Source organism: Anas platyrhynchos, chromosome 1 (assembly GCF_047663525.1).
Source record: "Anas platyrhynchos isolate ZD024472 breed Pekin duck chromosome 1, IASCAAS_PekinDuck_T2T, whole genome shotgun sequence".
Classification (NCBI taxonomy): Eukaryota; Metazoa; Chordata; class Aves; order Anseriformes; family Anatidae; genus Anas; species Anas platyrhynchos.
Window position 1 is genome coordinate 7841281 of NC_092587.1, and position 121896 is coordinate 7963176.

Genomic DNA, 121896 nt, shown 5'->3' on the forward strand with positions numbered 1-121896 from the left:
TCCTATACAGACATTCACGGTTTCACGACAGGGTTTTATAGCACAGTTCAGTTCCACCTAAAGGCAAATTTTAAACTCTGGTCCAAGCACAGTTATAGGCTAATGCATTTTACCACCTCTTTATCTCTCCTCTATTGTGAGTTTGGCAAGTTTTCCACTTCTGAGGTAAGAATGACATTATCTATTGTCCCCAAATGCTGTGAAGTTTGATTAACATTGATGCAATAGCCCCAAAATACCTCACTGGCAAACATCTGTATTAATTTGTTTCTTGAATTTGAACTCCTTCTTTAATGTTGCCTTCTAGCATGGCTACTTAGACAGCCATTGCCAGTTTCATATCATTTTCCAGGCGGACGGGCACGTGGATTATTGTGTGTTTGACAATTTGTCCATCACAGTTTGGGAAATACAAACCTTATCAGAGCAGAGGAAGCTGGATTTGCAGCTCCAGCTGTGCTTGCCTCTGGGTTTCAGAAGCAGCAGTTCCCAGTGGCACAGACAGAGCAGAAATAGCTGCAGGAGGAGGTGTGCTCAAGGTTTGATCCCGACCCGGACCTCTGCCTACCTCCTGAGAGCCCCAGACCTCCTGACTGCTAGCTCCTGGCATAATTCTCAGTTTCTCCCAAGAGATATTTTCCACTTTTTCTAAGCAATTAAATAATCTGGTCAGCCAGAGATTTCTCTGCCTTGGAAGCAGCCCATTTCAAGGTGGTTCAGACACAAGGATACACCCCCCAGCCCAAACGAGCCCATTTATACAAGGATCTTGGCTAGTCTGAGGGTTTTTTTCCTCCACCTTTGCACAAACAAGCTTGCTGCGTGGTGCAGAAAGCAGGCTGACAGCAGGCTCCAAATATCACATGATGGAAATAAATATTTCCGGGCTGTCAGTGTTCAGGATGCTACGCTGGCAAACAAAGAAATAAATAATGGGATTGGATAACTGCTGAATGATTGGTAACTGGAGACTGGTAACTGCTGTATGTCCTCCCCAAACATCATTGCTGGGGTACCAGTGCAAGTTCTATTTATTTGCAGGGGCTCAGCACGTGTTAGTGATTAAGGATTAAATATTATTTCTTATTTACAGCTGTTTGCATGGATCCAAAGTATCACAACCAAGACCAGAACCCCCTCATGTGGCCCAGAGCACAAAGAATGAATAAAAAGATACTTTTTGCACCCAAGTTTATAATCTGTTTAACAAAGAAAGGACAACAGGTGGATGTGAACAAATAGACTGGGGAATGATACAAAACAGGGAGCTTGATCAGTGTAATCAACAGTGCTTTGGGTCTATTTGGTGCCTTTTCATGGCCAGCTTGTTTGCAGGCACCACTCCTGCATGGGTGAGGATCTGAGGATTTTTATTTTATTTATTTATTTATTTATTTTGGACCAAACTTTTTGTTTTATTTGTTGTTTTGAACCAAACCGGGTTGTTAAAAAGTAAGATCTGACCTTTGCTCTCGCTCTCTTAGCATCCATGGTTCCAGCCTGTTGTTTGTGAGCACTGCCTGAAATCCATCGTTGCTGAGCCAGCTGCTGTTTGCTTTGGCTCTTGTTTGCCCTTTTTCTGTTACACCTGCAGTGGCGGTTTTATGGCCTTCCCTTTCCCCCTGTGGCTGGAGAGTCAGGCAGGGAGAAAAACTCTCTCATATAATGTAGATGTAGGCAGACATCCACCATAACATGCAATGGGCTGAAAGCAACCCTTCACACAGAATCACAGAATCACAGAATTTCTAGGTTGGAAGAGACTTCAAGATCATCGAGTCCAACCTCTGACCTAACACTAACAGTCCCCACTAAACCATATCCCTAAGCTCTACATCTAAATGTTTTTTAAAGACTTTCAGGGATGGTGACTCCACCACTTCCCTGGGCAGCCTGTTCCAGTGTCTAACAACCCTTTCGGTAAAGAAGTTCTTCCTAACATCTAACCTAAAACTCCCCTGGCGTAACTTAAGCCCATTCCCCCTCGTCCTGTCACCAGGCATGTGGGAGAACAGGCCAACCCCCACCTCTCTACAGCCTCCTTTAAGGTATCTGTAAAGAGTGATAAGGTCGCCCCTGAGCCTCCTCTTCTCCAGGCTGAACAAGCCCAGCTCCCTCAGCCGCTCCTCGTAGGACTTGTTCTCCAGGCCCCTCACCAGCTCCGTCGCCCTTCTCTGGACCCGCTCAAGCACCTCGATGTCCTTCTTGTAGCGAGGGGCCCAAAACTGAACACAGTGCTCGAGGTGCGGCCTCACCAGAGTCTTGTTATCAGGTTTCTTGTTCAAGCCATTCTGAAGGAGCAAATGGTGCTCTGAGCATCATCTTCTGCTCGATGGCAGTCTATGAATTAGACCTGGAGACCCCACATTCCAGTTGGGAACAGTATCATTGTGCATCCATGCCTACTTTCAGCAGAGGTGCCACAAAATCAGATTTTAGTTAGAAGAGAAGGGTCCACTGTTGCCTGTAACTCCCCTCATGCATGACACAAACCCTCCCCCTTCCACCCAGCAATTTCTGGGGAATTCTGTTTCAGTTGTAGCACACCTTTTGGAATAACATCCGGCTGTGATTTCAGGATTTCTGGTAACACACAATCCACACAACCCTCCACGTGCTGTTCCATGACTCACCTTTCCTGTCACCTTTCCGTGCCTTATCTTATTTTTAGTGTGAGATAATTTAGCACCAGCTCCAGCTGGATGCCTTTTTTTTTACTTTTACATTTTTTTTTTTTTCCTTTTCTTTTCAGGGTGGAAGAACCACAGTGAGTTCAAAATATTTATGTTACACGGGGTGTTAAGGAAATGCCTTTTAACTTTCTTTGAATAAATGGGGGAAATGGGGCATCTTTTTTCTCTTGCTGCAAGATGCACTCTTCAGACTAATTTAAATTAATTACATGTCTATCTTTTTTTTTTTTTTTTTTCCATTTGGAGATATGATAGGGGTCTTTGGTGCCTGCATTTTCTTTCCACCATTTCACAACCTCAGTAAATGTCTGCCTGTGGCTAAGCCGACAGCCTCACACTGTAAATATTCTGTGGAAATTCAGAAACCATCACACGTACGTTTATTACAGCTGTGAAGAATGGGAAATTGGGGGCACCCAGCACTGCAGCTCCCGTGCCTTGAACAAAATGGTTATCATCTTGATTAAGGAATTAATCTCCTAAAGAGCTGGGCTCCTGCCTCCAAAGCGTGCATTTCCTAGACTATATCAAGTCAGTTCTTCTCTCAAGTGAACACATAGTTAATATCTACATAGCTTGATGCACTAATGTAGCCTTTCACAAATGCATTAAATAGTCAAGAAAAAAGAAGTGAGAAACAAGCAGATATAAAGCTTCTCTATTACTTTGTGTCACATATCCAGCAATTCATGTCTATTTACTAAGTCTTTTCTCGTGAAGGCAGAGCAAGGATGGTCATGGAGTGCTGCAAGCCACCTTCATGGTAATTCATCACCTTCCCTCAACTTCTACATTTTCAGGCATTAAAAAATGCTCTCCTAACCAGCAATAGCTCTGAATGCTGATGAGATTTAGGGAAATGACACCCACTTCTCACCGATACTTGCTCTGGTAGCTGGTGTTGTGCCTCAGGCTGCTGACCATCGAGGCACAGACAACACGGGGACAGAACAGTTCAGCTGGAAGGGCCCTTCAGAGATATCTCATCCAACTGCCTGACCACCTCAGGGCTAACCAAAAGTTAAAGCGTATCATTGAGGGCATTGTCCAAATGCCTCTTGACCACTGATGGGCACAGGGCATCAACCACCTTGCTAGGAAGCCTGTCACAGTGTGTGACCACCATCCTCACAGCTGGAGCTGCTCTCCAAACTTTTGTTTCCCAGTCTGTGCCAGTGTCCAGCATTACTCCACCCCAGGTGCAGACCCTGGCACTGACCTTTGTTAACTCCATGCCATTGCTGATTGCCCAGTGCTCCAAACCATCTAAATCCCTCTGCAAGGCCTCTTGTCCCTCCAAGGGGTCAACACCACCTCCCAGTTTAGTGTCATCAGCAAACTTGTAAAGGATGCACTCCAATCCTGTATCCAGGAGTGGCTATATATATATATTGCTAAGATTGTCAGCCTATTGCTAGGAGACAAAATAGTTTGATTCTCCAGCAAACCCTGAAGTGAGTGCTCACTTATAGTCCAGGTGTTTATGACCCATTTAGAGCATTAGCAATTTAGGAAGAAAGAAGGAGGGGGAGGGAAAAATGGGGGGAGAAAAAAGCAGGTTTGTGTTCAGATCTGACCTCTGAGTAGGACGCATCTGGATCCTGCAAGAGCCCCAACATACCTGAAGGAACAATATTGGATAAGTGGGAGAAAACTCACTCTCTTCTTGCGTTTAACTTTTGTGGGTGTTTTAATGCTATTGGGATGTGTTAAGAGGTCAAAATGTTAATATAATCTCTGTTTCTGCCTTTAGAAAACTCTCAGTGAGCCTGAGTTGACACGAACAAACCCACTTCTGCTCCGTGAAATTTTAAAATCAGCCCTGCACAAAAACACATGGGCACACAGTTGAATTCTTGTAATTTTAAATGAGGGCACTGCCAATGCAATCAATGTGATCACACTTAAGACTCTGCAGGAGCAAGACAGGTAGGATTCTTCAGGACTTGTAAGGGAGGCTCGTTTTCAGCATTGTGCAGCTCTGCTCACCTCAAGAGGATGGCAGAGAGCTGGCCTGGAGGAAGCTGTGGGTTGTCCATGGAGCCAGCACCGATGTGCTTCAGTCTGCATCTGCACAGGACCAAATCACCCAGCTCCCATCATCAGTGTTACATGGAACGGAGCTGGGCTTTTGGAGCAGATGCTCCCTCTACACAAATTAGCCTTCACACCCTACATAAATTTCATGGCTGGTGTGCTGCTGTTGCCAGCCTGGTGTTCAGCTTTGTGCTTCATTCCCAGAGGGATGAATGGCTCAGGCTTTAATTTGCCAAATGGGGGAAAGCTCGCACAGTCAGGAGAACCAGAATGACACGTGCAAAGGCCAAAGAGGATGCTTCTGCACTGCCTGTTTCCTGACATTGCTCACATTGATTTTTCTGGGCATCCAAAATGAAAGATAAAAAGAAATGAGGACGTGAAGAGGGAGTTCCCCTCTCACCTTTCCTCTCCTGTCAGAGCATTCACCTCTGGCTTTGTCAGCAATACTCTGTGCAGCCTTTGAGTATCACTCCTTTACGGTTCTGGATTCCTCTCAGTGCTTTGTGAAAAAGAATTGGTTATTTCAGTGCAAACCTTGCCAGAAATTTAACATCTTACCGATTATAATCGCAAACCATCCCATGAATTTTTGTAAAAAAAAAAAAAAAAAAAAAAAAAAAGTGATGTGAATGATTTATTAGGCAGATTCCAAACTGATTCTTCAGCTGGCACAAATGAGAAGCATGAGTTTGTCTTCGTGAGGCTCCAATCATTTCCAGACTGAAATAACCTCAACATTTTCCATTTGCTCCCCGATGCCTTTAGGGGAAGGTGTTTGGTGTATCAGAAACCCCAGAAGCATATGTCACAGGAATTAAAGATGACATTCTTACAAATTTCATCATGATTGCATCTGATCAGCTTATTTGTCTTTGTGATTCTACAAGGTTTCTAAGCCCTGGAGCTACACTCACCTGGCGTAATCATTGTTTCTGAACAAACCAGCTTCAGACTGGGGTGCACGGAGTGTGAAAATCCAGGGCAACAGGCACAAAGAATCAGAGCAAACCTCAGCTGGTCTGACACGCGGTATTTTGCTACATGAGCATCAGCTAGCAGCCAGATGGTTCACAAAACCCTTTTTATGGCCTTTGCTAGTGTATGAGCATCACATTCATGGCTATGACCAAAAACATCTATATTTGGAGTGGAAATGGTGCTGGAGTGGAAATAAGGTTTGAAGGCAAGAGCAGGGGGCCTCATTTCCATTGTAACCTAATGGAGAGGCCATTCCTTCCTTGGCACGCACAGGGGCTTGTTAGGCAAAAGGGCAGGATTTGTAATGTGTTCGACGATTTAAAACGTACGTGTATCCACATGCTTTCAAAATAACATCGCCTGAATTATATAAAGTCATCTGATTTCAATTATTACTTAATAAAGGTTAACAAATCCTATGCAAAACCACATGGCATTGCTTTTCGCTGTAGCTCATCTAGAAAATGAATTTAGTGTAGTTTTTCCTTAACCTGCTCTGGCTGGGTAAAGGGAATAAATTGTATTAACTGCTCTTTTCCTTTAAAAGGTTTATTTGTCCCAGAGTTGAGTAGGGCACAATCATTTGATTTTAACTCTATATTTTCCAGGCAACTACAGGAAAATATATGAAAACTGAATGTTAAAGTTTTGGGAACCCAGAATGTTGGTGATTCAGGAGGTGTTTCCTGAAGCACTTTTGAATTTCAGATGATAAAGATATATAATAAAAATTTACAGGGCTTACCAAAGGAAAAAAAAAAGTGGTTTATACAATAATAGAGGAGAATTCATTGCTTTTATGGAAATGGTCAGAGATTTGCAAGCTTCTGTTACACTACAGTTTTAATACGTTTTTATATATACTGTGAAATGTGAACACATACAAATTGCCATTTTTAATGTGTACTTTCAACATGGCACATATGTTCTGTGCCATTATTTTTGAGATAAACAAGATGACAAGGAAATGTGTGCCATGATTTGCTCTGGAATACCTTTTGGTATTTTACAATTTTTGCTAGCTTTTCCACCCATTGTTCTGTTGTTTTTGGGGTACGAGTAATGGATTTTGACAAGATTTTGTCTCTCACTTCCTTAGGTGTCCTAGGAAACAGCAAACATTTCTGCAATGATGGAGACCCTAAGTCAAATTTGTCCATATTGTGAGCATACCAGGAGAAAGCTAAAGACAGCAACAAATGCAGCAGCTGCCCCAGGAATCCCCAATTCCCTCAGGGTGTCAAACTGCTGTTCCTGGCCCCTCACCATCCAAGGTGAGAACTGTCATCAGCCATTGTCATTTGTCCAAGGTTTTTTCACTCTGGCCCATGTTTCACAGAACCCTTCAAAGCTTGCTGTGACCACCAGAGATGACCATGAAGAAGTAGCTGGCCATAGAAGATCTAAATCCAAGAAAATATCTGTTTTTCTTATGAAAGGGCTAGAGAGGTTGAGAAAATCCTCTTGTTTTAGAAAACTGGACCACATTCCCGCCCACACTCTATAGAGACTTCCCATCTTAAAGATCAAGAGAAGCTTAGGCACCCCTGATAAGGCCCATTTTAGAAGGGCACTGTTAGGCCACAACATCAGCCCAAGGACAGCAGCGTGTGCTGGTGACACTCAGGAAGGTAGAGATCACCCAAACCAAATTCCAGCTGAATCTTCACCTAAGGATGATGACTTCTTTAAGGTGTCTCCTCTTCCTTGCCCTTGCCACAAGCTGGTTTCAGCCCTGCTGGTGTTACCACCAGTCTGGACCTACCTTGGCTCCTAGTTGCAGCTCTCTCAGCCTTTTGGTTTCTGGAGCTGCTCCCCTCCTAATTCACCTCCTTCATGGAGGTTTGCCTCACTCTCCTGCCCCGCTCAGCTTTTAGAGTTAACCCCGAGCATGTCTAGTACTCTGACCCAGCCTCAACCAACACCAGATTTTGTTCTCCATTCCCCTGGCTGAATCCTACGAGGGCTGAAGAGATTCCTGCAGAGCCACCGCAGTGCTTCTGCAGTCAGGCATGGCCATTTCTTCTGAAATGCATGAAATTGGATCTATGGGCTCCTAATCTTTTTTGTCGTTCTTCTGTCATTTTAACTTCCTACTCGGTCTTCATTTTGTAGAGTATTCATTTTGCAGTCTTACTGTGCTGGGATATTAATTTCCCATTTGCAGTCTATAAGAAGAGATTCTTAAATGCTCCTTAAGTTGATGGCTCAGAGTAAAAGCCATTTCACTGGATCTGACCCAAATCTGATGTTTATGACTGAGTACACTCTGAGTACACTTCAGGGTTTTCTTCTCTGCTAGTAACAAGCTCATCAAATTTGTGGGGGAAGTCTCTTTTTTATTGCTCTCAGAGAATGACTTTTTTTGAAAAAATTATTTATTTATTTAGTTTTCTTTCTCATTTGCTATGAGTAGGAACTGAGAAACAATTCTGGAGATGACAACTTTTTGCAAGGCTGATCTGGAATACTAATTCAAAACACTTAAAGTCACATTAAACATCTGATCAAAGTGTTTTGGGTTCCATTATCATGGATTTCTTAAATGGAAACAGTTGGTATTTTACTGTGTGAAAGCACCGAGAGTGCTTGCATTTCTGTTTTTATCTAGGAGAAATACTATTCATATGAATTCTTATGTAATTCCTAAAAAGAAGAAAAAATAATCTAGCTTGATTAACAGAACTCTTCCTACTGTGGTAAGTCATCCATCTCTGTATCACTCTTTATTGCACCTTCCAAAACAGAACTTGGAAGTATCTGATTCCCCATGATTAAAGCACTGGCACTCAAACAGGTTTCGTGCAATTTCTGTCTTTGGGTCCAGCAATGTTCCCCTTACAATAAAACTGGAGCAGGACATCATGCCTGTTCTTAAGCATCACAACAGACAGCAATTATCTAGGAAGCAAATCCCAGATGTGAGGGTCATGATGAAGTCCTCTCTCTTATAATTGCAATAATCACCTGAAATTAACCCCAAAATTACGTATAAGCTCAATTCTCCTATGAAAATTACCATGGGGCTTCACCCAAAAACTCTGCTGATGCCATCAGCTGGCTGAGAAGAGGCCTACAATCAATGCTTCTGTATTTTTCTCCTGATTTTTTTTTTTTTTTAATATATATCAAAAAACCACAGGAGCGACATTGCTCCCTCCACACTGGCTCTGCTTCTGCTCCATATATTCTTTGCCATTGCGGTGGAATTGCAACTCAATAACTTTGTAAGTCTGCAGGTCTGCCTCTCCTTTACTTTCCAAAGAAACACATGCTCCAGGGTTACAGTGCAGACTGAGAAAGCAATTTATGCCATTCCCTGCCCAAATCTGTTCTCCAAGGCAATCCAGGGCAGCTCCGTGCCTCTGCAGGTCTGCAACGTGACTCTCAGACCGGTGTGATTAAAGACAGAAATTCTTTGGGTGACAAAAGTGGAAGCTCCGGGGCAGATTTTATGAATTGAGCAGGCAGGAGTGATTCTGTAAGCAAGGATTTGCCTCGCCTGCTCTAAATCTAAATGAAAACTGAACCTTTTTCTTTTTTGCTGTATGGAATAATAAGGACTTCAGGAGTGTCAGACTATTACCATGTCAGATGTAAAGTGAATCCTGGCTCTTGACGCTCTGTTTCTATGAATTTTGCATGGAGGTTAACAAAGATAATGATCTTCATAAAAGCAGCTCCCAGGATCACTGCATGAGGCTGAGTGTTGGTGCCTGGAATGTGGATGAAGATCCCGTGCTCTGGAGATCACTCCCAGACCTGTCTTTTTAAGATTAACAAGAGTTTGGCTTTTGGTTATGCTGCATAATGGCATCATGTCAACGGGGCACGTTAGTTTAATATCATTGTACATGATGGTTGTGAATTTCTGTTCAAAATAAGTTGATTGTTTTCTGGCCAAAAAAATTAAAGCACTGTTAAAAAAATATGAAGCATTTAAACTTCAGTTTTATTGTGGGGAAAGAGGCAGCTTTTGCAGTTTGGACTGCCTGGCGGACCCTGACTTGGAGAAACAGCCTTGGGTTTGGACATGGTCTTGGTGAGAACAGCAGTCTAGATATGGGCTCAGTTGTCTGAAAGCTTTGTAGGAAGTTGTAGGGTTAGTGCCTAGTAAAACAAGTGGAAATAGCAATGTCAGTGTTTTTCAGTTAGCCTCTGAAGCTACCACTAGTTTGGGATTCACCTGAGCAAGCGTGCATCTACAGCACAGTCCTGCATTTCAGCTAGCTGCCAGACTCTGCTAGCCAGTGGAGACAAATAGGTATCTATTGGACATCATTCATCCCATTTTTCAGTGCAGATGTCTGAAATAAGCCGTATGAATCCAAATGTGCAGCAGATGGCTCTGAAACATTTGATATTCAGGCTGCTCCACCTTAAAAATCATTGAGAGCTTTCGCCTATTTTTAGCAAATCTGTGTAATGGATCAAAATCCTTAGATAACTCGATGTGTCACAATCATCCCACCATCTTGTTCAATCAAAGCTGTGGCTGGTACAAAACACTCATGCTCTTAGCTCGAATAGTAAATATCTATTATAAACTCAATGTTATAACTGTGTGGAGACCCCAAAATCTCTCCCCCCAAGGCCTTGTTGAATATTACAGCAGCTTTGGTTAACACTTGCTGATGAGAGTCCCTTCTCCATAAACTCAGCTGCCAGCTTCGCAGCAGCTCTGCCGGTGCCAGCTTTTGGGGACTCCTGACTCTGCTTTGGGATGCTTGGCACAGCAAGCTGGCTTTGTTTTAATAGTGCTCTTCCTTGGGTGACGCTCTGCCAAGAATTTTTGCAGATCTCTCTGAAATGATCAAGGAGGATTTAAGGTAAGAATGAAATGAGCATCACTCGCTAAAGCACAAAATGAGAAATCTGTTATTAGATTTAGCATTATCTACCTTATGGTAGGGATGGGATGACTGAGCACTAGGTGGTGAATGTATTACAGGGGGAAAAGGTCCTGGCTGGCTGGCCTGATCTGGGCTGACAGTCCATTAGCACAAAACCCCAAGCTTGTGGGGTTGCAAATTGTGGCATCAGACTTCATAGTGGATGTTGTGCTTCTGTTGCCTCCAGATACCTGAATTTTGGTTGATACTTTATTGACATCCCACTCACCTGTGTCCGAGTTTGCTGGAGACGTGCAAAGGGATACACACAGAGGGCAGCCTTTTGGGAAGCTGGGCGTTCGTCTGTAGATATCCATGTAGAGAGGGAGGAGAGCTTAAAAGAGCCCAACTGCAACTGGGGCTGGATGACTGACACAGTTTGTCTTACACAAGTGCCAACAAAATCTTTTATCTTGTCTTTCTATCAAGCTCAGTGCCATGGGGTTGGTTTTCCTTGTTTTCTTTCCAGTGGGGGTTGAATGTTTTCCTGAGATTTCCTAGGGAGAAAACAGGGAAAGCACTTGGCAGCCTAAGCCAGCTGCATTGGCTAGATAAGAAAGTGTTGCATTTGGAAAGAAATCACCCTTTCCTCATTAGCTATTTCTGACTTTGTGGTTTGGCTCCACAAATTCTTGTCTCCTGTGCTTGCATCATGCTCGGCAAGGCAAAGACCCATCGTCATCAGCCTCAGGAGCTGATGAGCTCCCTGTACATTAGCAGCCTGTGCCTTCAGCCGGCCAGCTCAGCGCCTGTGACGTGGAGGTGACATCTTTGGTGACACAGCAGGACGAGGGCTGAGTCACCTCTGTCATCCTCGGCGCTTAAAACATCTTTAGCCTGCCGGATTGTCTGGAGCATTTGGGGGTCAGGTGGGTCACCTCTACTTATCGGGCCACTTGGGTCAGAAAATCAGAGGGTAATTTTTATGGAACTGATGTTAAAAGCACGTATACCCAAAGATGTCCCTCAAGTCAAGCTGATGGCATTTCTGTGCATTTGTTAAAAAAAAAAAAAAGCAAAAAAAAAGCATAACATATGTATAGGTATATGCTATATAGTATATATATGTTAATTGAATATAAATATAAGTAAAAATAAATAAATAATAAAAATAAGTATATGTACAAAAAATATATGTATATTTTTAATTAACACTGATGTTTAGCAGGAATTTGCTAGGAAATAAGAACCAGCAGCCTATAGGATTTGTCCCTGCCTGTTGGGATGGGATAGAGAAGTGAATTGTCCAGCTGCTGCAAAAACACCTCGTTGTTACAGTGTGTGAGTTGAGCACAACCTCCCATCAGCTTTTGAAAATGCTTGTAGTGTTTTCATTACCTTGATAAATATCAAGGGTCACTCTGAACCTTAAAACAGAGATTGCTTTGACAAAGCTTTTAACTTCAGGCTGACATTTTGCCATACCTCAATGGCAAAGCACGTTTTTAGAGATTAATTCAAACACACTATTCACTCCGCAAGGTTAATTTCAAATTCACTCAGTCTGGTCTCTTGCAGGTCTGTGGGTTTCTGATGATGCTAATGTTTGTATTTTTTAAAGCCGGAGGTACCAGAGATTCCCCTTGCTCTCACCTTCACCGATTCTCAGTAATATCTAGGGGTGAGTTAATACATGGCCTCACAAGGGGTTTAAAAAAACCTTTCAAGCCCTCATCGAGTAATGAAATGAGAGTAAAACATAGGCACAACTCTGACCTCTTTTCTGGTTGGGATGGCCATAAGCTGCCTGACTTAGAATCATAGAATCCCAGAATCATTAGGGTTGGAAAAGCCCTCCAAGATCATCTGGTCCAACCACCCCCCTGTTACCAATGTCATCCACAAAACCATGTCCCCAAGCACCACGTCCAAACTCTCCTTGAACACCCCCAGGGACGGTGACTCCACCACCTCCCTGGGCAACCCGTCCCAGTGCCTGACTGCTCTTTCTGAGCAGAAGTGTCTCCTCATTTCCTCCCTGAGATGCCTGGTCCTCTGTATGGATCTGGAGGCCTGGCTGAGCCCATGGAGCTTCTGGCAGAAGAGCTCCTGGCAGAAGAGCCTGGCAGAAGAGCCCATGGAGCTTCTGGCATGGAGCTTCTGGTGTCAGAGACCTGCTCGTGTCTCTCCTTGGGCAGGTCTAGGAATGAGCACGCAAGTACCAAGTGCAAGCCCCCAAGTGCTCCAGCATGAGCATCTATGGTCCTGTAGGGGCTTGGATCAAGGAGACATGGACTCCAGCTTCACTTGCTAGATACCGCGCTTTTTTTGACTAAAATCAAGTGGCAGAAAAATGTCCAATTCCTTCTGCCTAAGTCAATCTCTTCCTAGCATCTAAAAGACTGAGTCATAGCCAGGGGGCTGGTAATGAAGCTGATTCTCTATCAGAAATCAGGGTTTAAGGTGACCCAGAGTGCCACACAGACTTTTCACAATATTTTGTTTCTTCACAATATTTTGTTTCAAGTGAATTTGTATGCAAAGAGTGCATTGTGAAAGACTTTGGGGAAAGTATATCTTTGGGGAAGGTAATGAGTTCAGCAGCAGTTTAAAGAAAGGGGAAATCTGACACCAAGAAAAATAGTAATGAGAAAAGCAAATCTGTAAGAGAACAATTAAGAGATTAAAATTACAAGTATTCTACTTAGCCTAATGCCACTTTAGAACTAATATGTTAATGATATAGGCTATTTATAGTGCAAAAAATCACTTCACCCCTTGAATTGCAAATTTCCATGTGTGTATTTTGAAGACTGTGGTGTGTTACTAAATTTAAAGGAGCTGACAGAGCAATCAGTGCTTTGTGGGGCAAACCAAGCTGAGACTTTTTGTCTCAGGGAGGTGGAAAGGCAAACAGATGGAGTCAAAGGTATATTCGCTGTTCAAATACTGTCATATTTCCTGTGAGTGAAACAGCTTCATACTCCTAAAGAGGTCACAATATGCTTTAAGCTGTAGGACTCAGAGCATCTGGTCAAGACAGTTTGTCAACAGACCATGTGCAGAGCATCTGGGATTGACTCAGACATCTCCTGGAGGTGGGGACAGGGCTGCGGTGGTAGGTACACATCTGCTCCCTCCTGCAGGAAGCCCAGTGATGGCGTCTTTATTTGTGAACGTGCAGGCATCTGAATGAATGGCTGCAGGGACTGTTTTCAGAAATTCAACATAACTGGGCCCAATGCACTGCATAAATGCTCCTTGACTAATACAAATTGCAGAAAACCTGCACAGTGGCTGTAGCAGTGGTAGGATGAAATAAATTCCCCAACGCTCGATGCATGTGACAGTCAGACGTGCTCATCTAATTGCAATAACTGACAGACAGAAGAGGAGGTCATTACCAAGGCTTTGCCTTAGTGCACACGTTTGATGGCATTTATCACTGCTGCTGATGGAGACAAAACCTCGCAGACCCTGACAGAGCTGTTAACAGCACTGTGCATTTTCAGGTCTACCTGCTGTAGCTGCTACAACACCTAACACCATGCTCTGCTTTAGCATCCATGGATCCTTACCCACAGAAGGATGCTTTGCAGCAGTGGGAGCCAGGTGTTAATGATGGAGCGCGCATGGCTCCTTCCAGCTGAAGCCTCCCAAATATAATAGGGACTTCAGGTCAACTTGTAGGTCATCATCATGGGGTAGATCAGGCTGTTCGGTCATGACATCCCTTAGGAGTCACCATAAAGACCAAGTTTGGCAGCGTGCTGGTTTAGGGTCAGCACAATTTCACACCCACACGTGAGATCAGAATTGGGCTCTCCACATCATAAATCACATCTCTGCCTTCTACCAAAATGACTTCGTTACAATCTTTGACATTTAGTTGGGTTCTTTTTATTTGGAAAAAACTGTTCTTTGAAAGTTTACAAAGGCTCTCCCGGGAGCAGAAAATCAATACCGATGTTAATACCGAGTTACAGTTGTTTGCTGCCATTGTGTGTGTCAACACTACTGGCAGTGTCAGTGCAATTAATTCGGCTGCCAACCGCAGCGGCAATGCGGTAATAAAATATGTCATATCTACAGAAGTTCCTGTTTATCGAGCAGGTGGGACTTTCAAAGCATTTTAATGTTGGCTCACTGTGACTCCCAATGATGGGCATTGCTTTCTTTGAAGCTTTTGAAGAGCAAGGAACTGTCATCATTGATTCTAGAGCACAAAGACCATTGAGAAGACCCTTGAAAATTCACCTTTTTAATCACAAAAACCTTCATCAAGATCAAGCTAGTTAATGGAAAATATGAACCCCTTTTCCTTCCTTTTTCACACTATGTGAAAGCTTCATGACATTTAATTTAATTTAATTATTATTTTTTTTTTTTTCTGGAGATGAGAGGTGCCTCTGGTGGGGTGGATGGGAGATGGAGTTTTTCTACCACAGCATGGGATGGTAGCCCCTGATGCTTCTGTGACGATGCGAGGGACAAATGGTGGCTGGAGATGAGGGTTAGCATGGGGACCCTTTGGGCAGGGTTACAGCACTGCGTGAAGGCTGCTCTGCCTTCACCTCTTTCCTATAACCAAGGACATGCACCTGCAGATACCCTAAAATGAAGATGATCAGCCTCAATATTCCCAGCATTGCCATAGAAAGGGCTGCAGGACTAGCCCAAATAACCCTTTTTTACCACAGAAAGTTATTTATTCAATGTCATTCACCCTGTCATTCACACTTCATGCACCAAACCACCACAGCCAGATCGTATAGATTTTAGCTTTTTAACAGTTTGCACCTCTATAAACAGAGCCACATTACTTTTCAGCTGGCTCACAACCCCCAGGCTGCATGTCCTTGCCGGGCATAACCACGCTGAGCTGGGTCCCCAGGTGTCACCTAACGAGGCTCAGCTCTGCACGCAAAGTCAAGGGAGCCATCATTAGTCAAAACACTCCCGTGACCTGCGAGCAGATATATAGCTCTGCTGGGAAAAGGCAGCCGTGGATGGATGGCTGAGAAACTCTAATGGCAACAGCAAGCGGGGTCGGAAGCTGATCCTGCTGCCTATCAGCAGTTATCTTGGCAATATTTACCGGTGCTGTTCCTCCGTACTCAAAGCAAACACGCTCGTCGATTTTAATGCAGTGGTTGCTGCTTTTTATTCTACATGCACCAGGGGAAAAAGAAAATCACCTGGACTATATGTTTTAAAACTGAAAATGCATATTTTCCCTTTAGTCTGGAAAGCAAAGAAGGAGCTGTCAAATCATATTGATATCTCAAAAGCAGAGCAATTCCACTCGTATTGCTGAATTTCTTGTGATTCAGATTCAAGCAAGGCAGCTTAGCTCTCTAACCTCTCTCTCCAGGTTCATAGATTCAAACAGCATCAAGTGCTTTGGATCTTTCATGCCTAACCTTTGCATACCCAATATTAAATTGTATGTATTAAAGAAATTCTTCTAATGCCAACCTGTGAGTTAGATTTACAGGAAAAGTCAACTTAAGTCGCAATGAGGAAGGACGAACAACTGGAGGGCTCTCAGAGGTTTAAAGGGGATCCAGAAGATGAAGTGTGCTGGAAAAGTAAAAGACAGATGCTCTAAGCATCTCTAGGGAGAAGATGTGAAAATACAGCATTTGGAAACAGGGATATTAAGAAAGGAGGGGTAGGGATAAGTGCTGAGTGTTACATATGGGAGTGAGAATTATGAGAAGGCAGTATAAGCCAATCCTGACTTATCTTTAGCCCAAAACCCATCCTTTTGCCAGGGTTTTGCAGGTGTGGGTTTACATAAGGACGCTATGGCTACATGATGAAGCCTGCACAGCCAGGTCACGTAGCCCAGTAAGCACGCTGTGCTCTCCTAGGTCCATCTCGCTGTGTTGCTCTCTGGTTTGGACGCAAGCAGGGCTGGGGGTGTGCTGTATAATCCAGCCAGACACGTAGCACGTATCAGACACCCAAAGCTGGAGGACATGAACCTCATCCAAAGAGCACCCTAGGCAGAAAGAAATTATCTATGGCGGGATTCATCTGACGATGTGTAGGTGTTCATGTCTGAGCTAGCTAGACAGATAATGGAGAGAAAAGACATTTCTAGGGTGACATTCAGCTCCTCCCAAATATCTGATTAAAACATGTCAGAAAACTGCTGCTATCGCTTGCAGCTCTGGACACTTCAGGGTACCATTTAAAGAAGATTTTAAAGGTTTAAAACATGTTTGAAATTTCTCATCAGACTTGGGAAGGAGCCATGGAAGGAGTCCTGCATCTCCTGGGAAGCCACCTGAGGGCAGGTAAGGAGTTTTCAGAAACAGAAAAAAGTGAAAAAGGGTTAACAGTTTCCTTTCCCCTACCAAGTAATCCCACGCAAGGCGATGTCAGCCTACGGGCCTGACTAATCCCGAGTGCAATTACTAATTGCTGTCAGCCCAACGGGAGCTGGCAGCCCCCAAGATTTCCCTTTCGCTGGGTGTCATTAACAGCAGCGACATACGGCTGCGCCTCTGCCCTGGCCAGCTGGCTGCTGGGGGAGCCCATGGCCTGAGCTCTGCAAACACCAAAGTCCAAGATTAACTCCAACATCTCACCGCTGGCAGGAAGAGGCATTTACAAACCTGGGTTCTCAGTGCTTAAAAGCTGTCAGTTTTTTTTCTGAGCGCAGCACGAAGGTGCACTTTTAAGAGCATCTTTAACACCAGACACATGGAGAGGCACACTAAAGCACAGGAAGCTCTGGAGATGGAGCTTGAAACAAAGCTCACAGTGGTTGCACTATAAATTATTACTATGTAGCTTTTTTTTTTTTTTTTTTTTCCTTCTTCTTTTCCTCTTATACTTAGAGGTAGAAGGGCAGGGCAGTTGTTTGCAACCCAGATTGTGTGATTCTTCTGAACTGCTTTTGCATCCTCTCACTTGAATCAAAATATTAGGTTAAGATTTCAGATACAGGTCCAAGAGCTGCCAGAGTCACTTACTGCTGTGTGCTTTTAGGAGATATAAAAATCCTTTAACTCTGCTACTGCATACATGTTACTTTTTTTTTCTGTTATAGTTACATGCTGCTTCCGAAATCCTGCATTGCTTCTCTCTGCCTCATTTGTCTATCTAAGCTGATTAATTGTTATCGGAGTATCTTTTTTTTTTTTTTTTTTTTTTTTTTTTTTTTTTTTTTGTTCCCTTCTCCCATTTATTTATTTATTTGTAGGCTTCATGTCTACTGGGTACTGCAGAGTTTTGGCACACTCCCTTCAGGTAAGATTTTCAGAATTTAACCTCACAGGCATTTCAGACCTTATTCAAATAGGGCCTATTTGAATAGACCCTATTCAAATGGGTTGGAAGGGACCTCAAGGCCCCCCCAGTGCCACCCCCTGCCATGGGCAGGGACACCTCCCAGCAGCCCAGGCTGCCCAAAGCCCCATCCAGCCTGGCCTTGGGCACTGACAGGGATGGGGCAGCCACAGCTCCTCTGGGCAGCCTGGGACAGGGCCTCACCACCCTCAAAGTAAAAATTTCTTAATATCTAACCTAAGCCTACACTAACACAACCAGAGCAAGAAGAGCACTTTTCTGGATTTTTTTTTTTTTTTCTTTTTTCTTGTACAAAAGATGTGCTGAGTCCAACCAACATCATTTTCTTCTGTATATTTCCATGTGACTCCCCTGCTGCATGTCTAGGAGCGCCTGCGGCTTTGTGTGCTTTGTTTTAGCAAATGTTAAAAGAACTGCTGAAAGATGCTGAAATTACAGTTCTCAGATGTTTCACTCTTGGATTTTATCCTGCAGTTAAGGTGAGCAATGAATCCTTGGGACAGACTTTGGGATCTACCTGAACCTGGAGCAACACAAGGCTCACAGGTCCAGAAGCACAAAACATGAAGCATCACCACAGCTTTTTTCCTGTTCCCCATTTCATCTGGGTAGAAAACACAAATTGACTTCATTTTTTATTTTTATTTATTTATTTATTTATTTATTTATTTATTTATTTATTTTGAAACGATGTACACAAGCTGCTTTATTTGACACCCTGGCGAGGGCTGGGGACCCTCAGTCCAAGGGCTGATAACTCATTTTCCTTCCTGAAGCTAAAGCCAAAAGCAGAGCAAGGCTCAGGCTGAGAACAAAAGGAAATTTCAAACTTGTCGATATTTGCAGAGCAGCACTGAGCTCCCTCCAGGCTGCTCCAGCAAGGTCCTCAGATGACACACAAAGATTTAATGAAACTGTTTTTGTGTTAGCATGGAGTCACAGCGATGACACCAGGCAGGGACGGTGAGAGGGGTCACACAATGCAGTCAAAATCTGACTCTGCTCCTCTCCTCCTGATTTCCCTTCCAGAGATGAATAAAGGCTGAGTCAAAGCTAGATCACAGTGAACAGGAATTGCAGTAAAATTGCCAAAAAAAAAATAAAAATTGTCACTCAACAAATTAGAAGTACAACAAAAAAAAGGCATTATGTATTGGAGTTAGAAAAGGTGGATCAATAGGGCCAGGGACATGCTGTGCTGGTGACGTGGGGTGGCTCTGTGGCCGTGCTGGGTGTTGCTGGTTATGTAGGAGATGGAAAGGGGCAGGAGGGAGCAGGAACGTGTGCGAGCACAGCAGCGATACCAGGCAGGGTGAGCAGCAGTGTCTGAAGCACTAAAGCACTTCATTAGGAAGGAGTGGTTGGGCACTGCTGGGGAAGGGGAGACAAAGTCCAGAGCTGAAACACAACCAGAGAAGGAGAAGTGGGCGTCATTCTGGGGGTGCATTCAGGCTGTGAATGAGCTGCTCTTCTCTCATCCCATGGAGAAGGGTCACTGTCACACTTTGATGGGCCGGGGAGCGATCTGTTGTGCATCCAGCTGGAGATCCCCCCTGCATCCTACCTGGAGAGCTCCCCTGCATCTTACTTGGAGTTCTTCCCTGTATCCCAGCTGGAAATCCCCCCTGCACCCTACCTGGAGATCCCCCTGCATCCAGATGGAGATCCCCTTTATCCTACCTGGACTTCCCCTCTACATCCTACCTGGAGATCCCCCTTTATCCTTCCTGGAACTCCCCCTGCATCCCACCTGCAGCTCCCCCTCGCATCCCAGCTGGGGGGATCCCACCTCCGTGGGGTACCCGAGCAAAGCAAGGACCCAAGGAGCAGGGAGCTGGGTGCCAGCTCTCCCTCGGCACACGGGGGTGGGAGCAGAACAGCTGAGAGCAGGACCGAGGAGGATTTCCCCCATGCAGTGCCGCTCCCCCCCAGACCCTTTTGGGGCCGGGGAAGGTGCAACGGGGGTGGATGCAAGCACCCGGCTCCTGGGCTGGCTGAAGCTCGGCTGCATGCGCCTGCGCTGGCTGCCTGGTTGGCTGCTCGCCTGCCTTCCTCCACCTCCTCCTCCTCCTCCTCCGGGCCCCTCCTCCGGGCTCTGGCGGTGCCTCCAGCCGGCAGCCGGCGGCCGGCGGGGCCGCTGCCACCCGTGCCAAGCGCCGTGCCCCCTTTTTTCCCCCACCTCTTCCCAGGGGTTATGCCCCGCTGCAGGGGGGGCTCAGGGTCAGGGCCAGCCCCTCCCGGAGGCAGGGGCAGGCAGGAGGTGTCCGGCAGGGAGCGGGGACGGTGACCTCCCCCCTCCAGCCCCCGAAGGATGCGGAGCCGAAGGATGCGGAGGCTCGGAGCGGAGCGGGGCTGCGGGGGCACCGCCTGGCTGTGCTGCTGGCTGCTGGGCTGCCAGGCTGCCGCCCTGCAGCTGCCGCCTTGCCAAGAGGTGAGATTTGGGATTATTATTATTATTTTATTTTTTTTTCCTCCCCCTCGAAGGGTTTTGCCCAGAGATAAGGCGGCACCCGGGGGCTGGGAGTGGGGATGGGGATGGCTGTGCCCCCGCCAGGGCTGCCCTTTGGGATGATAAGAGGAGATGGGACCCTTCTCCGAGCAGCTGAGCCCCCCCCTTTAGAGCTTCCCCTTTGCAGCTGCCCCTTTGGCTGCCGGTCCGACCCCCCAGATCCTTGCTGCTCCCTCCCGTGCGTGGAAATAACCGAGACCCCCCCCCAACGCCCCCACCCCAAACCAAAAGGACTCGATTGGCGCTCGCTGCTTTTCTAAATACTGCCCCGAATCGGTGCAAAAGGGGATGGGTGTGGGGGTCAAGCTGTCCCAAGCCCCCCCCAGTGTGTCACTCGGGGGTGTCCTAAGCTGAGCCATGCGTGTGATAAGGGCAGAGAAACTTTCTGCCTCTCTCCTGCTGTACAAACCCGACCCAGGAGGGACACAGCTGTGGGGCTGGGGCTGTGGGGCTGTGGTGCCCAGCCCAGAACGAGCCTCCATGGAGGGGACTGAGGCTGCCCCTATCTGCTCCAGGGTTTGCGTCCTCATCCCTATGGGCAGGGGAAGCCTCTCTGCTGCTTTTCAAGAGCAACTGAGTCCTTCCCGTGCTTTAAATCTGGGTGTGGGGGCTGTGTACCACCTCCCCGAACTGCGCTCGGTGGCTGTAGAGAAGCAGAAACCTGTGAGGTTGTTGGCAGTGATTGGTCCCCTTCTTATACCTCTCTGGGGATGCTCACGGAGCTTCCTAACCTACTGGGGCTGCTGTGTTTAGCAAGAAATATCTGTATATCCCTAGATAGATGGAATGGTGGGCAGAGGGTCCTGATCTGTGCTTGGGGGCTATCGTGCCCTAGGACCTCAGCTGGAGGTGCAGAAGCCCCTGTGTCCTCCCTGTGGGGAAAGAAAGCATCCCCAGCTCTGGGAATATTCCCTCTTTGGCTCTCAGATGTTTACTTTTTGCCTTCCAAGCTGCAGACCCTCACTGGGAGAGCTCGGGGTTAGGTTAATGTGGGAAGTCTCACAGTACGGGGAAGTGTGGGATGCCCGAATCGGTGGCTGTTCGGGGCGTGTTTCTGCTAAATGTTGGCCATCCTGAAAGAAGGGGGGTCATGGAGCCACCTGCGTTATATCACCTGCCTGCCTTCCCAGCTGGTGAAGGAAAACAGGCCCCGTGAGGGCTGCTCTCATCCTAATGTCTTCGCTCGGAGACTGAACCTCTGCAGATGGTTAAAGGTGACAGCTCAGTCTCAGCAGGGGTACCCGAGGGCTGCAGCTGGTATTTTGAGATTTGCAATTTCTCTGCTGGGACCCAATTTCTGTGCACCTTCGGATCTCGACCTGAGAGTTTTCTCCTCCTTTTCAGAAGGATGGACAATATTGTTTTGCCTTAAATTTTCACTTAGGTACCCTCTGAGGCAGAGACTTCCCTCGCTCATGTGGTGAAAGAGTTGTACGTAAACTTGTGTGTGTATGCACCCGTGCAATCTTATATCCCAAGGAATGTAATTGCAAACATGTCTGGATTGATTTAAAAAAAATAAAATAAATAAAAACAGCTTGCAAAGAACCAGGCTGGCAGAGCAGCTGATTTGCAAAAGGGAAGAACAGAGCTAGTGGTTCATGTAAAACATGGCTAATGCCTGGCTGTCATGTGTCGGTCTCAAAACTTTTTGTTGTAACTCGGCCTTGTTTGAGCGATCTGGGTGTATTGCCTTTAAAATCACAGCTTCTCCTGCTGTGATTGACTCTGGGCTGAGCAGACTCACGATGAAAAAGCACTGCCTGTAACATTATTACAGCCCTTTGAAGACTCAGGGAAGGTCTTATTGGCTTGTACCCAAAAGGCATGAGAAGCACAGGGCTTAATGCTCTGGCAGGTAGTTCACTGTGAATCTATAGGGGATCTTGCCTTTAGCTGCACTTTTTTTTCACCCCCTTCTTTGACAGCTTGTTTTTCTTTCTCCTCTCTGCTATGAGAAATACGCCTGTCTGCCAGTCTGTGAGGTTTCCACGCTGGTGCAGCATTTGCAGCAGTGGGATCTCCGGCTGTGCCTGAGGCTCCACGGTGCTCCGATAACACAGATAGTAACGATAATAGAGTGTCGCAGTGTCACGTTCCAGAAACCTTTTTGACATAGCTTTCTTTCGTCGGGGCCAGAAGTAGTTCGGCAAGCTGCATTTGGGAAGGGTACGTCTGTGCTGCACACCAAATGTGCGAGCAGCGAGAATGGATGTTCCCGTGGGTGGTTTTCGTGGAGCACATTGATGTAGCCACAAGCTTCTGGTATACCAGTGTTCATCCCTGGTGGTGATGCCCATTTGTTTGTACCCCGAGCTCTGTGGTGCTGGCAGCTCATCCAAAGGTGGGCTGGGTGTGACCCCAAGAGCTGGGCTTGGATGGTTGGGGTCCCTGTGGGGTGCAGGAGATGGGGAGCCTGACCCACTGCTGCATCCCATGCTTCTGGCCAGCTGGTGACTCGATTAGGATGAGAATAACTGCTCAGTGTATTCCTTCTGCTTGTGCCAGCGATGAATGGGATACTGATGGAAACATTTCACGTGTTGCATAAATTCTGACTTCGCGGGGAGTTGATGACACCTGTGTTTGTCACTGGCATTGAGTATGTGTTCAGCTGTTATGATGGGAATGATGAGATACTCGTTCCCATCCCCCTGCCACCGCAGGGTGCGTTTTTATTACGCCTCGTGTTCTGCTGCCTGCCTGATGCTCTCTCTAAACTTTCAAATTGAATGAGTCTTCATTGGCTGCCCCTTAGAGGCTCTCCCAAATCTGAATGCATTTTTCTTTTAGGACATTTTGGCTGATGCTCAGCCTAAATGGATCATTTCTTCATTTAATCATTCCTTTCCCTCTGTTGTTTTTGTAAAAAAATGACTCTTCTACTTCCCATTCAGCCAAATTGTTTGCAAAGAGAGATAAGAAGTATCTGAGCTGCTAGCAAAAATGTTTTCTCTCATATACCCTCTTTGCCTCTCAGTCAGTGTGCAGGGTGAGAGCAAACGCACATAATAATTTTGATGAATGTCTAACTGTGATGCTGCTATATTGGATGGTTTACCTGCCTCCTATAATGGCAGGCAAACCAGGTACAGAATTATAAAATGAATGAGTAGAAAAGGTAATGCTAAATGCCTTCTATATGACAGAGTATTTTTGTACTAGTCTGCTGGGATATTTCTGGAGAAGATAGAAGCAATAGAAATAATTTATTTGGACAATGGAAAAACCTTTCACGAAATCACTTGCAAGACACAGCCAAGGAAATCTAAAGGAGAGAGAAACTGGGTCAGGTGCCGTGGATTAACGATGTTGAAATAACGTCCATTTTCATGATGAGAAAAGGTTAAAAAATGGGATGTACCTAAGTTAAGTAAGAGGTATTTTAAGTATATTAGTATGTTAAATCAAGATAATAGGTACTAAGATAAGCACTTTGGGAAGTGAGGTGAAACTCTGTCTTTCCATATTAAGGATGGAGAGGAGATATGTGTCAGTCTTGGAAGGATGTTGTGTAACAGAGCTAGATAAAGTCAGCACACCTGTCACCAAAGATATGCTGGCAGGAAAAACAGGAACATCTGCCAGAAGGAATCCAAGTGTCTTAGGCACTGCTCTGTTGTAAGAGAACTGTACGTGCTGGGGAAGAGGGCTGGGGTCATCGTGGGGGGCCCCGCAGGGACAGCATCTTATGGGTGATGGTGAAATAGGCTGGATGAGTGATTTTAAAAAGGGAGAGAGAGAGAGAGAAAACATGTAAGAGTGTTCTTGTGCCTTATCATTAGCGCTTGGGAACTGTGAATAATTGTGTTTGTGCTATAATTGGTTAATAAATGTGTGGTGATCAAAGCAGAGGGAGATGGTGCTGAGGTAAGAAGGGAGTAACTCAAAGAAGGGTAAAAAAAAACACTTGTTAATGCAAGGGGTAGAGAAAGCTAAAGAGGTGCAAGTCTTCAGGATAAAGTAGAACTAAAAAGGCTCTCTGTGCCTTTGTAAAGCTAAATGTTGTTACTGTTAAAAGGATATGTTTTTATTTTCATGTAGCTGTAAACAGCCAATATAATGTCTTTGTTTCTGGGATTTAGTCTCTGCTGGCCTTGAAGTCTCTGAAGGGATTAGCTCATCACTAGACATTTAGGAAGGAGTTTTACTTCCCAGTAGGTTCTGTCACTGTCCCTTCTTATTATCCTTGTCCCTTTCTCTGAAGCATCTGCATTGGCTATTTTGGCAGCAAAGTAGGAGCTATCTGTACCAGCTGGTGGGGTGACCTGATGTTGTATTCCCTGGTTTCTAAACACCCTGAAGGGTCTTAGACTCCTAATGTATGAGCAATTCCTATTCAGCAGAAGAAGCCATGGGAAGATTCCTAGATAGTTCATATTAATTTTATCACCTCTTCTTATGCAGCCTTGTGTCTTTGAGATGAGAAATGGACAGCTTCCATTTGCCACTGTGATGGAGGGTCATAAAACGAAGAAAGAAAAGCAATAACACTGCTATAAAACTGCTGACAATAAAGTCAATGGAGTGGAAACAGGTGCATAAAAGGTGAGAAGGCGGATACCAAGGCCTAGGTGCCCCAGCAGAAAGCATCACCGCCATAGCACATAGGCAGACCGAGGTGGGAGGTGGGGGAAGCACAGGAGAAACCAGCATTGTGTCTGAATTTGAAACCTGAGATGGTAGTTTCAAAAATGGAAAGTGAGCCGTAGTCATAAAGGCTAGAAAATAAGAAAATTAGCTGCAATAGAAGATGCAATAACAGGCAATAAACTCAAAAGACTAGTAGACATTAAACCAAGAAAAGATTGCACTACTTCCACCATCAAACTCTACTTGATCATTCAGGATGAGTATTTACCGTCTGCAAAGAAGCCTGAGATTTTATCTTTTCTCCCCTCTTCTCCCCTCTTCTCCCCTCTTCTCCCCTCTTCTCCCCTCTTCTCCCCTCTTCTCCCCTCTTCTCCCCTCTTCTCCCCTCTTCTCCCCTCTTCTCCCCTCTTCTCCCCTCTTCTCCCCTCTTCTCCCCTCTTCTCCCCTCTTCTCCCCTCTTCTCCCCTCTTCTCCCCTCTTCTCCCCTCTTCTCCCTTTGTTCCTCCAAACTTTTGTAGCTTTAGAGATAGCGAGTGGGGACGCAAGCACTGCTGGTATTCCTGACACATCCATGCACAGTGTCATGTTGGGTCTCCTGGGTGCTGGGAGGGGTGTGTGCAGAGATTTGGGTTGTATGTCGATTTGGGCAGTTGCCCTCCCCACCTGGGCCACATTTTCCACCGGGCATCAGCTGGAAAAGCCTTGGCCATACTGTGCATTGATTTATGCTGGCTGAGGACCTGGATCAGAAATACTGGATTTGCTGGAAGGATTTCCATTATCAGAAATACTGGACCTGCCCCCACCTCCATATCTGACCCTGTGCTCATCTAAGCCATTGACAGGGCTTCCACCGACTGTAACAACCATGGGGTAGAGCCGGAGGTTATCACATCAGGACTTGAAGGGCTCGCTCTGTGGACAATGGGGAGATGTAATTGGAGCAGGCTTTCCCTGTGTCAGGGGAACGCTACACATGCATCTGCTATACATATGCATAAGTCACTATCAACACCTGTTGAAGGAAGCAGTGAGCCCAAGTTAAGTAGAAAAAGCATAAAGTGGAGAATAGATCAGGGGCAGTAAGAAGAAAGGCGGCCTTGAACCCCTCATGCTTGAGGTAAGAAACAGTATTTGAGGGGTGTCAGGGAACAGGTCCCATACATCTCCCAGAGGTTGTCATGGTCTTTCCAGGGGCTGCTACTGCAAAGATGCTGTGCTGACATTCAGCACAGCTGTGTCTTCCCTGACTCTTCTGTCTGCCTGGAAAAGAGTATCCCTTCCGCTCCCCATTGGTAGCATTTTAGATATTATTCTTGGCCTGAAAATCTGTTTAGGTTTTGATTGTTGGTAATAAAAACCTTTTTGGTTTTCAGTCTTTTGAAAGTGAAAATCTCTATAAAGAAGAGGAATGCTCAAAAACCCTTTTCTCGACAACCTCTTTTTTTTTTTTTTTTAGTTTAGTTTTTTATTTTTTAAATGAAAATACTTTCAATTTACAAATCATCAACCAAATCTAATAATGACCTTGTTTCAAAAGCTTTGTGATGCTCAGTTTTATAAATAGTGCCAGACAGTAATCTCTGTATGCTTGGGACAAGGGCTCACAGCCGATTTAAGGTGATTGAAGATGACGAGTGCAGCTGAGCTGCTGGCTCCCCTGTGCTGGTACTGGTGACCCCAGCAATGAGTCGGAGCAAATGCTGATTCGGCTGAAAATGAAACTGCCAAAAAATAATTAAAAAAAAAAAAAAAGGAGGTGGGAGGGAAAAAGATGAGTTTTTAGCTGGATGAAATGCAGGGATGACTCAGTGTTCAGTCCCCAGTGGGCCTTTAGGACTCACCAGGCATAAGGGTGGTCCCCTCTTGTTTTGGCCGTGGAATATAAAACTGTGGTCAGATAGAGATAGTCTGGATTTACACCGAGATCATGGCAAGGAGACTATTTTCTGGTGGAGGAACAAGAAGAAAATGAGATATTGGCGTAGAAGAACTGGATTGATGTCCTCTATTGTGGAGCTGTGGTTTCTGCCTTCAGAGATGCAAGGAGAAGGATATTTGTTGGCTATGAGGCATGCTTTCAATGAAAAAAACAATTATTTCAAATATTGGGCTGTTCCCAACTAGAAGATTTCTCTGACAAATTATTTTTTTTTACTGCTACAAAGAGAAGGCAAATCACTCGGCCACTTGGTATAGCACTAAACCCTCGTCTGTTAGTATTTTATGGTCAAGGAGTATGGCACACAACAGAAATGGTTTATGGTGATATTTGAAGATATTTGGAAAGTGCCTACAAAAAATAAAATAAATGATAGGAACTTCATTATTTGGTGGTGAAAATGCTGTGAAACTCAGCTTATATTTGTTTAGATTTCCTTCCATCTTAGAGGTGCAGATATTTTCCAGGGATGATCTACAGGATCAGGGTGTTTGGAACTAGGTAAAAGTCTACACCCATCCTTCTCCCATCAGGAGAAGAGATTCACATAAGCAGAGGGAGCCAATCCATGACACTGGACAGATCCCTGGCTTTCTTCTAGTTACCAGGGTAGGCACAGCCAAAACATCTGGTTTCTATTCAGTAATTGCCATTGTGGGTTACTAATGTTAATCTTATAATCCAATTTGATGAAAAAAAAGAACCTGTTTTGGGGAAAAGATGAACTTTTCCTCTGAGTTTGGAACTATCCAGAGCTTGCTTAGAGATATTTTTGTTGTAGCAAATAAAGTCAGGAAATTGAAATATGTTGGATAACCAAGCTAAAGAAAGAAGCAACAGGGAGCGCAAAACCTTAAGGTGCCATTAACATAACTGCTGCTGGGTTGATTAAGTACAATAGATGTTTAATAGTAGAGGAATCAGTGTGTACAGTGAATGTATACTCCCAGAAAATGGAAATACTGTGAAGTGGCGACTCCCAGCAGCAAACTCAAGGGTAGAGGTGATTTAGACCTCAGCTGTTGACTCTCAAAGTGTTAATTTCCTGTGGTGCTTCTTGCAGCATATGAAATCCTTCTGGTTTTGTTCTTGCTCTCTGAAGTTTCTCAAAGGAAAATCCTCATATGGACTGGTTGGGTTTAAAAAACATGCAAGGGTAGAGCCGTGCCTGTTGAGAGATGTGCGTCGGAAAAGGATGGCTTATGATTTTTTTCCCAGGCTTTTATATCCATGGCTCCCTCCTGCTGGCAAGTCAACAGTGCTGATCAAATGCTGCTTGTTTCTGGTTGGCTCCTTTTTATCCCCAGCACTGTGGTTCCTTAAAGCAAATGAAGAAGAAGAAAGATTTCCCAAGACAGTTCTTTTGTTTGGTCTTATTTCATCCAATTTAAAAAAGAAATAATCAGACATTTCTTTGAAGGAAAGAAACAGGGACCCTAATCAGCCTCCTTTACAGCAGGATTTATGCTTGCATGAAGGGAATGTGACCTGATGTGCGTTTCAGGGATGCTGGGAGGCTGCTCAGTAGAATTGGAGTGGAGAAATGATTCAGCTCTTAGCACTGCACCTTTCTTGGCAAGCATCCACCCTGCAGACCTGCTGATGAGCAGCTTGTCTTGCCTTGTGACTAATGTCAAGTGTCCTGGTTAGTAAGGTAATGGCCGTTTTCCCTAGAGCTGCTCAAATAACACCTGAACCCCGTCCAACTGAAGAGCAGACAGGGTGACTGTCGATTAACGGTGGTTTTGGATACTGAATATAGGAGTCACCAGGACTCTGAATTCTCCTTTCTCTTTTGGCTGGAAGCCCAGTGAGCTCTATGTTAGCCTTTGCATGGAAAGAGGCAGGGGGTCTAAAGGTGTTGCTCAATCCTGCACCAAAGCAACGTCCTGTTAGTGTTGAGGGATTCTTATAGGGGTGCACAGACCAGGCATCACAAATAATTCAGCCTTCAGCCCTATCTCCTTACTGAAATAGCTGTAATTGATGGTCAGATTCCCATTCACTTTAGCTAAGAAGAGCCATAAAGTGAAAAGGAATCAATTCCTCTCTCCTTTTGTTTTGCAGTATTTTTAACTGCACTTAATGCCAACACTGCTTACATGTTTGCTGGCTTCTCTGAAGAGCCATCTAATTTTTAGTTCCAGCTTTTAAATTGAAAAAGAAAGCTGTTTTGCAGCACTGTCCATTGCGATACTGACCTGCTAATCTCCTGAACTGCTTTAGTAAATGAGGGAAAAGATTTCTGCAAAGCCTCTCTGCATGCTTATGCAGGAATCATAGTTCTCATTGAGGGGGGAGGGAGGAAGGTAAGTCTTCTCCCACTCAGGATTGCAGAGAGAAGTTGGAAAATGTGAGAAGTTAAATGAACTGGAGCTAAGTTGTATCATGTTTTAAGATACTGTGGCACTTGAATAAATTGCGTGGATTTTATGGGGCATAGGCAATGATGCTTGACTCAAGGTTTTGGGAGGCTTTATGTGGCTGTTACTGAAAGCACAATTTGGTTAACAAACTTTGCCATTATTCACCTTCAGTGTTTACCCTGTAGAGTCAAATGGAGACCCAGCGGCACCTCATTAGGAGCCAGACATATGGGAAATAAAAGTAAATTATTTAGGCAATATCCTGCTTTCACAGGCAGCCTCTGTCCTGTTAAATATGGCAGGCCTTTCTCTAGCATGGTTTTGTCCCATGATAACCAGTGCAGTGGGTGAACGGCATTGTGTCCGACTTCCTCAGCAGTTCTCCAGCAACAGTCCTCATGTCTAGCCCAGGACCTGCCACGTACACCGAGATTCATGACACAGCAGTGTTTTATTCTACTGGGCTGCAATATCGCCAGCCTGGTATTTCAAGCACTATGACTGGAGAGGAGAACAGTTACATCCTCAAAACACCGGTGCCCCAGGGCCAAATGCTTATGTGAATGAGTCTCTGTGTGGTCCGATAGACTGTGGAGATATTTCAGATGGTAAAGGCGAGTGGAGGCAATTTTGCCATGGGATCACTGTAATCAAGTCCAGCTTCTTGAGTACCTACCACATTAGAAGGACATGTATCACCCTCTTAGTTCTCCAGGACATCAGAAAATCAGTGCGGACAGAAAACTTGCTCTAGTGACCCATGCACAGACCAAGCATGAGGTCCTGGGTGTAGCTAAGCACTGGGCAGAGCCAGCATTTCATACCATGAACAGGACTTATCTCACTTTTAACTACAGAAGTTAGGTGTCAAGGCTGACCTAAATGTCTAATTGCCAAAAGTGACAATCACCCTTCAAGGCTAATTTTTCCCATCCTGTAGGGTTGGTGTGATTTTTCTGCTGAATGTGCCCATCTTTTTCTATTGACTACAGAGGGACGTCAAGCAGACACCCAACTTTTTGTTATCTAAAGTAAAATGAAGTGAATCTAGAGCCATCAGTAGAATCAATCGCTGCTGTAACTGAATTACAGTAGCTGTTATACAAGCTCCAAGGTTGCTTGCAAACTGCAGGGGCAAGCCAGGATATCACAGTGGTGGAGCTAGGTCTCCACAATGGCCTAATTACACAGGAGAAGGAACTTAAATCTTTGTCTGTGAACAACTGAATTAAAGTGGAAACACAGCAGGAGCACAGCCTTGGTCCTTAGTTCTGGGGAACTATTTGTGAGCAGAGTTTCATTGTTTTGCTTTATGGCAGCTTCCTCCAAAGAGGTGTTATCACACAGCAGTGTCCCTTCCTATCAGAGGAATAATTAACACCAAGTTCCTGCCAATGTAAATTTTTGTTTATGATATATACAGGATTAAAGCTGTAAGCTTGCATGCAATGATCAGATTGTGATTTCTTGGGGCTGTTTGTCAAATGGGCTAGACCTGTATTTGAATTTATTTTCCCCGTGTGAAAAGGAGGGTGTTGAGTTTATGATTGCTTACAGAGTGCATGATTACAGGCTGACTGTGTTACCCGGGCAGGAAAACCAGCTACGAATGCATTTCTTAATGTTGTAGACTAGATCATATCTTGCAGGCACAGTCAATAGCAAGGGACAGCTCAGAAACCGTGCTTGAGCACAACTCTAATCTCTTCCTTGTCCTGCCTTTTCTCCACTCTGGGGGCTGGTGAGTCACTACTGATTTATTTGACTGATCCAGCCACAGCGATAACACGTGGTCCTGCCCCTTGAAGAGGATTTAATTGTGCTGCAGCCCAAGTTGTGCCTATTGCTGTCACCCCCGCCTCGCATTTCAGCCCCAGCCATGGTCTTGCATGAGAAGGAAGCTTGGAGCTCCAGGCACCATCCGGCTGCTGGAAATGCTAACAAATTTGCATTTATAGCTGCCTTAGCCCTGTGGGTAAGTCTGCTCATCAGAAGAAGTGTGCACTGAGCAGCGCTTGGCTGGACCCCACTACTGAAGTTCAATTTGACTGGGGTTAGCAGCATGAATACAGGGAAGAGGCTAGGAGCTGAATGCAGCCGATGGCCATGTTAAACCTGAGCTGCTTTTTCTCCATTGCTGGCCTAGCTCAGGCAGCCTTGGGCAGTTAGCATGTCGTGGGTTTTATTTATTAGTTATTCTTCCAGTGGAAACGGACTCTGTGGGCTTGGAGGTAACCCAAGAGGGAAATATTGGATGAGATTTCCTCAGAAATGTACACAGCTATGTATTTTTTCTTGTCAGACTGTGATTTAAGATCTTGCTTTGTTCAACAAAGGGGGTAATTTCAGACATGTAATGCAGTAAAGCACTCACAAAGGGCATAGTCCTGTTCTGGGACAAGTGGTTGCAAGTCAGGCAGAAGTTCCTGACCTCCCAGACTTGAGCTCCATATGATGCTACAGGTGCCATCAGTCTTGTTTTTGTCTTTTTTAATTTTCTGGGAGGCAAAACTGGAATATTCATTAAAACATTCAGTATTCCCAAAGTTCAATATCATAGAATCACAGAATGGTTTGGGTTGGAAGGGACCTTAAAGCCCCCCCAGTGCCACCCCCTGCCATGGGCAGGGACACCTCCCAGCAGCCCAGGCTGCCCAAAGCCCCATCCAGCCTGGCCTTGGGCACTGCCAGGGATGGGGCAGCCACAGCTCCTCTGGGCAGCCTGGGCCAGGGCCTCACTGCCCTCTGAGTGAAGAACTTCTTCCTAATGTCTAATTTAAATCTACCCTCTGTTATTTTAAATCCATTTCACCTTGTCCTAGCCATACATTCCCTGACACAGAGTCCCTCCTCAGCTCCCTTCAGGCCCTGGCAGGCCACCGTGAGGTCTCCCCGGAGCCTTCTCTTCTCCAGGCTGAACACCCCCAGCTCCCTCAGCCTGACTCCTGAGCAGAAGGGCTCCAGCCCCTTCATCATCCTTGTGGCCCTGTTTTTGTCAACATACTCATCACTGAATATGTCTCTAGCCCTTTATTTGTAAATTGAGTTCTTCCATTTTCTGAGATTTAAAATTTAATATTTTAGTGAAACAAAAGGTTACTGACAAGGGTTCTGACAAGAACCTCATGAGGTTCACACAGGCCCACCTCTTGGGCCTGCCCAGGTCCCTCTGGATGCCATCCCTTCCCTCCTGTGTGTTGACAACACCACACAGCTTGGTGTTGTTGGCCAGCCTCCTGAGGGTGCACCTGATCCCACTGTCAATGTCACCAATAAAGATGTTAAACAGTGTTAATCCCAGTACTGACCCTGAGGAACATCACTCGTCACTTATCTTCACCTGGGCTCCAAGCTGCTGATCACAACTCTTTGAGTGAGACCATGCAGCCAGTTCCTTACGCACCAAATGGTCCACCCATTGAATCCAAGTCTCCAGTTTAGAGACAAGCATGTTGTGTGGGACTGTGTCAAATGCTTTGAGCGATCCCAGGTAAATGAAATTAGTTGCTCTTCCTCTATCCCTCAATGCTGTAACCAGAAGGCTACCAGATGTGTCAGGCCTGTTCTGCCCTTAGTGAAGCCCTGCTGGCTGTCCCCAGTCACCTCCATGTTTTCTATGTGTCTTAGCATAGTTTCCAGGAGGATCTGCTCCATTATCTTGCCAGGCACAGGGGTAAGACTGATGGGCCTATAGTTCCCTGTGTCCTCCTTTTTTCCGTTTTAAAAAATGGGTGTTATGTTTCCCCTCTTCCAGTCAGTAGGAACTTCACCGGGCTGCCACAACTTCTCAAATCTGGTGGAGAGTGGCTTAGAAAATACATCTGTTAGTTCCCTCAGGACCCATGGATGTATCTCATCAGGTCCTATGGACCTGTGCACCTTCAAGTTTATTAGCTAGTCTTGAAGCTGGTCTTCTACACTGGGTGGTTCTTTGTTCTCCCAGTCCCTGCTTTTGCCTTCTGGGATTGATGAAGATTCAGCTAAAAGATGTCTTATTTGCTGTGGATTGCTTTTTTTTTTTTTTCCTTTCTTTTTCTTCTTTTTTTCTTTTCCCCTGTTTGAAAATATGCAGCCATCTGGTCAGCAAACAAATAAAATGCTGTGTGATATTGGCAGCAAAGAGTACACTGAAAACCAACTAATCAGGGAAGAGAACTGGTTTTGGTTTTGCATTCCTCCACCCCCCAAAGACTCCTGGTGAAATTAATGTTTCTAAAAAGCAGAATGTGGTCATGATTTTCATATAAGTAAATATAGCTTTGGCAATAAAACTCAATACAAACATTTATATTTTTACTTTCCCCAAGAATTAATTAGGCTCTGCAAAAGAAGAGTAAGTTTTCCTCCTTATTGGAATCCTTGGTTTGTAATACGGCATGTACGTGAAACAATTAAAAGTCCTGGTTAGAAACAGGTTTTCTGTCAATGTAACTACTTTGCTTAAATAGTGTTTCTATTGCAATTAGGTGAGTTTCACTTGTAGTGCAAAATCATTAGTCACAGAAGTGATTAATTCCCTAGCTCTTATCCCTCTTCTTTTAGGGATTGTACATACTGGTGGAGAGCCCTTGTTTTGGGCTAATACTGGCACAATCCACGTTCAAGGTTCATTTCAGCCTATCCCTGTACCTAAAGCTCAGCCTTTGAGGGAGTTGGGGTCTAAAAGCGAAAAACTACACACAAAAGTGAGCCAGACCTATCCGTCCCCATGTCCTGAATGAGAAACACACCAAAAGTACACAAAACTGTGTAAATAATGACAAGGAAATGAGGGCTGGGCTTCTCACGCCTGTACCCTGCTCCTGCCCTGCCCAAGCTAGAGAGCTACCTGATGTTTTCCCATATAATGTCATCTCTCAAAAGAGAAGAGGAAATGTGAAGTGAATGCAATTGGTAGGAAATTGTAGAGGAGGTGACAGGGCATAAAAATGCTACAAGATTAGATGAGGGAGCATAACCCAGACTTCCCTCTAATAACAATGTTGTTCTTTTTCTAATATTTTCCTGCTACCTAACGCACTGTGAAAACCCCCCACACCTGACAGGAACTGATAACTAAGAGCAGAAGGGTGAGCTGGAGCTCTGCAAAACACTTATATGCTTGTTTTTAAGCACATGAATAATTCCACCAAAGATTATTTTTTTTTTTTTAAATTCCTTATTTAACATGAATTTTATGCTGAAATATGGTGCTGTATTGAGGTCAGGGAACTCTGCAAATTGCAGAGAGTCAGTACTCTGACATAACTGAGATATATTACTGAATTAAAACCTTTTGTTTCCATTAAACCGAAGACTTAACTTTAGGCGCAGTGTTGAAAAAAATGCATTTATTGATGTTTAAAAATATTTAAATATTAAGTCAGTTTGGTGGTAATTTCATGCTGTCTTTTGTGGGTTCTTATAAAAATATTTATTTTGTGCTGTGTACATGCAGTGGACTTTATCAGACTACTTGTGATGTCCTTTTATATGCTTTTAAAAATGTAATTTGTATAACAGATTGGACAGGATGCTGCTGTGGGACTCTGTTACTGGAGAGGAAATGCAATGAAACGGGACCCATTGATTCTTCAGATGATTAAATCTGGCCATAGTTCAGGTCCTCACTGGATTAAAGTGGACGACTTGTAAAATTGGACTATAGCTCCACATGAACCTGCCTTAAATCCTACCAGGATGAGACGGGTGGTTCGGTGATAGTTTGTGAACCGAATCCTTGAAGATTTTTTGAAGATTTATTCTCCCGTAACTTCAGAAGTGAAACTTGGTTCAGAGCCATGGCTCAGTGATGTAGTGACCATATGGAAGAAGTTGCACAGGCTCTAGGATGTACTTACACGTGTCCAAAAGTGTTTCTGTTGCCCTAAACGTTTAACTTAGATTGGGGGAGCCTCATAGATAAGTATACTGTAATATTTTCTTTAATGCTTTCTCCTTCTGTCTTATTTTTTTTTCTTGAGCACAGAGATATTTTTCCCATTGAAATTATCAGCCTAGGTACTCTCTGAGGTAAAGTGTTTTATCCCACTCAGCTGTTTTATATACAGTTAACTTCTAGTTTTTTGACTTTATACCTTCTCAGGAGTGCCAAAGTTGGGGATTTTGCTGTGTCCTTTATTTTGAGAAGATCAAAAAGGGCCCAGATTTACCATATTGTCTTACATCTGATAAAGAAAGGTTGTGAGAAGACATGGCGAGAAGTGTGTTCACTTGGCTGGTGCTGAAGGAACCACTGTAATTGGGCACAAAGTTCGTGCAAGCATGCAAAAGAGGGAAAAGAGGCAGAAATGAAAAGGAAAAAGTAGTCTGGGGGAATGGAAAGCTGAATTCTCAAGGGTGGTCTGGGAAAAGCTGGTAGGTCTGTGGAATGGAGACCTCCTGGGCAGGTCTCCCCTGATGCTAGGGGCCAAAACCTGCTTGTCTTGAAGCAGTTGACTCCTCTGGTTGGTATTTCAGGTCTGGAGCCTCCTGATGGCCTTGACTCCTTCACAAACAGAAGCTCAGAGAGCTTCCCTGTGGCTTTAAGATATTTGATCCTGATTCTGCAGGAACCATAGGTAATGGCTTTCTTGGGATTTGCTTGTGGGCCGTAAAATACTCTGAACTCTTTGTATGCAAATTATATTCTGAACAGGCAACAGTCGGCAGCATATATACTTAAAAAATAGGAGCTTCTTTCATTTATGAGTCTTAAGCCATGAATAGCTGGGGATAAAACATCTAGGTTGGAAAGGAGGAGGAATGAATAAAATCCAGCATATTAAAAGTTATAATTAGACCTGTGATCAACTTTGATACTGTCAGGCCTTCCCAACTGTAATAACTCCATAGCTCTGAATAAAAAGCCTAACCATATTTGCTGTGAAACGCGAATCTTGTTCTTGGAGAGTGCTTTGGTTTATTACGCTGTGCCAATGTGTGTGAATTAGAGTATGTTGTACTGGGATCGTGTAGGTGGCTTTCTATAGTGTCCATATGCACGCAATGTTTGCATAAGACATACCGTATAGTTGATGTTTGTGTTCAATAGGCACTACAAAATAATTCTGGAAAACAAAAGCTGGTTGGGGTATGGAAGTCGCCTTGTGTCAGTAGATCTCCACTGACGTGCCTGGAAGTCGCTCTGTAGAGAGTGAGTGAGGGGCACCTGGAATCTCAGAGTGCTTTGGGGAGCACCTTCCACCACTACCCAAAGCTTTCCTTGCTGTTAGGGAAGGCAAATGTGTGTCATCAGATGGGTGGGCTTGGAAGAGCCGTCACTAGACAGCGTGGACATCACCTGCAGCTCTTGGCTGAAGCAAGGTTTGGAAACTCCTTGCAAATATGGCACATGGAGTTGATGTAGGATGATTCCCTCTGCAAGACTGGTTGTTTGCATTGTGCTGTGGCTGTTGAATAGCAATATTTAAACAACAACATGTGAGTTTTCTTCACTTTTTAACCTAGAAATTTAGGACGGTAGGTGAGTGAAAATATTATCAAATCAAAATAATGAAGTGCTACACCTCTTTTTCCTTTTTTTTATTGATACTAAAGAGTGGATATAGAATAGATTATCATCAGTTACAAAGGCAAGTACTTGAGCTATGGATAGGATGATTAAATATTGATAGTTAAAGGCTGTAGCCCATTAATTCTATTTTTGACGGAGCTGCATGGGATCATGAATAATATCATTGAATCTGACATTTTCTTCCTTAAGCCTAATGTATCTTTCAATGCTTTATCTTTCAAGCTGGTAGGAATTTATCAATGACTTCTAAATTTCAGGTTTAAGCCCTAAAATTCTGCTTTGGCATGGCACTGAAGGGATCAGTCTTTTTGCCTTGAGGCAAAGGTGTGCCCAGTACCATTGTGACCTTGCTGTCCACCAAAAACTTGCACATGCAGTCACCTGAAAACCTGTTGTCACAAAAAAAGAACAAGTGAAAAAAATGTACTTTTAAAAATAGTTGTTTTGAACATTGGAATAGGGCTTTCTGTTTTAGAAGAGATAACTTCAAGAAAATGTGTTATCTCTGGTCTGGAAATCTGATAACTCCTGGAGAAGCTGATTCTTGCTGTGTGGAAGGAAAATAATGTGAAGCAGTGGGGTGAATATTTTTAGGGTACTGTGACATAATCACAGATTTACTGAGATAGTGAAAGTGTCACTGAAGAAGTTTAGCCATGCATCAAGAGCTGTGAATGTTTATTAAACTTTTAATTATTATTACATGTGCATTGATTTGCTTGTAGTGAGTGAGGCTCTCTTAAAACAAAACAATAAACCCTTCATGGATAACCCTTAAACTGTAAGATTTTCCTGTTGTGAATAGTGAAGGATAGCTGTCGTATATTACTTAGTAGTAATAGAAGCCATTCTCCCTTTGTGTGTTCACTTTGTGAATATTTATTTGGCTGTAAATCTAAGAGGAAAATTAAAATTGGAAATGTCCTCCCTATTGCCAGGAGGAGCTTGGCATTCTCCACCTTTCTGTTGACATTGGGCTTGATATCAATATCTCTTTCTGTATTTACATTTACATTTCTTACCTTTACATCTCTGCTACAGGCAGTGTAGCAAACTTGGGGCTCACAAGAGGGAGGAGTCTGTGAGCTGTATCTCACCTATCCCATGCTAAGTACTCCCTCCTCATGTGCTTGTTGACAAGTCCTGCCTCCTAAACATCTAAAATTAAATGAGATGGATCTATCCCTCTCCTGGTGTTCATCTAGCAATAATGGTGGACAGTGGCAGTGCTAGAGAGCTGGGGAAGTTGTGTCTTGGAAGTGTATAATGCGTGAGTGGGACTTAGAACAGTGAATTCATATTCATGGAGGTTAATTTTCAAGAGGGAAGACTCTGAACTCTCCTTTGGGCTCTTTTAATATTTGTAGAGCTTTACAGGGATGAAAGGCTGTGTTACAGTTCGTAGAGATGGAAGATGACATGTCGCTGCCCTGTAGTAAGCCAATGTACTGCTGACAAGTCTATTACAAGTAAAGTCTGACTCTGGCTTATTGCATTCAGCATCTTTTTACAAAGGATAAAGTGTTTTAAAGAGTTTTGTGAGAGGACTGTGACAAAATGATTGCACCAATTTACTTGCTCTCTGCCAAAGACAATGCCTGTGTCAAAGTAGCTGACCCCCTCCCAAGCAGTTGTTATTTAAGGCCAGAAAGTGTAAAATCTGGCCTCACAGATCCAACGTGCTATTTAGACCACAAAACCCTTGGAGAAAGGTTGTCTGGATCAGGACAAGCAAAACCTCGAGTGGTTTAGGCATTATAGCTGGATGACAGTATGTCAGAAATACATTGGTTTGGTGCTGGGAATCCTGAAAGGTTAGCAAAGGTTAGTGAAATATTAGAGGCAATCTAGGGACTGGGGAGAACAATAATTAAAATTGTGGCGAGATGCTGATGGTGATAACTGGGTACATCACAGCTTGGCAGGAGCAGGGATTGTCTGGAAAGGGGGGATTATTTGTGCAGTGGAGCCCATTTGATCTGCTCCCTTGTCTTGGAGACTGGCTGGCTGGAAGCTGGATGGGCTGATTATCATTTAGTTTGCCCCTCCATTCCCCCCAAATCGTATACAGTTACGCCATTAACTAAATTATATATATATAAAATCTTGCATTACCTAAATAGGCTATTAGCCCATGCAGTACTCTTAACTAGGCAGCTCCTTATGTTCTCCTGCTTGTAAAGTTTGTATTAACCCAGTGAATGCTGCTGGATTTCAAGGCACAAGTTACTCTAGAAATGCTTATGACAAGCTTGGGGCTTGCTAGCTGTACTGGCTGGGAAGGGCATCTTCTCACCATGAGAAGTCCCCTCTCCTTGATGGGCTGAGTGGTGTGAGCTGTGTTGGCTGGCAGTGATGCAGGGAAAGGATGGATTAGGTGAGCTGGTCAGGCTGTAGGTGGGAAAAAGAGTGAGTTCGGAGGTGTGGGGAGTACAACTGTGCTCATTTCCCCCAGTGGCATCCGAAAGATGCTTTGGAATCAGAGCAGAAAGCTCTTGTTGTTTATGTGAAAGAAGAATCCATATAATTGCTGCTGTCCATTATTCACTGAGTTGAGTTCAAAATTCATTAAAAAAAAATCAATGAGTTTTGGTGCTATTGGAGAAAAGTCTTAAGCAATTGTAGGCTGTGTGTGGGACCAGTTCTTGCCTGTCTGTGGTACGCACATGGGAGCCTCATCTGGCAATGCTCCAGTGCCTCACAATAAACTACATATATTTTCTTGCAGGGGCTCTGTAGCAAAGCAGATTTCTTCTAGCTTTATTTTACAGACTAAAAATAATTGCTGCTTTCTGTGTATCCAGATACAGTTCATAAACAATTCTTCCAATTTGGTGCACAGTTCTGAGAAGTGGCCATTACAGCCCCAGCATAATAATATTTCCATGCTTCTGGGTTTAGCTGATGCCAGGTGGTATTACAGGGCTCCTGTACCTGAGATCTGTCCCTATGGGATAGGGAGAGGTACCAGACCGGGTCCCTATCCTATTCCAGCTGCCAAGCTGCATCTTCTGGCACATTGTCAGAAAATCTTTCAGAATTTCTGCAGGATCTTTTGTTTGTCTTGATTATGGTGAATTTAATAATGATGGGAAAAAAATGATGTCCCAAATCATGGGGAGAAGAGAGGGAAGTGTTTTACAAATGATTTGATGTCGTTCTGGTTTAGTTTCCATTGAAATGGGTGGAATTGACTGCTGCTACTGATTGAAATGAATGTGGGCTTAGCCTGGTCTCTGAAAGTTTTATCCTTGTTTTTTCATCTGTTTGTTATGGTATTTCCTTAAGGTTCCCAAAACTATCAACTGAAAGTCTGTGCCCAGGTGAGATCCTGGGATGGAGATATAAAGCTGAGCCTTAGCAATGGGGTTGTCTGAAAGCGATGTGACTGACAACTGCATCCCCCCTTTTATTTGACCTGCCTGCATTAAACTGCCAGATGTGAGCCAGGAGGTACAATTTTGGGCTTGGAAGCCTCTTACAGCAAGTTTGCATTTTCACAGGAGCTTCCCTCCTATTAAAATATTATTACCATATTATTTTTCTTTTGATCAAAACCGTGAACAACTTCTAATGGAACCTCAGCTGTGTTTAATACAAATTCGGAATTGTTTGAGTTTCTTTCTTTTCAATTCAAATAGCTTTTAATTTCTACCTTCAGAGATATAGTGAAGAAAATAAACCCACGTGGAGTAAAAAAGAAGTCCTGGACAACACAAATTTCCTCAAAACTTCAGTTTTGGTCACATTGCCTTGCATGACTGATTTTCAGCTTCAGCCCTACAACTGGCCCCATGGTTAATGTTATCCCAGTGCCAGGCCCTGATGGATGGTGTCTCCCCACCACCCTGGGTGCTCTGGTTCTTCTTGCCCAGGGGTGTAACCATGCCCTGGGCACCATCAGCAGCAGCTCTGAGCCTTGGAGGAGCAGTTTTGTCCCTAGGGTTTGGGCAGTCCCATTGCTGGCATGGGCAAGCAAAGCACATGAGGGTTTGTGTGCTGGTGCTACATAAGCACCTTGCTTAGATGGGAAAATGTTTGGAATATCAGCTGTAAAAGAACCCCACTGTTCCCCAAACCCTACAGCTAAAGAGAGAGGTGACAACTTTGTACCTCACATCTCCTTGTTAGGGGATTAGTTAGCTGGGATTTTAAAGAGATGCTGTTAGTCTTAAGGTTCTTCCTTTCTAGTTATTATGACTTCACTGATTTATCTCCAATGCTTCATCTCTAAAATTGCACATCATTTTCCAGCCTTTGGGCAATTTCAGTGTTCAAGTTGTTATTTTCCCTCGCTGTTTTGGTCTGATAGGATTTCTTCCTCTAATTCTACGAAAGAGGAAAATTGACATTTTCAGAAAAGTTTCTCAGCCTTCTATGCAGGTTGCACAGTAGTTGCTTTTTTTCTTTTTTCTTTTTTCTTTCTTTTTTTTTTTTTCTTTTTTCCTTTTTCTTTTTTTTTTCTTTTATTTTTTCTTTTATTTTTTCTTTTATTTTTTTCCTAGAACAGAGGAAGGATTTAGCAGTTGTGAAGTCTGGTGCTCATCTGTTACTGGAAAAGAATCCCCAGTAATAAGAATAAAATAACAGGGGAAATTGTTTGCAGATTGTTGTTATTTTGCCTTTAGGATTAAGTGACGTGCTAGTGAAACTGGAGCCCTAATGATGGCTCGGCATTATTGGATATTGCCTTTTGAATCAGTCTCCAGGTCTTTGAGCTAATCATTTTGAGGAGATCTGACTGTGCTTAAGTGTTCCCTCCCTTCCCCCCTGCTGGCATGGCCAAGGAGGAGAGAAAGGACTTAGGCAAAGTCCCATATAAATGCTGGCCTGTCTGGGTGAGTTAAGTAGGAGCTGGAATTACCGATAGGAGTGTTGAGCTCTGTAATCCTAACAAGAATGAACATTCAGATAAGAAGTGCTTTGGATACTTAGATGAATCCATAGTGAAATTTTAATTATGCCCTTTTGTGACTAATCCTAAATTGCTGCCTTACCAGCCTTCCAATCAGTAAGGCTAAATGAAACGTTGTTAAATAACACTGCTTTGTGTTAGCACGTTATCACTAATGTTTCTTTGGAACAAGGCTTCTCTGCATTAATTTTCCTTCAGAAGGATATTGTGTCATTTTTTTGCATTGCTCCAGCTCCTGTTGATGCCGATGGATCAATGTGCACCTGCTGGAGCAGGAGCTGGCTCCGTCTGGGATCTGCTGATGCGATTTGGAGAGCAGTGGGGTAGATTCCAGCTGTTGGGTGCCCAGGGGAACACAATATCCCGCTGCAACTGGGAGAATTGGGTTCTGCAGCCAAATTTACCCATCATAAGTGCATGGGTTCATGAAATCACAGACTGGCTGGGGATAGAAAGGACCTGTGGGTCCATCTGGTCCTATTAGCAGGGCCACCCAGAGAAGGCTTCCTAAGACCGTGCCCAGGTGAATTTTGAAGATAACCAAAGAGAAGAGCCCACAGCCTCTCTGGGTTAGGTTTAGCCCCTGCTTGTCTTCTGTGACTAGTGGATGGGGATGAAACCTGCATTGCTGTCAGGAAGTCAAGCAGCCTATAAATAATTGCACCTTGCTTCGGATGTTTCCACATTTTCATCAGTGAGGCATAACACCATGTGCTGCAGCCCTTGGCCATTGGCATGCTAAGACATTACCAAACCTATGGGTGCATGAGTGCTTGTGTCTCGCAATACCCATGTCCTCTAGAAGATCACTTTTAAAAAGATGCTTTTAGGTACCTAAAGATGCCGAGATTTATGTGGGTGGCCCAGTGATTCTCCCAAAGTCCCACAACAGCTCAAGCTGGTGGCAGAAGGAGGATCAGAAGCTGTAAGCTCTATTCCCAGTGCTTGTTCTAAGCATTAATGAACACATCTTTTCCTAATGCAAAGCTAAAGTGTAAAGTCTGCTGTGAAATCACCAAGAAAGTGAAACTCAGGATGTTTATAAGTCAGTTATCTTTAGCCCCTCTCCCAAGACATTTAATAGAGAGTCGCAGTCCTGACTCACTCTCCTATACCATTATGAGTAATAGAGCTGGTGACATGATGGGAATATCTCTGATCACTTACAGCAGTTTCCCACGTTCAGGGAAAAGCATAAAGCTAATGTGTAATCTAAGGTGACTTCTAAAGCTACCTGCAGCTCAAAGAGCAACAGTGCTTGTTCTTAGGTGCACGTTTTGGTCTTACTTACTCATTGCAGGACTGCTCAGAAAGGAAAATTAAAATATATAATTGATTAGGTGGGATATTGGAGAAAAGTGGGTGGGAAATGAGTCACTGAATCTCTAGTTGTTATGGTACCCAGATGTGCACGTTGTGGACAGGTCTAGGAGTTTCATTTGGGTGCGTATTCATGAGTAATTCCCTCTTCCCTTCTGCCGTGCAGAAAAGAGCATCTGCACTCTCATTTATTATTTATCTATGAGCAATGTTTTTCATTTAATTAGAAATGTCAAGGTAAAATGATCTTTGCTGGAAATAGAAATGTACTCTTGTACTTAAAGGGTAATGTGTGCTTAGAAAATGTTCATACATTTTAATTAGCAAAAACCAAGTTAAAACTAGTGTGCTGCACAACATTTTGTAGAAATAATGTTTTGGAGGAGATTTGTAACAAAAAATGAAAAAAAAAAAAAGCAACATGACTTTTGGTGAATCCAAGTGGTCATTTGTAGATAATTAAAGTGCATCCTTTTTGTGTGGCACGATATCATCCTTGTACGTTATAAAGCACTTCAGCTGGGGATGCACGTGAAGTGTAGTGTGTAGGAAGAGACGCACCGCTACATACTGCCTATGCTTTTCTCTTTCTCCTCTTTCACATCTAGTCACATCCCATTTGGCTGCGCTGATTGCTATCCATAATTAAATTCTCAGCAGCAAATTCAATTTCTGAATGGGTGTGGGGTTGAGCATGCTCTTCCTGCATCTTATTGCATGGTACTGCAGAGAAAAGCAAGGGTGCATGCACAATTTTTCAGCAGTCTCTAGTAGTAGGGTATCAAGGAGGGAAGCATGTGTAAAGGTTAGTCCTGCTAGCTCTACGCACCCTAAGAAAAACACTGCTTGATTAATGGAAAAGGTTGCTGTCTCTTTGGGATTTGGTGTCTGTTCCCTTCCTGCAGGCAACAGGGCAGTGGGAGGGGGGATGCTGCAGATGGTCCAGCCTCTGGTTCCATGATAGAGACACCCGAGCAGGGCACTTCCCAAAGGGATGCTGCTGTTAGTGTTTGATGTCACCTGGGGGCTATAACACCCGATGAAGGCCATTGATATTAACCTGGGGGTGCTCAGACCCAGCCATGCTATAGGCAGGCCTTACCACATGGCTTCCCATTAGTTTCTGTGGCCAAGGGGAATCCACAGGTTGTCAGCCTTTGCTAGACTACCCACTTTCACCATCAGTCAATCCTTTAACATTTTTTTAAAGAACGGCTGTAGTAAGGTTAATACATTTGAAAGCATCAGTTGTTGAAAAATATTGGTTTTTGGGCACCTCTGGCTCCCATGGGCAGTTTGACTGAAGTCACTAGGATGACTTGCTTGAATAGAGGCTATTAGTCATTAAACCTGGCTCTGTACATCCCTAATGAAGTGTATGTTACTAAAGGAAAGTTGCTGCCTCTAAGAGGATGACACAGCTCAGATTTACTGAATAGACAATGGTCTTGTGGGCAATCATCGCCACTCAGTAGCTTCGTCATTGTAGGAAACATGACTCAAGGCATTGTTTCCTTCCAAAATTCCCATTATATTTTTCTTTGGATTTGGTTAGATGCCAGGCAGAAGTCCCCATTAGCCTAGAAGCTGTGTACATTCCTGCCATGAGTAATAATCTCTGACCTCTTCATTTGTCAATCAGTGACCAAGCCTTTGGGTGGATATGATGGCCTTACTCCCCTAGCTTCACTAGTTGTGGTGTCTTTAGCAGGTTAAAACGGTAAAAATGGCATGGGATATAGCGAAGCTGTTACGTACAGGCATTTAAAAGGAAAACCAGGGCTAAGCAAGCCATCCAGTTGAAGAGATAGCAATGGTTTCTAATTGACCACATGGCTGCACGTGAATTTTCTTCAAGTTGCAATGCATTTTCTACTGTCAGGGACAGGGTAGGAATGGCTGGAAGTGAGTCCACAGCTTTAGCTGTACTGCTGTTGTCTTTTGCTGTTGTCTTTCTCTAGTGACCTATATCAGCAGACCTTTTTGTATGGTGTGTTGCAACATAGCACTGGAAGGATGCTGTCCTATGAGCTGTGTACCCAGCAACACTTGAAAAAAAAAAAGTCCAAAAAAATAAGCAAAGATTAAACATAACAAAATAGGACTTCTGAGCCTAGACCAGGTCATGATCGGGGGGTTCTGGAGCATAATCACAGAATCACAGAATCATCTAGGTTGGAAGAGACCTCCAATATCACCTAGTCCAACTTCTGACCTAACACTAACAAGTCCTCCACTAAACCATATCACTAAGCTCTACATTTAAACATTTTTTAAAGACCTCCAGGGATGGTGACTCAACCACTTCCCTGGGCAGTCCATTCCAATGCCAAACAACCCTTTTGGTAAAGAAGATTTTCCTAATATCCAACCTAAACCTCCCCTGGTGCAACACTAGCAAATTTCCCCTTGGTCAGACTGTTCTGTGGGGCTGAGACCTCCTGCTGAGGGTGCCCAGCTCTGTATGGCTGGGCTGGCTCCAGGGCATATGGTGGGGATTTCTCTGTGCTCTTCCTGGGAAACTGGGGAGGAACTAGAAAAGTCCAGTAGAAGTAAAAAGATGGAAGTTTTTTTCATAAAATATCATGGGCCAGCTATCTGGAGCTCTTTGGAAAAAGAACCAAATAATAAGAGCAACGATATAACAGAAGCATGAGGTTAAAAATATCTGCAGTGGGAAAGGTAAACAACCAGATGAAGATATGAAGAGGCATCTGTGACTAATAGGGGAAAAACAGCAAACAAAAATGATGAATTATGTGTATTATGTAAAATAGGTGATGTTGGACAGTGATGTTGGCCAAAATACATCAAGGGAATGGAGAGAGCTTTCACAGACAGAGAGAATAATGTTTACCTTACAATAACTCCATTACTGATCGTGTCTTAAGTAATTTATGATGGAGAGATACCAACCTGTGAAATACCTTCATGGAAAATAATTAGAGGGTGGTTTAGAGCTTGTAAAATAATTGGAAGGATGATTTGAATCTAGAAAATCAAACATTGAATTTATGTATATAAAGGGTTCAGTGCAATAATGAGTCAGGGAAATTCTGAGAAATGGAAAAAAATGCTGTACTTCTTTTGTTCAAAAAAAAGAAAAAAAATAGTCTTGAACATCACTCACCCATAACCCTGACTAAAACAGTGTAACAAATAACGGAGGAGAGAAAATCATTATCTAGCTAATAGTGAAACCACGGATTTCACTGGAACAAATGATGTCAGACAAATTTCATTGCTTGCTCTGATAGAGACAAATCAGGAGATGGGGGTGACTACAGCTCATGTTATTTAAGTCTGGCCTGCGATAAAGCACTAGCTGTCGGATTGCATCGAAACCCGCTCATAAAACAAATGGAGCCTCTGTTTTGGATGCTATCGTGTAGATGGATAAGTGGCCAAGGAGCTGTAAACAAAGCAGTGACACATCCAGACAGAGATTCATAGCAGGGCAACTGGAGCATGGAGCAAAAAAGCATTTCTATTGCATGTTGCTTTTGGTAAGAGGAAGTTTCAGCTACCCTGAGAAACTTTGTAGATGGTACTGAACCAGTAAACATACAAAACAGAGGAAAAAGGGATAATTCCTGGCGTGGAGATATTTGATTGTCAGGAATTGATTGAATTGATTGGCATTTGATTGGCATTCAATACAACATGTACCAGGGCTGGTGACAGAGTGTACATACAAATCCTGGCCCCTGATCTATCAGACGCTACAGGCAGATGCGTAGTTCACAGGCTGGGCTGGCTACTGGAAGAATAATGTATATTTTTGGTCTAAATGGGTGGAAATATATCTTTGGATTAGATTTTAGGAAGAAATTCTTCACTCTGAGGGCGGTGAGGCCCTGGCCCAGGCTGCCCAGAGGAGCTGTGGCTGCCCCATCCCTGGCAGTGCCCAAGGCCAGGCTGGATGGGGCTTTGGGCAGCCTGGGCTGCTGGGAGGTGTCCCTGCCCATGGCAGGGGGTGGCACTGAGGGGGCTTTGAGGTCCCTTCCAACCCAAACCATTCTGGGATCCTATGAAATTCAGATACATGCTGGAGTGCCGTACTGAATAACTGCAAGTGAGAATGCTCCTGAAATGCCTTGGTTCCTGCATGCCATCTGATATCAAACAATAATAAAAAATGACTTTCTAATGACTTCTTAGGGAAGCAACCATTATATTAACCAGAAAAAATGACTTCCAATTAATAATTCAAGTATCTGCAGCAAAAATAATCCAAAAGACCATTTCGGTGGAAAGCAGAAACCTGGAAATAAGGAAAGTTCAAAGAGATCCAAGGATACAAACTGGCAGCGCAGTAGGCTAAATCTGTCATGTAGCACAGTGAAAGAGATCAGTTTGGGGACAGAAAGTTCTGGTCTTTCTCCTGGTGGCTTTTCCCAAAGAAATAATAAAAGATACCAGCGATGAAGGGTGTAAATAAATGACTTAGGGAAAAAATCAATTCAAATTCAAATTTAATTCATACTCAATTCAAGAATTAAATTTAAATTCAAGGTGAACTTAAATAAGTTGTAACTGATCTTGACTTTCTAAATCCAACACAAGTGTCATCAGGGGCAGTGCTGGTAGAACTGCTCTCTTTTGAAGACCTTTGCCAATGCAGGTGTAAATATTGTAACAAACTTGACGCTGCTTTAAAGTCTGTTTCATGTCACTTTATCAGAGCACCTGTAGGTGCCATGGGGTTCAGGGATGATGTGCCCACTTTGGTCCAGCTCTGGTGGCAGCCCATGCAGCTAAGGCAGCCCCAAGGCTGAAAGCTTTGTCCCCTCCTGACATACAGCTCCTGCCAGGGGCTGAAGCCATGAAGGCTTTAATGAGTCTGCCTCTCACAACAGCGAAGATGAAGAGCCAATTAAAGGAGGTGCTTAGGTGTCTGGATCATTACATTCATCAGGGGAACAAACTCGAGCTCCTGTGAGGGTGCTGTGTCTTGTAGGCAGATTTGTTCTTCCTGCGGCCTTTGTCCACAGCCTAGAAACAGCGAGAAAAGCTTAAAGAAATAATAATAAAAAAAATCGTGTTGGAGGAAAAACAGATCAATGTAAAATTCAGCAGCGTGCGATGAGGCCAACCAGAAATGTCAGCTGTCCTTTTGGCTTTGCATAACCATGCTGCAATGTTAGCTGTGTCTAGTTTACTCTGCGAATGTGGAACATAATATAATATAATATATTTCTCCTTTATAATGTATTTCTTACAGTTAAAGCTACCTCTTCCCTCCTCCTCAGCAGTGAGGACCTTGCCTTTGGCCTGAATCTTTGTTCTTATTTCTTCCTTCTCCTTATAATCCTTTTGTTAGCTCCTTTGTCTACCAGTTTCTGCCTTCTCCCCTACTATAGCATAGCTGGGTTGAGAGATGATTTTATGAACTGAACTTTGCAGAGATAAAAAGCCAGCTCCTCTGCGAGTCCTCTGTACATAACAGACCAATTAACCTTGAGAATCAGTCCTGAGGGAAGCTGTAGAAGGTTTCGGCTGCTCATAAGCCTATGCCTGGATTTTCCCCCCTCTTTTCTTTAAACTGTGCCATGGGATCAAATTGTAAAGAAACTCCATTGACTTCCACAGTGTAAATTAAATTGCATTTTGCTATGGAGTTTGACTGACAGTAGTTTTCTTTGAAGAATGCATGTTCTGGGGAAAAAAAGCACCGTAATAAGTTGTAGATACAGTAAAAATGTAACAGGGTGACTTTGGACCAAAGAAATTTCTTTTAATCAAGAGAATTGTAGAAATCCTTGTGGTTTGCACTGAACATTTCTCACCACTTGTTCTTTGGAGCAGAGATTTCGCTTTGTGAGGTTTGATGTAAATGCACCAGGGGTCATTTCACAGACTGTTTCTGCAGATAGGAGCTATCAAAATAGAGCAAGCCATTTGTTTAAAGAACAAGAAAACAGGCAACAAAGATAGAGAAAGAAAAATACTGGCAACCGAATTCTGTTCTGCTGCAAGGATAACGTGGTGGTAATTCTAAAGATTTAAAGGAAAAGTTGGTTCTAGCTTTGTAATGAAACCTTTGCATTTGTACACAAGCTATGCAATGTATTGGAAGCTCTTCTCACTTTCTTAGAGGTTTGTAGATTTTAATGTGCAAGCATGTTATCTATAGATACCCCTGATCTCAGTGAACAATTGATCCTTGTTTTGGAGAACGCTTTGACCGGTCTAAATAAGATCTCAAGTCTGACATGCAGCAAGTTGGTAATTATATTGGATTTATAATTTTCTCTCTCTCCACATTTTACACAGCTTAAACAAAGTCAAACTAAATTAGCAGAATTATCATTTGTGCATGGAATCATATTTGGGAATTAAAAAAAATCACGTTAGGGAAATCCAAGGAAGGAAACTCTTACTACTAACAGGAAACTGATAAGAAACCACAAGTGAAGCCAAGTTGGACCAAGAGCCTGGAAATTCATAGATATTTACAAGCTGCAGTATGGCAATCCTGGAAAGCATTGAAGCTGATAGGAGAAAGCTCTCCTCAGCTGAACTTGAGGATGATTCCAAGCTCTGAAGCAAACATTTTTAGGTTTTAATTGTTAAAAAAAAAAAAAAAAATCTGGAATGCAAATAACCCTCAACTTATACAGAAGGAGGGTAGATTCAAAGTGTTTTGAAGAGAGTTTTTCCACTGATTTCAGGGGTTGCTGGGACTGCTCCGTGTCCTCCCTGCCCTCTATCTCTCACGTACAGCCTGTGCTCTTGTTTCTGTAGCTGTGTCATAGCTTCTGCACAGTGGAAACACAGCGCTGCTCTTTTTATAGCCGGCTTTGCAGCAGTGCCATGAGATGCTCTAGGAGTAAAATACATTAAAATTATGAGGATGTATGAGCAGTTCGAAGCTGTAATAAACCTCTTCTTCAGCCTTTCCTTATGGGTCTGCTCATGCTGTGTATTCCCAGCTAGACATAGGAATTAGGCTGGATGACAGACCTGACATTTTCTGTAATTTGCATAGCATAAAGACGCTGTGAAATCACTGAAGATTATGTTGCTATTAAACCTTTTCACCAGGGTGTTTTAGGAGCTCTGACTGAGGACAGAGCTGCTTCTCCACCTCTTCACCCCTCTTGCCTTGATTGTGTGATGCCACTTGGAGGTGGTTCCTGCCCCAGAAGATTTTCTTCACACGAGGGTGAGGTGGGGAGGTATGGGTCCCACTGATGCCTTTTCTCTTACTAGTGCCACAAACACAAAGTCTTTGTGTTTCCCTGGGAGGAAGGTTGCTGTATATTTTGGGAAGGAAGGGAGGCTGTGACATGGCATGACTTCTGATTTCTTGGCTTACAGTCCTAGCAGTGCCCTTCCTCCACTTTGTTACGATACACTAGCCATGTCCCTGATCCAGGGGGGACCATGGAAGACCCCATGGTAGGCATAGCTGAGCAGCAAGATGTGGTGGCAGAGACATTGCTCAACATGACCAGAGCACAAGGGAAGGTCAGTCCTGCATGCTGACAGTAACAGCACATATGATGTTGAATATGCTGCTTGCTACCATTAGTACCTGCTAGACCCCTCTCTGTGGGTTTAAACACGATGACCAGAGGTACCACAAACACTCGGGAGGAGCAGGATATGCTCAGCTTCACAGAGTTGCAGCAGATCTGTCCCTTTCCTTTTTGCACCTGATGCCAGCTCCCTGATGCTGTTGGTGTTAGGGATTGCTATAAATGCTTGGACAACCTTTGCCAACCTATCATCATTTTACAGCTGATGATCCTGGTGGCTACATCTTGGTCCCCGTATGGTCACATAAGCTGCTGTTGACATTAATGGCTATATATGCCAACCAGGGGACTTGTGAGGAATGACACTGCTGTGTGGGTGAATCATAGCATCATTTAGGTTGGAACTGACCTTCGAGAACATCAAGTCCAACCACCAGCCTGACCTACTGAGTGCCATGTCCACACGTCTCTTAAATACCTCCAGGGATGGGGACCCCACCACCTTCCTGGGCAGCCTGTTCCAATGCTTGACCACCCTCTCCATGAAGAAATTCTTCCTAATATCCGAACTAAACCTCTTCTGGCATATAGAAAATGGGCACAGCATGTCCGAACCCCTCCAACGCTGTGATGCTGTAACCTTCATCTCTGCTCCGGGTTGCTGGGATACAGAGCACCAAAGTGATGGATACAGGCAGCTTTAATTACCCATTTCCCCGTCAGCAGGCTGACTGTCAATTCTTCGTGCAGGTTGCTCTGTTTTTCTCTGACTCCAGCTCTCTCTCAAATGCCCAAAAGCTGAAATCTGGGCTGGGTGGTTTGTCCTCACATCTACTTTTAAAATATTTACTGTTGTGTAGAGAGCTCTCCTTTTAAGAAAAAAATGTTCCTTCTCCCACTTAATTTCTCTCAGGCAGCATCCACACTGGATGTGCATGCTCACAGAAAAGGGATAGTGCTGTCAGCTTTGCTCTGCTCACTTTGGCTTCTTTACGACTCCAGAAACACCAATGTGGCAAATGCAGTCAGACAGAAAATAGCAAAGCATGAGCTGCTTCTCCAGCAAAGCAAAGGACTCTTGCGGCCGCTTGAGGTACAGATAGCACAGGTTTTGCAGACCACTTTTTGAGAGATTATGAAATATTGCTTTTTTTTTTCATGCTAATTTATAGAAGCGCCGAATTCCCACTGGCAGGAAGGATGGTGGATCGAATCCCAGGTGACTTTTTGGACCTCCATCTTTTAAGGAGTGAAGCTCTCTTTTACACCATGGAAATCCAGAGAGTTTGGTGTATTATAAGGTTTCACCCTGAATGCATTGGTTGAAGTACAGTTACTGACTTAGTGGATTTGGATGTTAAGAGCTGAACTTCTCTAGAGACAGCTGTTGCCCTGCTCAGCGAAAGCATTAAAAGCTCAGAAGAAGCACAGTCTAGTTCATTACAGATGCAGAGTTTCATTTTTGAACTAAAAAGTGAAAAATTTGGAAAATATTAGATGTTAAAAGTTTATCTACTCAGACTTTAAAATATTCTCTACAAATATGAGTGAAAAACTGAATAATCTATATATTAAATGACTAAGGAGGACATGGGGACAATGTTGATTTTCTAAAATGGTTCAGTTGGAGAAGTTTACCAAAATGTGGTCATTTTCCACAAAGTATCTCAGCGAACCAATGCAAGCAGCAATTTTTCTTTTTTCCAAGCAGCAATTATCACCCAGAAACTCCCTGTTGGTTCCTGTCCATGAACACCTTCCTGAGCCAGAGCTTCTGCCAGGGTCTAGCTCCAGATGAGGTCCTCCTGGAGAAGAACCATGCCCTGCTCTGGAGCATCTCAGCAGTGTTGCACCTCCTCAGCCCGTCCCCATGCCCCCCACCTTGTAGGAGAACAGAAGTGGGTCTGTGTAACCTGGGTGTATTTTCTGAGTATGGAGATATTCCCTGAGGGGTGGTCACTGGCCCTGGTACACACAAAGTGCTTCCCCTCTTGACTTTACAACCAGTCGTTTTTCCTATAGCTTTCCCCTGGCTCCTCTTCCCAGAACAGTTTATTTTCTGCCTTTTCATCTGTAGCCTCTTAGCATTAAGCTTACTAATGTGCCGTGTTTGTGCTGAATATAATCTATTTAACAGAAAACGAGTGCCTGAGGCTGAGGCTACAGATTTTAGCCGAGCATTAGGCAGACCTAATTCAGCCACGGTGGCTACTGGCCTGCAAAAGCCTCTTTTATTTATTTATTTATTTTATTCTTCTTTTTCCTTTCCTGGCTGCATAAATCTTCAGAGAATCCTTAGTCATGTGGTAAAGCTTGTTTGGCCTGAGGAGTTAATCCTTCCTAAGACAAGTCTTTCTCTCTCACATGTCTGGCTATTCAGGAAAGCGTGGTCTAAATCCAGGAGAGTTTTCTTTAGAAACTCGCGGCCTTCTGCAGAGAAAGGTGCATGATTCACCCAGATACGAGGCCCCCAGAGCTGCTGAGGCCTCCAAGTCCACTGTCTTTGGTCTTTTCCTTATGTATCATAACAGCCTTCATTTAGTCTTCACTTTGGGAAATGAAATTAATTGCTGGAAAATTGATTTTTTTTTTAAAACAGGGAGCACCAACCCACCTGCCCCATCCTTCTGCAACTGCCACCTGGCCTGAGCATCAGGGGCTAAGAACTATTGCAAATCCTCTGGCTTTTAGTGGGGTTTGATATGCCAATAAATCTGTAGCTCTCCCTCTTCACTGCCCAAATTTCTTCTCATAAAAATTATTTTTTTTAGCTGTTTGGTCTCACATTCATTTCCACTCGGGCTCGTTGGGTCTTCAGGGGGAGGCTAGTTAAATGTGACTGAACACACTTCTAAAGAGCACTTTTTTTTTTTTTTTTTTTTTTTCCTCGGGATGAAAGGATTATGGTTCTGTGAACTGCAATATTGAATAATGAGACCATTTGTAACAGTAAGAATTATATGTGGGATTCTGTTAGGTAAAAGGACAAATTTGGCTTGCATGCAAGTACGAGAGAACCTTTGTACTTTTCAGATTTTCCAATTAGAGCAGACATTTTCCTCCCTGAGCCACCCAGTTAGGGCTGTATTAAAACCACGAGCTCCAGACACAAGCAATTACAAGGCAAGCATCCCAGTTGGGGAGCAGATGTGCCAGCTTTCCCTAGAGAGCCTGTACAGCCCTGCAGTCCTCTTTGTGACCCCAAACTTCTTCCCCTTCAGCTGTATATACAGCCTCCCAATTCACCTTCCCCTCCAAGCCTTTACACTGTCCTACCCCTACACCAATACACAACTCCCAATGTATGAGTTTTGTCTGCTTTTCCCAGGTGCATTGCTTTCTTCTTGGTTGCCAAACAGCTGTGAATTCACCTTCTGCACCACGTGGGCTGTCTTCAGATGGTTTTGCCCTTTGGGAGCCCTATTACAACTACAGGACCCATGCAGGTGAAGCATCTGGGAATGGGCATATCCTAAATATCTACAGCTACCTAAAAGGAGGTTGCAGCAAGGAGGGTATTGGTCTTTCTTCTCAAGTGATAGGATGTGAGGAAATGGTCTCAGGTTGCACCAGGGGAGGTTTAGGTTGGATATTGGGAAGAATTTCTTCATGGAGAGGATGGTCAAGCATTGGAACAGGCTGCCCAGGGAAGTGGTGGAGTCTCCATCCCTGGAGGCATTTCATAGACATGTGGATGGGATGCTTAGGACCATGGTTTAGTGATGGGACTCAGTAGGTCAGGTTGATGATCAAGGTCTTTTCCAGCCTAGGTGATTCTGTGATTCAGCTGGGCTCTCGGCTATGCCTTGTGGGCTGTGGGTTTCTCCACATTGACTCAAAAGTAGGACATTGTGCTGAGTTTCCCATGAGTGAGGAAGCACTCCAAAAGCCTGCTTTCTGCTTCTATCTGCTATCACCTAACATCAATTAGTATATGATTCGGGTGGCGTATACCTGCAGGAGTTAAAGAAAAATAACAAAACCGAAATTTAATTTTCACCAGGTAGCATCAATCACATTGCTTTTTATTCCTTAAAAACACGCACATCATGTGAGTGCAATGCCAACCCTCACGTGCATTATTATCCACGAGGGCCAATTAATGGGTGATGCCATCATCTTTCTGCCTGCAATGACTCCCAGCACCTAACGTTTTGCTGTGTAATAATGCAGAGATGTTTCTTTCTTTGAGGCTGTCTCTGTGAATCACTGTAATGTATGTGAACAGCGAAAGGGATTTGGAATTAATTTGGTACAGATCATGGCTATTGATTTAGCCTGCCTTTCTGTTTGGCAGCGTTTACGTGTTTTTATTGAGAACGTGTCGAGCACGGGTTGTGTTGCGCTGAATCATTGTCCGTAGAGCAGCAGGTCAAGTCGCTTTTTTATTTCCAGCTGCCTGTCCTGTGGGTGGGGATGGCTGTGCTCCCAGGGCAGCTCAGCCTCAAAGGGATAGGCTGTTCCTGCCTTTAATTTCATTGTAATTTGCCGCAGCATCACACAGTGAAAGGGGAAAAAAAAAAAGCAAAGCCCCAATCTCAGGCAGATGGCCTGTGCTCGTAATCCGTCATCGTAATGGCTCCTGACAGAGCAGCTGTAGTTCACTGCTAGCTAGTGTTTTCCATCAGAAACAACAGTTTTCCTGGGATATGAAACTTGGCTGTAGCACTTTGCTTTGCTTGAGTGTCTCGTGCGAAACAACAATGCAGGAGAGGGGAAATACTGCTTTGAAAAGGGAAGCGACCTCACTCCCTTTGAAGTAACCTGCTGGCGTGGGACTTCTGCTCTTTTGCCCCCATACTTATGTATTTGTACAAACAAAACAAAACAAAACACAACAACAACAACATTAACAAAATCCCACAGCTCAAAAAGAGTCTGAAGTTGCATCAGGGGAGGTTTAGGTTGGATATTAGGAAGAATTTCTTCACAAAGAGGGTGGTCAAGCACTGGAATGGGCTGCCCAGGGAAGTGGTGGAGTCCCCATCCCTGGAGGTATTTATGAGATGTGTGGATGTGGTGCTTAGGGACATGGTTTAGTGATGGGACTCGGTAGGTGAAGCTGATGGTTGGATTCAATGATCTTGAAGGTCTGTTCCGCCCTAAATGATTCTGTGGTTCTTTGACTCCATAAAAATACTTGGCCAGTGGTGGTGGATTTATAATTATTTATCTCCATGCCTAATGGCATGTACTTGTGTATTGATTTGCTGCAGTAGACATGATCAGACTAATTTTGGTGACTCATTATGAGCATTGAGTTATGGCAGGGCACACCAAGCACTGGGCAGGCAGGTGTTTGGTGTTTGACAAGTTGTGCTCAGGTAGGACAAAGTTGTACAAAAAAACCCGCCACATTGCACAAAGAAAGGCATGTGGAAGGTGGCTCTGTGTGACCTGGCAGGGCTTGAGCTGCTCCTTCCGTGGAATATCCCTGAAAGCCCTCAGCTGGGGTTATCTCTGCGTTGGGCAGCACACATTAAAAGAAATGTTTTCTCATCCATTTCAATAAGAATGCTTTTAGCTGGAAAATAAGCCATCTCCTGTTGAAATGATATATCTGAAATACCATTCTTTGCTTTTCAACTAAAACAACCCAACCAAACAAAAAACACAACCTCTTTTCTCACTCCCTCCTTCCTTCTAGTCTTCATAGTGAATGACTTTGGCATCCAGAGTGGTTTCACCCTAAGGAACCTCAGATGGCAGAGACCTGTCTGAGGTGATGTGCTATCCCCAGGAGGCCCTAGCTCTCACCCTGGGCTGTGAAAGGAGCCATTTGGACTCCTTTAAATGAAATCTACAGACTTTCAGACTCCCAAATCAGGGTGGATCTGATACTCTTGAAATTGGTAGTTTGTGGAAAAAAATGGAAATGAGCATATTATACCTGTGCTTAATTCTGATTTTCAGAGCCAGTTAAGAATGTATTTGGTTGCCAACTTACAAACATGTGATGCCCGTATAACACTGCTTCATTCCTACCTGTCCTTGACCATTGAATCCTGCTTAATACTCCAATGTTTGCAAAGCATCCTCTGGTGGATGGTGAGAAGATGGTGTGGAAACCCATGTGCTATCTGCTGAATTGGTTGGAGAAGCACATGCCCCTTGCGATGAACTTCCCTTGGCGAGATGACAGATGGATGATCAGGAAAGCTTTGCAGAGCTGCAGAAATGGGGCCAAGTGCTCCTGGCTTGATCCTTTGTGGAGCTTTGCTAAGGAGCTGCTTGGGATTGCTGCAGCAGGGGCTGCTCCATGAGGTTTCCTCCTGCTGTGGAAGCCTCTCTCTTCCACACTGAAGATTTAGGATGGTCTTAAGGAGGAGATTAATCCAGCCTTTAGACCCTCAGGAGACCTGTATTCAATTTTCCCATGTGCCACCTCATCCCAGCACTTGGGGCAGCCCTCAGAGCTGGTTGGGAGCCCAGCTGTAGTGACAAGTGGTGCCTGGCTAAGGAGCAAGGCTTTTAAATAACTTTTGTGAATCTGGTCCTACAAGTCCTGGGCCTGAGTCCCTGTGTGGCATTAAACTGGGGATAACAACACTCCTCTTCCCCAGGAAGGTGCTATGAGGATAAATACAGCAGATGTCCCAAAGTGTGCCTTCACATTCTGTATCATAAGCAGATGCACACTGATCATTGAATTATAAGATTTTTCATAATTTTTCATTTAGCATCTCAGACCTAGAAGCTGAGAAGAGTGATAAAGAGCAGGTATTGATGTCAAAACTGTTCTCACTCATTCAAATGAGTGAATATTTGGGCATGGCATGGCCACCACTTCAGAATGTCACTTTTTCAAGTTAGGGTGGGAAGAGGAGCCCCTGCAGCTGGACACTGCTTAGGACAGGGATTTGCAACAGGGTGGGGGAACATGAACCTGTGTGCAGTGTGTTGGTCAGGAGCTCACCTGCTTAACTTCAAGCACGCTCACAAAACCTTTGCTTGATGGAGACTGACTCAAACATATATTTCAGTCTTACATTGTGCCCTGAGGTGATGCTCTGGTTATGGGGAGAGGGGTAGGTTTGCTCTTTCCTTGTGGTTTTAGCCTTGCTTTGAATTCTGCCTCTGGTACTTTTTGGGTTGATTTCTGTGTATTTTAGCATTGAGGTGCTGGCCCTGCAGCTCTTTCCCCGTCTGTCCCACAGGACAATGTGAAGAGGTCGAGTCTGAGGATCCATCACTGGTGGCCTGGAACAGTGCTGCAAGACTGAGCCTTCAACCTTGTAAATCCTTATAAAGCAAGGAGTTTAATGATTTAGAATAATAATGCATATTTACTTCCTTATTCAGGGAACACACATGATAAATTTAAAAGGAATTGGATGCAAATTCTGCAGCCCCAGGAATAAAAATGTGCCTGCTTTAGCTCCGCATGCAGTCAGACCCGTGCAGCTTCTCCTGCACTCTGTTGCAGCAGTCAGCGCAGGCTTGTTTCTATTTAAAACCTTGACTGATTGAACTTTTGTTTTCTGAGGGCTGCATTTCGGCTCTCTTCCTCCGTGCTACGTGGAGAGGAACTGAGCAGTTTTCCTGCGCTATTGTTCCTGCCTGGGACAGGTCCCAGCAGCTCGGCCCCCCTGCAAAGGGGGTGGCAGCAAGGGACAAGGTGGGAGGGCTGGCACCTGCAGGGGGGTGACCTGGGTCTCCTTGGCAAGGACACAAGCGTGGAAAACCATCGGTGTCTCGAAGGTGGAGAGGGAGGGAAAAAAGTTGTCAGCAGCCCAGGGAAGTACTTGTGAAATCGCTCGTCCTGCTTTGCTTGCTGAAAACTGTCCAAATCTTTTGTGACCTTCTCCCCTGGGAGTTTTGTGTGGGAATACGAAAGAGAAATAATGAAAGGGGGAAAAATGATTATGCAGGGAAGTATTACTGCAGCTGTTTGAGCTGGAGTTTTAGGTCACCATCTTTAAAGGAAGGGGAAGAGCCTTTGGTTGCTCCTTGCTTCCTTGGCTCCCAGTTTGCCATGCAGGTCTAATCCCTTTCTGCTCTGTCTGAGTTACGTTCCTGTCCTGTGGTTCTCGGGCACCTACATCCCTTTCAGATCCCCAATGTCGTGCACTTTTCTCAGGCCAGGTTAAGGCGTCCTTCTGCTGGCAACCACCCAAATTCAGAGCAGCACACGCCTGAAGCATGCCTTTTATCTCACCAAAAGGCTGAGGTTAAGCACAGACCGGAGCACTGAGCGCTGTGAGCGGGTGGTTGCATTGCGGGGCGATGCGTTTCCCCCTCCACATCCATCAGGGTGCTCCACATCCAACCCTGCAGACCTTACGGGCACAAAAACCTATTTCCTTGCTGTTGGTAATCCCTCATCAGGCTGATCCCAACCCCTGGGCAGAGGTAATTGGAGTCATCAGGTTTGTGTTCCCATTTATGAAAGATGTTCGTATTTGTCGGGATGCTGCAGAGACAGCCCTAGCAGAGGCTGCAGGAGGGAAGTGTGAGGCTGGCGTAGTGCAGGATGAGGAGAAAAGATTTGTAATCAAGAGAAAAGAACAGATGGCTTTGGTTGTAGTGCCTATATTTATATTTAATGTTAATATTCCTCCCAGGCCCCAGCGCTTCAGTGATATGTAACACAGCCCAGAAGCATCTGGGGAAGGAGGGAATAAGGGAAATGGGTTTGTCACAGCCTGGGAGGGAATCCATCCATGGACTTTGCCGTGGGGTTTCAGTGCATGTGAACAAGCCAAGAAGGCAGAATTTCACTACAGCCCTTCTCCAGAGCACTGTGGGCATTGCCTTGACATGCCTATGCCACAGACCTCGAGGAACCACACTGGGACCCCATAGTCTGTGCGTCCATGGCCCCAACTGGATCAAGCTGTAGCATCATGGAAGAAGCAATTTCTGCTTTAAAGTAGCTTTCTTTCTTTATTTATTTTTAATTCCAAGACAGGGAAATATGTCAGGTCCATGCTCTTCCATCCTTGCTGACCATGTCCTCGTGGGAACAATCCCATCCCGTCTGTCTGCTAAAGGGTTTCCTGATGCTAGTCCATGGTGGGATTTACTGGTGTGCTTGGAATTGCTTTCTGAATGCAATTAGTTATCAGCACACAGGTGGAAGATGAAAGTTAATTCTGCAGCACCTAATTAGCTGGCATTGCTGGAAGGGTTTGAAAGCAGAGACAAAAAGCTGCAGTTGTAGCTGTGTGTTTGGGGAGTCCTACGGAGCAGCAGTGTGCTTCACCTGAGACCTCCGCGGTATCTTTAATGACCTTTTGTCTTCCCATGAAGAGATAAACAAGAATCTTGAGTCTCTGCTGGTGTAAATCAGTGTAGCTCTGCTGGAGACAGAGGAGATCTGTCCAGCTTTGTCAGCACAGAACTGGAGCCTGTGAGTTGGATGGTGGCAGAATCACCCTCGTGTGAGTTTGTGTGTGTATGAAAATGCACATCAGTGTGTGTGCGTGCCCACACACTAGTTAAAGGTGGCTGTTTATTTATCTGTTTGCATTTAGTGCACCTTGGAGGCCCTACCTAAACAACAGTCCTAAATTTGATGCCATCGGATCATTAACACGTCCCCGGCTTGTTAACAAAATAATCTGATGGTTTACAGTTAAAAAAGCCAATTAAAAGACTCACGGAGTAGTATTCCTTCCAGTCCCCTGGCACATGCATATATTAGAAATCCATCTGATGCAAAGCTTAGGACGAAAATGATCGATAGCAGGTTACAGCGCTCTTTATTACACCGAATTAATTGATCATGTCTAGCAGATTTTCCTCCCAGCGGAAGCTCTGAGTATTGAACGCGTTTCTCTTTCCTCTTCTCCCCTTGCTGCTGGAAACATGCCAGGCAGTTTCATGCCATCGTTTAAATTTATTCGTGACCCGAAAAAGTTGTGTCACCCTTGAGGCGGTTAGCTTCCAGCTGAAAAGTTTGGTGATGTTGTAGGACACAGAATCACAGATTTGTAGGGGTTGGAAAGGACCTCAAGAGATCATCGGGTCCAACCCCCCTGCCAAAGCAGGTTCCCTACAGCAGGCTGCCCAGGTAGGCATCCAGACGGGCCTTGAATATCTCCAGAGAAGGAGATCCCACAACCTCCCTGGGCAGCCTGTCCCAGTGCTCCGTCACCCTCACTGTGAAGAAGTTCTTTCGCGTGTTGGTGCGGAGCTGCCTGGGCTCCATTTTGTGGCCATTGCCCCTTGTCCTGTCCCCACAGAGCACTGAAAAGAGGTTGGCCAAATCCCTCTGTCTCCCACACCTCAGGTATTTGTACACATTGAGGAGATCCCCTCTCAGTCTTCTCCAGGCTGAACAGACCCAGGTCTCTCAGCCTTTCCTCATAAACACGTAGGGATGGATGCTACACAAAGATTTCCTATGAGAAGTTGGAACTCCTTGATCCTGTCCTGCATCTGCAGGTCCCACCAGAGAGCAGGGCTCAAATGTTTTCCCTAATCCTTGATCTACTCTTACTTGACTGGCATCCCATTGTAAAATCAGAGTATTTCATGGGTAAACCAGCACCATTTTTCATAGTCCTGGGCAGTGGAGCCCAAAAGTGACCAGCTGCAGGGAATTCAGCCTACAGAGGTAGCTTCTTGTGTTGGACGATGACAGAGATGTGTTGGTGGAGAAACAGAGGGGGATGCTTCTGCTGCTTTCTGTGCTATTCTGTTTGACAATTTATGTCCTCTTTTTGGTGGGTGATTGGCAGCTCTCATACATGGCATCACCTGTCAGAGCAACAGGGACAGGATATTAACCTGCTGCTTTCACAAGCTCTAATTTGACAGAGGTGTCCTGGTCAAGGCTCCTGAAGCTGGCCTGTTATAGAGTCTTAAATGTAAAGAAAATAAATGATCCAAGACTGTTATTCATCTGAAACTATGCAGACAGTGGATGAAATGCTGTGGCATTATATTAGTTAATTTAGAAGTGTTGCATTTTTTCTATTACCTGGCAGAATAAAGAGTATTTTCTGTTTAACGACTCAGCTCCTGGATGCCACTCCTGACTTAATTCATAATTTGACATTAGCTAAGGCACTCAAAAATATGGTCTGACTCCCCAGAATATCTGCAGAGAAGTGTGCCATCTCCAAATGTGCAAAGTGAGATTGTACTTGTGGGGCAGGCGGGTAAGGGAACTTCTCTGAGACCCCACAGCAAGTCAGCAGTTGATCAAAGAGGAAGAGCAATGCCTCTGGTCTAAATTAGCCTACCTATGCATTGTAAAAGGGCCTTAATCTGCCTGCTTGCCAAGGCTTAGTTTTCCTACCATTCATTGAAGGTGTCATTTACTACTTTCATCTCACCTGCTTTATCTGAGACGTATCTACAGCCCTCACTCCTGCACTACTGAATGATCCAAGATATAGGCAGGAATTGGAACAGGGTGGGAGGGCTTAACTCTTACTTTCTCCATTAGGAAACAAGCATTTTAAGCTTTACGATGCCTTACAAACTCATATATCACATTTGAGTTTCTTGATGAAGGTTTTCCTGGGAGTTACTCTATGTAAAGAAGGAGGGATAAAAACAGGAGTGAGTCTTTCACCAAAGATGCAGTTGAAATATGAGTTTATTTTTTAACACATTATTTTTATGGCCTGATTGGCATTAACAAGTCTCTTTCTGATGAAGATTTGTAAGGTTTTGTTGCTATGATCCAGAGTATGCATTTGGAAATTCTGTTGAGTGGCTGTGGGGATGTGTATACTTAGAGACTGTTTTAATTTCCATATTCATTAAACTGCTCTGTGGCTTTTGAAATTTCTTTCCCTGTGGCTGGGACCAGGGTGTTTTGCTTCTTGAGGAATAAGATCTGCAGTCATGTGCAGGACCAGGTGGCAGGGCAGCCACCTCCCACACACGAAGTGTGAGGAAATGAGGTTTCACGTTGGGAGGAATAAAGGAGTCACAGATGACACACAGTTGTGTGTCTGAGAGATATTTCCTCTGCTGCTCTTTCTCTTTTCATCTTTCCACCTTGGCCACCCATTGCCGCTTTCTGCTCTGTGCTTGCAGTAGCACTCATGCAACTGTGTGATGAATGGGTTGAGGGAGTTATTCTGAGTGAGAACTGGTGAAAAAGAATGACTTTCTGATGGATTGGGTTCTTCTAAGCACATGGCACAAGGGAGGAGGAGAAACCTGGACTGAGGGAGGCAAACTGCTCTGTTCCCATTACTGTTATTAAACGCTCACTGGAGAAACCTCCACAGAGCTTTTCTGGCCAAAAATAACCTTTTCCAGGGCCATTTTGCACTGACCTGTAGAATTCTGCATTTGGTATCACCTCCTGTGCAATGCAATGGGATAATCTTAAAATTATCCTATTATTAAAAAGCAAGGGGTGTGCTTTTTCTTGAGTTTTACTTGCAAAGATGGCAATGCCCATCACCTGCTATTTGATACTTAGGGTGAGGAGTACTTGAGCTGATCGACTGTGGCTCATCCCGTTGTCCTTTGAAGTCAATGGATATCTTTTATTGACTTAACTGGGCAACAGATGAGGTCCTGGATGAAAGAGTCATTGTTTTACTACGAATTACTTGTCTCTCTGGGTTGCAAAAACAAATAATCCCAGACGTTTTCAAAGATGGCTGGGCTGGTGCTGCACACAGCTTGCTTGTGAAGTTGTGTTTAAAAGGAAAATAAATTTTTCAATCAAAGGACTGCTGGCTGGCCTGACCTTTTCAGCCTGCAAATGGCCACTGAAAGGATAAATGAGATAATGATAATAAAACTCCTACTCGTTACTGGACTGCTGCTGAAAGGGATTTGGCAAAGGCTGAAGAAATGTCAGAGTGAAGAGCACAACATCTCTGCTGAAAGATGATGGTGTCTGACCTTGCCTGTTGCATGCTGAGGCTGGTGAAACCTCCACTGGTTTCTGTGAGAGTGAAGGTGGCTGAAGGCCATGAGGAAATGTTGCTCAAAATACATCCATGAAGCTCTGTCCTGGTGATGCTGTGTTATATGGGAATGCACTGTCCTTAACAAACCACCTGCATGGGGTAGTAAATGACATTTCTTGGAGGGGCAAGGTCAGCCTTTGGTGTCAGCCATACTCTCTGAGTGTGTTTAAGTGTTGAAATGGTACTGTAAATAAGCCATCAATTCAGTAAAAATTCAGTAAATAAGCCATCAATAAATTCAGTAAATAAGCCATTAATAACAGCCCATGGTACTGGCTGCCTCTTGGGCTGTAAAAAGTAATAAATATATATATATTTCAGTAAATAAGCCCTTTGCCCAGATATCTTGCTTCTAGCTCTTGTGCTCAATGTCCTTGATGATGATAACTGTTTCATTAGCTGCCTGATAAATGGCCCAGGTGCATTAGCATCGTTTTATCTATGTGGTAGCTGTGAGCTTTACTCTGGGAAGTTAATTAACATCCATCACTGGAGGTTCTCTGTCAAGTTAGGCAAGCTTATGTCAGGAATGTCTTGTGTATGGGGACAAGGAGATGGACTAAATGGCTTTGGAAATACACTTCTAGCCCTGCTATCTCTTGCTTTGAAGCTCTCCAAAAGTAATATCGCATTACTTCTGTGGTAAGCATTTCTAGGAGGCTCAGTTACGGGGTAGAATAAGGGGCTGGTCAGAGGCTGCACTGCTTCATTGAGAACTGAAATGACAGCCCAGCGTGACACAGCTGAGCACAGAGGTACAGAGGGAAAGACTTGTCTGACCTAACCTCAGATGCTTGGATGAAATATCCATGTCTAAGCTAGGCTAGCTAGCTCCTCCAGCTCTGCAGGGAGAAACAAGTACAGTGTGTGCCCTGCTAGATGCCAGACATCTGAGATGCACTGGAAGCACCTCCTCTCTCTGGTGGCATCATCCCATGGCGCAGCTGGCCAAGGGCAAGGCAAGTCCTTTGACCTAGTTCATGAGAGAGCTCAGGACCTTTCTCATTTCAGCTGGGACACAATATTCATCCAAACACTTTTATATCAGCTGTTTGTTTCTAAACATTGACAAGGGCTGTCTTTGTCTTCCTTCTGCTGATGGAGCTGCTCACAGCTCCCTGGACCCTACCATTCTTCAAAGGTCTGCCCGCTGCAGCTCACTCTGATCATTGGCCATTTGTTATAATGATTTTGTATAAGAATCCTGGAAATTATGTTTAAACAAGTTACACACAAACTCACCTAAAATGTAATTTATTCTGATTCCTCACAAATATTGATGATATATTTTTGCTGAATTTTGGCTTTCATTCAGTAAACCTCTTCAGTTAATAGTTACTTTGCAGATGGCTTTGGCAGCGTTTCAACCTGTGCTTCTGGTGGTTGAAACCTGGTGTTTGAATTAGGCTCAAGATGCAAATAAGCTGATTTTCAGAAAGTCTGAATATCTGCAGCTGCCTTGTGGGGTTCTAAGTAATACAATTAGGGCTGGGTTTCTCACTGCCAAGAAAGCCACAAATAAATTGGGAGTCCAGAAAGAGAAGTGTGACAAGAATACACAGAAATGACTTCAGGAATTTGGGGATTTAGGAATAAAGTTGGTAATAATTAAAAGCCCAGCTCAAGATTTTAGCTAAAACGCACTAATACAAGTAATGTCAGAGGAAATTAAGGAGGAATGTTTATACATTCAGGAGCAGCTTAGAGCTGGGCATTAACTCAGAAGGAGAGGTGAGGCAGAGCCCTGCTGATGGATGGTGTGCTGCTCACTGATGGCCTCGGGATGATAGAAGCACGGGAGGGGGGCAGGAATATTCTTTGATGCCAGAGGATATAATTAGAAATAAAGAGTGCAGTAAAAAAGGAGGATGTGCTGGATGCCCCAAACTAATAAGAAATGGGAAGTTGTATCTCCTCTTTCAAAGCCTGGATTAGGAGAAGTGACTGATGGGCAGCCCTTGAAATACTGGAGTAGTCTCAAAGTGTTGAGTGCTTTGTCCCCGAATGTGTTAACATTATGGAGGCCAGATGTGGGGAAGCACAGCCACGGTATCTGCTCCAACTCAGCAGGCAGAGAGAGAGACATGTTTCTGTATCCCTTGGGATATCATGTCCTGGAGTACAAGGAAAGTGAAAGTGTTGTCTCGTCTCCACTGTGATTAGTCTGGGGAGATAACAGGAACACTCGATGGGGTTGGACTCCCTTCTTATCTCCTCCTGAATTCATTCTTTCCTTAAAGAGGCTTTTATTTGTGTGATGTTGTTGCTTTTTTTTTTTTTTTTTTTTTTTTTTTAGAAACGGCTAATCCCAATTGTACATACATGTATAAATATAGGTAGCACATGGGTCTGTAAAGATTACAGGTGCTCCTTTTGGCAAACAATATCTTTTAATAGCATTGCGTGCAGTTAATCTGGTTAAGTAAAGTATCAGTGGAACAAGCAGTGCAAGTTCAGAGAAGGAATAAGTGACAGATCTGACAACTATTGTTTAGTAATATTGTGGCAGGTATGGTAGAAGCTGCTTTTTTTTTTTTTTTTTTTTTTTTGATGTCTGTGGTTGGAAAACAACATGAGTGGATCAAGATATTAAATTTCAAAGACACGCTTGCTATTATATTTCATAACAGAGAAGGTAAATGTTTATTGCTCCTGGTCTTCATCCATTGTTCCTACCTGGATCAAATGTTCAGTGCATCAGGAGCCAGTTGTAAGGGTTTGTGCCCTCTCTGCCCTTCAGTTTTGATTAAGTGGGAAAAGCTTCAGGGCATCTCCCATCTAGTTAAAAAGAGAGAATTAGAAAATTGTTGCAGAAGAACAGGAATGTATTGATGTGGCTGTTTCTCCTTGTCACGGAGAAAGCTCAGTTCTACAGGGGTTTATTCGGGAGAAAGCTCTTCAGTTAAAGTAGAGGAAAATGATACTTGCAGAGTTTCAGAGAGACCCTGAAATAGTCCTTTACTTTTTGAAGAGAGGAGGTAGCAATGCCTGTGTCTGTCAGCTGTTGTAAAGGACCGTGAGGTGAGTAGCTCACACAGAGAGGCCTGCGCTGGAGACACGGAGCACCATGTGCACCAGGTCAGTGGTGGTTTCACCCAGCTGTGCAGCTGAGCTCCACCACAACTGTTCCCCCTCTTACTCCCTTTCCTCAGAGAGAAAGGGGGAGAATAAACGATGGAAAAGGCTCAAGGGTTGAGATAAGGACAGGGAGATCACTCAACAATTACCGTCACAGGCAAAACAAACTCACCGTAGGGAGATTGAAGTAATTTATTGCCTATGACTAACAGGCTAGAGCAGTGAGAAACTAAAAGCAAACAAAACCACCTTCCCCCAACCACCCTCTTCCACCTCCTCCCTCCAAGTGGTGCAGGGGAAATGGGGGCTGTGGTCAGTCCCCGACGCTTCATCTCCGCTGCTCCTTCACGGTTCCTCTCTGCCCCTGCTCCATGTGGGATTCCTCCCATGGGATGCCATTCTTCCTGAACTGATTCTGTGGGGGCTGCCCACAGGCAGCAGCTCTTGAAGAACTGCTCCAACATGGCTCTGTACCATGGGGTCCATCCCCCAGGAGCAAACTGCTCCAGCACGGATCCCCCACGGGCTGCAGCTCCCCCCAGACCCCCTGCTCCTGCCTGGGCTCCTCTCCATAGGCTGCATCTCCGGCCCAGGGCCTGCTCCTGCGGGGGCTCTCCATGGGCCGCAGCCTCCTCCAGGCCACATCCACTTGCTCCACCGGGGGCTCCTCCATGGGCTGCAGCATGGAGATCTGCTCAACCATGGTACACCAGCAGCTACCCAAACCCTGCCGTGTAAACCCAATACACCAGTGGGGCAGGTGGCCAGAGCAGGGCCATGGAGCTGTGCCTGCAGGGCAGGAGCCGTGAGTGCCCCGGCTGCAGGACTTTTGCATGGGAAGCATGTGAGGGTGGCAGGCCCGACCATTGATCTGGTATTGATGCTCTATGAACAGAGCATGCTGGACCAATTCTTCTCTTTTTTTTCCCTCTGGCAGAGCTGTGACCAGTTCACCATCCCTTTGATGTCATGTGCATGTACAAGGGCATTTTTTTGGGATGCAATATCCTTCAAAGGGAGAATATGTACATCAGAGTGTTTTTTTTCTGATAGCTTTTCATACAAGTCTACGTGTGATTTCACTAATTTTCCAAGAACAATGAGGCAAAATACAGCACAGAGTAAAACAAATGTTCTTGTCTATTTTTGGAGGCCTTTTTCAGGTTACTGTTAACCTTTCATTTGAAATTTAATGCTGAGGACTACACATTGATTCTGAGCAGCTTCTTGGAAGAGTGTCAATTTTCCGTTTAGAAAATTATCTTTTTTTTTTTTTTTTTTTTTTTTTAACCCCATATGGGACGTTGTTTGTCAGTTCTGAGAGACATTTTCCTATGCAAATGTACACTTTAGGCCTGAAACTCAAACTGGTTTTGCTAAATCCCAGGAATTTTGAGCAATAAAGTAATAAAGTAGGAAATATAATAGGAAATAACAGCTGAACTGGGGGAGGGACATGTTTAGATCATTAAGGCCAAGCCCAGAAAAGTAATAAAGCAGTCAGACTTGTTAAAATTAAACAGGCCCATGGCCAAATTTAAAGATACTATATATATGGATGATAGTGGGCAAAAAAAAATGTTGAAAGCAAAAACAGAGAAATAGCTGGCAGCAGATAACATCTGGAGCAGATTTGCTGTGAAATTCATTTCAGAGAACTGGTGGGTAAAGAAATTTCTCAATCAGGGAGGAGAAGAAATCCCAGTGGAGTGAAACTGTGCTTTTCAGTGAGATGCAAAGGAGCTGTAGTGCCCCATGATGCTGAGAGGCCTCCTCTATCAGCTTGCTATATTTGGAAGCTCCGATTGCTGAGGCAGATTAGGAACCCTGAGCCCAGTAAGCCAGCGTTAGTGGGAGATTTCCAGCGCTCACCTACGTCACATTGGCTTTGAGGATGTGCCTGCTGCAGCCAAGGCATGCTTTCAGCTCGTAGGGATGTATCTGAGCTACTTTGGGTGCTGAGGATGGTGTCACCATGGGTGCTGAAGCAGCTCAAAATGCTTGATCATTTAGCTGAACCTGAACTTCTTGTAGGTGTATTCACCTGCGCAAAGTAGCCAAGCTCCTTAATTTGAAGCTGGCCAGTGGTGCAGCTGAAGTTGGGAGTTGCTGTCTTGCCCGTTACTGCAGTGGAGCTCCATGATACAATAGAACAATAGTACAGGGGAGAAGGTGGTGGTGATGGTGGCTGGCAGAAGTTTCAGAGGTGTGCATGTGTGACCCTGGGCAAAAATCCATTTGCAGAGTTTTCATTACAGTCCAATACCAGAGAAATGGCAAAATCCATGGAGTGGTTAACAGACATAAAGTTGAGTTGATAGTCAGCTAGAAAACAAGTTTAAAAAAATAAAAATCTATCTCTTCTACACACAGTAGAGTCAAAGACAATGGAAAGAGTTTGTTTAAGGGCAAGGCTGTGCTGCATAACTTCCCTTGTGAGTCTTAAGACTTACACACAGGGGTGGTCACAGGGAAGGACAGGTTTTGGGTACGTCTCCCCTGGAAACCTCACCTGGTAAAGCTGGAGAGATGTCCATGGAAATAGGGGAGAGACTGAGATCTGGTTCTTCTGTCTGAATTTGGCAGGAGAGAAAAAAAAAACATTTTTTTCTTTATAATTTTAGCTGCCATCCTGAGCTTTGACCCTTGGGTGATATACTCACGTTCAAATGCCATTAGAGGGGATGTTTTTGCACTGTGCTGTACATCCTTGCTACCTGCATCACTTCTGAGAGCCTCTTCTTGGCTGCAAAGGGGTTGCATGCTGGGGAGACATCTCCAAAGTGCACTTTCAGAGGGTGGCTCTGAGAGCAACCTGGACTGTTGACACCAGACTGCTCTCTGTAATTTAGTTGACCTGATATGAAATAGAAAAAAAAAAAAAGAGGTCTGAACATGAGTCAGGTTCAGAGGTTTTCAATATCCTTTGCATTGCTTTACTCCAGGCTTGCATATTTAATTTAACAGATAATTTTTTCTTATGTGATATGAACTAGGAGATGGATCTATTACAGATATGTTGCGTATATATTCTGGTTGCCTCATAGGCAGATTTCAGTACCAAGATGATTAAGGACTTTTTTTTTTTTTTCTGTTCCTTGAAGATTGTATAATGAGATGAAAAAGGGAAAATGCGAATTTTAATTGAATATATTCAGGGTGTTCAGAGTGCAGTGTATCATATTTCACATATGGCTGCAGGTTTTATTCTATCTTCTTATGCTTTGCTTTATTTTTTGAGCCAACTATTTTTTGTTTCCAGTGTGCTGTTAGTTAGGTTTCTAACCCATAAGTTGAGACACAAAGACTTTTATTGAACAATAAAGATACTAATTCCAGAGCAATCAGAATATTATTTGCAGTTGGATGCTAAATATCAAAGGCTTTATTGATGTTTATGTAGGACTTTATTAACACCCAACTATCTCTGGAGAACTATGGTAACAATAGGAGAAATATTAATCTCAGTATGCTTTGGTTTTCTGTAAATAAATAAGAATTTAAAGTCTTGTGAGTCAGCTGAATATTTGCAGGGATGCACTAATCTATACCAGAGCTAGCACGGACCTACCTTTATCCATCTAATTCCCTTTCTTCTGCTCCATGCTGCACTATGTGGCATGCCACTGCTGCAAGGGGTCATAGGAGGAACAGGAAAAGATTGTCCCCCAGGTAATCCTTGTGTGCACAGAGGACGTGTTTCTAGGGCAGCATAGGTTAGGATAGGTGTCCGTAGGTCAGATACCCTGATGGCCAGAGGTTTGGGATCAATCCTGCTCTAAGAGACTAGGAAACAAAATTCTGTTGGAATTTGTGTCCCCTCTCTCAAGTGTTTTTGCAAATCCCACCCCCTCTGCCTTACATTTGTGCAGCACAGCTCTGGGCACGCTTTGTGCTTGCTCTGTGATGATCCACAATGATCATCAAAGCATTGACAGTGCTGCACACTATGTTCCACGGCAGCTACTTCCTTTCTGGTTTAATTATAACTGAGTTTGCTAATCCCGGTCTTGATTAATGTGCTTAATATGCAAATGTTATGATGAAACTGAAACTCTTTGTAATTGCTTGCAGACAGATTACCACTTCGAGTACACAGAGTGCGACAGCAGTGGCTCCAGATGGAGGGTGGCAGTCCCAAATCCGTCGGTGGAGTGCTCTGGACTACCCGACCCTGTGAAAGGGAAGGAATGCAGTATGTCACTTTTCATTTTACAGACCGTTTCTGTCTGTCTGTGCTATTTACCCTATGTGGCACTGACGCCAACAAAACCTTTGGAAGGGCTTTGAGATGCAGGTGATATGATTCTTCCTAGCTCTGTCGCCAACATCCCGAATGTCCCTGAGTTGTCCTTTCCTTCTGGGTCTTTTGTGTATCCCCCTCCAGTCCTTCCCCTTGTCTTGGAGCTGTGGAGCAGGGACTGTCTTCACAGCACAGCTGTAAAACTCATCAATACCTGCTGCAGGTACCCCTGTGTGGTAATTCACAGACAAGCCAGATCTACCACAACACCTCTTGAAGAATTGTGGTTGCTTGCCTTGAGCTGCCATAATGTTCTGAAGCTCTCATGCTCATTTCTAGCACTGGCCAAAATGGTGATGTACAGTGGCCAAATTACTTCTGCATGGTGTCCATCATCACCTGCATTATTTAACTGATAATAAGCTAAAGGCATAAGTAATGGTAAATGTCTTACCTTCCTGTGCTATTTTCATGATGAAGCTTTTGTATTTTATTTATTTATTTTAACAACTCAGAGTGTTCTCATAGAACTTGATACTGGTGGGGGTTTTTTGTTCTTTTTTTTTGTCTGGGGACATAAGCAAACTGCCACTCTACAAGCACATTTGAACTGTTCTCTTGCTGATTTGCAGCTTTCCCAAGCTGAATACTCCTTCCCATCACACTTCCTTACTCTAGCAATTCTTTTCACTACAGATCCTAGCGGTGCTTTATTTTCTCAGTAATTTCTACCAGGGGCTATGAATCATTGTATCTGACAAACGGGAAGAATGATGGCCGTGTCCTTTCAGTACTACTGTAGAAGAGGTGACTTTTTATTCACTTCTGACTCTCCTCCTGTAAAGGTTTATTGTTCATTTCATTACAGCACATGCTCCAGCATACGGCACATAAATGTTTCCTACAGCAGTGTTGACCATGGGAAGATTTCTGACTTCCTGCAAGCATCAGCTGAAAAGCTGCCTGTGTCTCTCCTGGTGCTTGCATTTTGTTTCTGGGGTTTTAAAAGTGTGATCTATGTGGGATGTATATTCGATTACAGAACTATGGGACTGGAAAGCACCTCAGGTGATCCCCTAATTCATGCCCTAGCCCAAATGGCTATAACACTTGTGACTTTGTAATTTGTGGCTGATATTTGCTGGGCTGTTTCCAGGGACCTCTGATGATAAAGAGCCTACAAGCTCTCCAGATACTTGCTTATATATTTTGTCCTATTAATTTTCCCTCCTGTTATTTTTTTTTTTCCTACTCCCTTGTACTTCAAGCCTCCCTTGTACTTCAAGGGAGTCTCCCTTGTACTTCAAGCCTCTTTTTTTGCTGTCTGCTCCATAAAGGAGCAGATAGTGTTTTCCCTTCTGATGCACAACCACTTCTGGCATACTCTGAAGTACGTGGGCATAATTCATTTTTTCTGATGCACACTATTTCTTTGCAAACCTTGTGATAAATGGTTTAAGGTCCAGCAGCATTACATTATCCCCAGCTTTCTGATACAGATTTTAACAAATGGTGCACTTACCTTGTTTCTTCTCCTCTTATTTGCATGTCTTCCTGGTCTTAAATCATTTCCAGAGGAAATTCAACTGTTTTATAACAACAGCTTCTCCATTTCTGGCACCCTGTTAGACAAGAGAAAAGCTTTGCCCAGTAGATTGGCTGTGATATTACATACAAAACATGGGATTCTGTTAAATTCACTGGAAAACTCATTTCAGTAGATGTCTCTCCTCCTTGAAGTGTTGCTTTTAAGTCCCATGGCAGTTCAGCTGCTTTGAGAAGCAATTGGATAGTTGACTTTTTTTTTTTTTTTTCCTGTAGTATATTATCTGGCTTCAGGAGATGTCTGGCTATATTCTGATTGGAAAAGTCATTTTAGATTTCACATCTCTTAATCTTTCACCTCATGCTTTAAGAGCAGCTAATCCTTCAGGCTGAAAACGTGATTCTGTCGGCAGCAGTCAGTCACTGTCAGACTGTCCTGGGAATAACCCTTACACTGGGTTTGGCTAACTTGGTCGGTTTTACAGCAAAATATCCGGATGTTTTCTCATAGGCCTAGTGTTTTTCATCCCAAGGAGCACTGAGAAATATCGTCAGTTTGGCACCTGTTTTGAGATGAGTCTTTCTGGCCATTCTACACTCCAGATTCTGCTGCATCTTGTAGATCCTACCCTGTGCCAGAGCATCCTGACACTGGGACTCCTCCTGACATTTGTTAGTGTCCTGGACTTCTTTAAAGTTTCTCTTTCAGTCCTTCACCCTACAGAGCTGGGGATGACAGTACAATCACCACAAATGAGGTGACTTCCAACTTTGGAGACCTGTTATCTTTAGAAGGTATGATTGGGTTCCTGTAGTCCTAAGATATAGCTGAGCCAACTATGTCTCTGCTCTTAAAAGAGCAGCTGTACAGCAGTGTGAGCTCTGAGAGCTTTTTTTATCTCCTGGAGGTTGGCAAAGCCTTCAGTGGTCCCTGCTGGCAGCTAGGACACAGTGGATATGGAAGAATCTGGGTGAGAATGTGTTTTTTTGGAACACATCTGCCACTGCTGCTGACTTCGTGATGTTTTGTTTGCGGTTGTTTTCATCTATTTGGAAATGTCTGCCGCTTGAGAATATCTGCTATTGATCTTTACTCCTCCCTGAAAACAGAAGTGACTTGCAGGCTGTCATTAATTTTGGATCATGAGAATACTGCGTGAACCTCTCCAGCTTCCAAACGCTCAGCAGTCGTTCTGTTTAAATTGTGCCTGAACTAGGAATTGGAAAGATGATTTCACAATATGTTAAACGTCTCCAATCATCTCTGTAAATATGTCTAGACTGCGGTCTCCAGTGGAGTGCAAAGACACTTGAGATTGCTAAAAATGTATTAGCTCAGGTGCTTCACGTATCTGGGGCAATCTAACTATGGCACGGAGCTCGGCTGGTGTCTCAAGATGTGCTCATTTTCAGGATGTTGTGTTTCCCTGCTTTTCATTCAAATGAACCTATTTTAAATTGGGTTGGGTATCTCCGTGCTCTGCTGTGTTTAGAAGCGTATGCTGACCTGCAAAGCACAGTGGACGGTGACCCACTGAGAGCGACTGCCAGCATTTCCTGGCATGGCTGTAGTCTCCAAAACATGTCAGGATCGAGACCTTTTTTGGGTCTTCAAAAATATAATCAGCCAAGCTTACCTGCAGAGAAGACTGGTCCCTCTGAGAATTAGTCAGAGGGTTCAGAGTAGGAAGGACTGTCATATTTTGACTGCTTTATAATGTGGTATAAGACGAAGGATTTTTTTTTGCCTTTTCCTTGCCATGAGCACAGAGCAGCATAAAGACCCACCATCCCCTCCTGCCACGCTCCCTTCCTCATCTTTCCTATGCAGATTGGAGGCAGGAGGAAAGAAGGAACCTCACGGGGCAGGTATTTGTGATGCTGCAGGACGTGCTGCTGCCCTGTGACCCAGATGCAGGAGTGATGGTGCAGAAGCAGCTCTGCAGGACAGAAGCTCACTCGCAATGCACTGGGGCAACACGACCTTTCTGCAATTCACTCCAGTCCATCAGGAAACCCTCCCTTCTTTTTTTCTGATCTCCTTGCCCTGTGGGGCTGCAGCAAGCACCACTTTCAGACCCCACATTGGTGTCAACCTGCCTTTTGGTGCTCAGCATGTTGTGTTACCTCCTGCTTGGCCAATGCTCCTGAATGGCCTCATTTTGCTCTTTCTTTCCTTCATGCTCATGTTTGCTCAGAGATGAGTCATGCTTCTAACACCGGCACATCACAGTTGCAAGAAATCCTGGAAAGAGATGCATGAAATGTGCAGCAGCGAGGATCTTGGCTAGGAAAAAGGCAATGTTTATTACTCCTAAAGCTGCTCTTCATGGCTCTCCTCTGCTTCATGTTCAAGATGTCCTCTCCAGGTGCTTACTGAGGGCTTTTGGAGGCCTGGTACACACAGGGAGGATGGAGCTGGGGGAGGTGGCAGGCAGATCCCACTGATCCCCCATCAGTGGGATCCAGACTGCCTGAATCACTCCATTACTTCTTGACAATCAGCAGGGTGTTTAACTAATTTGGTCTCGTTCATTTTTAATTACCACAGGTCTCACTCTAATCTCCTCACAAGCCTGATAGCGGGAAAGGAATTTAGCTGATAAGGATCACAGCCACCAGGGCAGTATACTTGGCTTTTTCAATGGAAAATATTTATTGCGGTTGATGGAAGCAGTTTGCTCTTGGGGCTAAGCCTGGACCCCCTCTATGGCTGGTGTCTTTGAAAGCCCTTTATTTTGGAGTCTGGGCTGTATGTAGTGTTTAATAGGGACCTTTTGGCATTGTGCTCCTGCTGACACTACACTACAGTGTGCTTCAGTGGCCACAGTCAGGCTCTTCCTCCAGCCTGACCATATGCTGCGTGTTTTACACTCAGATTAAAGGTCTGAGCACAGAGCCTTCCTTCTTTCCTGGTCTCCTTCCCTTCCTCTCTTTGTCTCCCTTCACTCCAGCACAACCCAAATACCTGGTTCAGGGCGTGCCCTTACTGTACACAGATGCACTGATTCACTCTTCAGAGCTGTTTTCATCAACAAAAAGGGCTTAAATGGTTCATGTTTTGACCTCAAATTCCTTTTAATATTAACTCTCTTATTGCATACAATGATGAGAGTATTTTTGTTTGTATGTTTTTTGTTTTTGTTTTTTTTTGTCAGCCTAAACAAATGAGCTTGCACCTTATCTCATAAATATATGTTAATTTTAGTGGTGCTATTTACATAATTAATAACAAAACTTTACTGAGCATAATGAACAGAACAATTTCAAAAGGAGATGAATTTGCTGTGTTCAAGGGAAAAGAGGACTGGTAAGGTCCCTGTCAGAGTCAGCATCCAGAAGCCATCTATAATTACAAAGTTTTCTTAAGAAAGGAGGCACAAAAACATTGATAATATGGAACTATTCATGGTTCTGCTTGGCAAATTCTATCTCTACCTGGTACTACTAAAGAAGAGAAACTTTCTAGAAATCAGAAATGTGCTTCAGTTTTAAGGCAAGGTGTATGAGCACACACCGAGTGGTGACTGTGGAAAGCTCCACTGACTCCGGAAAATAGAGCATCCTTATTTACAAGGGACTATGCTGGGTCCTGAGAGCAAAATTTGTCCTGATTTATTGCTACTGAGCTGTGTTTGTTGAGTTTATTCAAACTTGTATAATCTGCTCCTAGGAAACCACAGGAGGAGATATAGATCTTTCTGCTAATTACAGCGCACTTTAGACACAATTAAGGCAAGTGACCTTTTTAAGACTTGTAGGTTTTATAACACTTTAAGGCAATTTAAGTGATCCACAGGAGTTTTGATTTTACCGTTCTGCTTCTGCAATGGAAAACAAACAGAAGTTTAAACTTAAATAGAAACCTTTTGAGTTTGATATCCTCTCTGTCTCTGATAAAATATAAAATAATGTTAAACATCTGACAATATCTGTGTGCTTGTGCTACAGCCTTCTGATGGAAAATGTCAGTTTATATCTGCTCATTGTCAACAAGTGCTCATATTCGGGCAAATTCTTTTTAGTCTTCATGCTAAATAATTTGTTCTTCCAGAGTTTTTACCTAGAATTTAGAAATTTGGCTGAAGAAGCCTTGAAAATAGCAATGAGAAGTTTCAGTAGTTTCTTTAATGTTTATATTATTGCACACGTACACCATAAAATCCCAGAATGGTTTGGGTTGGAAGGGACCTCAAAGCCACCCCCAGTGGCACTGGAAGGGACCCCCAGTGCCACCCCCTGCCATGGGCAGGGACACCTCCCAGCAGCCCAGGCTGCCCAAAGCCCCATCCAGCCTGGCCTTGGGTACTGCCAGGGATGGGGCAGCCACAGCTCCTCTGGGCAGCCTGGGACAGGGCCTCACTGCCTGTAGATGTGAATGTACACGCAAATATATGCCTGTGAGTAGTGCTATTTTTAAACAGTGACATTTATTTAAGGCTTAGAGAAGTCCAGAGTTATGGCTTTTGAAGCAAACGTTTAAATCGTAACACATAATCAGGGAGGGTTTTTTTCCCCTTTTTATTTGACATTCATTGAGGATTATTTTCTGGTCTTGCTAAAGGGCTTTCAAATAACTGGAATTTCTTTGTTTCAATTGAAAAGAGTGAATATGTTGATATCAGCATAGCTCTGAGGACTTGGCATGTATCTATTCTCTTTTTTTCTCATGGCTTGAAAGGACTAGATCTTGTCTAGCAACCTTCATGTACGAATATTTTTTTCAGACATTGTTGCTTTGGGTATTCACCTTAGAAGAAACAATGAGATCAAGCTATTATTGATGGCTGCTGGTGTTTAACCACGTCACTTAGATCTGGCATGTGCACATAGATACTTACACGAGGTGACCGATGCCGTTGGGTATCCTGGGCTGTAGGAAAGTACTGTTTTGAGGCAATGTTCAAGAAGTCTATTCAGAAGTTCTTTCCTTTCATTCCCCCATCTTTGAGATTGCGTCCTCTAATGGTATATTCTGACCTCCTCCCTCCTTTTGACTAACACCTTCCCTTTTCCCCTCTCAGCTGAACAGTCACATGAGTCCCATGAAGCTGCTGGTCAGCATGTAAGAATCCATCCTCACATAGGAAAAGTTGCTCTCAAACTTGAATACCAAAAAAAGGATTCATAGTGGGGATAAAATTGAGGGAATCTGAGCATTTTTCAATTTGCTGTAGATTTGGCCCTTCTCCTATTATGTTTTACCTAGTAATTGAAAATGTCAGAGAGAGAAAAATAGTATGTAATTCTGGCTCTGCAGTGAGCTCTGACATGAACAGCGAGATGTGCAAGAAATAGATTTCATTGTTGTGGTCATATAGAGGGGCACTTTTGTGCATATGAACTGCAGGACTGGGCAACTCAATTTTATCTGAGCTTTTTTCATATTTCTAGGAAAGTTTTTCTGTTTCTTTTCTTCTTCTTTTTTTTTTTTTTCCTCTCTTTTTTTTTTTTTTCTTTTTCCTGGAAGGAACAAGAAGTGCTTTCACACTAGGGTGCAATGGGGAGGGGACCATCATACAGCAGCAGACACTGCTCTGAGGACTGCTGTGAAACCGAGAAATTAATACAAGGCTGCCAAGAAGTAAAGATGTGGAGCTGGCAGTGGTGTGCCTGGCAGTTTGAGAGCCACAGCTGAAAGGCTGTGATTTAGCAAAGCACTCCTACAAATGTGTATTTCCATCCCTCTTGCAGCATCAGTATTAAAGAGCTAATGTTTCTAACTTGAGTCAGCTAGGTACATCCTACTGATGGCATTAGGGCTCTCACCTGGGCTGAGACATGAGGCTACATTTTATCTTGGCATTTCCTGCCTGGATGTTTTCCTAATGCGTATTGCTGTCCAGGGAGATAATGCAATTTTACAAGAAATTGCTCCAGACTTTTTCCTCTGTGCATGAGCAATGCAGTGTCTTTTGAGAAAAAGTTGCAGTTTGCTTTTTGATGCATAGCTCTTTTTAGGTAAATATTTAAAAAATCAGAAGAGCTTGCTCTGAACCCACAGACTTTAATTCCCAGGGAAGCGTTACTGAGAATTGTGCGTTGCTGTGTGTATTGAGACTTCCAAGAGTAAGATTGGCCTTAGTGTCCTTTGATGATTCCTTTGCCCTACTTGTGTACATGATGCAATTAAATAAGTTAAACACAGCTTCCTCGGAGTCCTCTTCCAACTGGAAAGAAGCTGGCAAGACCTTGAGATTTGCTGTGGCTTTGTAGAAGGATGAGAGGCAAGCAGAGAGACTGTGATCACAACGATTTTGTCACGTCAGAAAAATAGAATGGAGGTAGCTGAGTGTTTTCAACCAGAGTTGCTATTTGAGGTCCACTTGTAATCCAGTTAGTGGATACCTCAAGCTCAATGCAGTTGCTCAGACACCACTGTTTTGGGTCACTTGGGATTCCTTACGATTTCCTGTCCTTTCTCCAGTTACTGCATCAGGACAAGAGTCTCCTGTAAGACATGGGGCACGTTTGCCAGCCCACTGCAGAAGACTCCAAAGTCACTAGAAGCCAGTTGTACTTTGATTGGTGAGCAATGGAAACGAGCCCAGCAGGGACTGGAGAGCTACTCACTGACCTTACAGCACATTTCCTACTGACACATTTCCCTGACATCTCCAGTGCTGAGCCATTACGATGGCTGTTGTATCCCAGGCAGCAAATATACGTGGTAGCCTTTTGGTGATGTCTCTCTTCCTTCCCTCCGTGTCCTACTTCCTTCATGAATTTGCTGAATATTCCAGTTCCAAAAGCACAGCTTTCAGTGCCCATCTGATGAAATAAAAGCGATAATAAAAATGTCCCATAAGCCATGCCAGCTGGGGAAAATTGTACTGTTCCTGTCAAAGAGGTGAACCAGAAAAAGTGTTGGTTTATTTTGTCATTTATTGGATAAAAGAAGAAAATATTTACTCTCAAGAAATGGAAGGGTCTCTTCCACGGAAGTTACTCTTCTCCAGGTTAGCTCACCTCTCAGTGTGATTGCATTTCAAGTCCAAACAGGCTTGACAGACTTTTTCCTTAAATTAAGATTCAGTCTGGTTGCTGATAACACATTGGGATATAATGACTGAAGAAAACGAACATCAATTATTCACAGTCTATTGGAGAAGCCTCGTATAAATTATTCACGGAAGACATTCTGAAGCTGGCTGAGATTATAGGAAACATTAATAATAAAGCAATGAATTCCTCTCTTCCTTTGACTTTTTTTTTTTTTCCCCTCCTCATCCCACATTTTGGTTGGTCCTTGGTGCCATGTCATGTGGACCCTGATGTCCCAGGGTATCACTGAACAGATGGCTCGATGCACTTGTCCTTGGCCACGTCTTCCCATCTAGGTTTGTGGCATGCATCTGCTGAACCCAGCAGCTGTTCAGAGGGACAACTGCGTGATGCTGCCAACCTCATATTGCCTTTCTGAGTTAAGGTTTTTGCCTCTGCCCATGGGAGAGTGAGATATAAATCAGCTCAGAGCCTGCCTGCAGGAGATGACAACGTTGCAGGGACTCTGAACAAAGGAATGGAGAGAGAGAGTTGGAAAGTCAATGTTTTAGGCTATCTTTCCTGTATACTTTCACTGGTTTAGGTAGAATCATTTCATTTTTACCCCTTCTAATTTTATAATCTGGCAAAATCCAATCCTGTGTCGCTATTATTATTTTATTTATTTATTTATTTATTTATTGAGAGCCAGGGTGCAAGGAAAGATGCACACAAACAGAATGAACATTCAAAATGGACAGAAGAGCAGAAATAATTTTAGGTATCGCTAATGAGAAATGTCTGGAGGTAAATGCCTACTGAGAAGACCAATAGAGGGAGAATTATCGGGCACAAGTGGTTTGGGATGTGAAACTAGCTGAGGGAAGGTGTAAGATGGGCCAGGGCAGCATAAGGGAGGAAAGCAATAATTGAATAGGTTGTGGTTTTGATGTTGGAGGATGCTGGGCATCAAGGCAGCTTTGATTTATCTTCTGGTGAAACCCCAAATATTCCCCTCATAGGACAGCAATATCTGAGAGACATTTGATGTGAGCAAACACTACAGAAGCTGGTTTCAGACCTCAGAAGGAGATGAGCAGTAATATATGTGTGAGGATCTGCCCTTGTTAGTCCAGTCCTGTTCAATGATGAGCCTCTCCTGACCAGCATCAGGAGGTGAGGCAAGGTGAGAGTGTTAAAATCAGTCACTGGAACAGAAATGTGTCAAACAACTTTGGCACCAGCCCATTGAAATCACTGGGAGGGCCAGAGCTGTACTAAAAGGCAGCATGTGACCCTTGCAGTCAAAGATCAAGTGAGGCAAGACCACTTATGGTTTGTTTTGCCCTCCGGGGAGCTGTTTCCACGTCTGCAAAGTGATTGTAATGTGCTATCAGATCTGAAAAGTAATGTATTACAGGCACTCTTGGAAGCAGCTACGCAGTGTGCAGGGCTCCTGTTTCAGGACTCCTCGTGTTGATGGTGTACCCCAGGAGGGAGGTAAGATACCATCACTCTTGACTCACAGAGTTTAAGAGGAGGGAGATTAATTATTTTCACTAGTTTGACCTCCCAGGTCATTAAAATGCATTCAGTTAGGCCGATGGTGAGGCTGATAATTTGTATCTGGCGCGAGCTTTTCTTCCATATGGTGTCCAGTTATGGTATAAAGCACTTGAGAGACAGAGGGTCCATCACATGCCACGACAGATTGTTCCAGTGATCAGTCATCCTTGCTATTAAAAATGTGCATGTTATTTCCAATTTGGATGTGTCTGGCTACAGCTTCCAGAAGGTAGCTCTTGTTATGCAGTCATGCAGTCCCCTACTCGATTAAAGAGTCCGTGGGATCCTATATTTTCTCCCCCTGGAGTTACTTATATGTTTATTGTTGATACTCAATCTTCCCTGATAAACTAAACAGACTAAGCTGTTCAAATCTCTCACTGCAAGGCTCGTTATCCGTAATCTTGAAAAATCTTTTTTTTTTTTTTCCTTTTTTTCTTCTTTTTTCCTTTTTTTTTTTTTTTTCCCCAGCGACCTCTTAAAAATGCAGAATCAGAACCATATTTAATATCAGAACAGCCCTATTGCCCATAATACACACGTTTCATCCTACACGTCTCTACCTCCACCTCTGAATATATCCACAGATCTCATTAGCTCCTTTTTGCACATCATGACAGTGAAAGCTCTTGAGGAATGGCAGACCCACTCCAACCTTCAGGTTTCTTCTCTCTGGGATGTGTTCCTGCTTTCTGCAGGCAGGGCTAGAGCCCATTGCCTTCAGTGGCTTACCTTCACCGTGAACTTTATTAAAACACGCTGACTTTGGCTTCGTTCAGGACTGCCAACAAATCTGAATCCCTTGCACTGCCTTCAGATTTACCACTCAATCTCTCACCCTATTTTAATACTGTTCTTTTCCTGTTTGCCTGCAGATTATTGATAAAAACGTAACTTAGTGCCACAGGAGGCAGAACTGCCCCCATCCTCCCTGCTTGGTGGTGATCTCCCACCCACCGACAGCCCCGTTTGAGATCTGTTTCTCAGGCACCTCTTAATCCAATTAAGATGTGCTTTACTGGTATTGTGTGGTGCTGCCTTCGTTTGTCAAAATGACACGCCAAACTTAGTTAATTGTCTTGGAAAGCTGAAGTCTGTTACATCCGCTCAGCCACCTTTATCAGGTGGCTTGTAATCCTTTTAGAGAATGAAATGAGGTCTGTTTGACAAGACTTATACAATGCTTTTGGTGGGTATTATCCCTGTAGCTCTTGTTAATTTTTTATGAAGTGAATCTGTGTCAGCTTTATTGCATGCACGTGTGAGTGTGTGTGGCTGCACGTGGCAGTGTCTGTGCATTACAGCATCTTTTGTTACCGAGACTGGTCCCCTGTACAAACCACAACAAAACCTTTTAAGATGTTTCTTTTTTTTTTTTTTTTCTTTTCTTTCTTTTTTTTTTTTTCACAGAGAGACAGAAGATCAAATTTGGTCTTCACAAGATGTGTAAGCTGGTGTGTAGCACCAAGCTGATACTTTGAAAGTGTAATAGGATGGTTTGCAGTTGGAGAGGGAGAGCAAAAATGTGCTTTAGAGCAGTGAGGTCTGAACCTGATCAATAGTTCTGGAAAAGGGTTTGAGAATTGCCTACGTGATTCAGCAGCCTTAGTTGTGTTTTCAAAACAGCATAAAAACACAGGGAACTATTCAATAAGGATGTTTTCTGCAAAAATGTAGTATTGAATCCTTAATCAAATGGTTTCTGGGGTCAGGGGCAGGTGATGTTTGCAATGGCTACTTCTAACCAGGGGGATTAATTTTCCATTGAGAGCATGAAGCGAGAGGGGTGACAAGTGAGAGCAGACACCCAAAACATATGATGTAGACCGCTGTAACTTCACTTCACAACTTAATTTCCTATTTGATGGTGCTGTCCTTTGACAGCAGCTTGCCCCACAAACACAGCGGTGCTGCGATCTTGCCAACCATTTCTGTGGACAAGGGGTTGCTGGGTCTATAATGAGACAGAGCAGCCACGAGCAAGGCACAGCGCCAGTGCCCTGGGATGGATCATCTGTTTGTGCCCTGTCCCCTGGCCAAGTGTCTCCTGGCCCATCGTGAGGGACATCTGCTCTATGGGGTCCCTCTGGGCATGGCCGCAGCCTGCCTGTCCCCAGCTGGGACGAACACCTGAATCGATGTTACTTGCATTGGTGAAATTTTGGCCTGGCTTTTGGGCTCCCCTGTTGCTGGAAGAGCAAGCTGTGTGATGCCAGGAGAGGAAACCATCCCAGCACTCGTGGTCTTTCTTCCCTTTCCCCCTCCAGCCACTCTCCACTGCCTGGAAGGAGCCCAGACGAGGCATCTGTTCCAATGTCAAAAGCGGCTCGTGTTGCCATTAGCCATGTTCAGCCCCAAATTGAACCTGGCAAGCAGCTGGCATGCTCAGAGCTTAGTTTGCTTGCACACCTACGTGTTTTGATGGGAAGTGCTGCTCCCTTTGAAATGGGATTCTTAGAAAAGAGAAAAAAGGTAATTTTCAACCTTAAAAGGCTCATCCCTCACACGGAAGGTGAGTGATGGATGGCAGTGCTCTCTGTGGCAGCTTGTTTGATCTCTTGTACTCTGTTTTTCTCTCTCTAAAATGATCGGGCTTCAAGGAGTTAAAAGATATTAGTCCAGTTAAAGCAATAATCTCTGCTCAACCTCACTCAGTTTGAAGAGGAGGCTCTGCTGCCTGCTGCGCCTTCGTTATGGCAGCAAAATTCTCTCGGTTACTGACTTCTTATTCGAAATTCACAAATCTGGAACGTGTGGTTAAGCAGCACTCTCCATTTCTTGCTATTTAACTTTCTTAAAAAACACATTGGAGCTGTTAAAGGATTTGAATGTCAGGATGGAGCTCGCTTTTTTATTTCCCTTCCTGATGGTTTCTCTCCGCAACCTTCAAGGAAAAAAATAAGGCAGGGTATATTAGCATTGCCGAAATAGTAAATTTACAAAATTAAGGTGAAAAGGTGAACTGTCTGTGGTCTCGATTCAGGCAGGCACATGGGGAAGTGCTCATGGCTTGTCTCTGGGAGGCTGAAGAAAGCCATTCTCCCACTGCAGCAGGATTTCCTTGCGTACACCCAGCACCCATCCCTGCTGGCTCCTGCTCACTTTCAGTCTCAGTGCGTCACCAGTGAGCGATGGGGTTAGAAGAACAGGTTTGTTGACTTGACTTCCACTGGTTCAGGTTGAGAGTATGTCGATATGACCAAGAGGGGATAATGGCCCTTTGGCAGAGCTTTCCATCAAAAGGGACCTTTTATCTGCATTCCGGTGCTGCCTGTCAAGGGCAATTACACAAAGAAATGTCGTGGGAGCGGGCTCACAAACGGGAGCCTGAGCTGCAGGTTGGGTTCGGATGGAAACTGCTGTTACGCAGACACGTCTTTCTCAAATTCTTACTGTCAAACAAGTTTTTCTGCAGTTAGATAAACATCAGCACATCTATAAAACCACATATGCCGGGACTTCAGCTGGCGTCAGCTGTTTTGGGCCAGTTTCACTGCTTTGGCTAGCAGTCTGATCTCGTCCCACGGCTTCTCAGACTGTGAGCTTCTGTCTCTCAAAGTGAGTTTATGGAATATCTGTCACTGCACAGTGTGGCACGTGTGAAACTTTCAGTAAAAATTCCCAGCATCTCTTGGGATGTGAGTTGTATGCTTCACTCTGTGTTCTACTTGGGTTGAGTGGCACAGTTATGTTTATAAACCCTCCAACCACCCAAGAGATATTTTGTGCTTTGGAAAGTGCTCATTTGGTTTCCATCCAGGGCATCAAGTCTTGGAGAGGATGAGATGCAGCACAGAGCTGTGGGAAAGCAGGATTATCACTTCATGTACATCTTCTACATTATACTTCCCCTAGTTACATACATTAAACTCCTCTTTGCTATGCTGGAAACGAGCGTTTATTTTTTCAGCATGCTAACAGCACCCCAGTCAAACTCATTGGTTAGACACAGGCTCATTGATGGTCCTTCCCAAGACCACCTGGTCTGTCAGAAGAGATGTGCAATGGTTTTTAGGCAGTCCACGAGAAGAGAAATGTGGAGAGAGCTTTAGATTAGGTCTGCAGCTTTCATCCAAGGTTTGTACAGTTACATTAGAGCCTGTGTGCCACTGTGTACTCTTCATAGTACAAGTGGGTAATGTGAGTCTGCTCTCTCAGGTGCTGCTAATTTTAATTGAGCTCAAGGTATAACAGGTGAGTGAGAGTGAGGGGAACTGTATTACAAGCCCTTATTTTCACAAATTGCTTCTGAGCATAGTTTGTGGGTAGAGATTTAATTTCTAAATCTTGTTTTGACAATGGAGACAAGCTGCGAATCAGGAGCCCTCATCTGAGATTTGGTTTCAGTGCCACCACATTGGTGAGAAAACAGGCACTGGGGAACATCTGAATTTCACATGCCATGCTGGGAGTTCAGCTGTTGTGTTCCTGGGGTTTGGACATTCCTGTTTGGTTCCTGTTAGTGTCAGTTCACAATTAATTAAGTGGCAAAAAAATAATGGAAACTAATTGGGATTAATTTTTTCCTTTAATACATTGGAAATGGTTATCTCCCCAGCTTTCTCCTGTGCCTCTGGTGAGTACCTGGAGATGAAGAACCAGGTGTGCAGCAAATGTGCTGAGGGGACCTACTCACTGGGCAGCGGGATCAAATTTGATGAGTGGGATGAGCTGCCGGCAGGATTCTCCAACGTGGCGACTTTCATGGACACGGCAGTTGGCTCGTCTGAGAATAAAGCTGACAGCTGCAACAAGTAAGAAGTGCTGTGTGTATCTGGGTTACCTTGCAATGGGTGAGCCTTGAGACAGCTTAAGAAGAGCTTCTATACCCGTGTGCTACTAGAGGTCTTTGCTCAGCAGTGAGTGTGTGGTTGGAGGTGGGTTGTTGGCATGGACAGAGCTCCTGCAGCCAAGTCAGTGAGGGGATCTGTCTTGCATGATTTTGGGGAGTGACATAAATTATATTTATGCTATAGAACATCCTCAATCCAGAAGTGGAGTGGTATGGACTCTTGGGAACAGAGTCTTCAAAATTTGGGGTTTGGCAAAGGCAGTGCCATTAGGCAAAGCTCAGCTCCATAAACACAGAGGGAAATATTTCTCTGTCAGAAGTGAAAATCTGTGTAAAACTACACAATGCAGCAGGAAGGATAGGTACAGAGAGTGCTGTAGACACTGCAAAGCTGCATTGTGGTTACCTTGAACCTCTCAGCTGCACAAAGCCAGCTTAATGATTTACCTAAGCTCTCCAGAGGGCAAACAGCCCTAGTAATGGCAAGCAAGAGTTGCTGGGAAGCAAAGTTTTTAGCCATTTCTTTGCTGTCATCATAGTCTCCATGGACTCATCAGCAGCTAGTGAGTCTAAGACCAGCTTGGAGCTGTGCTTATTTGTAGCTGGAAAGCTCTCGGGTCACGGTATAGTAAATGCGGCTAAAAGTTACTTTCACAGCCTATTTAGAGACTGATGGTGGTTGCAGGAGGCTGTTTCTGAATATGACTGAAAATATGTTGGACCTATTGATTACAAACCTTTACTGAGTAGGCTGGGGATCTAAATTACTAGTACCATATCTCTTCCCGTGAACAGATTTAATGATAAATACTATTTTAAAGTGAAAATTAAACGGGAATCCAGGAACAAATCTGCTGCATTTAGCTACCGTGGGATTCTGGGTTCTTTATTAAGTAATATGTTTTTGTATTGTGCTGTAAGAAATGTTTCCTTGGTGCCTGTGATCTGAGCTGAGGTTTGTTTTGTTTACCTTCATCAGCTCTTCGTGGACGCCCCGAGGGAATTACATAGAGTCGAACAGGGATGATTGTACAGTTTCTCTCATCTACGCTGTGCACCTGAAGAAATCCGGTTCTGTCTTCTTTGAATACCAGTATATAGACAACAACATCTTCTTTGAATTTTTTGTAAGGCCTTTTATATGATGAATCCAACCTTACACTGTAAGATTTCAATCCAGAAAAGACTACCAAACCCAGCTTTTCCCTCCCTTTACATAGCTCTGGATGGGAAAAGCCTGGCAGGGCTTCTGCCATGCTGGACCCAAATTACTGAAATGATTTGATCAGATGGGACCCAAATGAGAAAGGCAGCCTGGTTCTACCCTTGTAGATAGAAAGGTTGGGGTCCAAAGAGCTGGGGGGTTCCCAGCACTGTATTCTGCAGTGCAGTGTATGTGCCCCAGGCTGCCGAGATGCTTTAGAAGCTCCCACCAAGAGCTGCACTGCTTTTCCAGGCAGCATTGGACCTGCTGTTTGGGACAGAGAGTGACTTAATGGGAGGGCAGCTCAGGACAGGAGAGGACTGGAAATCTTCAGTCTTATCCTCTGTTACTGCTTCTCTCCTTGTCAGATGAGCTCTGTTTTTTGTCTGAAATACACTGCTCAGGCTATCACACAGGAGTGTGAGGTCTTAGCTTGTGTTGGTAAAAGCTTCTTGAAGCTCTGACAAAAGTGCAAAGTGTCCTTATCCTTAGTAAGGATGAGAAAAGGAAATAAAAACAATGCGCTGGAAGCACCCTCCTAATGCTACATCAGTGCAATCTATCGCACTTGGATAACAGACAGTGCAGGTAATATCATATAGCCATTTCAGTTTTGTATTAGACTATTCTGCCTTCTTCAGATGGCAAAAGCAGCAAATATGCTTTCTGCTGTCAGATGAATGTAACAGGATTATGAATTCTAGCTCTAGTTTCTTTACTGGATGACTGATCTGCTCCTGCAAAGGAGCGAATATATTTTTTCTCTGAATGCTAGATTTGAAAATGGCTCTTTGATTGTTACTTTTATCTGTGTCCCAGTGATTCACCTCCTTAAATTTGTCATTCCCTTCTCAAGAATCAGTGAGTGGTGCAGCCCTGTATAACCTTTATAGAAATGTCCAAATAAATAACTCTTGGTAGTTCTCAGTATTGCATATTTAACACTCCTCTAAAAGCCCTTTTTATTTGTTTGTTTGTTTGTTTTTCCTTAGTATGTCTTTGTACTTAAATATATCTAAGGATGATTTTGACCATCCTTCAGGGATGGAATGAATTGGAAGAGGGGATACCATGCAGAGAGACCTTGACAGGCCTGAGAGGTGGGTCTGTGCGAACCTCATGGGGTTTAACAAGGCTGAATGCAAGGTCCTACATCTGGTCCCGGGCAATCCCAAACCCAAATCCAGGATGGGTGACAAATGGATAGAGAGCAGCTCTTAGGAGTTAAGGAGAATCTCAACACAAGCCAGCAATGTGCGCCTGCAGCCCAGAAAGCCAACCGTGTGCTGGGCTGCACCAACACAGCGTGGGCAGCAGGGCAGGGAGGGGATTGTCCCCCTCTGCTCTGCTCTCCTCAGCCCCCGCCTGGAGCCTGCGTTCAGCTCTGGGCCCAGCACAAGGACAGGGATGGATCAGAGCGAGTCCAGAGGAGGCCACGAGGATGCTCAGAGGCTGGAGCCCCTCTGGGGAGACCTCCCAGTGGCCTGCCAGGGCCTGAAGGGGCTGCAGGAGAGCTGGAGAGGGACTGTGTGTCAGGGGGTGTGCTGGTAGGACAAGGGGGGATGGCTTTAAACTAAGAGAGGGTAGATTTAGATTGGATATAAGGAAGAGGTTCTTTACTCAGAGGGTGTTAAGGCCCTGGCACAGGTTGACTAGAGTAGCTGTTGTTGGGGAGAGTAGGTTTGGAACTAGATGATCTCTAAGGTCCCTTCCAACCCAAACTGTTCTATGTTTCTGTGAAACTTTGGACAGTGGCATTTCAGTAGCAGTGGATTAGGTGTGAATTAAGTGTGCAGCTGATCTGGAAGATGTGGGGTTATATGACTTATTTCAGGTGGGATGTTGAGCAAGTTTGAGGAAGAGACTTGACCCCAGGTGTTCTAAATTGTAGCGCAAAGCTTTGAAATGGCCTCTCTCCCTGTTGGAATAAAGGCTGAGTAATTGAACTCATACATCAAAGGGACTTGGTACTATATCTTCAGAGAAGACAGCGATGAGAAGAGTGGAAAGCTCTGAGGCCAAGTGTCTTACGCTGCTGTAAGGAGAAGCAGTAGGGCTGCACTGGGCCTGACCAAGGGACAGCTGGCCTTGTACCTCTGCCAGGACAGACCCCATGGCATGTGCCCTCTCTCTGGAGAACATCACTCTCATCTCTGAGGTCAGCAGGCAGGGAGCCAAACAGACAGTGTATATATTGGCTGCACCAGAAAGCATGTTGGAGAAAGCAGCTTGTCATCTAGCCTTCGGCTGTCCTCTCCTAACTCTCCCCTGATATAGGGGCTTAGGACCTCTAGGTTTAAGAACTGGCTCTTGTGAGCTTGGGAGAAGGAGGAAGCAGCCACAACAAGATGCTCAGCATCCAAATCTAACCAGACAGTGAGAGAACAAGGCTGAGATCTGCTCCTCCTGCTCTTTTTTTCATCTGCATCAGGGTTGCTGTTATCAGAGGCACTGTAAGCTTCCAGCAGGTTTTGAAAGTTCCCCCCCCCACCCCAATAAGGCAGCTGATGTCCTAAATATGTAGACAACAGGAACAAAGCTGAATTTTATCATTCCCTGCCAGCAGTCATTATGCTGACAGAGAGAGGCATCTGATTGTGATCACCATCTTGTGTTTTAACTAACAGATACAAAATGACCAGTGCAAAGAGATGGAGTCCACGGCAGACAAGTGGGTGAAGCTGACAGACAATGGGGAATGGGGCTCTCATTCTGTAAGTGTGCAAAGAATTACTTCATCAAGTGTGGTGTTTTTGTTTGTTTGTTTGTTTGTTTTTTCATTTATAAATGTCTGTGACTTCCTCTGAACAAACAAGGATCAGATCCTGTGAATGCATGTGAAGAAGCACAGCTTGCTGGTACTATGGGAAAAATCACCAAGATCTCTAGGGGGCTGATCCCGAAGCAGATGATAGAGATGAAAAACTTTCTATCGATTTCCTTGAATTGAGTGCTTTAAGAGGCTAAACAGATTGATGCAAATCCACATTCCACAATCACTCGGCATGACTGTAATTGCAATCTTCTACAACAGTTGTTTGCTTGTGAGGCCATGAGATTATTCCTTGTCACTCAGCCAAGGCTGCGAGTGGTGGGCACGTGTGTGATGTGCAGGCAGGCGGGACTGGCGTTTTATTCCCAAGTGCATGCACCCAACTTGTGCTTTTGAACTTATTCTGTTAAAAAGCAAGCTGGCAGCACCAGGGTGGCTCCTGTGGCAAACATAAGTGTGTCCACGTTGGGAGCAGCAGCTCTTTCCCTGGCTGATAGCCCAGCCAGCTGAGCTTGTTCTCTGCGCAGACCACGTGTAGACTCATTAGCTCATGCTGACGCCTGTTTTCCACTAGGCCATCATACCCTAATTCCCAGAGCCATGCCAGCAAAGGCCCAGCGTAGATGACATTACGCCAGAATAAAAAGGTTTTTATTGGCATAGAGAGCAGCCTGCTCTCTGTTTTCCATTGTCTGCTTATCTTCCTGGAGGACAAGCTGTGTTCCCGAGCCAGCTCCGGTTGGCAGTGCCTGATAGCTCAGGTGCAAACCCTGCCTGAATCACGTTGGGAGGCAGGAAAGCTGTGTCAGAAGGGGTGACTGGCATGGACTGAGAGGTGGATCTGAGGCCAGGCCATTGACTTGGGTGAACAAAAAGAAGTAGACTGCATCTGCACAGGATATGGTGCCATATGAGCTCCTCGTTCGGGATGTGCAAGTGCAAGTCCACTGATAGGAAGGCTGCTTGCATGCCTGGCTGAAATGTAAATGTGAGCCAGGTGAGATGGCTGTTCTGGATCTCCTTGAGGCTTTTATCTGTTCTGCAAATGTAGTCATGCCAGCTTCTCTGGCCCCAGCATTCCAGTTGCTGCAGCTCTGCTTTCAGCATGCTAGTCCCGCTGCACCACAGCTAATGTTGGGTATCTCTACACCATGAACAATAGCGTAGTTTGAATCAATGTGGTCCCACTTCTGCTGTTGCCTGCAGTAACCCAGCTCCCAGTGCTTCTCTGGATTGTAGTTGTCTGGGAAGCGGAGGCAATATGTGCTGTGTCTCTACTTTGCTGAGTTTTCGGACTCTTTATCCTAGAAGAACAAAAACTGTAGCCCTGCCAGGGCTGCTCAGCATGGATTTAAACTCCAATATCCTGGATCCTTATACTGGTAGAGTTTAGCCCTATTCTTGTGTAAGGGTAGTTATACAAAGATAGAGCACCTTCAGGCCAGCATTGCTGTGTTGGCAGAGAGCATCTTGTACTAGTGGATGCAGTACAGCTTTATAGGCCAAGTAGGGTCTCAGTAAACCTGCTGCTGTTAGTGTCTAGAATGATGCTGTAGTAATATAGGTGAGTTGAAGTCAGCAGGCACCATCACACTACTGAAAGTAGTCCTGCCTTCCTCCTTCTGTTTGTCCTGCCCATGGTGCCACCAACCCACCACCCAGGCTTGTGCAGCTGCCTGCTGAACCACATTGTGAAGACAAGTAGGTCAAAGCAGCTGGAAGCTCGGTGCTTTCCTGTGCCTCCTTTGTTGTTCAGGGTCAGTAATGAGCAGGAAGGATGGGACTGCAGACTGGGACATCCATGGTTTGTGCTGGCTTAGTGTTCATGAAGTTGTAGTGTTAGGCAAAGCTTGATTTTTAAAGCTTTGCCTGTATAGAAAACTCACATGTAAGCCTGGATTTTCAAACATTTGTCCGTCCCCCCCCCCTTTTTTTTAAATGTATCTCAAGGCTTTAAAAACAATGAATATCCAGCTAGAGGTAAATGTTCCTGAGTGCCAGAGGTAGCTGGATAAATGCAGGAGCAGATTTTCCTAGCTCTTTTTACCAGTTCAAAAGCAGCTTCGGTGTTTTTCCATTAAACTGGGGTGTCAAATAGCTTTTTTATTACTTCTACTTTGACGCTTTTCAGAGATGTCTCTACAGCACCTGCCTAGGTGTCTCCCCATTACTTCTCGACTCCCTAAGCAGCTCAGGAAAAGCCAAGATCATTGCTTGGGTGCAAAAAATCTGAGTAATGGAAGTAAAAAATAATTCCTTGGTGAGGGAGTGCCTGCTAACTGTCATGTGTATTTTTGCAGGTAACTTTGAAATCAGGTAGTAACATATTATACTGGAGAACAACAGGGATTCTCATGGGGTCCAAGGTGGTAAAGCCAGTTCTGGTGAAAAACATCACAATTGAAGGTAAGAGATACTTGCCTTTTACTTGTTATGTTACTCTTTTGTCACAGGGTTTGTGAAGTGCTCTTTCTACTGGTGTGCTATAAACACCGAAGTGGCTTTTTTGGTCTCCTTGTCTCCCCTGCCTTTCTTCTCTTCTAAAGTACAAAAGGAGCATCAAAACTTCAGTCAGGGAAAAGGCTGAACATTTAATTTAGCTGGTAAATGATGCCATCTACTGGAGAAGACTGGGTTAGCACGTAAAGAGAGGAAAAACTAATCAAGTTATCTGTAATGTGTTATACAGAGACCGTGTTTATTGGCAAGCCTCTCAACAGTGAAAAATAGACATATCTCTCATAACAATGGTAGTTAAAATACTACTTAATGAATGTATTTAATCTTGGATTGCTCTTTTGGTCCCTTTCTAAGTGTAATCAAGCTTGGATTGCTGTATAAGGTACTTACACAGGTCAGACCTGCGTTGAGCAAAGATTAATCAAGAATCAGTAAAGCCAGAGTTTTTAAAGTGCTGAAAGTCTGTGATTTTTAATCCAGATGGCAGGTTTTCCCAGATAAGCTGGTTGGCTGTAGTAATGGAGCATGCCTCTCTGTATTTCAGTGCTTTACCTGCAGTTTACCTTACAGGAGTTGCATATACATCTGAATGCTTCCCTTGCAAGCCTGGAACCTTCAGTGACAAACCAGGCTCATCTGGATGCCAAGAGTGTCCAAGAAACACTTATTCTGAGAAAGGAGCTAAAGAGTGCATCAAATGTAAAGAAGAAATCTATTATGCAGGTACATAAATCAAATGGGATAAACAAACCCAGGAGAGCCTGAGTACTTAAGGTCATAAGAGACACGTGGCTCTGTGTGCAGGTGTAAGAATGATTTTATCCAACAATGATGTTTAGTCTCCAGTTGATATGAAAAGTGGAAATGAAGGTGGGGTTTCCCAAAAGCTGCAGAGGACACTTGTGTACATAATGGGTCACACACAATTGTGGCCAAGGCCACATATACTAACATGAAGGAACAGAGATGATTTTTCAAATATATTTTATGGGGGAAAATAGCAGTCATGTTGTGCCCTCTTGTGGTAATTTGTGTTATTGGTTGGCAGTTCTGTATTTGCTTCATACGTTCACATCATTCTGCTGTGCTCATAATGGGAACAGGAATTCTGCAAAAATATCTGGTGAAAGGAAAAATTAGGCTAGTTTTATAAAGGACTTTCCAATCAGTCAGAGTGTTTTCATTCTTTGTAAGTAAGGAAATATTTCCATACTTGGACAACTTACACGAATTACTGTGTGAAAATGAAGGGTTAGGGTGACTCTGGTTATAATGACTTACTGAATGTCACAGTGATAGTATAAGCTTAGGTAGTATTTTCCTCGTTCCCCCTGCAGTTCAGAGGAAGTTTCATGTTGGCTTCATGTAGAAGTTTAATTTTTCATTCTGTTTTTGTATTTTTCTGCTGACTCACTTTGCTCACCAGATTTCAAGCTTGTTGCTATTGTTTTCAGGGATCATCTGATAGATTAACATCCTGTTCCTCACACTTTCTTTTTAGAAGAGGGATCCAGTACGTGTATAGAGCGTCCTCCATGCACAAGCAAAGACTTTTTCCAGATCCACACCCCATGTGATAAGGAAGGAAAAGTAAGTAGAAAGTGTGGTATTATTTATAAGCTCTTTGAGCTTTCTGTGGTGTCTTGATTTGAAAACAAGGTTTTCTTTGAATTTCTTTCCCAATTACTTTTCCAATTTGCTTCCAGAACTGAATCTGTCTGAGTTGTGGGCATATCCTTTAGTTGCTTTCTCTGTAAAAATCTGCTTGTCTTGAATCTACTTAAAAAAATCATTGTGGTAAATGCTAAGCTCCTTGCACTTGTGATTTTTCTTACTGGGTCCCTGGTGCTGCCTCTTTGCTCATACAAAAAATCAGCATTGGAGCACAGGCCGAAGTGCTGTCCCAGAATAGACCTTACTGTTCTGTCTTGAGCAATCTTTCCTGGCAAATGTTTGGCTTGTGCCAGTGTGCCCTGTCCCAGCAATGCCCTGGCATAATTCAGGTGCTGGCATAGCACAGGAGCACTGGATGCGACTACACCCATTTTGGGTGGAAGAGTGTTTGATATGTGCCATGCCCCTTGGTTTTAGTGTAAAAGAAGAGTCTATGATCTGTTTAAATAACAGTATAGATATAGCCTGGGAGTGCTCATGTACTGCAGCAGAGCCTAACTGCATATAATGTGCTTGTCTCATGCCCCCAAAAGCTTGACCTCTCAGTGGGTTGTTTCACCCAGGGGTCTTAGGTCTACTGAGTTTCTCATAGGAGGATCTCTGGGTGGAGCAGCCTGGATTTGGAGCTCTCCTGCTCTTTGTCCCAGTAGTCACATGGTGGAATTTGGAGAAATTCCTACTTATTTGGAGAAAATCCTACTTACTGGGATGTGAAGCTCAGAGATGGATGGGCATGTGGTTAGGCCTGTTTTGCCTCTTTTCACTTAGATCTGGATGGGACAGTAAATAGACAAAATCTATAGCACCCATGGGTTGATGGCCTAATACTTGTTGGCAGGGTGGACTATTTTGAGATCTCCTCATCATCTGGTTCCAAAATGCAACTGAGAGACTGAGTGCTTTAATAAGGCGAGCATCAGTGAATTTAGTCCCAGAGCTAGCAGGCTGCACAACCTGTTCTTGTCATGCTAATTCTTGCTCTGTTAACTTCTTGCAAGGACTTGAAGAATTAGCAGCAGTATTCACTCCTACACCCCCAGGTACTGAATCTTCTGGTTGGAATAAGAACATGTCATTAATGCACAAATACTGGCTGAATATTCAGGTCTGCTTGGTGCTTGGCATCTCTGGAAATCAGTTAAGGTTTGCAGTGCTCCCCAGCCTTATCTCCAACTGATGCAGTTCAGTCAGAGGACCTGACTCTGCAGCCAGTCTGCAGGTGAACAGTGGCTGAAAAGCACCAGCCTAAAGGTGTATTGATCCATGACTTACTAAAATCAGACAGGTTTTTCACTGGACATCAGATTGTTGTCTGCCTCCTGCTGTCCCCACTTCATGTGTAGAAGTGGCTCTGGGAGATTTAAGCACTTGACTCCTATTGATTTTCGCTCATCTTCTGCTTTAAAAATCCCAGGCTGGTTGCTTCAGCCCCAGCTTTAGAAACCGTCACTTTTGTAGAAGTGGGCACTCTGACCCCTTTCTTTCTGCTCAGCCACAGTAGGATTACCTGAGTGTGTATGGTGTGTTTGGGCTCTGGGCAACCACACAGGCACTTTGCTAGCTTCTGATCCTTTTTATTTTAAATGCTGTGTACCCTTGATGCTGCTAAAGTAGACAGCAATACTCCAGGAAATCCTGTAAGTGTTTGGGAACAGCAAGGGCAGGCTGATCAACAAAGGTCGAGGAGATGGGAGCTGAGGAGTACAGCAAAGGGTGCAGAGAGAGATGTCACTGACAGAAAAAGCAGTCCCATTGTACCTGAGCAAAGTGATCAATGCAGATCCAGCACCAGCAGCCAGGTTCAGTCAACACTGCCAGATAAATCCATAGTGATGAGGCAGGACAAACGTCAGGCTGGAACATCAAGTCCACGAGGCATGGTCAGGATCTGGATCAGCATGGTACATGGCCTGGCACGGGCGTGGTTGCAACACAACTCAGGCAGAGACCATGGGTAATATCCTCAGCTTAATTGCAGCTCCCAGGAGCCTGTGCTGAGGCTTCTTCCACCTTTTTTACTTTATTTTTTTGAACAGCTTCAAAGCTGGTCAATACTTCTTGAGCAGGTCTGTGTTATCAAAGGGCTAGCCTTGAGCACAAGCAGTTCAACACCCAATGTAGCAGCAGCATATGCTCAGGGCCCTAACAGCAAGGATCATATTCAGAAGGTAAAATCTCCCTCATCAAGCTCTGTACTCATGCCTCTGGTCTCAAGGGCTCTCAGTTGCACTTCTGGACCAAACGGTAGAAGAATCCAGAGCAGGAGCTCTGGCCAGGTTAAAGTCTTACCAATTGGATTTCTCTGAAGCTCAGCATATTTACATTTTGCGATATTAATCCCCTTTAGGGATAGGCCTAAAGTCAGATGAAAATTTGAAACCCGACTCTGTGGGTGATCCATCTCAGCCTCTTCCTAAAAACTTGTGTTGCCTTCAAGAAAGGTGATAGTGGAAAGGCAATACCTCTGTATACGGTAACATTAAGGATGCACTCATGTTTGTGTTTGTAAATTACTCCTTATGTAATGTGGTGGGACTGGAGAAGAGTTGGGCCTGTTCCTGTGTGTTCCTGGCATTTGCTCAGTAGGTGGAAATGACCCATGAGAACTTGAGATCTTTGCAAAGAATAGACCAGTGTGGAGAAAATGCAAAGCTTGTGACATTCTCTGATAACAGATACCTTTCAGATAAAGGGATTTTATAGTTGAGAAGTAATATGTAAGGTAAGTATGGTCAAAATGCAGAGATTCCTCGTGGAGTTATTAGAATTCTTAATCTGGTGTTCCTCAGAAACATTTTTGTGGGAAAATCCATTAGATAAACAGTAATTTTATGGGAAAACTAGATAAATAGTAATGAACTGTAGTAGTTGTTTTAAGCTTATATTTTTGCTTTGCTCTTTAAGACCTGACATCTTGGAACTGCCTGTGAGCCCAGTCACTTCTGTTTTCCTGTTTTGCCTTTCCCTTTATTGTTCTGGTGTGCAAGGTTCATATTTGGCATAAAATGTTGGGAATACCCTCACTTAATATACAAAGGAGACCTTGATATGTGCATCTAGCCCTAAAGCTGCCTAACACGTCATGTGAGCTCAGCGTCTTCTCCTTTCAGACTCAGATCATGTACAAGTGGATTGAACCCAAGATTTGCAGAGAGGATCTCCCTGATGCATTGACCCTACCTCCTTCTGGAGAGAGGAAGGATTGTCCACCCTGCAATCCTGGCTTTTACAGCAATGCCTCGTCTTCCTGTACTCCTTGCCCACAGGGCACGTTTTCAGATGGTACACAGGGTAAGAGTCCACATAAAACTGCTTGTGTCCCCAGAAACAGTTGTCTGTTTGCATGTGGCTGAATTTAATCATCATAAGCTGGAATTCATTTGGTATAAAATTCTCAGTAAACACCACTAGAGAGAGGGTATTGAATATCTGTTTTCCCTCTGAAGTCTTTTCTTATCAGGGATTGCTACTCTGCATTGACCTGCTGTGTTCTGGATGCATTTCTTGGCTGGTATAAACATCCTAGGGGGAATTTTAATGGTTTCTGAGAAGGGAATCAGAACTTTTACAGTCAGTAATTCTTTTTCATCTATATTTTTGTCCATGCCAAGCTCTTCCCTGTGCAAATCTCATTTCAAGCACTGTCAGATGAGCACTCTGCCAACAACTTCCAACTTAAATTATGTTTCATTGGTTCTGAGGTGTGTTGACCCCGTGGTCACCTACAGAATTTTGAGGGGACTTGCATTTACCACAAGTAGGGTCAACCTTTAAACTGAAGCCACTAAAAAGGAAATACAGCTTGGGGGATCAGTTGCAGTTCACTTACTGTGAAGTTATGATCTGCGATTTATAAAATGCTAGTCTTGTTTATACTCTTCTGGTCCCCATATGTCTTTGACGATTTGATTATAAATAAGTTAATTATGTTTTTTGATTATTATTTCAGATGTAGTTTCACTGCATTATTTCATTTTCCTACTCTCTCTCACTGCAGAGTGCAAAGCCTGCCCTGCTGGGACTGAACCAGCTCTTGGCTTTGAGTACAAGTGGTGGAACATCCTGCCAAGCAACATGAAGACTTCTTGCTTTAACGTTGGCAACTCAAAGTGTGATGGGATGAATGGTGAGCCAACTCCCTGTACTGTTACATGCTTGTCTTTATCCTGTGCTGGTCGCAGTTGTGATGGAGCACTCATCAAAATGAACATGCTCTTTGCCGTGAATCACAAAGAGTTTCTCCCTCTTTTCTTTTATTGTACCGAGCTTGGTAATTCCTGCAGGAAGCAGTGTCATTAAATATCACAAAGAGGAAATAAAAAATTTTTTATACCAGAAGAGGGCAGGAGATACAGCTGACATGAAGTTCTCTGAGCTAAAGACATCCCACCATATACTTTGATGCATCTGAATAACCCTGTTGATAAAAAACAGTTTGACTTCTCTCTGATTTCTCTCTGTTCATGTTTTGTGGTAACTATGACTTTCAAAGACACACATAACTCTTTTGGAAAACTTAATTAAAATTTGTGGTCTTTGTTCATTCAGCTCTCAGAGCTATCTCTCTGCACATTTACTAAAATAGCAGCAGAGAGCAGTCACAGCTCACTTGTGAAAATGGTCCCATTCAGGACTTCTCTCACCTCCAGCCCCTGCTGAGAGATTTCCCTCCATGTGATCTGCCTGGCAGGTTGATGTAACTCAAACTTTGAATTCTACATTTAGAGAGGTGCACTGAAGTATATGCTTAATGTTTAATGCACAGATTGATTGACCGATTGAGTTTTAAAGCTGGAAGAGATCAGATGGATCATTCCTTCTGATGGGAAGATTGGCACAGGTTAGGAAATGTCAAATGATTCCAAGCTAATATTTGCCTATGAAATCAGCAATTAATGCAGTTACTATTATTTTTCTTTTCTTTCAAAAGCATTATTATACTGTTCTACAGCTTATACCAGACATCTGGTAGTAATGCATTGAATTGCTTAAAAACATACGGTAACGGAATATTTTTCATGCTGTATGACCAACGAACCATTAATTTCTTGAAAACCTGTTCTTTTTTGTCCCATGAAGGTTGGGAGGTGGCTGGTGACCACATCCAGAGTGGGGCAGGAGGCTCTGATAATGACTACCTTATCTTGAACCTGCACATCCCAGGATTTAAGTAAGGAACAGGATTTTTTCCATTTATTTCTCATTTACCTCTGCCTCTTACACCTAGTTCACATTACCTCTAGAATGAACAGAGTTTTCCTTTCTGAAGTGTAAAGATCATAGAAACCAAGAATGCTTTGGATCAGAAGGGACCTTAAAGCCCACCCAGCGCCACCCATGAGCCCAGGCTGCCCAAAGCCCCATCCAGCCTGGCCTTGGACACTCCCGGGGATGGGGCAGCCACAGCTCCTCTGGGCAGCCTGGGACAGGGCCTCACTGCCCTTTGAGTGAAGAATTTCTTCCTTATATCCAATCTAAATCTCCCCTCTTTTAGTTTAAAGCCACTCCTCTTGTTGTACCACCATACCTCCTGACACAGAGTCCCTCCCCAGCTTTCCTGCAGCCCCTTCAGGCCCTGGCAGGCTGCTGTGAGGTCTCCCTGGAGCCTTCTCTTCTCCAGGCTGAGCACCCCCAGCTCCCTCAGCCTGGCTCCACAGCAGAGGGGCTCCAGCCTCTGCATCCTCGTGGCCTCTTCTGGACTCGCTCTGATCCATCCCTGTCCTTGTGCTGGGCCCAGAGCTGAACGCAGGCTCCAGGTGGGGGCTGAGGAGAGCAGAGCAGAGGGGGACAATCCCCTCCCTGCCCTGCTGCCCACGCTGTATTGGTGCAGCCCAGCACACGGTTGGCTTTCTGGGCTGCAGGCGCACATTGCTGGCTTGTGTTGGGCTCCTCATCCACCACCATGCCCAGGTCCTGCTCCTCAGGGCTGCTCTCCATCCATTCCCTACCCATCCTGGATTTGGGTTTGGGATTGCCCCGGCCCAGGTGCAGGACCTTGCCCTTGGCCTTGTTGAACCTCATGAGGTTCGCACAGGCTCACCTCAAACCTGTCAAGGTCCCTCTGGATGGCATTTGTACTGTGAAAGATGCCATGAATGAGACAAGAAGGAACCTAGATTTAGTCCTGTGTCTCCAGTCATTCCATGGCAGCAGACAATTCTGTAAGACTTTGGTTTTCAGTAGTGTTTGCTTGAGTCTGAGATGCCAGCTGGTCGGTTGTCTGGAAACTGAGCAAAGCTATCCCTCTGTTTCTAAATCATCCCAAATTAACCAACTTAAACATGCCATGGAGTGGATGTGGGTCCCATGTGACTTTGCACTGCAGCTCCAGACAGCCTGTACAGTCTGTGCTTGCCCTAGAGCCAATGGAGAGATGCAGGAATCTTGGGAAAACAGGACATCCCACCTCTCATGGATCCTCAGATAGGATGAATTACCTCGTGCTTGTGTCTCTTCTTTTTCAAAAGAGTGAGCTTAGACTCCAAGCTTAGACCTGGTATCAAATATTATTATATTATTATTATATTGTTATATATTGCACCTCAAATATTGTGTTCTGCTTTGGGACCCTCAATATGAGAAGGAAATTGAGTTGCTTGATCATGTGCAGAGAAGAGCAACAGAGCTGGCAAAAGGACTAGAAAATGAGTTATAAGGAGTGACTGAGGGAATTGGAGTTGTTTAATCTGGAGAAGACGAGGCTGAAGGGGAGACCTTATTGCTGTCTCCAAGTACCTGCAAGGAGATTGCAGCAAGAAGGGTGTCGGTCTCTTTTTTCAGGTGACAAATGATAGAACATGGTGCAATGGCTTCAAGTTGCTCCAGGAAAGGTTTGGATTGGATGTTAGGAAGAATTTCTTCATAAAGAGGGTGGTCAAGCATTGGAATAGGCTGCCCGGGGACATGGTGAAGTCTCCATTCTTGGAGGTATTTAAGAGATGTATGGATATGGCACTGAGGGACATGGTTTAGAGATGGGACTCAGTAGGTCACATTGATTGTTGGACTTGGTGATCTTGAAGGTCTTTTCCTACCTAGATGGTTTTATGATTCTATGATTAAGATGAATAAGGTATGGCGAAACGCACCTCACCTTCCCTTTGCTGTATCTCAGCAGAGTGGGGTTGTGATTTCTTATATCAGATGAGCAAACCCTGCTTTTTATTTCACAGTATGGCCAAAGAACAATGAAAATAAAAGAGAAGCAAGGAATATATCCATGGAAAGCTCAGTGTGTCCCAGCATTGCTCCGCTGCAGTCATTTCTGAGCTGCAGTCATTTCCATTGCAGGTGTTTCCTAGTATTTCTCTGCTGTAGTCACAGGGGATTCTCCAAAGTGGTCCCTGCTGCTGAGTGCTTGGGGGAGTCAAGGGTATTTTTAAGCGTTTAATACTTAGCAAGGGAACACTGAATATTTCATGGTTTGCATGAAACTCCTGAATGCATCTTCTAGCGGTGAAATGTAGATGCAAATGAATCAGTGCAAATCACTTAAAGTTACTCCTGTGTAACAGATTTAAGCGATAAGATTCCCCACTGATACCTTCAAATTTGGGTATTGATTGTAGGGAGGGAACTGTACCATAAAGAAGTCAAACCCTTAAAAATAATCATGCTGTGCCCAATACTCAGTGCAGAGCTGCTGTGCAGACCTGGTCTCTGTGGTTCTGCAAGGGCAGGTTTTATGTGACAGGATTTCAGTGGTTTCTCTGCTGTACAAAAAGCAATTGGGAGGATTGACTGCTGCATGTCTGGAGAGCACCTTGTAAATGTTTCATTCTGTCTCTGTTAAATAGACCACCGACATCAGTGACAGGAGCAACTGGGTCAGAACTAGGACGGATTACTTTTATTTTTGAGACCATCTGTTCAGCAGATTGTGTGCTGTACTTTATGGCGGTAAGTGAGACCTCTCTCTCCATGACTGACGACTGAGCCTGGTATTCCACATGTCACTTTAATACCTCTACATTGGCGTGATTAGTTGCACTTGGTGTATCATGACTAAGATTAAGCATGACATTATTTTAGTATCTGCGGTGCCCTTGCAGAAAGGATTTAATTAATGACCTAGCAGAGTTCCTCCACCGCTTGAATTGTGAGCCATTCTTGGTTGTCTGTTTATTTTAAAAGACATCATTTGACATCGAAGAGCCAAACTTCCCCTGTTAAAACTCTCAGTGGCTCTTGTGTGGTCAGGTTTTCCTCCAGAAGTTCAAAAGCTTTGCAAGTCAGGGAATAGGACAGTGGGATGGGAGAAGACAATGTTGGAAACTTAGTCTTGATCCTGCCAGTGAGCTGGAGAATCTGTAGTACAGCAGACATTTGTCTGTGAAAACAAAGTGCCATTGTTTTTATTTTCATTATCCATCAGCTAAGGAAGGTAACAATATCTGACCACTCCCTTGCCCCTTCCATTGCAGTGTGAAGCTGGTGTTTTTCTTTGTGTTTAGTGGTAATTTAATGAAATCTACTCCATCTTCCACTGGGCCATTTACAGCTGATGGAGAATAAGAAACAAAAAGATAGACGGCACGTTTCTTTTTCTCACATAAGTATTGATGCTGTTACACTAAAGACACCAGCAGACTGGATATCCAAAGGTGGTAGAAGCTACAGTATTTCTTTGAATTTTAATCTTCCCTTCTCTGTACACTGGTACCCATGTATTTTATATATAAACAGAATTTGAAATCTGAAAGAACCATTGTGCTGAATCTGTCCTCATAACGTTCATAATTTGCCATAAGACTTTAAAATCAACTGCTGTGGGAATAAGAACATCTTTTTGAATAAACACTTATTCTCAGCTGAAAAATTGCCAGTGATGAAAAGCTGGATGAATATGTTTTCTCCTTTATTAAATGTTAAATGCAGTTGTAAAGTCCTTTATATATATATTAATTACTATATTATAAAATACTAATGCTTAGTATAGTATAACCCCGCTTTTTTCTTTTTAATTTAACTGTCTCTGTTTTATAGGATATCAATCGAAAAAATACTAATGTGGTGGAATCATGGGAAAGAAGTAAAGAGAAACAATCCTACACTCACATCATCTCCAAAAATGCTTCCTTCACGTTTACCTGGGCATTTCAGAGAATAAACGAGGGCCAAGATGTAAGTATTTCTTTACACACAGGCCTTTAAACACAGTTTTCCTTGGACAGTCATTGTGAGAGCACTTGCCTTCCCTCAAAGCTCACAGTCTTCTTGTAAGGGGTCACCATATAGCGTCACTTGGGAGGCAGTTGTGGATAAACCGCCCACGCAGAAAGGCAGCTGCATGCATAAGTCAATGCCCACATGCAATGGCATGATGGAACCACTGTGGTTTCTTTGGCTCTCATTTCAGAGCAGGCAGTTCATCAACGACATGGCAAAGATCTACTCCATCACGGTGACCAACGCAGTGGATGGAGTCTCCTCTTCTTGCCGGGCCTGCGCGCTAGGCTCCGAGCAGTCGGGCTCATCCTGTGTGCCCTGCCCGCCGGGACACTACATCGAGAAGGAGACCAGCCTGTGCAAGGAGTGTCCAGCCAACACCTTCCTGTCCATCCACCAGGTCTATGGCAGGGAGGCCTGCATCCCATGTGGGCCTGGCAGCAAGAGCAACAAGGTACAGAAGCTGTGATTGTCTCAGAGTGAGGGGTAGGTTGGAATATAAGCACTCAGAGGGGCAGTTTGACTGCTTTCCTACAGGTATGTGCTTTGTTAGCATGGGATTGTGATTGTAACCAAGTCCATTCTTCCAGATATGCCCCTAGTCTAATTTAGGGTTGTACACATAATAAGATAAAATTGACCACACTGGCTCAAAAAAATGGTCCAAGAAGCTTTCAAAAAGCTGCACTGGGACAGTGTAAGAACAGAGCAAACATATACATTATTTTCACCTAAAACTGTCCCAGACTCTTTCTGGTTTAAACTTAGGGATTTACCCAGCTGCATGATGTTTCTGTGCCTTTAGGAACCTGTAACAAATTTGTCTTGTATGAACTTGCCCTTAAACCTTGATAAATGTTTATCACATGCAGTATCCTTTGGCAAGGAACTGCACAGGGGCTTGAAGAACAGCTCAGTTTCATTCATGTTCTTCCTGTCTCCAGCTGAGTTCATATCCTGTCCCCATTTCTTGAGCTCTGATTTTTGGTTTCCTTTGCAAGATGCAAGAGTAAGTGAGGCCATGGTTCTGGTCTATCTACAGGGTTTTAAGCTGGGACATTGGGATCCTAAAAGCACCCACAACAAAACAAATCAAGAAACTGCATTTTCTTGGACAGCAGAAAGTCAAGGCTTAGGAACTTCAAAGCCCTTCTGAGATGTGATTGCAAGGGACTGAAACAAGAATGGGAATTTTCCCAGGGGAAAGGTGAATCACAGAAACAGGACAAATCCCCCTCCATCCTTATTAAGGAAAGCAGTCCTGTCTGCGCCTCCTTGCTTTAACTCCCAGTTGCTGACTGTACTGTTTGCTGCTGGTCCATAACTGCTCTTTAATGTATTCCTCTCCTCTTCTGAAGGACCACTCTGCCTGCTTCAGTGACTGCACGGTGTCATACTTCAGGGATAACCAGAGCCTGAATTATGATTTTAGCAACCTCAGCCAGGTGGGCTCGTTAATGAGCGGGCCCAGCTTCACCTCCCGTGGGACCAAGTTCTTCCACTTCTTTAACATCAGCTTGTGTGGGAATGAGGTGAGCTCTGCGGGCATTGAGGGCTGGGGGGATCACACTGAGACAGAAACTGGGCTCTCCTAACAGCTGAGCTCTCACCATCACTGTGCAAATGCTTTCCTCTGGATCTCGTCCCCAGTCAGGTGGCCATAGGCAGCCATGTGATGTGCCAACACAGAGATGACAGTGCTTAAGGCATAAGTAACCCTCAGAATTGAAAACACGGTCACATCCTTGCCTTTTTGCTGTTCTCATGCCTTCAGTCTTTTAGTTCAGCCTCAGAGTCTGAGTGTTTCAGTTGCTACTTTCAGGACTACTTTCCATATGTTTACTTCTTTGTGACTTGGCTGGAGATGTTGCTGTCAGCACAGCCCTTGTCACCCTGCTCTCTGCACAATCCTAGTCAGGTTTGCCAGGGGCCGGGGTGCTCATTGCTGACTTTGTCTGCAGCCTTTTGAAGTGGTGTAAAAATGTGTTTAGTTCACAAGTGTGAACAGTTTCTGCTTCTCCTGTGGCATATTACAGCCTGATTCCCTGAGTCAGGGTTTTCCCTGGGATTTGGAGGATACCAGGGCATATTGTCACATACATACATTGACATTTTGGAGCAGTAGCAGTGATGGGTATTACCCCATGAAAGCCAATGTGTGCAATTTACATTAATGTTTTTGCCTGTAAAGTTCTGAAGTTTTTTTTTCCATACACCAAAGGGTATGCATAAGCTCAGGCAAGTCAGTAGTCATATTTCTTTACAGAGTTTTGCATTCTTTGGGGCTTAAATATGTATTTACCCACCTGAATTAGAGCTGTTGACAAATAAATCCACAAAGATACTCCCCTGTGGATCTGGTTTTCATTTCCCAAACATTTTTCCCTACTACTACAGTACTGTCAACCATAGCACCAAGTCTGCTTGCTTGGCATTTTGGAGGGTCAGGCCTGCTGAATTTGCTGATTTGTCTTTCGCTGCTGCTGTTCTGAGATTCTAACATTGGTCTTGACATGTGACATTAATGCAGCCTTGAAGGCTATGTATCAGTTTATGTTTTTCATGTATTCATGCTTTGAGAATATTTTATCTGGTTTAAACTCCAAATAAAGAGATATTCTACAGTATATTATTTACAGTCAATATGTTTTTTTGTTGTTTTTTTTTTTTTTTTTCCAAGCCATTTTATTATGCTCTGCAAGCACTGTGCTGTCAAGATAAACAGAAAAAAGTGCTTTGTACACAGGTTTCTGATAAGACATATAGCAGAGGTGACATCTTGTTCCCAAGTCTATACGAGGCCTTAATCGGAGCCTTCACAGTGGCAGTTTAATGCTGCAATTTGTTTCTCTTGTGATAGACACATCAAGTTGTTTCTAAGACACAGGAATGAAGCTCATACAGTTTGCAATCAGGAAGTTTGCAATTTCTCCCAAACTTCTCCACATCCTATCAGCCACCAACAGCTTCCCCATTTTTCCTGGTTGTCTGCAGGGGAAAAAGATGGCTATTTGCACTGACAATATCACAGATGTTACTCTGAAGGACATGGTTGCAGAATCAGAAGATTTTTCCAACTTCGTGGGAGCTTTTGTCTGTCAGTCCACCATCATTCCTTCAGACAGCAAGGGTTTCCGAACAGCCCTGGCTCTGCAGTCCAACAGCCTTGCTGACAGGTTCTTAGGTACGTGCTTTGTCCTTTGCATGTTGCTGCAAGTGAATGCTTTGGGTCACAGAACAGAACAAACAATAAAACCAAACCACCGTAAATGAGGCTTTTTAGTCCCTGAAAACTGAATGTGCACCTGGACCACATGCTCAGCGCGTTTCTGTGGGAAGCCTGCTGTTTGTTATGGTATTTTGGCTCTAAAAACCTGGGAAAGAAAGCTATGACATACATCCCTTTCATCCTTCTCCTGTGTTTAAGATGTACCTGATGTATGTCTAGGATGTACCTGACATGGAGCAAATGTTTGTATTCTGAAGTCCTGTAGAAGATAATTATAGAATCATAGAATGGCTTGGGTGAGAAAGGACCTTAAAGCCCATCCAGTTCCAACTCCCCTGTTGTGGGCAGGGACACCTCCCAGCAGCCCAGGCTGCCCAAAGCCCCATCCAGCCTGGCCTTGGGCACTGCCAGGGATGGGGCAGTCACAGCTCCTCTGGGCAGCCTGGGCCAGGGCCTCACCACACTCAAAGTAAAGAATTTCCTCCTAACATCCAATCTATATCTCCCCTCTTTTAGTTTAAAACCATCCCCCCTTGTCCTGTCCCAGCCTGTGCAAAAAGTTGCTCTCTGTCTTTTTTTAAGTCCCCTTTAAATACTAAAAGGCCACAATGAGGTCTCCCCAGAGCCTTCTCTTCTTCAGGTTGAACATCCCCAGCTCTCCTAGCCTGTATTCAGAGGAGAGGTACTGCAGCCCTCTGATCATCTTCGTGGTCTCCTCTGGACCCACTTTAATACATGTGAATGTATTTTAGAGAGGAAACTTGTCATGGATGTTGTCTGCACTGCAAAGGATTGCATTTAGGACTGCAAAGTAAATCCTTCTCAGCTCAGCAGTGCTGCATTACCATGGGGGCAGAGTAGGGAGCAGTCCAAGATTCAGCCCCGGGGTCAAACTTTGTTTCTGAACTGTGAAGCAGATCTTGACAAATGCCATTGCTTTTACTGCTGGTTCAGTTCAGCTGATGGCACTAGCAGAAGAGTAAGGGCTCGCCCCCATCCTTTGTTTTCTTTGCCTGTATTAATCACTCTTCCCAAGTTTCTTCTTGAGGGTCCCATGGTGCATAGAATTTCAGCACAAAAATCTGGAGAATGTAACTAAAAAGAACTAATTTTCTTTCATGTTTCCTGCCCACCTTGTGTAGGGTAAGACCAGTCACTGTAGTAGTCCCATTAGTCCAAGTGTTTCTGCCCATGCCAAGTCTCCACTAGGCAATTTCAGAAGAAGCTGGTGCTGGGACATAATTAGGTGAGGAAAGAGGAGGCTTAGAGCAGCATGGGGCAGTGCACACCATTATGTTTTGCATTGTTCTGGCTCACAAGTTCCCAGAGTCTAAGGCCAGATCAGACAATGAAGTCATTTAGTCTGTTCACCTATCCATTTCAGGCAGAGTGTTTGTACTTGCTCCCTGGCGTTGAGCCCAGAAACTCGTGTTTGACAAAAGCACATCTTTGGAAGAGCATTCAACCTGGACTTTTAAGACTGCCAGAAATAAAAGCTTTTCCATAGTTGTTGGTATTTCTTTATCGTTTTCTTTTTTTTTTTTCTTTTCTTTTTTTCCTCACTGGCCAAACAGCATCTCTGTATTTTATTTTTAAGCAGCTTTGTTTCCTGTTTGAGTTTGCTTGGCATCAGTTTTCAGCACTTGTTTCTTGATATTTTTCTTCCATTTCACAGCCGCTTTTTCCTTCCTGGAGAAATATTTTGTACACTTGGTCCTTCACACCTGCTCATCACACCCTGTCTTGCCTACTTTTCTCATAAACGAAGCACACCAAGTTTGTCAAATCTCTTGCTATATCATGTATTTCTCTCAAACATCTGAATACTTTTCTGAGTCTTTTTCTGCAACCTCTGTAACTTGTTATTATCTTTTCTTAAAATGTGGCATCAGATTGAAATACTATTCCAGCATTTAATTCACAATAAAGGGAATGAAAATCACTTTCATGTTTGCATTTACATGCAGGGATTGAATATCTGAGCCCTTCCAAACTCATGGGATTTCATGATGTCTTCCTTGTTCTGTTGCCCACTCTAGATCTTTTTCAGAGTTATAGTATCCAAGGGATGCTCTTTCTTCTTCAGGACTGGCCTTCATCCCTTGCAGCACTTGGCTGCATTACGATATGTTTAGTTTCAGTGGGACCAGCTTACCAAGTGAATGAAGTTGCTCTGTATTGTATTCCTGTTCCTCTTAATTTTTGTCTTTTCTACACTTTACCAGTAGTGATTATGTAGTTACTTGTATATCACTGATGATCATCATGCATTTTGGGTCTCCAATGTCATTGCCTAGAGAAGTCTGGTGTCATATCATATTGGATGACAATTTGCCATGGCCAGATAATTTCGTAATTGGTTAGTTAAATATTTTTTAATGAAGAGTGTATACTTAATCGATATTACACTACTAACTCTTTAATTAAAATCTTGTTGTAATTAGTGAAATACTTGATAAATTTACATAATTTTCTTTAGAAAACAAATTCATCAGCACTCAAGGAATGAGATCAGATTTGTTCAACAAGAGCTGTTCTCTTAAATTCACGTTGACTGGTACTTATTATGTATCATTCCATTAACTATAACTCATCTTCCACTTCCCATTTCATTTAATCTGCCACGTCATATTTGTTAGCCACTTCATCATCTGGTTCAGTTTTGTCCTCCCTGGATTTCTACACCATATTCCCTCTCTATCAGTTTTCTGGCATTTCACTATTGTTAAAAGCTCTGTTAAGGACAAGTATTTGTATGTGGGAGATCCCATTGGCCTGGTCACTGTCAGGTGTGAGTTTGCTAGTTTATAAGTGTGCATCCCAAGTAGATGAGAAAATCCTTTTTTGCTAGGGGGCTGGAAGAATGAGGTGTTCAGTCATTGTCTTGGAAAGCAAGCAGGCAGTCCTGATCTTTTCTTAATACAGGGAAAAGATATCAAGATCTTCTGCTGTTTTTTTCTTTACTACAATGGTTACATTTTAAAGTGCTTGAAGTTTGCCTTTCCCATCCATAAGGTATATTTTATTTCTAGTATTTCTAAAAAAGCCTCAGACTTACAATTTTTCTAGTGCTGCCAAACACAAGCTTTTCCCTGAAGTCTTTAGCATCCATTATCATATTTCTGTAACTCATAACTTTTGATTTAAATAGAGTTTTATTTGATTCTCTATTCCCCCTCCATTAAACTTGTGCCAATGTTTTTATTTAAATTGCTTCTTTACTGCTATTTGGATCCAAGGTGGACTCTTAGTCAAAACTATCGTCATTCTTGCGAGAGTCATTGTGGCTTTTTAGCTATCTAATTAATACCTTCCAAGGAATAACATTTTTTTTTCCCCACACTTGATTTTGCTTCTAGTGTTCTTATTTTTGGGAAATGGCACTTAGGGATGCCAACTGTGCAGTTCTGCATATTGAATAGGAATATTCTCTCATTGCCTCAGTTGAATATATTAAGGTCCCTAGGAGCTATCATCTTCCTGTATAGTGAGTAACGAATATCTGTCTGTTGGGTTGAGATCCAAATTTAAGTTACTTTGTGTTAGATGCAATGTCTTTGATGAGAAGAAATGATCATCAAAGTGATTCCTGTGTGTGTTCTCAGAATGGAAGCCCCTCCACAATAACCTGAAGTCTTTCTCTGCATGTTCCTGATGGTTGCTGCAGCACAGCTTATTTTTGTTCTGTGTTGCTATGATGTTCTACAAGCATCCTTCACCTGCATGACCACCTCAGGAATGTTAATGGGTGCATCGATCTCTGTGCTTCCATGATCACAGGCTCTGACTTGTGTAGAGAATGCAGCCAGTTTGCCTGACCTGTTGCAAGAACAAGAAGAAAACTCTTTTCTTCAGCCATGCCCATCTTCCCATCAGTTGCTGGCTGCTGCCACTTTGCTTCTATTACAGTTCTAGCAATTGTTCACCTCACCAGGAGGATGCAGTCTGTCCCATTTGTACATCTCCCTCTTTCTGAAATGTTGTAATGCAGCACCAATATTTTCTGTTCTCTGGTTCATGGGATTGAAAAGATATGCGAGAAATTGGGTTACTTGAATTTTCCTCTTTCTCAACTCTCCTCCAAAATTCATGCAGACCTGTGTTATTTTACACATCAGCCTGTCATTTGTTCCAAAATTTGCCATCAAGGCTTTTCTATGAATCTATAATCCTTCTGAATTTTGTCATTGCTTTTTTTTTTTCCTGCAATACTACAGATTGCTCCGGGTGTTATGATTATGATGTGTTAAGAGTTATATGTATGAGTAGCATAAGCAAGGCATATGCTTTGAGCAGTTGGTTGGATCACACGATCTCCAGAGGTCCTTTCCCAATTTGAGTTATTTTATGATTCTGTAGTATCTTCTGGTAAACTTAAATTTAGACAAAAGAGTATAATCAATTTACATTGGTGTTCTTTTAGTAATTTTTATTTTGTTTTGTCTGTAGAAGGAAATCAGACGGTATGAGGAACATACAAATCTGCAAAGTTCAGTTAGAATAAAGGAAAATGTACAATGTATAATAAGGTCATGAAATGCTGTTATGTGAGAACCATACCTTGCAGACTGAGAAAATATTATGCGTGAACCCCTCAGAAATCCATTCCTAGCTTGTTCCTTTTATTTTTATATTTTTCTCAAATTTTAGGAGCTACCGTTGAAACAACACTGGAAAATATCAGCATCAAGACAGATTTGTTTCCTCCTTCTCCAAGCAAAGTACCTGATGTGCATTTCTTTTACAAGTAGGTAAAAAATACTGTTAATTAATACCTCTACTTTCATTTGTTTAAAGGGAACTAAAGCTGTGAGGGAAGATCTTTAATCCACCTTTAACCTTTCTCACTTTAATCACTATCTGGCTGATATTGATTGTCACATTGAAGAACATCTTTTGAAATCAGCAAACACTGTTTACTCAAATCCAAATTGCACTTGATGTGTGGACAGACAGTGATACCAGAACTTAGATTCATCCAAGTGCTGCTTCCAATATCATTGTACTTTCTATATGTTCTCATATATGACTTTGATATATCCATTGTCCATTTTTTTCTACATTAATTTCTTATTAGTTTGTTACAAAAACGATACGAACGTTAAAGAGAATTGTTCCAACCTGCACAGTTGTTAGTATGCTTTTCCTATTCTTCACTTTCCTCAGTATCAAGAATATCTCAACTGGGGTAAGAACTAGCTCAAATATCACCTCAATTAAGATGTCTACATGCTGGTGTCTACACATGAACTGAGTTTCTAAGTTCAGTCTCTGGAGCTGTGGGACATTTCAGGTTATCTTAAGGCACATACCTACTTCTGTTGCACTGATTTTCTCTCTGTGTTGGCTTCAGTGATAATTTTTGATTGTCTATACCACTTTTGATACCAGCATTTCATGCACAAGCAAACATTTAAATTTCAGTGTCTGATTCTGCAGACTGAACCCCAGTAGTGACCCTACTTTGAGCATATTGTTAATTTGTCTTACAGTGTTTGTCTTGCTGGAATAGGTGCAGTTTTTGAATACTCTTTGCCTTCTGCTGTTTCAGGACAGGGTGCTTCTAAAGTTTTTGAGCAAACACAGAGACATCATAAGCCCTCCATTAAAGTTACTCACCATACACAGTGCCAGGAATTCTGTTTTTTAATCGTTCTATCCTGTTTTCTGGCCAAGTTTATTCCTTGGCTCAGCAGAATTCAAACAGAGCAGCTCCCTGAGTGGCATCTCAGAGTACTTTTTCTGTAGTGGAAACATATTTCTGACTGCACATTCTTCCTCTTGTTTCATATTAGGTCTTCAACAGTGACAACCTCGTGTGAAAATGGTCGTGCAACTGTTGTGACGATGAGATGCAACCCCAACAAACCGGACCAAGGAGAACTTTCTGTGCCCAGGTATTTAAGTATTTGTATCCCAGTAGTGCCTCAGGCAACCTTTACAAAATTAATTAGTGACTTTACTCAACAGCAATGAGAAGTGCTGTCTCCCTTATCAACCCACCAGGAGGTGTCACTCATTTCTCACAGGTGAAGGCGAAGGCCTTGATCTGGGGAGCTTTGTGCCTATTGCCTCCCTTCAGACCAACTGCAATTTAAGCTGTGTGGAAAGAGATGTTGCAGGTAGCTCATGATGTGAGCTGTGATAGATAATTCACCTGTGGTAAGAGTAGTAGTCTACCTTGCTTTTAACAGCATGAGGATAGGTAGAAACAGCACACAGATGATATGACATGCTGTATCTCATTTCTTGTTGACTTCTCCATTCCTAGTCCCCCTTCGCTTAGCTCAAAAGTCAGACAGATGTTTTCAAACACCTGATAAATGTCATATAGTATTGCATGTAACTCATTGATCCTCCAGACACTGTTTAGTATCATGTGAAGTTGCAGCATAAGACAAAAGAGATGAAAGAGGAGAAAGGTCTGTCAATGCTCTTGTCATATACAGCAAAGCAATATTCCATAGTCCAGAGAGCATAGTTATCAATTATTCTCTTCTAGCTTTTAGCTCTGTGGAATTTTCAGTGCTTCAAATCAGGATAACAGCTTTCCAGATGACACAGGAAAAAGTCAATTTAAGAAAAAATTAAGTCAATTTTTCTGTACGGGTACATTTCACATTTACACAACCCAATTTTGTGCAGGCATTTTTGGCCACTGCTGCTGTTAGAACTGATGCAGTTGTCAGGAGCAAAAGCTGTGTTAAAGTCCTGGCATTGCCAGCACAACTTTGTTCTGCCGGCTGAATACATAATAGGTCCATTAGTCTTTCTAAGACTAAGAGAAGCTGTTACCTCTTCATTAACTGGTGAACATCCTTCTAGTAATTAACCATGACAGGACAAGTACATTCCATATGGGTGACCTCACCCAGACATCACTGTAACAGCAACAGGAATTGCTTGTAGCATTCACGTGGAACAATCACCTAGTGCAGGAGAATAGTGAAAGAGGCACACGCTGCTCTAACGCATGCTGGTGAGACACTGGAGTAGTACTGCTGGTCTCCAATACTTGCTTTTTCTTCTCTTCATTGTAATTGTGTAGGTAGCACTCACTGCCAGGAACTCTGGACTGTTTCTTTAGATTTTGACAGTCCAACATCTGTTTTCACATGTGACAGCACTTTTTGAATGGAAAAATTCTTCCTCCAGATTTTTCCATCTGCTGACGTGGTGGATGTTTACCCATTTACCATACTTACCACTACCAGTCTTCAGCAGCAGAATGTGGAGAGAGGATGCAAACTCCAGAATGTTTCATAAGCAGTAATTAAACTTCTCTCTCCTCCTAGCTCATGCCCGGCTGGCACGTGCGATGGATGCACTTTCTACTTCATGTGGGAAAGTGCAGAAGCTTGCCCTCTGTGCACGGAGCAAGACTACCATGAGATTGAGGGAGCCTGCAAAAAAGGATTTCAGGTACAGCACCCCCAGCTCCAAGTCACATGGGTTCATGTGGGTAAAACTTGGATGCTGTTGAAATTTGGTGTGCAAGTGGACACATTAAGTGCAGGTAGAGCTGGGAAATCTCAGTTCATGCTCTGAGCTGGCTGGATGCAAGCCCTGTATCAGTCAGGAGCTGTGTTGAGACTCAGGGATAGTTGTGCCCATATCAGAATGGTTCCTGGAGGAGAGCTGGGTTGTGCCTGTATGGGCAGTGAACCGAACTCAGGATTCATTCATATGTGCAGGCAAATTGTTTGTATAAGATGGAGTACTCAGAGGACTTCAGTCCCTAAACAGCCATAAACATCGGGGCAGACTAGGGAAGGGTTCAGAATTTCAGTTTAGAAATTCATTCTACTTTGTTTGCAACTTTTTTGCTACTGCCTTCTCTGGTCAAATATTTGGAAGTCCTTTCACTGTTTCAGAACTGTTGATAAACATCTCCAAAGCAGGCACAACCTATTTACAATCCTTGTCCAAACCAAACTGTGTCAGATGAAGATCAATAAAGAAGAAGAAGCCCTTTTGCCATGTCTGAACCTGCAGTCACAGTCAAGGGGACAATAGAGCAGACAAATATGACTGCACATAGAATCTGAAAACCTGAAGTACAAGCTTTGGTTTGTTTTTACTGAAAAAACGTCTAACCTAAAACTTGCTTATTTTCTTCAACTCCGAATAGTTCCTATAAACAGCTTACTTTTTGTTTGTTCTGCACTTTCTGTTTGAAAGGAAACCTTGTATGTATGGAATGAGCCAAAGCATTGCATTAAAGGGGTTCCCTTGCCAGAGAAAAGAACCAGCACTTGTGAAACGGTAGATTTTTGGCTAAAGGTTGGAGCTGGTGTTGGTGCTTTCACAGCCGTTTTGCTCATAGCCTTGACCTGCTATTTTTGGAAGAAGAACCAAAAGTAAGTACTGCAAATTGTATTGCATATAAAAGTAAGTTTGGTGTGGTATACAGAACGACATTTCATGGATCTGGACTTCTGACAATGTTGATGAAAAATGCTGTGTTGGATCATTTAATCTACCAAGATGAGATTTCTTCTGCCAACAGTGGCTGTCAAAAATGCTAGCAAGGAATATACGATTATTTGTTATGGGATGATTTCCCAATAGGAACTGACTTTTTAGCCCCTGAGATTTTGAGGTTGACCAGGTCTTGAAGCAACACTGCTTTGTCAAAGTCTGAAGACCAAAAGGATCTCTCTTCAGCCTACTTCATACCATTCAGTGGGATTGAAATAGGATACTTGACTGTAAATTGCTCAGGTCTATTTGGGCAGGTTATGTTTGTTACACACCCAAAAGATCCCTATCTCTCAGACCGAACTTACTGTCTATTTCCCATTCTTGTCCTCTGCATCTTGAACCTCATGCCATAAACCTTCAAACTGTGATTCCACCTCCACAGTATTTCACCTCCCCTTCTATATCCAGCTTCAGCAAATCTGGGTGCCAGCATTGTGGTCCCCACCTCACACTGTTACACACCTTTCTTTACCCCCAAAGCCTTTTGGACAGTGGTGTGAAGAAGATCCTGAGGAAGCCCTCTGGTATAATCTACAGTTTGGGAACTCTGACATACTTACTCTTGTGTTTTTTTCTTTCTTTTCTTTTTTTTTTTTTTTTAAATATGGATTTTTTCTAGAGACTTCTAAAGTTAGAGAACTAACCTGGAGAGCGGGTACAGAATGTATTGTTAATGCTCTTCTGGTTATGCATTTTTAATGATTGAAATATATCCAATTCATAGTAATTACCTCAGAAGTAACTATCTGGAAGGCCTGCAGATAATCTAAATTACAAAAACTTTGAATATGGTACATTCATTAAAAAAAAAAAAAAAAACACCTGTCTGGCTTTATATCTTCAGGCTGGAGTATAAATATTCCAAATTAGTGATGACAGCGAACTCAAAAGAGTGTGAGCTGCCAGCTGCTGACAGTTGTGCTATAATGGAAGGAGAAGATAATGAAGAAGAAATAGTATATTCAAATAAGCAGTCACTGCTGGGGAAGCTCAAATCCTTGGCAACGAAGGTAAGTAGTAATTACTACTATTAATACTAAAAATAATTATTACCATTATTTATTACTGGATGTGATGAGGCTGCAATGCTAATTTGCACGGTGTGTTGTACAGCCTCCCACGCACATGTCACCCAGTCTGTAGCTGACCGGCTGAAATCCACAGAAGAAATAATGATAAATGCTGTGGGGCATTGAGGAAACGCTCCCTCTTCTGCAGAGAGCTTTCCACAGCGTTCTTTTCTGTATGGGCCATGCCCCAGAAGAGCAGTCAGTGGTGGAGGGAACCCCTCTTCCTTGATTCCTGCCGGATTCCTCCACTGAGGCAAACACAGCCATTATAGATAAAGAAAATTGATATTGGGAACATAGCCACCAGCCAGATGTCTGCCACTCACCTGGGCTGGCCTCATGGCTGCCTTGAGAACCATAATTTTCAGCATGATACAATTCAGATGAAGAGAGACATCAGCCAAAACCTGTCACCCAATGCAGCAACCTCCTCTGTTTCAGTGGGCAGCAGCAGCACTAAGCATTTTTTCTGCAGCACATGATGTAGAGTTGTTATATGTCTGAATCCTTTGATGTCCTTTCAATGTCCCTCAGGGGAGCAACAGAGGACTGTCATGGTAGATCCCACAAGCACTTTGGTCTTTATTCCAAATGCCTTGCAGTCAATGGGAAAGCTGTTATTGTCCTTAAGGCAGTCGAGCTGGGGCATCTATTATGACCAGGATAAAGGTTATTGACATTTTCTCTTTCAAACAGTTTTGCTGAAGAGTGTTGTTTCAAAATAAGAAGGTTCCTTCGCTAATAATAATGAAATCTTTTGAAAAGTCACTTTTTTGTTTGAATTTTGAGAATTTTGAGTGTTCGTTACTTCCTTTCTGTGAATGAGTACCATGTAACAAAACCTTTGTGTCTCTTTTATTTTCCCTTACTTTTCCCTTCTCTTTGTTCTCTTACATTTTTTTGTTGGATTGCTTTCCTCTTTCCATGCTACCTGTTCCCCAGATCTCTCTCCTAGGAGATGGTACAGTTACACAGCTAATTTGCAGAACTTCCTCTTGCTCCCAGCCTGAATATTTGTCTTGCAAAATCAATATCTTTTTTTTTTTTTTTTTTTTTTTTTTTTTTTTTGTGGAAAGGGGCAGAAATGTAATGCTAAGAATATTGAAAATGTAAATAAAATGAAATCACATCAAATTTTGTGAAGCTGTTGCAAAAATGGAAGTTGATTCCATTTTGAATGCGACAGGAAGGGAATGACTTTGAAACACTGATATTTTTTTGTGTGCATGAAATGGCTTGCCTGGCTGTGGCTGAGCGTAATGGCCAGTGCTGCTGGTGAGGGTCGTGTTTTGCTGTATGCCTGATAACTGTAAAAGCTTTGCTGACTCCATTTGCAGCACCAACCACTGGCTTCTGCCTGATTATAAGTATAGAGACGATAGCATGGGAGAAGTGTTTTTTTTTTTTTTTCTTTTTTTCTTTAAAGTAAGCTTTAGTACTTTAGCATTCAGACCACTTGAATGCCTATTTGGACTCAAAAAGAGTTTTTTAAAGTTCCTGTATCCATTGTAGCAGGCTCCCTGAGTATTCTCTCCTTTGTAAACCAGCCTGTCAAATATTTCTAAGCTGGTTCCTTTTTTCCTGCTAGATAATCATAGCTGGCAAACTCAGCTTACAGTACCTCATTAGCTTACTGAAATCCATGTCCTCTATCCCTGCAGATAACTGGAATTTAATATATATTTCTCCAAAACAAATGTTATAGGCATCATTTTTCATTTGTGCAAAAGCTGAGGAAATTCATCTCCTGCTGTATTTGCATGTAAAATATAGAAAAAAATACGTAGAGGAAAACAGGGGAGAAAAAGAGGAGAAATGTAAACTGAGAGATAAAGAAAAATTTGAAGCATCCTAACTATATGTTTGAGCTTCAGGCAATGGCATTTCTTTGAAGAAAAACATTTCAGCTATTAATGGCTTTGAGTACCCAAGGAATTCAGGTCTAGGCCTGTAATATAGAAATAAACAACTATTATTTTTAATGAGAATATAGAAATTAAAGAATTATGGAACTGCTTCAGGTTGGAAACTATTGTGTTCCATCTGTTGTCTCCAGCATAACAATCCCAGGTCCTTCAGAAGAAGGAATATATTCTCTGCTGTAGGCATGCATAGAACAATTTTCTTCCCTGCTTATTCTCACATCTGCACCAGGCTGTCCTGATCTCTGATGGAGACTGCTTTAAAGACCAGATCGTGAGCTTAGTTTAACATCGTTTCCAGAATGTTTGCGTACATAAACAAGTATAAATGGTGGGTACATAAAGCAAGAGCCAGCACTTCCTAGTGAGTAGTTTTGTTAGGGTTCTTTGATAGCTCCTGTGTGGGCTGTTGGGTTGTTCACACACATGTTCACGCACATGTCCACACTTCACGCCCTGATACCTGCTGGGCAGATGGACTGGCCTGTCACTCAGCAGGAAAAACAGAAGGTAAAATCAACCTTCCAGCCCTGATTTTTAGACCCAGAGGATTTGTAGACTTTTTATCCTGGGGGTCTCCCAGAGGAAGAGTAAGGATGGCCATCCAGGAGTGGGGCAGTGGTGTTCACATTCACAGGCTTTGCTCTAAACATTTTCTTCAATGTAGTGAACAAATTACTAAGTAATTATAAGAATACATATGGTTATCTTGCAATTCCCTAGCTCTGGCTATCTGTTGTATACTATGAGTATGTAACGCAAACCTTCCCTGCACCCTCTAAAGTAAGTACCATGATAAATTTTCTCTTTCTCTTCTTGGCTTTTTTCTTGTCTTTCTTCTTTACAGAATTTTGACAATTTTGCATTATTTCTTTTTCATAATGAGTAGTTTTATTAAATAATAATGAAAAGGTCAAACTGTACTCTTAGTTACTGTGAAGTCTTCGGCAAAAGCTGCTCTGGAGATATTAAGAGAAGTGTCTGTAACAAGTGGTGGAGTGAATTTGAGGAATCCCAAGTGACTGGAACCTCTTTTTTCCATTGCAGGAAAAAGACGATCACTTTGAATCTGTTCAGCTGAAATCTTCAAGATCCCAGAATATATGAATAATTATTAATGCTGCCTTCAAAGAAACAAACCTGATTTCTATTTTTACAGGACCATATTTTAAACATATTCTGGCACACATTGTAGTGTTGATCTCGGTGAGAAACGCTCAGCCATTTAGGAAGAAAGAAGACAGAAAGCAAACCAGAAAATTGGATTGCCTTATCACGCAATTGAGTACCTTGCCAAAAACGAAAGCAGATGCTTGGATTCCATACTGGGAATGAAATTCAACTCAGGAAGAGATATACATACTGCAAATAACATGATTTTTTGCATTCACCTGGGCATCGCTCAGGCATGCCATGTGATTTATAGGTACCTTTCATTTCCTATCACTCCTTCTCCACATATTCATAAGAATGATTTTCAGAGAGGCTTGAAACCTCCTGCAAATGTTGTGTATTGTCCTTTAGTAGCATAACTGTGAGTCTTTCTTGAAATGAAAATTGTGAATGGTACTGGGAATGAGCCTCAGGTGAGTGTTGAACTCTGGAGAATGCTTTTGATCGTAATGTTTTGAAGGGCTCGATGGTCTGCATTGACCTCTGATACAAGAGGCATGGTTTTGCACCTGCAAATTGAACCCATTCTGATGCCTAACTCATGGCAATCAGGATTGGGGTAAAACCTGATGCTATTGAATATAAATGTGTTAACTGCTGTTGTATGAATTGCAGATCTGAGCCCTTGAGTTTACAGGCAATAGCAGGCTCAATCTCTATAAAGACAAGGAAAATGATATCTACAGTGGAAGTGGCACTCATTGCTCTCTGTGGAGGCTTGTCCTTTCAAGAGAGGTTGGTGGCAGTTTCACTCCCCTCCCTTGGGCTGCCGATATGCCACCTTTCCCTAGGCTGCAAGCCAGCAAAGGCTGAACTCTGGAAGTAAGGCAAGAATCTCTACTTTTGGAGATCAGAGACCAGCTTTATCTGCTGAGGGGCTTATTAGAAATACTCAGCCACCTCTGTTTCTGGACGTAGGCAAGGAATGAAGATGGATCCCAGGGGAGCTGAGCATGGCTTGTGCAGTTGTGCAGCTCAGCATCTAAATGCTTTCTGCTGTCAATGCAAGTACCTGCTTGGAAAGGAGGGCACAAAACATTGCCCTGAAAACTGGAGGCTAGGTGGACTTCATAAAGTCAGCCACATTGTAAGTATGAGATCTTCATAAAGCCCACCCTAATCATTTCCTGAAATTCCCATTGAAGTCAGACTCAAAGGAATCTGAAACTTAGGCAAAAAATATTAAGGAAAAAATATACAAGACTTGTATAGAGCCAGGAGAAAATGAGGAACCAACTTATGCTGACCTCCGGTCAGACTCACATTTCCATTCCTGTAAAATTATGTGAATTGTGGAATGCATCAAAGCCAGAAGAGACACATGGTCAGTAGTGGTCTTTTTACAATAAAGAATAGAGATTTTTTTTGGTTTTATATGACTGAGCTACGTCTATCTATAAAAGAAGGCCCTATTAAGTAAAATTTAAATTAAACTGAATTTTCTGCACTCCGAATATTTTATTATAATACAGATGTGGACGAAAAAATTATGAAGCTTAGATTTTTGTTTATTTGTTTATTTAGGGAAAATTCAGCTCATCTTTTTTATATCTCCCATCACAGAACACAGGCTTTACTATTTGATGGAAGATACTTCAGGCATCTTTACAGAAGTGGTGTACATTTTTTGTTGTTCTTGAAAAGGCACTTCACTTTCCCAAGAAAGATTTTTATGGGGTATTGTTGAATGTATATTAAATACACATTCCTTTTTGTATATTTTGTATCATTGCACACTTATTATTGTACATTGTGTTTGTCGTCATGATGTCATTTATATATGGTTGTCAGAGATGATATGCTCACAGAGTAAATGGTTATGGCTTTGGGACTTCACTTCTTGGATCTTTTATGAAGAGGGTTTTTATGTCGTTGATTTTTATTCAACCAGTGTGCTGTAGCATCAAAGATATATATCTGATGGGCATTCATAAAATAAAGTGAAAATATATTTGAAACTTTGGACTTGAGGTGTTTTGGTGGAACAAAAAGCCTTTTCTGAACATTGTCAGTCTGCAGTGGTGGCTAGAGCTTTTTGCTGCCACCGAACTGAATGTGTCTACATCTCTTTTAATTTTTCCCCCTTCTCTCTCCATATGTTTTCACAGACACATTGCAGTTCATTCTCTAGAATAACATTTCTTCCTTCATATCTCTGTACTGTAAAAATGCCTTAATTATTCTGAATTATATTTCATTTTACTTCAAATCACAGAGGGTTTGTTTGGTTCCCTTCCCTTTCCCTTTTATTTTCTGTTTGAAATAAAAAGTGGCAATTTTTGTCAGCTCCAGTAGACTTTGCTGGATGACCCTTCTCAGCTCTGCTTCCAAATGGTTTGTCCTGATATTGTTCAATTTTTTTCCTGGCAACCTAACAGCTTATCTGGTGCAGTACTGACATAGTGGGATATAAGCACATACCGTATTTGCTTTAAAATAAGGAAATTGCATTTTCTGCCAATTAAGTGAGTTTAAACTGGCATACTTAGCTGGTTTTTGTGGTCTTTTGTTTCTGTTAAAGACAAAGTAGGGAGGGGAAGTTTTTATTTTCCTATGAGAATTAAATTTTGGAAACCTTTAACACTTCATTAAGAAATCAGCTGTCTGGGACCTCTTCTAGTACCCTGCCAAAATATACTTGCAGAAACCTCCCCCATTTCTCCCACATGGAATCACATCAGAAACTGTTATTTGATGCCATAAAACAATGTGAATCAGTCTGTTATGTGTTCAGTTGATTAAACGGAATGCATTTTATTGCCGCATTTGCATGCTTTTCTTTGAAATCTGGAGTCAAGCAACTGAATCTCTTCAAGGATTAAGCACATTTTAGTGGTTTTGCTGTATAAATTATTGGCAAATTAAACAGAATGTTATTGTCTTAGCTGTGACAGCACTTGCTGGGGGGAAAATGTGCAAAGAATGTATTCTAACTTGGTTCTGATTAAGTTGGTTGATGTTTCTAATATATAACACGATTGATTTAGAGTCTAGGTTTGGGGAAAATTAAGTGTCTTAGAGCCACAATGAAAAGTTATTGAGTAGCTTCAAGGAGCTGTCATCTTCGTTCAAAGAGAGGATTTACTCTTTAAGAAGTTTGGGGATGCTTCATTAATCAAGGGGAAAGTTT

The 121896-nt window shown here is 43.5% G+C and overlaps 1 protein-coding gene across 3 annotated transcripts; it reads left to right on the forward strand.

Annotated features, from left to right (window-relative positions):
• The first annotated feature begins 19944 nt into the window (after positions 1–19944).
• Positions 19945–121523, forward strand: ELAPOR2 (endosome-lysosome associated apoptosis and autophagy regulator family member 2). 3 transcript variants are annotated; one of them, XM_027460197.3, is made up of 22 exons: positions 19945–20297; positions 70554–70674; positions 85376–85571; positions 86589–86736; positions 89441–89527; positions 91887–91992; positions 92617–92769; positions 93548–93636; positions 96831–97011; positions 97718–97846; positions 98800–98890; positions 101517–101619; positions 102706–102843; positions 103079–103342; positions 104247–104420; positions 105883–106072; positions 110768–110864; positions 111913–112014; positions 113413–113539; positions 114299–114477; positions 115446–115611; positions 118641–121523. In XM_027460197.3, the coding sequence occupies exons 1-22, from the start codon at positions 20178–20180 to the stop codon at positions 118698–118700; spliced, it is 3021 nt and encodes a 1006-aa protein (XP_027315998.2). In that variant the 5' UTR covers positions 19945–20177; the 3' UTR covers positions 118701–121523. The 3 variants fall into 3 exon arrangements, with proteins under 3 accessions (XP_027315998.2, XP_038026056.1, XP_038026060.1); XM_038170128.2 differs by lacking the exons at positions 19945–20297; positions 70554–70674 and adding an exon at positions 85138–85275; XM_038170132.2 differs by lacking the exons at positions 19945–20297; positions 70554–70674 and adding an exon at positions 85160–85177.
• Positions 121524–121896: the final 373 nt, after the last annotated feature.

Bases quoted from the DNA above. Each gene is read 5' to 3' on its own strand.
- ELAPOR2 (XM_027460197.3), top strand. From the start codon at position 20,178: ATGCGGAGCCGAAGGATGCGGAGGCTCGGAGCGGAGCGGGGCTGCGGG. The intron at 104,421-105,882 runs GTGAGCTCTGCG...GGTTGTCTGCAG, and splicing joins TCAGCTTGTGTGGGAATGAG to GGGAAAAAGATGGCTATTTG. The intron at 106,073-110,767 runs GTACGTGCTTTG...CTCAAATTTTAG, and splicing joins CCTTGCTGACAGGTTCTTAG to GAGCTACCGTTGAAACAACA.